This window comes from Oryx dammah, unplaced genomic scaffold (genome assembly GCF_014754425.2).
Source record: "Oryx dammah isolate SB20612 unplaced genomic scaffold, SCBI_Odam_1.1 HiC_scaffold_1, whole genome shotgun sequence".
NCBI classification, from domain to species: domain Eukaryota; kingdom Metazoa; phylum Chordata; class Mammalia; order Artiodactyla; family Bovidae; genus Oryx; species Oryx dammah.
This window is the reverse complement of record NW_024070185.1, coordinates 47,356,865-47,501,043: the sequence shown is the minus strand read 5'-3', so window position 1 is coordinate 47,501,043 and position 144,179 is coordinate 47,356,865. Positions and strand designations below refer to the sequence as shown.

The window sequence follows — 144,179 nt, the reverse complement described above, 5'->3', positions numbered from 1 at the left end:
ATCCTAAAAGCTATTTTTCAAATCCTAAAAGATGATGTACTTTCTGCCATAAGGGTAGTGAAAGTGCTACACACTCAATATGCCAGCAAATGTGGAAAACTCAGCAGTGGCCACAGGACTGGAAGAGGAAAAATAGAGGCCTAAATCAAACATAGAGATGGGAACCCAGAGGAAACAGGCATAATATAGGAAGTAGAACAGGAAAAAACAAGTCACAAACAAAGGATGGGGAATCAAAACAATATTTGATTCTGAAAAGCAACACCAAAAGTATTAGGACAATTACTTTCAAATATTTAACAAACAATGCTAGCCAAATTTTGTGGTGGTGATGCTCGTGGTTTAGTCATTAAGTCGTGTCCAGCTCTTGGGATCCAATGGACTGTATCCAGCCGGGATCCAATGGACTGTAGCCAGCCAGGCTCCTCTGTCCATGGTGTTTTCCAGGCAAGAATACTGGACTGGGTTGCCATTTCCTTCTCCAGGGGATCTTCCTGACCCAGGGATCAAACCCGGGTCTCCTGCACTGAAGGCAGATTCTTTTCCAACTGAGCTACCGTGGAAGCCAAGTGTGAAGATAAAGACACTTTCATACAAGCAAGGGCACCAAAAACTTAGCTCAAGTGTCCTTTCTTAAGAAGCTACTATAGTATGTGTTTCAGTAAAGGAGTTATAACAACAAAGGAAGGCAGCATGGAATACAAAAAACAGGGACCCCACCAAAAGAAGTCACAGAACTGAGAGGCAGAGTGGTGACCAGCAATTCAGAATGGACCAAGGGGACTAAGGACAGCAATAGTCAACCTAGAACCACATATTCAGTAAATCTCTTTTCCTTTTTAGAAAAGATTTGGATTGCTTACCACCAAAAGACTAGAGAAACATTAAGACATTCCTGAAGATAGAAAGGAGAGGATAAACAGGCTAAGGGGAGGGATGTACAAGTGGGAGGGGACATGGGTAAGCCTATGGCTGATTCATGTTGATGTTTGCTAGAAACCAATGCAATACTGTAAAGCAACTGTCCTTAAATTAAAAAATATTAAAATTTAAAAAAAGAAACAGGCTAGGATACTAGTAAATACAAACACATAGAGATTGACTATATAAGTCAGTAATAATAAAGTCTAATATGGGGGTGGGGGGTGGAAACAAAAGAAGATAGAATTAAAACCCTGACAAAAATAATGTGTAAGACAAATACCAAGGTCCTTAAACTGGAGGGGGACATGGATTAACTTAGATTTTGTTAAGTATGCATATTAAGATTATAAGAGTTCAGTTCAGTCACTCAGCCGTGTCCGACTCTTTGCGACCCCATGAATTGCAGCACGCCAGGCCTCCCTGTCCATCACCAACTCCTGGAGTTCACTCAAAATCACGTCCATTGAGTCAGTGATGCCATCCAGCCATCTCATCCTCTGTCATCCCCTTTTCCTCCTGTCCCCAATCCCTCCCAGCATCAGTCTTTTCCAATGAGTCAACTCTTCGTACCAAGTGGCCAAAGTACTGGAGTTTCAGCTTTAGCATCATTCCTTCCAAAGAACACCCAGGACTGATTTCCTTTAGAATGGACTGGTTGGATCTCCTTGCAGTCCATGGAACTCTCAAGAGTTCTCCAACACCACAGTTCAAAAGCATCAATTCTTCGGCGCTCAGCTTTCTTCACAGTCCAACTCTCACATCCATACATGACCACAGGAAAAACCATAGCCTTGACTAGATGGACATTTGTTGGCAAAGTAATGTCTCTGCTTTTTAATATGCTATCTAAGTTGGTCATAAATTTCCTTCCAAGGAGTAAGCGTCTTTTAATTTCACGGCTGCAGTCACCATCTGCAGTGATTTTGGAGCCCAAAAAAATAAAGTCTGACACTGTTTCCACTGTTTCCCGATCTATTTTGCATGAAGTGATGGGACCAGATGCCATGATCTTTGTTTTCTGAATGTTGAGCTTTAAGCCAACTTTTTCCACTCTCCTCTTTCACTTTCATCAAGAGGCTTTTTATAAGGGTTAACAGTTAATAATTAAAACTTTATACCATCTTTGAAGTAAGAACTGCACTTAATTCATCGTAGCACTGTTTACAACAGCCAGGACATGGAAGCAACCTAGATGTCCATCAGTAGATGAATGGATAGAAAGCTCTGGTACATATACACAATGGAATATTACTCAGCTATTAAAAAGAATGCATTCAAACCAATTCTAATGAGGTGGATGAAACTGGAGCCTATTATACACAGTGAAGTAAGTCAGAAAGGAAAACACCAATACAGTATATTAATGCATATATGTGGAGTTTAAAAAGATAGTAACAATGACCCTGTATACGAGACAGCAAAAGAGACACAGATGTCTAGAACAGACTTTTAGACTCTGTGGGAGAAGGCGAGGGTGGCATTTTGAGAGAATAGCATTAAAACGTATATTATCATATGTGAAATAGATCGCCAGTCTAGGTTCAATGCATGAGACAGGGTGCTCAGGGCTGGTGCACTGGGATGACTCTGAGGGATGGGATGGGGAAAGAGGTGGGAGGGGGGTTCAGAATGCGAAATACATGTACACCCATGGCTGATTCATGTGAATGTATGGCAAAAACCACTACAATATTGTAAAGTAATTAGCCTCCAATTAAAATTAAAAAAAAAAAAAAAAGAACTGCACTTAAGAGTAACCCAATAGCCCTAGCTAAAAAGAAACCTCTTCTTTATCAAAGAATTTTAGCTAGTAAATATAAAAGAAATAAAAAATTAGAAAGTGACCATTTTGCAGCCCCTAACTAAAGAAAAAAAAAAAGGATCTAGCAAAGATTACCAATTAACAGTGAAACAACATTAAAAAATTGATAGAGAATGAAATAGTTGCAAAGTAAATATTTCATGGGTCACTTATGAGTCACAAGAGGAAAAACCAAACACTATGTTGAAGGCATTAGGCTTACCCCATCTGAACCGAATGATAAATATTCTCATCACTATTTTAATGGAATGAGACATTATGTGCAACTTGACATGATGCAACGGGAAGTAAACAATATTTTCTGTCTGTGATGTATAGTCTTGCCAAAAATGCTTAACCTGAATCTAATCAAGCCTTTGGCTCTTACTTGTAATTTACAAGAAATACAGGGACTAGAAGAACGAGTTAAACATGACTACAAGGAAGCAGTCAAACCCAGAACTGAGGACATTCTACAAGACAACTGACCTATCTTTAACTAGATGATGTCATAAAAAGAAAAGGTGAGTGTGGGAGGGAGGAGAGAGTAGTCTAGATTCAGGACACTTAAGAGACATAAAATATAATGACCAAAAGCTATAGAGAGACCAAGATTTGATCCTAGTACACACTAAGAAACTGCAAAAAGCTCTTTTGGAAATAGCTGGAGAAATCTGAATACAAATTTAGTACTAAGTCATATTAGAGAATTATAGTTAATATCATTAAGTTTTGATGACAACATTGCAAACATGTACAAATGTCTCTTATTTTTAAGAGACCCCCAATAAACTATTTAAAAAGCAAGTCTTTTCCTTTCTGCAATTTACTTTTAAATAAGAAAAAATAAATATATGAAGCAATTATGGCAAAAGGTTAGTATTTGTTAAATATAAAAGATGTTTTCTCATTACACTAGTGCTTCTCATGCTTTAACATGCTCATGAATCAACCGGGGCCTTGTTCACATGCAGGTTCTGACTCAGCAGTTCTGGGCTAGGCCTAAGAGTCTGCATTTCCAACAGGCACTCAAGTGATGCCAAAGCTATTGCTTCATGGACCACACTTTCTGTAGCAAGATACTACAGCATTTTTTATGCATTTTTGACTGTTTGACAAAATAAGTAAAGTTATTCACTAAAGAAAAAGAAATGAGTGCATAAAATTCAAAACAGAAGAAACAAAATCAAAGCGAAAATAAATTCTGAAGGAAGTATCACTAGCAAAGCCCATTCTGGATAATAAAGTCAAGTCTAACCTTTTTTTTTTCCTTTTCCTTTGTGCTTAGCATTCACTTGCTTGTAGGATGCCGTGTCCAGAAGCCCTGCAACCAACACTCCCAGTGAGAAACGGCTGGGCCTATGCTTGCTCGTAGAGGAGCAGGAGGCCTCAATCCAAGATGGCAGCAACGGGCCGTGTGCAGAGACGCTGGGCCTGGAGCTGGAGCCTGAGCAGCACAGCTGCACCCAATCTGCAAGAATTCCACCCTCTCCTCTCTCCTCCCCACTGACAAGAACCCTATAAAGTAGCCCCACCCACAGCTACTCAGAAGAGCAAGTACTCTAATGTGTGTCCATTCTTTAACAGAGGAATGAAACTTTCCCTTGCTTCTGAACCAAACTTGGTCTCATTCTACTGGCACCAACCACACTGGGCAGGAAGACCCTTGTTGGGTTCCAGCTCTAAAGGGTCAGCAAGAAAAGCAGTAGTAGAAAAACCGAGAGAATATAGGAAACAGCAGGATGAGACAGCAAAAGATAACTCAGAAATAAATCTAGGTACATCAGAAGTCACACACAAAAAATTAACTCAATTTACCAGTTAAAAGACTGAGATTGTCAAACTGGAAAAACGGGTAGTAGAAGAAATGAAATATATGACACTAACCAAAATAAAAGCTTTTGTAGCTATAGTAATGCAAAATAGAATTTAAGGCAAAAAATACCAGGTTGAAGAAGTTCCTCCGGTTGAAAAGTTTTCAAGTACTATACTGTGGAAATCTTATAAAATGAAATACTCTTAAGAGCAATGAAAAGGAACAAACCAGAGTAAAAACAATAGATTATAAAAAGATGTGGGAATTGCCCAGCAGTCCAGTGGTTAGGACTCTGTGCTTCCACTGCCGAGGGCCTGGGTTCAACCCTTGATCAGGGAAATAAGATCACACAAGCTACCTGGCACAGCCAAAAAAAAAAAAAAAAAGTGTGTGCAATATTATAGCATTTCTATAAAGTATAAAACCAGGCAAAAAATATATGCACATAGATGTATATGTATATAAAGTATGCAAACACGTGTGCACCTGTGTATAGTTTAGGAATACACAGACACATGGGAAAATTATAAAGAACTCCATGGGAATGACAGGACATGAATTCAGAATAGTGGATCCTTCTCAGGGAAGGGAAGCATGGGTGTGGCCTGGAAACATTTTAGGTATTGAATGGCTCTGGGATTTATTACACTAGTCTTTGTATTTCTTTTTTTTTTTTTCAAAGATGGTGGAATGAGAACATGTACTCACTCACCGTTGGTTTAAATCTCATTGTAATGGCAGGAAAAAAAATATTTTTAAAAGAATGAATTCCTAATAGCTCCAGAAGCAACAGCAAAAAGGGGACACAAGCCATCAGACTAAAACAGTGGGAGTTCTTAGAGTAATAAAAGTAGAGAAACCCATAGCAGGCCAAAGAAAAGAGCAGCCCTCCAGGAGAGACTTGAAGCTCACAGTCGTGACTTAAAGCACAGCTTGGTTGCTAATACCCTGAAGACTCTCCAAAGGCAGCTGAACAGCTGAATTAATTAATTAAGGGATTCACCTGCAGCAGTCATGGTGGACTACCTGGGCCCAGCTGAGTCTTCTCTTTCTCCCCCTCCCCCCCACCCCCCCCCCCACGCCTGCCCTCCTCTCCCCTCCTTTTCCAGCCACTGAGCAGTAGCCAGCAATGGTTTTTGAGCCCAGTGTTAAAAACTCAATGTTTTTCTAACCCAAAGCTATGTAAAATATCAGCTGAATCAAGCTTACAGATATATTTTGTTTGATCTGCAGAACATTTACTGAAAACTTAAAGAAAAATCCAAATTTTCAACATCTTGGAAAAAAAAAAACAGTAAGGACAAGCACCTTGGGCCCCTCATTCCTGAATGACAACACTGCAGCATCTCAGTTTTCTGCTCTTCAGGAGCTGAAGTTTCCACCAGTCCTTGGCCTGTCTGGCCCTTGCTGTTATTTTCATTTTTTCTTCTACCCTAGATCATGTTCCCAGACCTTTCTGCTGTGCTTGCTAAATGTTAGGTTTTTCAGGCCTTTTCTCTGGAGATTCTGATTTAGGGATTGTTATGGATTGAATTGTGCCCCTAAAATTCATATGTTGACATTCTAATCCCTAAGTCCCTCAGAAGGTGACTTTATTTGGAGATAGAGTTTTTACAAAGGTAATCAAGTTAAAATAAGGTCACTAAGGTGAGCCCTAATCCAATATGACTGGTGTCCTTGTAAAAAGGGAAAACTAGGAGACAGAGACTCCCATGGAGGGAAGATGATGCAAAGACAGAGAGACAATAGCCATCAACAAGCCTCACTCCCAATGTAGGGGACCTGGGTTCTATCCCTGGTCAGGGAACTAGATCCCACTTGCTGCAACCAAATAAATAAACTTAAAAAAAAAAAGCCAAGGAGAGAGGCTTGGAATATGTTCTTCCCTCAGAGCCTCAGAAGAAAGCAACCCAGCTGACCCCACGCTTTGATTTGGGACTTCCAGCTCCAGAAGTGTGAGAAATTTCTCTTGCTTAAGTCACCCACGTGTGGAACTTTGTCATGGCAGCCCTCACAAATTAATATAGCGTACTTGGTATCAAGTCCAGAAATTCGTGCTTTTAATAAATGCAACAAACATGGCCACATGTTGGAATGATCTGTGAAGCTTTTTTAAAAAAGAAAAAGATATTGACCCTGGAGTTCCAATTCCAGAGATTCTGACCTCACTGATCTAGGGTGGAGCCTCAACATCAGGATATTCTGAATCTTCCCAGGTGACTCTATGGAGAGCATGTTTGAGAAAAACCAGCTGGGGAACACTCTTCTATAATACCAGGTTTGATATTAATATAACAGTTATATTTTAGTTCACTGTTTTTCATTTCTTAGTTTTCTCATCTGTAAATACTGTTGATAGTTACCACTTATTAGGGCCCTTCGATGTGCTAGGCACTTTCTAACTTGTCTCATTTCACCACTGCTGCTGCTGCTACTGCTGTTGCTTCAATCGTGTCCGACTCTGTGTGACCCCATAGACGGCAGCCCACCAGGCTCCCCCGTCCCTGGGATTCTCCAGGCAAGAACACTGCAGTGGGTTGCCATTTCCTTCTCCAATGCATGAAAGTGAAAAGTGAAAGTGAAGGCGCTCAGTCGTGTCTGACCCATGGACTGCAGCCCACCAGGCTCCTCCATCCATGGGATTTTCCAGGCAAGAGTGCTGGAGTGGGGTGCCATTGACTTCTCCGATTTAACCACTAACACTCTCTAAATTTGATTCTTCTCTACAGTTGAGGCAAATGGGCTCCATGAGATTAAATAGTCAGTTGACAGTCACACAGGCTCTAAAGTATCAGTCTATAAACCAATGTCTTTGCACATTGCTGTTAAGTCTTCCAGGAAAATAGGTTAAACCAGGTGACCTCTAAAAATGTATCCAGTTAAAAAACTCTTTACTAAGTTTAAAAAATATTTTTAGAGTTTTTTCACAAACTCTTTAAGATTCTTGTGCCTCTGCCTACAAACTCCAGAACCTTCTACTTCTAATCACAAATAAATGAATAAAATGGATTCTGTCTGTTTTACTTTTTTTTGTTTGTTTGTTTTACTTTTTAAGGCAGGAAATTATTAACAATTTACTTAAATCTATTTCATGGTAATGAAAAGTAAAGCAACAGTAGCACATATAAAACAGAGCCCTGGTGGATCAAGACAGTCAAAGGTGAACATTCAGGATGAATTACTGTTGTCCATAATCTAATGAGACTCAGTGGCTTAAATATCCATTTCCTCTAGTGACCTAAGGGAAATTATTTCCTGCCACAGACCCTGGGATTACCACTGTAATCTCTCTCTCTCTCTTTTTTTTTGGTGGGAGGGCATGTCATGTGGCTTGTGAGATCTTAGTTCCCCAATCAGGGGTCAAATCTGTTCTGCAGTGGAATCTCAGAGACCTAACCACTGGACAAGCAGGGAAGTCCCATCACAGTAATCTCTTTAAAGATGTTTTATGTTAAAACATGCATTGTATCCTGTATCTTCCTCATAATTCTTGCCATTTAATTTGCAAAAGGATCATGGCATGTCTTTGAGTTCATCCATTCTTTTCATTTCATATTTATGGAGGGCCTACCATATGCAGACCCTATGCAAGGGGCTTGGAGTACATTGGGGAACCAAACTGTCTGCCTGCCCTCATGGAGCCTAGGGAGACAACAGTCAATGAGAATTTCAGTAACTGAGAAAATCACAGATTTTGAAAAATGCTAGAAAAAGAAAAAACCAGGGTTTCTGGGGAAGAATACTTCAGATAAGGAGGTCAGGGAAGACCTCTCTGAAGAAGGGATATCTGATTTGAAACCTGAAGAGTTAGAGGGGTCTGGGTAGACAAAAGCTGGGGAAACACAGGAGCAGTTGATACAAAGATCCTAAAGGAGGAATGAATTTAGTGTGGTTGGGAGATAGCAACAGCTGGTTTGATTGAAATACCACGAGAAAAGAGAGGAACAGTATCAGATGAGGGTCAGCATGGGTAGGCCACAATAAAAGGCCTAGGGGCCTTGGAAAGAAATGTGTATCTCAGGTTATTGATATTTCTCCTGGCAATCTTGATTCCAGCTTGTGCTTCATCCAGTCCTGAATATTCATTGGAAAGACGAAGGCTGAATCTGAAGCTCCAATACTTTGGCCTTCTGATGCAAAGAATGGACTCATCAGAAAAGACCCTGATCTTGGGAAAGATTGAAGGCAGAAGGAGAAAGGGCCGACAGAGGATGAGATGATTGGATAGCATCACCGTCTTGATGGACATGATTTGAGCAAGCTCTGGGAGTTGGTAATGGACAGGAAGCCTGACATGCTGCAGTCCATGGGGTCGCAAAGAGTTGCACACGACTGAGCAACTGAGCTGAACTGATCGCTGTAGTGACTGAATGCAACAGCTACTTGATCTCCCAATGCCTTGTTCTCTTCTGTTCTTCATCTCATGTCCACACAGTGATAATCTGAATAATCTTGATGCTGCCTTAATATGGGATTATATTCCCATTTGCCATTGGCAAATACAGTATCTCTATTTCTTCAAATAGATGTGTAACCCAGACCCAGAATCCATTCTGAGTGTTTATTTCCTAGACACTAGGGCTACTTATGAAAGCAATTTTTATGTCAGTCAAGATTCCAGAAAAAAACAGATGACTCACTAAAATTGGATAATTTAAAGAGAGTTTTTAAGAGACTATTTATAAGGATATGAGCTGAGTATAGGGAACCCACAGAGCACAGATTGTACCCTGAGGCTAGGAACAGCATGGCATAATTACCACCCTAGACCTGAAGGAGATAAGAGAATGTCTATCCAGAACTGAAAGGCAGAGAAGTCTACACACAGAGAACCTCAGATCTTCTCTCTGCTTTTTCTCAGCCTGCCCATGGAGACCCCAAAGGGAGGGAATCAGGGGAATAATCTGAACTCTTCTTTCAGGGATATACATGGAAGGAATCTAATTGGAAGGCCAAGGGTAAGGGCATCCATAAAGGTCAGGCTCCCAGGTCACAGTGCAGAGGCAGAATACAGTAACCTAGGGAACAAAGGGAAGGTATCTCCTGGTTTTTAAAACTTAACTTCTGTGTTTTTATGTTCAGTTCAGTTCAGTCTCTCAGTCATGTCTGACTGTTTGCGACCCCATGAACCGCAGCACACCAGGCCTCCCTGTCCATCAGCAGCTCCCGGAGTCCACCCAAATCCATGTCCATTGAGTCGGTGATGCCATCCAGCCATCTCATCTTCTGTCGTCCCCTTCTCCTCCTGCCCCCAATCCCTCCCAGCATCAGGGTCTTTTCAAATGAGTCAGCTCTTCGCATCAGGTGGCCAAAGTACTGGAGTTTCAGCTTCAACATCAGTCCTTCCAATGAACACCCAAGACTGATCTCCTTTGGGATGGACTGGTTGGATCTCCTTGCAGTCCAAGGGACTCTCAAGAGTTTTCTCCAACACCACAGTTCAAAAGCATCAATTCTTCGGTGCTCAGCTTTCTTTATAGTCCAACTCTCACATCCATACATGACCACTGGAAAAACCATAGCTTTGACTAGACAGACCTTTGTTGACAAAGTAATGTCTCTGCTTTTTAATATGCTAAACTACCTGGGGCAGAAACTGTCTTACCCTTTCATGGATTCTCCCATAGCACCTGGGGCAGTTTAGCATGACTGAATGAATGACAGTACTTCAGTGTTCAGAGCTGTGCCATAACATGTCCACAGATCCAGTTATAAAGCATGATAAAAACAAGTTATCTGAAGAAAAAATCTGCCCTATGTATTCTGCCCAATTCATCCTGCCCAGTTCATCAAAGTGATTGGAGCATAATGAAATAGAGCACAGCATTTCAAAATGACTGAATCAGGGAAAACTCTGACAGTATTTAATGTAGTCCCAGATGAACAAAGAATTCAGCTCTCCTTGAGTGATTTCATAGGTAGGCGTCAGCCAGTCCAGCCTCTGCTTTTGATTAGCAGGGCTTAAGATGAAATCAGATCACTCAGCGTATGGCTTTAAAGTGATAGCTGAGTAATGGATGGTAATTTCCCATCTATTATGATAAGGCTCCCTTTCCAATGGGTTTTTGTGCATTCTGCTAAGTGACTCTGGTTTTCATTTCCCCAACACATTTTTCTTCCCTTAAATGCCCTTCTAATATGCCTTATTTTGACACTGAATGGCTTAGTACAATTTGCAAAGATTTGTTTGTCTATGCTACAGATTGATTCTTCTTATCTCACCTCGATTTTTTTAGAATGCATTTGACCTCCTCACACTCACAGGAAAGGTGTTGAGGTCTCTTCATGCAGAAAATAAAGAACAGGCAGTTTCATTTCTTAGATTCATTACAAGATTTGAAAAATAAGGAAGAGATAGCAGAGGGTTGTCCTCCCTAAGCGAATCAATTACCCAAGTGTATTGGTGCAGAATGTGCACCCTGGTCACATACAAATATTCAAAATAAACAAGGGCTTTAGATATACAGAGATCATGCCATCACCTTCTTAACTTGGAGTCACAGAGATTAATATACTGTACTCTGAAGCTTAATATCAACATGAAATCAAAGTGCTGTGTTCATGTCTGGTGAACACAGATGGCACAAATAAAATAATTTATTGAGTGATCATGGGTTGGTGTACCAGTTACTCCTCTTGAGGATCACATTTCAACTTTTAAGTCTTTATTATTGGGGAAAAACATACAGTAAAATGCACAAATTAAAGAGTACAGTTTAATACATGTATGTATAATATGTATATAACTATCATCAGATCAAGTAGAGTACTTCCAGCACTCTAGAAGTTTCCATTGTGCTTACTTTTAGTTATTTACCACCCTACCCCTAACGGTAACCACTATTCTGACCTCTACCAATATAGATTAATTTTGCCTGTTTTTGATTTTTATTTAAATGGCACCATAGAGTGTTTCTATTTTGTGTCCAGGTTGTGGAGAGAGAGGGGACTTTTTTTTTTTCCTCATCACCAAATTGTGAGATTCAGCACTGTTTGTGTATATTAGTTTATTCATTTTTATTGCTGAGGACTATTCTATCGTAAGCATATACTACAATTCATTCTATCATTGATGGGCTTTCCTTTGAATAAAATTGAACAAATTGCAGATGAATATTTAATAAAGTGTGTGTGTGCGTGCTCAGTAGCGCCTGACTCTTTGCAGCCCCATAGACTGCAGCCTGCCAGCCTCCTCTGCCCACGGGATTTTCTAGGGAAGACTACAGGAGTGGATTGCCATTTCCTACACCAAAGTATCTTCCTGACCTTAGGATCAAACTCCTGTGTCTCTGCACTGGCAGGCAGACTCTTTACCACTACATCACAGAATTACCTGTTACCAGAAGTTAAGAAATACATTTTCCTCCTCTGTGCCTATCCAGCAGCAGAGTTTTGAAAATGCCTTTCTATTACAGCAACACCTAGTGGCCTAAGAAGGCTGTGGGTCTGGATGCCCACATTTACATTTGGAAATAGTAACTTTCAGTGGTAACAGACAGCACCTAGATGTCCATTAGATGCACATCACAATGTCTGGGTCCCACCAGAAATCATTTAAATCAGATTCTTTGGTGGGTAAAGTTCGGGACTGGTAGGTTATAAAAGCTGCCTAGGTGATTTTAATGCACAGCCATGACTGAGAACTACTGATCTAGATCACTGGTCCTCAAAGTTTTGCCGAACATCAGAATCTCCTGGAGGGCTTGCTAAAACACAGATTGCTGGACCCCCATCCCAAGTGTATTTCGATGTGTCTGAGGTGATGCCCAAGAATTGGCACTTCTAACAAATTCCCAGGCGATGCTGATGCTGCTTGTCCTGGGACTACATGATGAGTCCTACTGATCTAGATCAACTCTGTTATTTTACATAAGGAGAAATTACAGGCCAGGCAGTTGAAGTAATTTACTGCAGTCATGGAGCCAGTTAGTGACAAAGTTATAATTAGAATGGAGCCTCACAATCACTCTTCCTTTCATCTGATAGAACCAAAATTGGATATCTCAGAATGCTATGTCATCTGAAGCTACATGAAAAGAGACTTCCACCCACCAAAAAACAAAACAAGGAGATGTTTAAGGGGTGGGTGAAGGTAACTTTTTTTCACAAGCCTATTTGCAAGACCTAAGAATGCTGAGCAAGTGAGTAGATCATATAGTCTAGACCCAGGACTTGAGGAAGGTAGAAGAGGGGGAACGGAGATTATGGGGTTGCCTTCAGCAGCTTGAACACTGACCCCTGCCCAGGAAAGGCTGCATTTGCCTTTCAGTATCCCTCCCACTTCTTCCCTCCTTCAGCTACATCCCAAAGGCTGAGCTGCTGCTACCCAAATGGGCTACGTGGCCACAAGCCATCCCGTCGGAAGTCAGGGACTCTTGCCAATAGTTTGTTTCTCCCACATCTTTCACATAGCACAAGATTTAATCTGTCCTGATATTTCCCCATGCATCCTAAATGTCACCCACATTTGCCCCTTCCAATAGAATTTTTTCAAATATGGCCAGCTTGTCCCCACACTGAGGTTTAAACAGCTCTGTGCCTGAGGGTTTACAAACAGTAGTACCAGGCTGTCCAGCAGGGCGAGTCCATCCTCCTAGCTTTGCTCATCATACTGTAACGACAACTGAGAGCTTAAATGGACCCTAGCCTGCAGAGCCATTTCTGCCTTCCCTACTTGCTCCCCAAATTAGCTGGTATCAAGTCTGTAGAACTTTGCCTAATCGACTGGAGAATCAGTACTTTAATACACATCACAGGTGATTCTAATGTACACTCAGGTCTGGGGACCACTACCCAATATCATATCTCAATTGCTTTTTTTTTTTGATGGAGGGTATGGTTACTGGCAATACAGTGATCTTAGTATCCACACTTTTGAGCAGTGGAGAAAATAGTTTCAGCTCAGGATTCAAATAGGAACAAATTCATTCTAAAAGAGAAGATAAAAAAAACTTCATCAGGCAGAGACTGCAGGTGTAGGGCATTTTTATATATGACATTTTTTTAATGTTTTCTATAGAAAACAACTGATGCAGACTCATTTAGAATAAGAACATAGGCAAAGACTTAACAGTTCTCTGATGCATGGCAAAAAGCGGCCATCCAATCCAGTGGTAGACAAGAGTCACCTTGAAAATAAAACCACCAAATAAAAAAGTCTCAAGATGGACCAAAATGACTCCAGCTACTACAACGGTTATACACCATCTTCTTAGGAAGAACCAGAGGCTGATATGAGAATCTACATTTGGCTTTTATGATTTGCTGTGTACACAGTTTTCATTACTGAAGGTAGCTCCAGTTATTCTTTTGTACCCTTCATGAAGTACCTGGTTGAACCACCTCCTCCAAACATGTTTATTTATTTACAGACACACACATTTATACACACAACCAAATAGTGAAATCCCACTTTGACTTAAAGACAGTGAAAGCCATTTCTTCACAGTCTCAACAGGTGCCGCTTCCCTCCTCTCCCCACTCATACTGGACATGCCCACAGTATAATCACCACAAAAACTCCTAACACGAAATTTCATACTAACTTACCTCCTGTGGCAATGTGCTAAACTAATACATGCTCTCTGTATGTCTTCCAGTTCTAAAAATCTACCCAAACAAAATTGCATGCGTGAAGGTTTGTTCTAAAATTTTCATAAATGATGTAGCCTGTAGCTGGGAGGAGCAGTGGACAGTTTGTCAGCCTTCAGAACTGCAAGCTTCCATAGCAACCAGAGGGATTATTATGTCTCTACATTGATAATTCCTTAATGTGAATAATCATATTTTTAAACTGAATTATATTTATATATCTGCCACAGACTAGTCGAAAAGTATTTCTACATTATATCTGATAAAGGATTTGTATATAGACTACATATAAAGAAATCTTACAAGAGTAATAAAACAACCTAATTTTTGAAATAGGCAAAGAAGACATACCACTGGCTGATAAGCATATGCAAAGATGCAGAGTCGACATTAGTCACTCACTTCAGTCGTTCAGTCGCGTCCGACTCTGCGACCCCATGAATTGCAGCACGCCAGGCCTCCCTGTCCATCACCAACTCCCGGAGTTCACTCAGACTCACGTCCATCGAGTCCGTGATGCCATCCAGCCATCTCATCCTCGGTTGTCCCCTTCTCCTCCTGCCCCCAATCCCTCCCAGCATCAGAGTCTTTTCCAATGAGTCAACTCTTCTCATGAGGTGGCCAAAGTACTGGAGTTTCAGCTTTAGCATCATTCCTTCCAAAGAAATCCCAGGGCTGATCTCCTTCAGAATGGACTGGTTGGATCTCCTTGCAGTCCAAGGGACTCTCAAGAGTCTTCTCCAACACCGCAGTTCAAAAGCATCAATTCTTCGGCACTCAGCCTTCTTCACAGTCCAACTCTCACATCCATACATGACCACAGGAAAGGCCATAGCCTTGACTAGACGGACCTTAGTCGGCAAAGTAATGTCTCTGCTTTTGAATATACTATCTAGGTTGGTCATAACTTTCCTTTCAAGGAGTAAGCGTCTTTTAATTCCATGGCTGCAATCACTATCTCCAGTGATTTTGGAGCCCCCCCAAAATAAAGTCTGACACTGTTTCTACTGTTTCCCCATCTATTTCCCATGAAGTGATGGGACCGGATGCCATGATCTTCATTTTCTGAATGTTGAGCTTTAAGCCAACTTTTTCATCCTCTACTTTCACTTTCATCAAGAGGCTTTTTAATTCCTCTTCACTTTCTGCCATAAGGGTGGTGTCATCTGCATATCTGAGGTTATTGATATTTCTCCTGGAAATCTTGATTCCAGCTTGTGTTTCTTCCAGTCCAGTGTTTCTCATGATGTACTCTGCATATAAGTTAAATAAGCAGGGTGACAATATACAGCCTTGACGTACTCCTTTTCCTATTTGGAACCAGTCTGTTGTTCCATGTCCAGTTCTAACTGTTGTTTCCTGACCTGCATACAGATTTCTCAAGGGAACATGTCATGCAAAGATGGGCTCGATAAAGGACAGAAATGGTCTGGACCTAACAGAAGCAGAAGATATTAAGAAGAGGTGGCAAGAATACACAGAACTGTACAAAAAAGATCTTCACGACCCAGATAATCATGATGGTGTGATCACTAATCTAGAGCCAGACATCCTGGAATGTGAAGTCAAGTGGGCCTTAGAAAGCATCACTACGAACAAAGCTAGTGGAGGTGATAGAATTCCAGTGGAGCTATTTCAAATCCTGAAAGATGATGCTGTGAAAGTGCTGCACTCAATATGCCAGCACATTTGGAAAACTCAGCAGTGGCCACAGGACTGGAAAAGGTCAGTTTTCATTCCAATCCCAAAGAAAGGCAATGCTAAAGAATGCTCAAACTACTGCACAATTGCACTCATCTCACATACTAGTAAAGTAATGCTCAAAATTCTCCAAGCCAGGCTTCAGCAATATGTGAACCATGAACTTCCTGACGTTCAAGCTGGTTTTAGAAAAGGCAGAGGAACCAGAGATCAAATTGCCAACATCCACTGGATCATGGAAAAAGCAAGAGAGTTCCAGAAAAACATCTATTTCTGCTTTATTGACTATGCCAAAGCCTTTGACTGTGTGGATCACATTAGTCATTGGGAATATGCAAATTAAAACCACAATAAACTTCACACCCACTAGAACAGAGAGAAATCAACATGGATCAACAGTGTTGGTGAGGATATGGAACTCCTACATGTGGAACATGTGGACCCCTCGACACTGATGGCAGGATTTAAAATGGTGAAACCACGCTACAAAACAGTTTGGTAGCTCCTTAAAAATTAAATATAAATTTACCATAGGATCCGTCAATCTCACTCCTAGGTGAGAACACTTAAGAATGTCCACAGAAACACAAGGCAAATGTTCACAATAGCATTACTCATAATAGCCATCAAGTGGAAACAGTAAAAATTGGAATGGGTAAACAAAATCAGTATACCCATATGACGGGATATTATCCAGAAAAAAAGAATGAAGAAGTACTGACACATGTTACAACATGGATCTATCTCAAAAATGTTATGTTAGATGAAAATACCCAGACTTAATGACTACATATTTTATAATTTCATCTATCTGAAAAGTTCATAAAAGGCAATTTTATAGATACAAAGATTAGCCGCTTGGGGCTGGGAATATGAATGGGGAGCAAGTAAAAGTGAGCATGATGGATCCTTTTGAAGTGATGCAAACTGACTAAAACTAGATTGTGATGATAATTGTACAACACTGTAAATTTACCAAATCATAAAATTACACACTTAAGTAAATTTTATTAACATATAAATTATACCTCAATAAAGCATTTAAGAAGTACAGAGATGGAATTATCACTCTGTTGTGGGAAAAGCTTTTACAGAATTTTACAGAATTTATAGCACAGTGAAGGCTGATACTTTAGCAATGATTCTCAACCATTTCCAAGACTAGAATCACTGTTCCAAGACAGTGACAGCCCTGCATATTTATATAAATGATTCAAACTTTGGCATAAATTGAGGAAATATAATTTTAAGAATACTATAAAATCATTAATAACTTTATGCATTTAACTAATCACATCTACACAAAAGAACAGTAGATACACATGTAAGACAGATTATTTATTCAGTCTACTATCAATGCAGAGTTGCACATGTGGATTCATAGGCTTCTTGAACACTGGTGGGTCAGCAGCCAAGTTGAAACTCCTTCAAAATCTTCATCATGCAGACTCTTTTTGAAGTAAAAAAATACCCAAAACAAATTTACTACTTTAAGTTCAATTCTATGGTATTTTAATTATCTTTGTCATCAGTTTACAGCTGGGAAGAACATGCTTGACTTTTGGACTATAGGATAGGTATTCCAACACGTGGACAAAATGTACTTAGGTGGATCACAGAAAAAGAGGAAGTCCTATGACTGGAAAAATAGAGAAAGGTTGCCTGGTTGGATGCTTGTTCAAACATATAATGAAACTGTGGATTCCTGTTTTGTCTCAAATCTGTCTCCAGGGCCCATTTCAGTTGTAACTGGTTGTGTCACTACAGCGCTCCAGTACAAACCTTGTTATTAGGTAGTTGTGACCATGCAGAGACGGCATGCTCCCACACGTCTGTCTTCCTCTGGGATTTTCATTTTCTGTAGGATATCCTTTCAACTTTATGGACAGTGGCATAGCATCATTAAGTATTTCCAGAAGTACCAGTTGAGGATTTCCCACATATAAATCAATCTCTTAATGGGATCTGAAATGTAGCATTTCCATTGCCAAGAAATGGATTCCAAAATTGTTTCCAAATTATTTATAAGAAACACTTGTTTGTTTCAGTAAGTCTTGTTTTTATCACTGTACATTGGCAGCCACTCTTGCTGCACCTGCCTTGTTCAGCTGGCAGCCACAAGTGTTGCAAAGGCGGGAAACATAAAAGAAATTTATTTTTTATGCATTGGGATGAAGTATAATAAATACATCTTTCTCCCTGTTTTCTAGATGCTATGGACACTGTATAGAGTATCAGTTGTATTTTTCTAGAATAACCATTGGACCTATTGCTTTAGAGTATTTCACCAGAAAACACACTGAGTATACTATATGAAAGTATAAATAACACTGTTTAAAAGTCAGTTTATGTTTCCAGACTTCGTGGACATGCTGTCATATCCTCTGCTATGGGACGTCAGTTCTGTCCTGTAGACCATCCTTTCTAATCTCAGCTGGTCCTGGCCATTTCCCCAGAGCCAATTCATTTCCTCTATCAGTCATTTAGGTCATTGTTCTCCATGTTATTGTGATTCTTCTTCATAATACTAAAAGAAAAAAACAACTGTTTTACAGATTAAAGAAAATTACTCTGCAAATAAATTTGCGACCAAATAAGTGAAAATAAAAAGTAGGATAAAGTCATGCTCAACTGCACAAAAACATTTATAAAGTTCAGTGTCATGTAATATGCTTTTCTAATTTATATTTTTAATTCACTAGCTAATCTTAAAAACATAAATTTTTGATCCTTTGATTTACTAAAGATTCTCAGATTTTCTGTGATATTAATTACAGTTGGCAATATGTTATTACTTAGTTTTAACAAAGAAATGAAGGGCAGTTCATACAGTTGCTACTGCCAGAAATATTTTTTCTAAAGCTTGCTATTGTATTCACAAATTGGCAGATGTTGTTATTCAATGGCCTATCCTTCACAAATACGAAAAATAGCCAATAGCAAGCGTGACGTCTTATTACAAACACTTTCCTTAGAAGGATTTGTCTCTTACTTTCAGTGTATAGGAACTTAGTATCAAGATTTCTTTCTTTCTCCCCCATCCAAGAATTTCCAATAACCTCATGTGTAGTACTCTTGCCTGGAAAATCCCATGGATGGAGGAGCCTGGTGAGCTGCAGTCCATGGGGTCGCTGAGGTGTCGGACACGACTGAGCGACTTCACTCTCTCTTTTCACTTTCATGCATTGGAGAAGGAAATGGCAACCCACTCCAGTGTTCTTGCCTGGAGAATCCCAGGGACAGGGGAGCCTGGTGGGCTGCCGTCTCTAGAGTGGTCGCACACAGTCAGACATGACTGAAGTGAGTTGGCAGCAGCAGTTTTATGTAGTGATTATCTTTTGAAAGCCTGGTGCTTTAATTACTTAAAAATTGTCTTATGAGATTCAGAAGTGCATATTTTTCCCTAATTGATGAAACTGTGGAGCTCCTTAGCATAAATAATCCCAACACACATCCCTGACTCCATAGGGTTGGCAGTAAAAACTGTGGAATACAGTCTTGCAACATTCAATATTACTGACATATTTGAACATAATGAGTGACAAAAATTCTGTGCCACAAGTTATATGGAGGATATCTATAATTGTTTTTTTTTTAATGTAGCTTGAAAAGCATTTAAGAACATGGAATATTTGTAATTTTGTGTAAATGTGGTTGAAATAATGTAGGCTTTGGAGTCACACAGACTTGGTATGAACCTTAGGCTTTTTACTTATTATCTTTTTGACTTTGCAAGTTACTTAACCTCAAGCCTTAGTTAAGTCATCTGAAAAACACAGAATACTTACTAAGAACAATACTGTTTATCTTTTACAATATAAAAAATATATGCACCAAGTACATATAACAACTTTTTCTTCTAATAATTATTACCATATTAGGAGATAATCACAACTTACCTTCCCAATAGAGCTATCACGTATGTCCAGAATTGCTTGTAAATATCTATATCCCTTCCATTGTTCAAGTAGGTCTCACTATAAAGTGACATCACTAATTAGAAAGATTACAAGTATCACCACTAAAGCCACTTGGGAAGCCCCATGATTCACATATGGAAATCGACAGTCGGAAAAAAGTACAAAAAAGTGATTTGAATTCAGGCAGTTCAATCCCCAGGTGGGGAAAAATCCTCTGAAGGAAATGGCAACCTTCTCCAGTACTCTTGCCTGGAAAATCCCATGCACAGAGGAGACTGGTGGGCTATCGACCATGGGGTCGCAAAGAGTTGGACACAACTTAGTGACTAAACCACCACAACTCAGTTCAGTTCAGTCGCTCAGTTGTGTCCGACTCTTTGCTGCAGTGGCCTAAAACTTAAGCACTCTCAGCAGTGATATCTGGGACCTAAAAGTTCTTCAGAAATAAAAAGAGAGAAAAGCTCTAAATTTTCTCAAATAATAGAATATGAAAGTATGGTAGTGGGAAAGACTGTCAGCTGCTGCTGCTAAGTCACTTCAGTCGTGTCCAACTTTGTGTGACCCCAGAGACGGCAGCCCACCAGGCTCCGCCGTCCCTGGGATTCTCCAGGCCAGAGTACTGGAGTGGGGTGCCAGTGCCTTCTCCGTGGTTCTCCTCTAGTCACTCCTTAGTCTCCTAAACTATACACATGCAGGACAAACCTCCAGAATCCTGGCATAGAACAGCTGTGAGGCAGATACTTCAGAGGTCACCCAGTGTTGCCGTTTGGGCTTACCCAGGGGGAGATGCTTAGGTGAACACCAATGACATTAAGAAAATATATGCCTAGGAATAAAGACAAAACTTGAGGGGAAAGAGACAGGAATAAGCGTCAAACTGAAAGGGACTACCCCTAATAAAGCTTAAACCCAAGTTTTGAAGGGATCCAGGTGACTGGCTTGGAGAAGGAAATGGCAACCCACTCCAGTGTTCTTGCTTGGAAAATCCCAGGGATGGAGGAGCCTGGTGGGCTGCCGTCTATGGGGTCGCACAGAGTCGGAAACGACTGAAGCGAATTAGCAACAGCAGCAGCAGCAGGTTATCGGCAGTAATTTACTTTTCAGAAGAAGTCTATAATGTGCCATTTACAATTGCTAGCATACAATAAAAATTACTAGATGTGCAAAGCTAGGAAGAATGACCAATAACCAAGAGATAATCAATAAAAGCAAGAAAAAATAAGGACTTCAAAGTAACTGTGATTAAATCATTTAAAAAATAGAGAAAAAGATGTAGAAGAGAGATAGCACAGAACATTTCCGTTTTTAAACATTTAGAAAAAGAATGAAATGAACATTTTGGAATTGCGAAATTCAGTATCTGACCTGACACAAAGAACTGACTCATTGGAAAAGATGCTGATGCTGGGAAAGACTGAAGGCAGGAGGAGAGGTTGACAGAGGATGAGATGGTTGATGGCATCACCAACTTGACGGACATGAGTTTGGGCAAGCTCTGGAAGTTGGTGAGGGACAGGGAAGCTTGGCATGCTGCAGTCCATGGGATAACAAAGACTCAGACACGACTGAGCGGCTGAACTGAACTGAGGTGGATTTAAAAGTATATTAGAAGAAATTCCCTGGTGGTCCAGTGGTTGGGACTCCACACTTCCACTGCAGGAGGCACAGGACCCTGCAAGTCTCATGGCCAAATAAGTAAATAAATAAAGGCATACTAGCAACACATCCTTTTCACAGGAAACTATATTCAATATCCTATAATAAACTGTACTGGAAAAGAATATGAAAAAGAATATAACAGTCACTTTGCTGGACAGTAGAAATTAACACAACGGTGTAAATTATCTATATACTTCAATAAAGCTAAAAAAATTTCATACCTGAGAAATCAAACGACTGAAAAACAAAGAAAAGCAGGTTGCACATAATATGGCCTCCCATTTCCTTCCTGACCTTATCTCTTTCAACTCTGCAACTTAATAACTCCTTCCTTGCTGTTCCTTAAACACACCTGGCACAGCCTTGCTTTAGAGGCTCTGCAGTGGCTGTTTCTTCTGCCTGGAACATTCTTCCCCAACATGGTTTTCTAGGCACCTTATTTAAAAATCAACACTTCCATCCAGTTGTGCACCCTCACTCCCACCCCATCTGTGCCCTTAGACTTCCAATCACCCTACCATGCCTTTCTTCCATAGAACTTTTTACCTTCTAACATTCTGCATTTGATATTTATATATGTATATATGGAATACATATATAACTCTTTTGAAGAATGTAAGCAAACAACCAAATTGACATCTTCATTACTATTTACTAATTATTTCATTTCAATTAATAATTACTAATTCATTACTAATACATACATATAAAAATCACAGTAGCAATAATAATATCAGTTGTTTAGTGCTCTCCTAGTTGGCACAGAAAGATTAATTGGTATCAAGTCATACAGCTACAGTAAGTGGCAGAGCCAGGATTTAGATCCATACTGAGTTCCAATAAAAATAATTTTTAGATTAGAAAGGATAATACCTAAAGATATGTAAATGCCCTAAATGTAACAAATTTCTGTCTGTTGAAAAACATAAAACTTTTCCTAGCATTAAAGAATGAAATGCAGATTGTTAAACTTCTCTCTCAGAAAGGTAATCTGAGGAATTATAACTTACTCAGATGAGAAAGAATTTATGCTAGATCTAATAATAATTGTCTCTTTAACCACAAAAGTTACACAGTTCAGAAAACAAATTTACAAAACAAAAGGTAAGCTGCACAAATTTATGGTAGAAAAAATTTCTGTAGACTATAAAGGCTTCTATATCACAAACATGAGATCTCCCTTCATTTATTTTTATCTTTTTTCCATTTATGTCTCCATTTAATTTTAATGTCTTGATAAGATTTTGATTTTTGTCAACAGAGTTCTTGAATGTTTTTAAAATTTATTCCTAAGTAACATAGTTTTGATACCACTGAAATGTTCTCTGTATCTTTACTTTTTTATCCTAAAATATTTTAAATTGACCATTACCCTTTAATATTTCAATAGGTATTTCTCAAATAAATTATCATGGTTTACCATTAATTAAACAATTCCTTAATACCATCTATTATCCAAAAGTCAACAGTCAATAAACATTAAAGGGGGCTCAAGCTTATTAGTAATTAGAGAAATACAAATTAATAAGATGAAGGCATATGTTGCACACACACATTAAACTGACAGAAATGTTAACAGTATGATACCAAGTGTTGGAAAGGTCGCACAGGAACTCTAATACACTGATAGAGGGAAGGGAGGTAATAATCCTTCTGGAAAGATAGCATTACATATCTCATGTAATAGTGAAGACGCATATACCTGATGTCCTCTACCACTGCTAGACATACCTAACAGAAAAGGTAGTGTGAAATGAAAATATTTCCGGTCATATTAATCAATAACAAATGCCACAGCTGTCAGTGGTTTCGGGCCTTCAAAAGTGAATGCGAACACTCCAAGCTGTGATCAGGAGGATGATGCCACCCCCAGGATGACTGCTGAGGAGCTGGGGAAATGCAAGAAGCAAGATGAACTAGGGGACAGGATGGGGACAGGACTGGCCCAGGTATCTGAGGTGCATATGAAAGGAATGAATTCAGTGAGCCCCGAGGCTTGCACCTTTCCAGAGAAGGCTAAATTCCTTAGTGATACCTGATCTTTGATGTTCAAGACTACCTGCTCTCCTTGTTGCAAACTTGTATACAGCCTGACTTCCCTCCTGCCTCCTTGGACCAGTTTTCTCAGAGCTACTGAGATGCTGTCGTCCAGGCTTAGAGTCCTAAACATTATCACCAAATAAAATAACTCTTTCAGGTTGTGACTATACTTTTTGAGTCGACAGCAGTGAGAAACAAGTACACCAAGAAACATTTCAATCTTCTATTACATACTTAAAAAATGTACCAATAAATAAGACATTTATACCAAGAAACACTTAGTATTGTTTGTAATAGGAAAATTTTAAAATAACTCAAATGTCCCTCATTATTAGAGGGGATAAATTGTGGTATATAAATACAATAGAAAAAACACTAATGTAAAACTAACAAATTAGAGCTCTTGCAACAACATGGATCAGTCTCACAAATTTCATAATAAGAACAGATACAAACTGACAGGCATAGTATAAGTCTGTTCACATAAACTTCAAAACCGGTGCCTGATACTTATTTTCAACTGACACTTATTTTCAACTGACACTTATTTTCAACTGTGTCAGCAAATAAAAAATATATCCACATATATCTATACAAATATAAAGAAAGTGTGGCAAAATGTTAACTGTGAATCTAAGTGAAGAGTATATAAAGGTTCATTGTACTACATTGCTACTCTTTAGGTTTCTGCATTTTCAAAATAGAAAGATGATTTTTCTTTATAATTATTAAACTATATATTTTTATGCATTTTTTCTGTATGTAAATTTCATGAGAAAAAATGTAAAAATAATGTAATAAAATACATAAAAACACTTTCAAAGAAAAATTGCTATGTATTTGTTAAACAGTGACAGACTTTATTTTCTTGGGCTCCAAAATCACTGTGGATGGTGAGTGCAGCCATGAAAGTAAAATACGCTTGCTCCTTGGAAGAAAAGCTATGACCGACCTAGACAGTATATTAAAAAGCAGAGACATTACTTTGCTGACAAAGGTCCATCAAGTCAAAGCTATGGTTTTTCCAGTAGTCATGTATGGATGTGAGAGTTGGACTATAAAGAAAGCTGAGTGCCAAAGAACTGATGCTTTTGAACTGTGGTGTTGGAGAACTCTTGGGAGTCCCTTGGACTGCAAGGAGATCAAACCAGTCCATCTTGAAGGAAATCAGTCCTGAATATTCATTGGAAGGACTGATGCTGAAGCTGAAGCTAAAATACTCTGGCCACCTGATGCAAAGAACGACTTACTGGAAAAGACCCTGATGCTGGGAAAGATTGAGGGCAGGAGGAGAAGGGGACAACTGAGGATGAGATGGTTGGATGGCATCAACGACTCAATGGATCTGAGTTTGAGCAAGCTCTGGCAGTTGGTGATGGACAGGGAAGCCTGGTTTGCTGCAGTCCATGGGTCGGACAAGACTGCAAAGAGTTTGCTGCAAAGAGTCGGACATGACTGAGTGACTGAATTGATTTGTTAAACATTACTATTAAAAATAATAAACGTTTTGCTTTATAATAAGCAAGCATAAGCAAGAGGGCTTTTTAAAATTTGGGAGATTTACCTGAGATCAGTCTATCAAAAGATACCTCCTTAAGACCAGTTTTTGAGGCTAGCAACATAAGAATGTCATTTTATTTTTCCATGAGATAGTTCTTATACAACCATCAATTCTGAATCTTGTTTAGTTAGATACTAGATAGTGTATTCTTCTCAATAATTTTCATAAACTGCAATATGATACTCCAATACTCATTTTGGCAGATACACTAGCATATGCTATTTTAAAATATATTATAAGAAACCTCTGGATAAAAGTTTTATCATTATTCAAATATCATACACAATTCATACTGTCCATGTATTTTCTATAGGTTTTTCCAATATTATTACTAGGATTCCACATTTTTTTAAACCCTCAAAGTCTCAGACGGTAAAGAATATGCCTGCAATATAGGAGACCAATTTTTGTTCCCTGGGTCAGGAAGATTCCCGTGGAGGAGGAAATGGCAATCCACTCCAGTATTCTTGCCTGGAGAATCGAAGGACAGAGGAGCCTGGCGGGCTACAGGCCTTTGGGGTCGTGAAGAGCTGGATGTGACTGAGTGACTAAGCACTACCATGTCTCTCAAAGATGTTCTGAGGGCTTCCCTAGCGGCTCAGTGGTAAAGAATCTGCTTTCCAGTGAAGGAAACAAGAGTGCGATCCCTGGTCTGAGAAGATCCCACATGCTGGGGAGCAACTAAGTCCATGAGCCACAACTACTGAGCCTGTGCTCTAGAGCCCACATGCGTCAGCTACTGAAGCTCATGCTCCGCGAGAGAAGCTACTGCAGTGAGAAGCCTGAGCACTGCCTCTAGAGAAAAGACCCCACTCGTCGCAACCAGAGAAAAGTCCGAGCAACAGCAAAGACCCAGCACAGCCAAAAATAAAGAATGAAAACAAATTTTTTAAAGGATGGTCAGAATTTCATGTTTTAAAACTGACTTTTAATATAGTTATATTAATTGTCTTCTTCTTCTGTGTCATCTAAATCAACATCAAAATCTAAATCATCATCATTTTCTTCATTCCTTCTGCAGCTTCTTCTATGGCTGGAACCTAAGTTATTTTCAACATTTTCTGTCTTCTCTGGTTCTTTATTAAACCTAAAGATGGAAGAAAAAACCTCTTTATTTCTCAAGATTGCATTGTTTGGGTAGACTGGAAAGACTTTTACACTACACTTCTTGATTAATAAGAGCTTAATGAATAAAGAGGAAAAGATCCTTGAAGATTAACTTAATTGAAGAGCCAACCAATTATAATACTGCTGTCAATAAAGCATGATTAAACAAATTAATTCATGCTGTCCATTAAAGAAAAGAAGTTATACAATGAATAATTCTTTTGTATTATATAATAAATGTGGCTCTCACAGATAAATATTTTAATTTCCTAAAAATGATGTTTTGCTTTTATTATAATGATAGAAACACTGAATAATTAATTAAGTTTTTTTTTCCTATTGGGTAGAAAAAGTCTACATTACTGCGATATACTGTATCTTAAGATTCTCAGAGCTACTCAATGTTTCTTTAAAAGAAAATTCACACACCATTTACTAAAAGAATAAATCGCAAACATAAAAAGAAATACTCACGGAATAACGACGTCTTCTCTCTTTCCACACTTGGCACAGACTTCAAGTTCACAGGCACATGGTCTACACATTATATGATAAGAATCCTTCACTGTCTTTTGTAAACATTTAACACTAAAAATGGAAAAGAAAATAAAATCTTAATTTTTACTAATTGTCTAAGATTTATTTAGTGAAACAAGGGGGTGAGGCTTAAGTGTATAGCTGAGAAGCCTCCAACTCTTAAGATATTTCTCTCATATGTCACTTTAGCTTAATTATATAGCATTTCTAGACAATGGTTGACAACTCAAAATAACAGTACTTAACATTTATCTACTTTCTTAAAGCTTGTAAAGAATGTCACCTGCAAATATTAACAGTTTTGCTTCCTTTTCAATTTGGATTCCTTTTATTTCTTTTTGTTCTCTGACGTCCATGGCTAGTACTTCCAACACTATTTTGAATAAAAGCGGCGAGAGGGGACATCCTTGTCTTCTTCCTGATCTTAAAGAAAAAAGCTTTCAGTTTTAACCACCGAGTATATTAGCTGTTGACTTGTCATATATGGTGTTTATTATGTTGAGAAACTTTCCCTATATATCCACTCTGGTTTTTTTTTTTTATCCTATCATTGTATAAAATGCTTTTTCTGAATCTACTGAGAGGGTCATATGATTTTTATCCTCATTTTATTAATGTGGCATATCATATTGATTGAGTTGAGGAATCTGAACCATCTTTGCATCCCTTGAATAAACTCCACACTTGATCATGGTGAATGATTTTTTTAATGTATTGTTAAATTTAGTTAACTAATATTTTGTTGAGGATTTCTGCTAATATTTTATTGAGGATTTCTGCATCTCTGTTCATCAGCGATAATGGCCTGTAATTTTCATTTCTTGTGGCATCATTGTCTGGTTTGATATCAGAGTAATGCTGGCCTCATAAAATGCGCTTGGAAGAATTTCCCCCTCTTCTATTTTTTGGAAGACTTTGAGAAGGACTGGATCATTTTATCTTTGAATGTTTGGTAGAATTCACCAGTGAAGAAATCTGGTTCTGGACTTTCGTTTGTTAGGAGATTTTTTATTTAAATTCAATCTCCTTACTAGTAACTGAACTTTCAGATTTTTATTTCATGATTCAGTCTTGGTAGGTTGTGTGCTTCTAGGAATTTATTCACTTCTTATAGGTTGTCAAATTGTGGGCAAACAATTTGCCGTGAAAGTGAAACTGTTAGTTGCTTAATCATGTCTGACTATTTGCAACCCCAAGGACTGTAGCCCACCAGGCTCCTCTGTCCATGGAATTCTCCACGCAAGAATACTGGGAGTGGGTCGTCATTTCCTTCTCCACGGGATCTTCCCCACCCAGGGAGCAAACCCAGGTCTCCTGCATTACAGGCAGATTCTTTACCATCTGAGCCAGGGTACCCCATAGTCTCTTAGAATCCTTTGTATTTTTGTGGTATCTGTTGCAGTGTTTCCTCTTTCATTTCTGATTGAGTTCTCTTTTCTTTTCTTGATGATTCTACCTAAAGGTCTGCCTGTTTATCTTTACAAATGACCAGTTCTGAGATTCACTGATCTTGCCTGTTATCTTTTCATTTCCTATTATAATTATTTCAAATCTGATCTTTGTTATTTCCTCCCTTCTACTAATTTTAGACTTAATCTCTTCTTTGTTTCTAGTTTCTTTAGAAGTTAAAGTTAAGTTATTTAAGATTTTTCTTGTTTCTTGATGTAAGCATTTATTGCTAGCAACTTCCCTTTCAGAATTATTTTTTGCGGTACTCCATAAATTTTGGTATGTTGCCTTTTCATTTCTCTCAAGGTATTTTTAAAATTTCTTTTTGGTTTCTTCTTTGACCCACTGGTTTTTTCAGTAGCATGCTGTTTATTCTCCACAAATCAGTGAACTTTCCAGATTTCTTCTAGTTTCATACTATTGTGGTTAGAAAAAGATACTTCATATATATGATTTCAATCTTAAAATTTTAAGACCTGTTTTGTGAGCCAACAAACAATATTTTGTGGAGAATATTCCATGGACTCTTCCATGAGAAGAGTATTTTGTTGCTTTTGGTTGGGCTGTTTTGTGTATATGCATGTAATATTGCTTAAAAGGCCATACATCAAAATTTCAGTGATATTTTTCACAGAAATAAAAAATCCTAAATTTGGATGGAACCACAAAAGGCCCCAAATAGACAAAGCAATCTTGAGAAAGAAGAACATAGCTGCAGGTGTCACACTTCCTGATTTCAAACTATATTACAGTTTCAAAACAGTATGGCACTGTCATAAAAATTAGACACATAAATTAATGGAATAGAGAGCCCAGAAATAAACCCACTCATATGTGGTCTTCCCTGGTGGCGTTAGTGGAAAAGAATCCACCTGCCAGTGCAGGAGACGCAAGAGACTCAGGTTCAATCCCTGGTCAGAAAGGTCCACTGGAGTAGGAAATGGCAACCCACTCCAGTATGCTTGCCTGGAGAATCCCCTGGACAGAGGAGCCTGGTAGGCTATGGTCCATGCGGTTGCAAAGAGTTGGACACAACTGAAGTGACTTAGCACAGAACAGCAACGATTTACAAAAAGGAGCCAAAAATATAAGTAAGGAAAGAACAGTGTCTTCAATAAATAGTACTGGAAACTGGACATGGAAAAGAATGCCACATGCAATAGAATGAAATTAGACCACTGTCTCACACCATAGACATGGCACCCCACTCCAGTACTCTTGCCTGGAAAATGCCATGGACAGAGGAGCCTGGTGGGCTTCAGTCCATGGGGTCGCTAAGAGTCAGACACTACTGAGTGACTGCACTTTCACTTTCATGCACTGGAGAAGGAAATGGCAACCCACTCCAGTGTTCTTGCCTGGAGAACCCCAGGGATGGAGGAGCCTGGTGGGCTGCCATCTTTGGGGTCGCACAGAGTTGACCGACTGAAGCAACTTAGCAGTAGCAGACCACTATCTCACTATCTCACACCATACACAAAAAATTAACTCAAAATGGGTTAAAGACTTGAATGTGAGACCTAAAATCTTAAACCTCCTAGAAGAAAACTAGCAGAAAGTTCTTGACATCAATTTTAAGAATTTTTTTGAAATCATATTTAGAAATAAAGTCAAAAAAATAAAAAATAAACAAGGACTGTATCATACTAAAAAGCTTCTTCACAGCAAAGGAAAACATCACACAAAAAGGCAACCTACAGAATGGGAAAAATATTTGCAAGTCATGTATTTATTAAGGAGTAAATAACAGAAATATACAAAGAACTCATACAGTCAAAAGGCAAAAAAAAAAAAGGGGGGGGGGATGAAAAAATGGGCAAAGGATCTGAACAGACATTTTTCCAAAGACATACAGATGGCCAACAGGTACACGAAAAGATGCTCAATAACACTAATCATCAGGGGAGTGAAAATCTAAACCACAATGAGATATTACTTCACACCTGTTAGAACTGCTATAATCAAAAAGACAAGAAATAACAAATGCTGGTGAGAATGTGGGAAAAAAGGAAACCTTTCTACACTGTTGGTGGGACTGTAAATTAATGCAGCCACTATAGCAGACATTATAGAGGTCAATCAAGAAATTAACAGAACTACAATATGATCCAGCAATTCTACTTCTGGGTATTGAAACAAAAACACTAACGTGAAAAGATATGCACCCCCACGTTCACTGCTTATTTAACTTATATGCAGAGTACATCATGAGCAACTCTGGACTGGAAGAAACACAAGCTGGAATCAAGATGGCTGAGAGAAATATCAATAACCTCAGATATGCAGATGACACCACTCTTATGGCAGAAAGGGAAGAGGAACTAAAAAGCCTCTTGATGAAAGTGAAAGAGGAGAGTGAAAAAGTTGGCTTAAAGCTCAACATTCAGAAAACGAAGATCATGGTATCTGGTCCCATCACTTCATGGCAAATAGATGGGGAAACAGCATCAGACTTTATTTTGGGGGGCTCCAAAATCACTGCAGATGGTGATTGTAGCCATGAAATCAAAAGACGCTTACTCCTTGGAAGAAAAGTTATAACCAACCTAGATAGCATATTCAAAAGCAGAGACATTACCTTGCCAACTAAGGTCCGTCTAGTCAAGGCTATGGTTTTTCCAGTGGTCATGTATGGATGTGAGAGTTGGACTGTGAAGAAGGCTGAGCGCCAAAGAATTGATGGTTTTGAACTGTGGTGCTGGAGAAGGCTCTTGAGAGTCCCTTGGACTGTAAGGAGATCCAACCAGTCCATTCTGAAGGAGATCAGCCCCGGGATTTCTTTGGAAGGAATGATGCTAAAGCTGAAACTCCAGTACTTTGGCTACCTCATGCGAAGAGCTGATTCATTGGAAAAGACTCTGATGCTGGGAGGGATTGGGGGCAGGAGGAGAAGGGGATGACAGAGGATGAGATGGCTGGATGGCATCACTGACTCGATTGATGTGAGTCTGAGTGAACGCCGGGAGTTGATGATGGACAGGGAGGCCTGGTGTGCTGAGATTCATGGGGTCGCAAAGAGTTGGATACGACTGAGCGACTGAACTGAACTGAACTGAGGTTCACTGCAGCACTATTTGCAACAGCCAAGAAATGGAAATAACCCAAGTGCCCACTGATGGATGATTTTTTAAAATGTAATATATACACATACCCTTCTGATGGATGAATGAATTTTAAAAATGTAATATATACACATACCCTCACACACACACATGAATGTACTGTCACACACACACACAACGGAGTACTATTCAGCCTTAAAAAAAAGAAGGAAATCTTGTCATTTGTAACAACATGAACAGACCCTAAGGAAATTAAGCTAAGGGAAATAAGTCAGACAGAGGCAAAAGACATATGATCTTACTTGTATGTAAAATCTTTAATGAATAAATGAACGAATAAATAAATATAATACCTAGCTTTGAGGTACAAAGCTAGGTACAAAATATAATACAAACTTTGAGTTGTAAAATAAATAAGTCATTCGATATAATGTACAGCATGGTACTATGGTTAATATTATTTTTAAATTTTATTTATTTATTTTCGCTGTGGTCTGTGTGGGATCTTAGTTCATCAACCAGGGATTGAACTCAGGCCCCCTGCAATGAAGCATGGAGTCTTAACCATTGGTCTGCCAGGGAAGTCCTTATAGTTAATAATCTTATATTGCATATTTGAAAGCTGCTAAGAAAGTAAATCATAAAAAATTCTCATAAGAAAAAAATTTTGTGAGTATATATGATGACGGATATTAACTAGACTTCTTGTGGTGATCATTTTGTAATGTATAAAAATACGTTGTATACCTGAGACTAATACAATGTTATATATCAATTATACTTCGATTTTTAAAAAATTAAAAAAGTTTTCTGCATCAAAGGATACAATCAAGATAGTGAGAAGAAAACCTACTGAATGAGAGAAAATACTTAGCAATCATATCTGATAAAGAAGTGGCATCTCAAATATACTAAAAACTCCTATAACTCAATAACAAAAAGATAACTCAATTAAAAATAAGCAATGAATCTGAAAATATATTTTCCTCAAAAGTTTTACATAAATAGCCAATAAGCATCTGAAAATATTCTCAACATCTTTACTTATCAGGGAAATGTAAATCAAAACCACAAGGAGGAACCATGATACACTGATCAAAATGACTATTATAAAAAAAAAAAAAAAAGAGCAAAAAAAGCATTGGTAAGGATGTGAAGAAATTGGGTTTCTTGCATTGCTGGTAGGAAATAATAAGGTATGGTCACTTTTGAAAACAATTTGGCAGTTCCCTCTAAAAGTTATAAATATAGAAGTATCACATAACCCAGAAACTCCACTTGTAAATACATACTCAGGAGAACTGAAAAAACATACACACACAAAAATTTGTACATCAATGTTCATAGCAGCATTAACTGTAACAGTCAAAAACAGTGGGAATAATCCAAATGTCCATCAACTGATTGATGGATAAATAAGAATATATATCTTTACAATGGATCATTATTTATTAATAAAAATTAAGCACCGATAAATGTTACAACATGCTTGAAAAAAAATCCTAAGTGAAAGAAACCAGTCAAAGAAGTCTAGATATTATATGATTATTTACATGAACTGTCCAAAATAAGTAAATCTACAGGGACAGAAACAAGGGAGGGGAGACTGTTGATATTGGGGAGAGGGAATGGAGACTGAATCCTAACAGGTATGTTTCTTTCTGAGATGAGAAGATGTTAAAAAACTGATGTGTTATAAAAAAATTGAGTTATACAACTCTATGACATACTGAAAGTTGCTAAACCATGTACTTTAGATGGATGAACTATACAGTATGTGAATTAAACCTTAATAAATCTGTTTTTAAAAAGTCAAATGGAAATATTAGAAATTAAAAAAAATGGAGTGAAAGATACAAGATACAAGAAATCTACTTTAAACGTAAAAAGGTATACCTCATTTTACTTTTCAGCTACTGCATTTATTTATTTATACAAATTGAAGGTTTGTGGCAGCCTTCTGTTGAGCAAGTCTACCGACATCATTTTTTCTAATATTTGCTCACTTTGTGCCTCTGTGTCACATTTTGGTAACTCTTGCAATATTTCAACTTTTAAATTATTATTATTATATTTGTTACAGTGATCTAAGATGAGTAATCTTTATGTTACTACTGCAAAAAGACTATGACTCATTGAAGGCTCAGATGATGGTTAGCATTTTCTAGCAATAAAGTATTTTTAAAATAAAGTGCTCACTGATTTTTCTAGATATAATGCTACTGCATACTTAACAGACTAAAGTATAGTATAAATGTAAGTTTTATATGCACTGGGAAACCAAAAAATTCATCTGACTCAGTTTATTGCAGTATTTCCTTTACTGAGGTGGCACAGAATCAAACCCCCAATACCTCTGAGATATGCCTGTATACAGTTAAAAGCAGAAGGAAAGGAAAAAAATGAAACAAAACATGCAAACACTAATCAGAAGAAAGCTGGAGTAACTACATTATTACTGAAATAGACTTCAAAGCAAAGAAAAAAAAATTGTTAAGTTTAAGAAAGACTATTACATAACAATAAAAGAATCAATTTTCCCAAAGCATGAAACATCTTAAATATTTATTCATGCACCTAAAAACAGGGTTTGAGATAACTGATGCAAAACCATTGAACCAAAAAGAGAAACAGACAAATCCACAATTAAAACTGTGGACTTCAATGCTTCTCTCTTTATAAGTGAAGCAAAAAGTAGACAAAAAGCAGTAAAAGTATACAACCTGGTTGACAGAGTCTATCAATCAAACTGACATTTATAGAACACTCCACCTAACAAGAGCAATATAGGCTCTTCAAGCACATATGGAACAGAATCTAAAATTGACTATACTCTGAATTATAACACCAACATCAATGAATTAAAAATAAAATCCAAAGTTTATATATGGCTTACTCTTTTGCCACAATGAAATTAACTAGAAATAAGTAAAACATCTGGAAAATATCCAAATATACAGAAATTAAAACACTTCTAAATAACCTATAGGTTAAAGAGGAAGTCTCAGGAGGAATTAGAAAATGTTTTGATTCAATAATAATGAAATATAGCATCAAAATTTGTGGAATAGAGCTAAAAAGACATTCTGGGGAAATCTATATAATTAAATGTTTATATTAAGCAAAAGAACTATCCAAACTTCCACCTTAACAAAAAAAGTACAGTAAATTAACTCAAAGCAATATCGATGTGAACAGAAATCAATGAAACTGAAAAACCGGAAAAAAAAAACAAAACAATAATACTCCAAGCAGGCTATTTGAAAAGATTAATGTAATTCATAAACATATAACCAGATAGACCAAGATAAAAAAGGAGCAAATACAATAAACCAATTTCAGGAAAGAACAAGGGAACAACACAACAGATATTAAAAGAATAATAAAAATTTACTAACAACTCTATGCCTATAAAACCAACCATTTTATTGAAATGGACAAATTTCTGGAAAGACAGTATAAAAACCTGCTTAAGATGAAACAGATATTCTAAAAACTCCTCTAGCCATTCAAGAAAAACTTTATAATCGTTAAAAACTCCAACAAAGACAACTCTAGGCACAAATGGCTTTACTGGTAAATTCTACTAAATATCTGGGAGTTCACGGTTCACATATTGCTGAAGCCTGGCTTGGAAAATTTTGAGCATTACTTTACTAGCGTGTGAGATGAGGGCAACTGTGTGATAGTTTGAGCATTCTTTGGCATTTCTTTCTCTGGGATTGGAATGAAAACTGACATTTCCCTGTCCTGTGGCCACTGCAGAGTTTTCCAAATTTGTTGACATATTGAGTGCAGCACTTTCACAGCATCATCTTTTAGGATTTGAAATAGCTCAACTGGAATTCCATCACCTCCACTAGCTTTGTTCGTAGTGATGCTTCCTAAGGCCCACCTGACTTCACTTTCCAGGTTGCCTGGCTTTAGCTGAGTGTGACTGATCACACCTTCATGATGATCTGGGTCATGAAGATTTTTTTTGTACAGTTCTTCTGTGTATTCTTGCCCTCTTCTTAATATCTTCTGCTTCTGTTAGGTCCATACTATTTCTGCCTTTATTGAGCCCATCTTTGCATGAAATGTTCCCTTGGTATCTCTGATTTTCTTGAGGAGATCTCTAGTCTTTCCCATTCTGTTGTTTGCCTCTATTTCTTTGCATTGATTGCTGAGGAAGGCTTTCTTATCTCTCCTTGCTTTTCCTTGGAACTCTGCATTCAAATGGGTATATCTTTCCTTTTCTCCTTTGCCTTTCACCTCTCTTCTTTTCACAGCTATTTGTAAGGGTTCAAGCTGGTTTTAGAAAAGGCAGAGGAACCGGAGATCAAATTGTTTTTTGCATCAAAAAAGCAAGAGAATTCCAGAAAAACATCTACTTCTGCTTTACTGACTATGCCAAAGCCTTTGACTGTGTGGATCACAATAAACTGTGCAAACTTCTGAAAGAGATGGGAATACCAAAACACCTAACCTACCTCTTGAGAAACGTGTGTACAGGTCAGGAAGCAACAGTTAGAACTGGACATGGAACACACTGGTTCCAAATAGGAAAAGGAGTACGTCAAGGCTATATATTGTCACCCTGTTTATTTAACTTATATGCAGAGTATATCATGAAAAATGCTGGGCTGGAGGAAGCACAAGCTGGAATCACGAATGCCGGGAGAAATATCAATAACCTCAGATATGCTGATGACACCACCCTTATGACAGAAAGCAAAGAAGAACTAAAGAGCCTCTTGATGAAAGTGAAAGAGGAGAGTGAAAAAGTTGGCTTAAAGCTCAACATTCAGAAAACTAAGATCATGGCATCCAGTCCTATCGCTTCATGGCAAACAGATGGGGAACCAGTGGCTGACTTTATTTTTCTGTGTTCCAAAATCACTGTGGATGGTGATTGCAGCCATGAAATTAAAAGATACTTACTCCTTGGAAGGAAAGTTATGACCAAACTAGATAGCATATTACAAAGCAGAGACATTACTCTGTCAACAAAAGTCCATCTTGTCAAGGCTACGGTTTTTCCAGTAGTCATGTATGGATGTGAGAGTTGGAATATAAAAAAAGCTGAGCGCCTAAGAATTGATGCTTTTGATCTGTGGTGTTGGAGAAGACTCTTGAGAGTCTGTTGGACTGCAAGGAGATCCAACCAGTCCATCCTAAAGGAGATCAGTCCTGGGTGTTCATTGGAAGGACAGATGTTGAAGCTGAAACTCCATTACTTTGGTCACCTGATGTGGAGAGTTGACTCATTGGAAAAGACCCTGATGCTGGGAAAGATTGAGGGCAGCAGGAGAAGGGGACGAGAGAGGATGAGATGGCTGGATGGCATCACCAACTCGATGGACATGGGTTTGGGTGGATTCCAGGAGTTGGTGATGGACAGGAAGGCCTGGCGTGCTGTGGTTCATGGGGTTGCAAGGAGTCAGACACGACTGAGCGACTGAACTGAACTACTAACATTTAAAAGATAGTACTAACTGTATACAACTGCTTCCAGAAAACAAAATTGAAGCAATCCCCAACTCACTTGATGAGACCCTAACATCAAGATAACGAAAAAATTTCAGACTATTGGTAATAAAAATGGGTCTGAAACTGAGTTAGCAAATCAAATCTAGCAATATGTAAAAAGGATACAGTCATGATCAAGTGGGGTTTATCCAAGTGTAAAAAGGCTGATTTTATATTAAAATCAATAAATGTTACCTCATCAAATCAATGTTCTAAAAGAAAAACCACGTGACCATCTAAATGGATGCAGAAAAGTATCTGACAAAACTTAGTTGAAGCTTTCAAACTGTGGTGCTGGAAAAGACTCTGGAGAGTCCGTTGGACAGCAAGGAGATCAAACCAATCAATCCTAAAGGAAATCAACCCTGAATATTCATTGGAAGGACTGATGCTGAAGCTGAAGCTCCAATAATTTGGCCTTCTGATGAGAAGAGTCAACTCATTTGAAAAGACCCTGATGCTGGGAAAGACTGAAGGCAGGAGGAGATTGGAAAGCAAGAAATAAAACTGTCCTCACTTTTTATCACTTATAAAAATGTATTTATTTATTTTTTGGCCGTGCCATGTGGCTTGTAGGATCTTAGTTCCTTGACCAGGGATTGAACCCAGGCCATGTCAGTGAAAGTGCCAAGTCCAAACCACCAGACCACCAGGGAATTTTCATGTCTTCATTTTTTTAAAAAATCACTGTCTATGTAGGAAAATGTCACAGAATATACCAAAAAAGTATTAGAAATAAAATTGACAAGCTGATTCTAAAGTTAAAAGAAAAAGCAAAGGAAAAATATTAGCAGAAACAATTTTGAAAAAAGAAAAAGAAGGTGGGAACACTCTTAAGACTGGATTTCAAGATTTAAGTTACAGCTGTAGTAATCAAGGTAGTGTGGTACTGGTGAAAAATAGACACACAGATTATTAGTGGGACAGAACAGATTCTAACATATATAATCAATTGACTTTCAACATAGTACAAAGGGAATTCAATGGAGAAAGGAGAGACTTTTAAACAAATGACCACGGTGCAGTTGGATATACATAAAATTAACAGAAAATGGGCCATAAACACAATATAAAACCAAGAATTACATAATTTCTAGAAGAAAACACAGTAAAAAAAAGTATTTGTGATCCTAACCAAAGATTTTTTACCTACAAGAAAATAATAATTAATAAATCCTGATAAATGGAACAGATCATCAAAATAAAACATTTCTCCACTTTCAGATACTCTTAAGTGGATAAAACATAAGTCAGAATTTGGCAGAAAATATTTGTAAAACCCATATCTGATAAATGATTTGCAACTACAATATATAAGAATTCTCAAAATTCAGTAATAAGTGAAACAAAACAACTTAATCAAAACATGAGCTAAATGTATGTATAGGAAAAAAGATAAGGATGCAAAATGAGCATAGGAATAGATGATTAGCATCACTGGTGATCAAAAAATGCAAATTAAAATCAAAATGAGATAGTGCTATTCACACTTATGGTTCAAAAAGAACAAAACAAGACTTCAAGGGGGAAAAAAAAACCCCTGACAATCCTAAGTATTGATAAGGATGCTAAACATCTGGAGCTCTCACACAGTGCTTGCTATTGAGAATGCAAATGATACAGCCACTATGGAAAATAGCTGGACAATTTATTTTAAACATACCCTTAACATAAACCCAGTGAGCTTACTACCAGATATTTACTCAAGAGAAATGAGACCATACATTCACACAAAACCCTGCACATGAATGTTTATGGCAGGATAGTTCACGATCACCAAAAACTAGCAAAACCTAAATGACCATGAGCCAGGGGACAGACAAACAACTTTGATACATCCTGAAGGAATACCACTTAGCAATAAAAAGACCCAACCACTCACTGATTTAGACAACAATGTGGATGAATCTCAAATCCACTATGTTAAGTTAAAGAAGTCAGCCTTAAAGACCATATACTATGTGATTCCTATATATGACATTCTGCAAGAAGGCAAAAGCATGGGGAGAAAACAGATCAGTGTTTGCCAGGACCTGGGAGTGAGGTAGCAGGATACCAAGAGGCATAAAGGAATGCTTGGGGGTGACAGAATTGTCTTGTATCTTAACTGTGATGTCAGTCTCACAGATGTATTCATTTGTCAAAGCTTACAAAACTGTTGTTAAAACAAAACAACTGGCCCCCATACAGACTTAGTTAGGCTAAGCCCCAAATCATCAAAAGTCAGTGTTAGTCACTCAGTCATGTCTGACTATTTGCAACCCCATGGACTGGGGCCCACCAGGCTCCTCTGTCCATGGGATTCTCTAGGCAAGAATGATGGTGTTGAGTTGCCATTTCCTTCTCCAGGGGATCTTCCTGACCCAGGGATCAAACCTGGTCTCCTGCACTACAGGCAGATTCTTAACCATTTGAGCCACCAGGGAAGCCCCCCAAATCATCAAACTGAGACTTAATTTCAGTTTTGACTCTCCCAGAAATGTAATTTTAAACCAATCCTGAAGTATGTGCTCAGTCATATCTGATTCTGTGAACCCATGGATCACCAGGCTCCTCTGTACATGGAATTGTCCAGGTAAGAACACTAGAGTGTACTGCCATCTCCTCTTCCAAGGAATCTTTCCTATGCAGGGATCTAAAGCATGTCTCCTGAGTAGGCTGCACTGGTAGGAAAATTCTTTGCCACTGCAGCCACCTGGGGAAGCCCCTTAAATTAATCACAAATTGTCTGATCAGCACAAGCTAGGTACTCAGCCTGATAAGACCCCTGTTTTCCCTAAAAAAAAGTGACTCTGCAATAACCAACCTGCTTTTCTGTCTAGTGTGACTTTCCTGTTACCATTCCTTTCTACCTACAAAAGTCTCATTTTCTACAGTTCCTCACAGATCCTTTCCATCTTCTAAGTGAGACAAAGTCAATAAAATCTTTAAAAGTCACTCAGTTGAATTTTGTTTTTTAACACTGTTTATTATAACATGTATATTTTACTGCATGTTAGAGCTCTGGGGAATATAAATTAGAATTAAAAAGTCTTCACAATCAAAGTGAAAATAGTTTTGAAAATTGTTTGCTAAATTATTTGATATGCTTGTGTTTTGACTTTCCAAACAGCTTTACTTAATTACTTCGAAATAAAAGTAAGATTAAAATTTCATGCTATTAGAATACATACAAAGTCCTACCAATACAAATGGACTAGAAAAAAATCTCACTATTTTTTGGCTTCAATTTTTTAAAGTTTTTAAAATAATTTTAAAGAAACTGTTTTGGTTAGGTTCTTCTGAGGCTTCAAAGAAATTCATTTCTATGAATATGCTGTTTTATAACAGGGACTCCTGGGGTAAACTAATCCTTAAGTATTCAAATTGCTAATTCAAAGATAAAACTGTATTTATAGAACTGTTAATGTTAAAATTTACATGTAAAATAGGCTCAAAAATGGGATATCCTGTTTTGGAATCGAGAGTCAAAAGAGAGCAGACTCTACACTCTCTGGCCCATCTAATCCTCAAGACAGTGACTTTTGGCACTGGCTCAAACACTGGCATAGCTTATTAAAATGCAGATCCCTGGCCTACACCCAGTATTTACATAATCAGAATCTTGGGGATGGGTCCCAAGAATCTGTCCGTTAACAAACTCCTCAAGAAATTCTTATGCACCTAAGCACTTGAGAACTCTTGGACCACATCAAAGTACTATTGCCTAGATAGGGGAATTTTCCAATATCCCCAAAGCTGGTTGAAAAGACAAGGAATTTTGTTGCTGTAAGCAATTATGCTCTTTTCAAATTTAAATCCGCTCGGAAAACAGGTTGTTAGGCTAGTGAATATAAATCTACCTATCTTACAAGGAAATACACACATAGACACATTTTAAAAATGTTTCCTTTTCATAAATGTGAAATGTTTGTTGAAAGGTAAATTATATACATTTTTTATATGTTTACAACCTTCAAGTTTCTCAATCACAGACCTGAGATCTTTGTGCCCCTTTGCTTTCAAACCTCTTAACCTAGGCTTTATGTCTTCACGGGGAGTAGAGAGAAGATGTGAAAGTAATTTGAGTTTCAGCTTTTTTCTTCTTCTATGTCACATTTGTCCAGCCTAAGAATCTTGATCTTAAGCACAAGATGGTTTAGAAATTATTTTAATGATAAAAGATATACAATCCAAGTTGTCACAGAACTTGTGCAGTATCTTGAAACATCTTTAAGAACACCTGTAAGTTAGATAATCACTCCTATTTTTTCCTACAAAACGAGTAGTAAGGAAAAACTTGAAATTGACCTAAATATAAATTTTACCTAATTTCCCCTGAAAATAGCTATATTTTGAATATTTTATGAGTTCAGTACTAAGAGAACTGCAGAGATGTTAAAATAATGGTGGCTTGGCCTTCTTTTCATATTTTCATGGACTACAATTCCCAGAAACAATAAATCTTGTCCATGCATACACCACAACTAACCACTTTAGTGGAACCTGGTCAAATAAAACCACAGGTTACTCCTATGAACCACTAACTGATAGGGCCCATGTGGGGTCTCACTGATAAGATGTCTCATTATGTTGACCTTGCAAACTAAGAATAAAATCACAGTGATCCTTGAGTTTGACCAAATTGCTCCAATGACATTCTGTTTTCCCACTGGCGTGCCTATCTTCTCAAAGCTGTAAGACCACCAGATTCCAGACCTCTGGCTACAGGACTCAACTACAAGCTAAAAATTAACCATCCCTTCAGAGAATTTTTCATCAGTGGGGTATAAGAAAGACCCCATAAGAAAGGGAGGACAATGGTTCTCCTTAAGGGCCAGTCACCCTGGCTCTTAGAAAGAAGATAAAAGAAAATAAAAGCTAAAAAATGTTTTACTATGCATTTAAGAGTAAAATTCAAGAGATAAAATTTTATTTTCAAGACCACTGTAGATACTAGAAATTATTATGTATTTTGATTTGGGAAGCAAGAACTAGATCTAATCTAGCTTTGACATATCCTTGCCATATAATCACTGAAAGTCACTTTAACTTCTTTGAGTCTCATTTTTAATAATAGTTACTAAAAGTGCTGAAACTTAGCAAGAACAAAGACAACAGCACCAAACTGTATTAGTAATTACTGTATTTGTCACCTCCACAAACCCACAACTAACAAAAATGAAAAACCCACTTTTAAATGACATCCTTCTAGTATCAAAACAACATTTTAAACTGCATAATACAACACAGCAACATTTGGAAGATCTGTATAATTAAATGAATTAGTATTTTCCAAACTAGCAAAATGCATGATGTTACAAAACCATGCATGGGTGAAAGATCAACTGCAAGACACACCAGTGGATTTTAGTATAAGAAGTGTTTACTGATATGGTTTCAGATTCTACACTGTATCAAAGATGAATTTCTATAATTATCTGGAAAGGGTTATTAATATTTACTTCCATTCAGTTCAGTTCAGTCACTCAGTCATGTCTGACTCTTTCCGACCACATGAACTGCAGCAGGCCAGGCCTCCCTGTCCATCACCAACTCCCAGATTTACCCAAACTCATATGCATCGAGTTGGTGATGCCATCCAGCCATCTCATCCTCTGTCGTCCCCTTCTCCTCCTGCCCCCATCCCTCCCAGCATCAGGGTCTTTTCCAATGAGTCGACTCTTTGCACGAGGTAGCCAAAGTACTGGAGTTTCAGCCTCAGCATCAATCCTTCCAGTGAACACCCAGGACTGGTCTCCTTTAGGATGGACTGGTTGGATCTCCTTGCAGTCCAAGGGACTCTCAAGAGTCTTCTCCAACACCACAGATCAAAAGCATAAATTCTTCAGCGCTCAGCTTTCTTCACAATCCAACTCTTCCATGCATATATGACCACTGGAAAAACCATAGCCTTGACTAGACGGACCTTTGGTGGCAAAATAGTATCTCTGCTTTTTAATATGATATCTAGGTTGGTCATAACTTTCCTTCTAAGGAGTAAGCATCTTTTAATTTCATGGCTGCAATTACCATCTGCGCTGATTTTGGAGACCAAAAAAATAAAGTCTGACACTGTTTCCCCATCTATCTGCCATGAAGTGATGGGACCAGATACCATGATCTTAGTTTTCTGAATGTTGAGCTTTAAGCCAACTTTTTCACTCTCCTCTTTTACTTTCATCGATATTTACTTACACTATTTTAAAAATGTACTACTGCTTCATTTTCCTTCTACTAGTCAGACACTAATGAAATTCATAAATATATAAAACAATGCCACTTGTCTCACTAATATTTTTGTTTCAAAAGTTATTTTTCATAAAAAATTATTAGTATTAAATGTGGTGACCCAAGGACAAAAAAGCAGATAAAACCAAGAAGGGTCTTGGAATGTAGGAACAGAAAAACCAGACCCTTTTCATCCTTCCCTCCCCCATGTTGTAATTATTAAGAGATTTCAGGTCCTTCTAAGCAGTATAACCTGTCTCCCCTCCTAACCCACACAGGCTTCCCCTTCTTCCCCCACCCAATATATATGCCTCATCCAATCAGCAAATAACCCACAAGACCCCTAGCCCACTCCCTGAACCATGGGTATAAAAGTGGACTAAGGACCACTGTTCAATGTCAATTCTCCCTTGATCTGGCTTGCTGTTCTAACAGTGTCTCCCATTCTAATGAACTTTATTTCCCTCTCATTCTGTCTCATGTCTGGAAATTCTTTTCCAACCTACACTAGGAACATGACATTAACCTTTAATGGTTGCTTATATCCACATTCTTTATAAAATAATTATTTTCAAGTCTCAGTTTTCACATCTAAAACAATAATAGATACCATTAGATATAATGCATAAAAGCTGACATAAATCAAGCTATCTGGGTCCTCAGTAATTTTTAACAATATAAAGAAAGAGGTCCTGAGAACAAACGCTTTGAGAACCACTGATCTAGACAATAAACATCAATTGGAAAAGAACTGATCTGATATTTTTAGTATTTCTGGAACAGACTTTCTGCCACAACTTTTCTGGTATTGCCTTCATTTCCTGGTCTTATTATTACACTTTAACCTTTATGATTATTCAGCTCCCCTTACAATACTCTCACATGAGATGACTAGGTACTTTTGTAAACAGCTGTGCTACTCCACCCTTCGTGGACAAATAACAGAAACTCACACTGAAAAGAAGAAATGCAAAAAGGTAAAATGGTTGCCTAAGGAGGCCTCACAAATAACAGAGAAAAGAGAAGCTAAAGGCAAGGAAGAAAAGGAAAGATATACCCATTTGAATGCAGAGTTCCAAAGAATAGCAAGGAGAGATAAGAATGCCTTCCTCAGTAATGGATGCAAATAGAGAAAAACAACAGAATGGGAAAGACGAGAGATCTCTTCAAGAAAATTAACAGATACCAAGGGAAGATTTCATGCAAAGATGGGCTTGACAAAGGACAGAAATGGTATGGACCTAACAGAAGCAGAAGATATTAAGAAGAGATGGCAAGAATACACAGAAGAATAGACAAAAAAGATCCTCATGACCCAGATAACCACGATGGCGTGATCACTCACCTAGAGCCAGACATCCTGGAATGTGTGGTCAAGTGGGCCTTAGGAAGCATCACTACGAACAGAGCTGTTGGAGGTGATGGGATTCCAGTTGAGCTATTTCAAATCCTAAAAGATGATGCTGTGAAAGTGCTGCACTCAATATGTCAACAAATTTGGAAAACTCAGCAGTGGCCACAGGACTGGAAAAGGTCAGTTTTCATTCCAATCCTAAAGAAAGGCAATGCCAAAGAATGCTCAAACTACCACACAATTGCACTCATCTCACACGCTAGTGAAGTAATGCTCAAAATTCTCCAAGCCAGACTTCAACAGTACATGAACCGTGAACTTCCAGACATTCAAGTTGGTTTTAGAAAAGGCAGAAGAACCAGAGATCAAATTGGGAACATCCACTGGGTCATTGAGAAAGCAAGAGAGTTCCAGAAAAATATCTACTTCTGCTTTATTGATTATGCCAAAGCCTTTGACTGTGTGGATCACAACAAACTGGAAAATTCTTTAAGAGATGGGAATACCAGACCACCTGATCTGCCTCCTGAGAAATATGTGTGCAGGTCAGGAAGCAACAGTTAGAACTGGACATGAAACAATAGACTGGTTCCAAATAGGGAAAGGAGTACGTCAAGGCTATATACTGTCACCCTGCTTATTTAACTTATATGCAGAGTACATCATGAGAAATGGCCGGTTGGATGAAGCACACGCTGGAATCAAGATTGCCAGGAGAAAGATCAAGAATCTCAGATATGCCGATGACACCATCCTTATGGCAGAAAGCGAAGAAGAACTAAAGAGCCTCTTGATGAAAGTGCAAAAGGCGAGTGAAAAAGCTGGCTTAAAACTCAACATTCAGAAAACGAAGATCATGGCATCCGGTCCCATCACTTCATGGGAAACAGATGGGCAGACAATGGAAACAGTGAGAGACTTTATCTTTTTAGGGCTTTAAAATTACTGCAGATGGTGACTGCAGCCATGAAATTAAAAGACGCTTGCTCTTTGGAAGAAAATCTATGACGAACCTAGATAGCATATTAAAAAGCAGAGACATTACTTTGTCAACAAAGGTCCGTCTTCAAAGCTATTGTTTTTCCAGTAGTCATGTATGGATGTGAGATTTGGACTATGAAGAAAGCTGAGCACCAAAGAATTGATGCTTTTGAACTATGCTGTTGGAGAAGACTCTTGAGAGTCCCTTGGACTGCAAGAAGATCCAACCTATCCATACTAAAGGAAATCAGTCCTGCTTATTCACTGGAAGAACTAATGCTGAAGCTAAAACTCCAATACTTTGGCTTCCTGATGCGAAGAACTGACTCATTGGAAAAGACTCTGATGCTGGGAAAGATTAAAAGCAGGAGGAGAAGGGGATGACAGAGGATGACATGCTTGGATGGCATCACTGACACAATGGGCCTGAGTTTGAGTAGGCTCCGGGAGTTGGTAATGGACAGGGAAGCCTGGCATGCTGCAGTCCATGGGGTCACAAGGAGTTGGACCCGACTGAGCATCTGAACTGAACCGAATCCTGACAGAGATCTATAAGGTGAAAGTTCCTACAGTGGCTCTAAGTAATCTGTGCTAACATAAAAAGAACCTGAAACCATACTAAGGAATTACATCATGTGCTACTTAAGAAATGTTTTTAAGGAAACAATGTCTACAGATTTCAAGAACTTTGAGTAGAAGAAGTTTAATTCTCTTCATAGTTAATGTATTTGAAATAAGTGGAGATATTTTATTACTTCTTCTTGTTGCAGTGGATTTGACTTAGAATAATTCTTAAAAGAGTACAAAATATTCACCTCCGGCCAACAGTAGTTTAGAAAAAAGATAAAATGGAAATTACTTCTCAAAACTATTACTTGGAGCAGGCAATTTAAAATCAAAGCTTGCTGTATCAATCAATATTAATGTCAAAAAGTAGGCTTTTTGCACAGGTGCACAAGTGATGACAGTACTAAAAACTCTCCTTAATAAGGAGGACTAAAGCTTAATGGCTTTAGTCTAATGGACTAAAGACCTGGGCAGTAATAAAGCCAGGGTTTACAGTCACTGTACTATGATATGACGTAGAATGGCCTGTGACTAAAATTCCACTCTAGGACATTTTAATACTCTTGGAATGTGGTGACACAACTCTCAAATTACTGATTAACCAAACTATTATAAGAGCCTCAAACTATTATAAGCAATGCTGGAGCTGAAGAGCTAAAACAAAGAGGTTAAGCTCACACTCTGTATGTGTGTGTATATACATAAATACTACATATATATGTCTGTATATATATAAATATATATATATACACACACACACACATACACACACATATACACATATGTATATAATTCCTTGTCATACACTGGTATATATGGAGGGACTGATCATCTTGTTGTTCACTCGTTGAGTTGTGTCTGACTCTTTGCAACCCCATGCACTGCAGCACACCAGACAGACTTTCCTGTCACTATCTTCCGGAGTTTGCTCAAACTCATGTCCATTGAGTCAGTGATGCTATTCAACCATCTCACCCTCTGCTGCCCCCTTCTCCTGCCTCCTTCTCCTGCCTTCAGCCTTTCTCAGTATCAAGGTTTTTTCCAACGAGTCGGTTCTTCGCACCAGGTAGCCAAATACTGGAGTTTCAGTTTCAGCATCATTCCTTCCAATGAATACTCAGGGTTGATTTCCTTTAGGATTGACTGGTTTGATCTCCTTGCTGTCCAAGGGACTCTCAAGAGTCTTCTCCAGCACCATAATTCAAAAGCATCAATTCTTCGGCACTCAGCCTTCTTTACGGTCTAACTGTCACATACACACATGACTACTGGAAAAACCATAGCTTTGACTACAGAGACCTTTGTTGGCAAAGTGATGTCTCTGCTTTTCAATAAGCTGTCTAGGTTTGTCACAGCTTTTCTTCCAAGGAGCATGCATCTTTTAATTTCATGGCTGCAGTCAACATCTGCAGTGATTTTGGAGCCCAAGAAAATAAAATCTCCCACTGTTTCCATTCTTTCCCCTTCTATTTGCCATGAAGTGATGGGACCAGATGCCATGATCTTAGCTTTCTGAATGTTGAGTTTTAAGCCAGCTTTTTCACTCTCTTTTACCCTCATCAAGAGGCTCTTTAGATCCTCTTCACTGTCTGCCATTAGAGTGATATCATCTGCATATCTCAAGTTGTTGATATTTCTCCCAGGAATCTTGATTCTTGCTTGTTATTTTCATCCAGCCCAGCATTTCACATGATGTACTCTGCACATATAAGTTAAGTAAGCAGGCTGACAATATACAGACTTGACATAATCTTTTCCCAATTTTGAACCAGTCTGTTGTTCCATGTCTGGTTCTGTTACTTCTTAATCTGCAAACAGGTTTCTCAGGAGGCAGGTTAGGTGGTCTGATATTCTTATCTCTTTACGAATTTGCCACAGTTTGCTGTGATCTGCAGTCAGAGGCTTTGGTGTAGTCAATGAAGCAGAAGTAGAAGATCATCTCGTAGCATATAACAATGTTTATTTTTATTAAAAAATCAAAGAAATATTAATCAACACACTTTTTAAGGCTAGAAATCCAACGACTAAACCAAAATCCTATCTTGTTTTCTCTTCATTAAATGTATATGCAAAGCAGATCTTCTTTTGACAGGCAAAATAGAGCAAAGGAATGAACAAATGGCCACTTATGTAGACTCTAAAACAAGACATATAGACAGTTTGTAAGTATCTGCACATCCATCAGAGAGAACAGGGGGTTCTTGTCCATTTTCCCTTCATTCCCTGGTGCCTTCCTCATAGTGTTTCCAGTAAACACTGTTTACAGCTACTGCTGCTGCTGCTAAGTCACTTCAGTCGTGTCCGACTCTGTGCGACCCCATAGACAGCAGTCCACCAGGCTCCTCCGTCCCTGGAATTCTCCAGGCAAGAGTACTGGCGTGGGTTGCCATTTCCTTCTCCAATGCATGAAAGTGAAAAGTGAAAGGAAAGTCGCTCAGTCCTGTCAGACTCTTCGTGACCTCATGAACTGCAACCTACCAGGCTCCTCCGTCCATGGGATTTTCCAGGCAAGAGTACTGGAGTGGGGTGCCATTTTCTTCTCCGCTGTTTACAGCACCCACTACCTTTTCCAGATTTATCTCTCCTGTTTTCATTTTATTACTCCTCAGCAGTCTTAACTTGCATCCTTTGGGTCTCTGTCTTTTACTTACACTTACACCTGCAATCTTTCAATGAGTTATATGTGGGCCCACTTCCCCTAACAGGTTGGGAATTTCTTAGTATCAGAGAGTTATTTTGGTATTTTCTGTAATACATAACACAGTGTCTTATACAGTGAAGTTGCTATTCAGAAAAACTGCAAACTGAACCAAATTTCTTGTCTGTTATCCTAGCAATCACCCTTCTTTGTCAGAAAAGAACTATGCTTGTGGTAATATCCTTCATCATTACCATGGACTCTTCTTGAAGAGAATTTTGTTTCTAACACACACAAATGTGTGTGTGTGCTCAGTTGCTCAACCGTATCCAACTCTTTGCAACCTCACAGACTGCCAGACTCCTCTGTCCATGGGATTTCCCAGGCAAGAATCCTGGAGTGGGTCTTGTCATTTCCTTCTCCAGGGGATTTTCCAAACAAAGGGATCAAACCCACATCTCCTGTGTCTCCTGCATGGGCAGGTGGATTCTTTACCACTAAGCCACTGGGGAAGCCCCAAAGTAACATACAAATTTTACTAAATTATCTTTCAAATCCATGGCAGGTTTCTCGGCTTTCAGAGGTTAAATGCGGAAAATCTGATTATACAATCAGATTGTGGCTCCTGGGCTCTAGAGCACTTGGGCTTCAGTTGCTGAGGCACTTGGACTCGGCAGCTGCAGTTCCCAGGCTTTAAAGCACAGGTTCAGTAGCTGTGGTGCAAGGGCTTAGTTGCTCCACGGTATGTGGGGATCCTCCCCAACCAGGGATCAAACCTGTGTCTCCTGCATTGGCAGGTGGATTCTTTACCACTGAGCCACCAAGGAAGCCCCTGAATCTATTTCTTCCTTGCATGCATTATAGCTTTATGCCAATGATGGCTCAGAGACTTGTCAAAGGTTTATATTAATAACAGAAGCTATGCTTCTGGAATAGAAAGAACTGATAAATGTGCTCAGTTTTACAATACATCAAGAGAGGAAAGGCAAAATGTTTTAAAACTTGTGGATTGTAGAATCAGCCACCTAAATAATGGATCTTCAGTCAGATACTATAAATTCAGATTATATGGAGGAATAAGGGCTCAATTTGGACTGACCACTGCATACTGCAAACATTATTTTTCAGGTACCTCATGGTGAACTAAATAATATGCTCAGTTCCTAAGTGCTGAAAGCAAGTACAACTTGGGATACTTACAAATGGAATCTATCTATCTAAAATATGCTTATAATTGGTTAAAGCAGATTCATGTTATGGTGTTTGCTCAATGAAAAAAATGCAAGTAATAAATGCCAGCTGATGGACAAATATAATAATTCAGCACCAAAGAATAAGTGCTAGGTACTGTCATGATTTAACCATTAGCTAGTGGATATACCTGGTGCTTTCTTTTTGCATTAATTTGCTTTCTTCGGAAAATGAGGGCAGTGGTACTCTTTAAGAGTACGATACTTCTTCCCTTTGAAAATAAAGAAGTTAATACTGTATAGCACAGGGAACTCTACTTAGTGTTAAGTGGCAGCCTGGAACAGACAGGAATTTGGGAGAGAACAGATACATTTATATGTATGGCTGAGTCCTTTTGCTGTCCACTTGAAACTATTACAACACTGTTAACTGGCTATGCTCCAATATAACAACAAACAGTAAACTATAAAACTTAGCTCCCTGCTACTGGAGACCCAACTCTTCCCTCACAAGGGCCTTCAAATATTTATGTGAAGTAAACCTTTTGAAAACACTATTTTATTCATCTGGAGCAAGGGAATAGAGGTGAGACAGAGGACAATGCATTTATTTAATGCAATGAAGTATGTAGAAATAAGGGTTGTACCAGGGCAGTCTGTGGAGATAAAAATTAAGAGGCAATACACTTTAAAATTATCATGTAAGGAGTACAATAGCTGAATGTGAGGACCACGAAGAGTGACTCTGTAGCAGTGTTTTTAGGCATAAAGTACTCACATGTCCTGAAACTACTTGTCCAGACATCCCCACAGCAATGTGGTTCTAAGATATGTTATACCGGTTCTCCTCTTTACTTGAAATATTTTTAGGATGAAATCTACTTTCAATCAACACTCTTCTTATGGCCTATAAGGTCTTGACTCCCCTCTCTTCATTCAGGACAGTTCCACTTTGGCCTATCATATTCTATAGTCTCTGGGGTAAGCTTTTGTTTTATTCAAAAATTCTATAGCTGAAAAGTCTGAAAACCACTGAACTAAAATATACATGAAGTTTCAGTGGCTCGCCCTGTGAGTATCCATCTATTTTGTATACAACAACCAAGACACTATTGACATGTCAGGCTGGATGTATCTTTGTTGTGGGGCTGTCCTGTACACTGTAGGATGCTAAGCCTATACCTGGCCTCTACCTATTACATACCAGTAGCATCCCTCACAGATGGTCTGGTCGTGACAACCAAAAATACCTCCAGACCTCGCCAAAAGTTCCCTGGGAGGCAAAACCCTCCCCTCCCAGACTCTAATCTGTTTGTGGCCTGTTGCTATTTTATACTAGCTTCTCCTTTCTCTTCTAATACCATGACAATGTGAAACATGAGCTAATACTACATAAACTGGTGATTTGTTTTTTAATGGGTAGAAAGAGAAAAGAAAGCAGGCTAGAGATTTTAACACAAATGTGGGTATTAGCGTGCCACATTTTGAAATTAACAGGAGAAAAAGGTTGCTTGGTTACCTGAAACACAAGGCATAAGAAGTTTCTAGGTAACAGCGTAGGCATTTCAGGACCTCAAAGTAAAATCTATTGTCTATAGATACATGTTATTTCAAAAAAAAAAAAAAAAAAGCAGGGCTATATATGTTGGACTCAGAAGTTGGAAACTTCCATAAACAACATAGATGACTTCTATTAAATTTAATATTAGGCTCAGGTGAAGAGGGAAAAAGGACTTTTTAAGTGAATAATTAAATACTGAGAATTCACTATGGGAGAGTAAAAACATGGGGCTTTGAAATAGGACAATTTGCATTTGAATCTTAACTCCATCTGCTTTACTTTCTTATCTTGGGTAGACATTTAATCCCTCTGAGCCCAGAATAAAAAAAGAAAGGAGTATATGTAAGTGTTCATTTCCTTACATTGCTTGAGGAAAAGGGCAGTTTTTAATCATCTGTATTTCTAGTACCTGGAAAATAATATAAATGTCTATAAATGAGTTTTAAGTGAAGAATATCAAGACTCCTACTTTGAGACTTATACAAATCACTTTACATTTTTAAGATGTCTTGCTTTTCCAGTAACTTTTAGCTCCACACCTAAAATTATTTACACTGTTCAGGAATGGCTTGAGACCGACCAGGAACGGTAACAAATGGTTTTAATTTATCTTTGGGTTTTTATTTTCCAAAAGTTAAAAACAGGGCACTTGAAAAATGAGGGGTTTTTTTTGTTTTTTTCCTGGCCTTGCCTTGCAGCTCACAGGATCTTAACTCCTTAACCAGGGATTGAATCCATGCCCTGGGCACTGAAAGTGCAGAATTCTAACTACTGGACCACCAGGGAATTCCTCTTGAAAAATGAGGTTTTATACAGAAAAGATTTAGTCCTGTTCTGAACCACAATTCTTACATCTAATAATAATCTTAATAATGATGATACTATTCAGGTGTCAAGGGAGAAGTCTGTCGTAGCACCACAACAGCCCTCCACCAGGGAGTAGCAATTTCTTGCTTTAAAATCAAAAGATATGAGCCAAAATGATAGGGAAATCCTGGTACAACTACGCTGACTTCTGATTAAGGGGCAGAGTGTAAAACAAGGATGGCAGTTCATCTTATTGCTTTTACAGAGATGAGAAGCTATTAAAAACTAAACATTATCTTTATAAGCCTTTCACTTTATTTCTATAAAGACCTAAAGCTTTGTATACTCAATGACATTTAAAATTATCCTATCAAAGGGTAGTATTATATCAGTATCCCATTGTTCACACATTACTAATAGGTGACAGGCATTTTATCCCCTTCCCCTCACAGCCATCCTCCCATCTCTCTAGCAAATACACAGTTTTCAACTCTTTCCTCTTTTAACTCAAGTTCAGACATCTATTCAGATGGCCCAGGGTTGTTTCCAGTAACTGGGAGAAACCGTCGTAAAGAACATGCTTATACAAATCCTGCAGCACATCACCTTACTGAAGGTGAAAGAGAAACATGAAAATATTTTCTGCCACTTACAAACACCACACAATTTTTGCTTCTCATGAATGAAACAAAGAAGTTTGAGGAGTTTAGATATCAAACTCTTTTTTTTTTCTTGAATCTAACGTTTGATATCAGATCTCATAGACAATGGATATTTGCTAGATGTGCAGAGTTTTTGATGATTCACATGCCAAACAAATGGGAGAAAATGCTTTAATTTTCCCAATATTCAGAACATTACTTCATTCTAAAAGAATTGTTACTTATAAACAGCACTTTCTCCTCCTACATTTTATGTTCTGCTGAATGTTTCTTCATGTACCTCATTGGGTTACATAATCTGTGGTATGAGACAGACAAGCGAAACAATGCTCAACATTTTAACTGAATGTAATATTCAGGGTGCTGGAAAAGGAATCTTTACACAAAGACACATATAGTGTCAAAGTAAACTTCCTATACAAATCTTAACAAAGGACAAATTTAATTTATAAGTGATTAGATTGAATAAAACATTTAAAATTTCAAATAAATTATGCTACTTTAATCATCTTTTTATCAATGGATTTAAATCCTTATAATATTGGTCAAGTTTTGATATGCAGAGACAACAAAGTATACATAGGTGATTTATACTCTTCAGAACACTCTCAATCTGGGTTTGGAGTTTGAAAGCTAGGCTTTCTAAAATGCCTAATGTAATCTAGAATTCTAATGTAATCTGAAATTCATGATACTCTAGGCCAGGCAAGTGGACTTCCTAGATAACGTGTTCAGACCTTGTCTTAACTAGCAGTTTCTTAGTCTCTCAGGAGCTCTATCACTGTTTCGAATTAGTTTGGGCTTCTTTATTACTAGAGGTCTTCCTTCCGGCTTAAAGTCTTGTTACCTGTACTTTGGTATTTGTACAGTATTGTATCTCCTTTATTCTGCACTCACTGTTAGCTACTCTATGGCTGACTTCATCTGCTTCACGGTGATACAGAACAGCAGCTCCTCTCTAGCTCTCATCTCGAAGGCCTCTGAGTCACATAGTACCAGTACTAGCAGCATCACCATGAGCTGCCCTAACTTCAGTGACTCCAAGACAGGATGGAGTTGCTGACCTTTGGGTCCATGTGTCTACATTCAATCATTCTTAGGTTGTTGTGTTATAAGTTCTCCAGAATTAAACATAAGACTTGCTACTGTTTCCTTTTCCTTTTATTTTTAACTGAGTCTTTATATTTGAATAAAATATTTGTTTTTCTAGGGTTTATAGTATGCAAATTCTTCTGGAGCCATAAAAATATTAAGACCATAAGCAATACACAAAAAGAGTGAAAATTCAAGAGCTATGTATCACTTAGTTCAGAAATTCTACAGCAAGTTATACCATCTGGAAAATGTATAATTGATATGATGTTTCACATGTTGGCACATTCAGTGAAGATAAACATAAAGGACACAGCACAAATTAAAGAGATTAAAATACAGTTAATGGGTAAGGAACAAGTATTTTTCAATGATTTCCTTTGTTATAACGTGAATCTATTACAACTCTATGGCTCTATAAATACTTATTACCTATACTTCAAATTCTTTTAGGAAATAGTACTACAAGAGAAAAACGGAGACTGGTGATGAAATCTCAAAATACCTTTGTATTATAAAAAATTTTTTTAAAAGACCTGTTGAAAATATTCAAAAAACTACCAATTTTGTGTTAGGTCTATTAACTAAAACTACATGGTTAATTGTGAATCAGCATCTAATTTCGATGGTAGGGGACAGAGTTAATTTATTCATGGAAATCTAGCACTGAATAGTACAAACAGTTGCCAAATTTCCCTATTGCTAATTTGGGCCAATGAGCATAAATTTTAAATTTTCTTTAGATGTGTTTTCTTTGGGGAAGAAATGCTAGAGAATACAAAGAAAAGGCTGGAAAACAGGAGAGAGAAAAATGTAGAGCTATTTTAAAAGGGGTCAACTATACCTAAAATAAATACTAAAATTTGCTCTGAAAGAGCAATACAAAAATAAAAATTCTAAAAACCTGAAGTTAGTCTATCCTTACTTGAGGTTTTTAACCATTCAGTATTAAAAAGAAGCATCTCTTGAGCAAATTAAATTGCCCAAATTAAAACATTCAAAGCTGTTTTTCTCAAATAAATAAATTACCCCATAGCTTGAGCTAAAAACCCACAAAAAAGTTGACATAAATTTTCAAAATAAATGAACAGCAAAGGTTATAACATACTCATTATTTAGGCTAACTTTCCAAACTTTAATTAACATTTCCTCCCAAAAAGGAAGAGAGAATACATTTAAGGAAGATGTCACTACTGAATAGCTAAAAGGGAAATAAAGCAACAATGAACAAATGCATTCAAATAGCTCCTATATAAATTATCAAATTAAAATTCATAATTGTCAAAACAATATCACACATACTGATGCTAATTCTTATATTTAAAATGATCAGTTTTCTCTTTCAGGCAGCAATTACCCTCCAATATGGCCCTTACTCAGCTGAGCCAAAGGATGTGAGGAGGCAGCATCAGGATATACATAAAGCTGATAAAAGAGAATCCCAACATCACAGAGGAAGGTAAAGGACAGAAAAATGAGAAACAAAGTCCAGTGTCTTTTCATGTAGACGCAAAATTTCAAAGGAATGAAATTATAAGTTATCAATCTAGTGATTTACTCATGATACTCAATTTAAGCCATTTCAGTAATCTTCATGGGTCCAATTAAAAGGTTAGATGCTTTTAAAGATTCCCTGTGGTAAAAATTATTTGATTTAGTAAATAAAATAGCAAATATCATTATCTTGCCATTGGGAGATAGAATTTTGTGCAAAATAAAAAACCCTAGTCTCATTTTTGAACAGGATGCTACAAAAATGGTGTATTATTTACTCAGCGAAGAAGGGGGAAGGAATGATGAATTACCTTTTCAATCTGTTTCCCTCACAAGCCAGGACGCAGCATGTAAGATGAAATTCTAGTTCACGTGGAAGAATGGAAAGTTTTCCTCCATTCCCCCTAATATTTATCTGGACACAATTGTGAAAATCAGGAAATAAAGTAATATGATACTGATATTACTGGTGAGGTAATTAAGGAACTTAACTTACCATTTTTTGGGCTTTGATAATGGTTTGTACTTGCTGTATTTTACACGCCATTCAAGAACTTCTTTACAACGCTGACATACTCCATCATGAAGTTTTGCATTAATTTTCTTAAAAAGAAACAGAAAAACAAATTGAGAATTTCACTAGTGAGTCAGCATTACAAGCCCCAAAAGGCATATGAGAAATTTAAGCTTTTTTTTTTAAATAGCAACCTAAATTTAACCTGCATAACGTTTTACAGTGTACTATGTGTTTTTATGTACATCATCAATTTGGCTCTTTATGAAGGCAAAGAAAGATTTTAACTCGGGATGTAGCTCAGAATCATCTAGAGAACTTTTTAATTTCCTGGCAGGAGTATTTTAAGCACATCATCCCCACTGACTCTGATGCATATTCATTTTACAATTCAAACTATGTAGTTAAGATATATGCACTTTACTGTATGTAAGCTACATCTCAAAAAAAGTAGAAGAAAATCCAATCATATTTTAAGCCTGAGTTTTGACAACTCAAGTTTTACTACTGAGAAATGAGAAATTAAACAGATTTTAGATAATCTCGAATTGTAGTCTGCAGGGGAGGGCAGAGACTAAGCAATTTGAGAAAGGAGAGCCAGGGAGAAGCAGCTGGAAGCAAGGAGATGTTTAATTATTCAATTTAATCTTTCTGTATTCTCATGTAAAGATGTCTTAGAAAAGTTACCTTGATAACCTGGTTTCTTCAAAACAGAAGATAAGTATGTGCATATGACTGGTAGAAAACGGGCTTTATGAGGAAAAAAAAATTTTTCCTTATAATATTCTTCTCAAAATGTGTTGGGAAATAAGAAGGAAGGAAAACTTTTAAATGTGCCATGTGTTCTCGCAACAGCTTTGTATTTTGTAACAAGTTCATTTGACTCAAGACCTAGACTACATATTTTCACTAAGTACTCTTGAGAATTCTCTAACTTGTTTTGGTTGTGGAACCCTGGTCTTTGCCTACTGTTGGAATAATGAATAGTTTAAGTTCTCATTCTCTTTGCTTCTTTTCTTTTTTAAATTTTTCAAAAGGAGAAAAACAAAGCATCTCAAAAGATGCAGGTTCTTTGGAAGGTTATTTGAATACTGAGTTAAAAGCACAATGTTTAGAAATCATCTGAGAGAAAAACTTCTGAGTAGCGCTTGATATTTTTTAATGCTCTAAATAAGAGGGTAAAATAATGCCAAAACATTTATTCAAAGAGAAAATATTTCAAGGGTATTTTCAAAAAACCATAAATTGAGCTGTGAATACATTATGTTTGAATTTAATTCTGTGGTAAAAAACATATTCTATTACTTATGAATTGTGTATGGGTTTTCTTTTCTTCCTGATCTAGATGGAGAGTCCCTGGGAAAATAAATCCTGCATGCCATTATATCCCCTCTTTTCTGTGGCTCATTGTTGCCAGAAAGAAGGAAATCTGCCTAATACCAAATTCCTCTTCTTATCAACCTTGGCACCTAGTTATCGCATACAGGGTTTGCTAAGAAGTACCCAGAACTAAGGTTCACATTTCATCTTTTATTCTCACTGCCCTCTGTTGCCTAGAATATCTTACCAAAAGCACTGCTTATATTTTCCTAACTCCAACAATAATAAAAAATAAACTAATGACGATCTATGATTATAGTATGAATGTGATGTAAAATTTCTAGCTAGCATATTCTTAGAATGCACACCATTTCATTACCTGCAATTTTATTATATACAACACATTTTACTTGTTAACTGGCGAGCATTATTTGGTTTCTTGCTTGCTTCGTATCCAGTTTCTGACCAGTTCATCTTGATTTACAAAGCTGTGCATAGTTTAGAAACTGGTTTCTTTAGGGTGGATCGACAGATCGACAGTATAACAAAACAGGTCTTTGTGGGAACTTGTCCTGTGAGTGACGTGTGAAGCGGTATAAATGGAGATGTTGTACAGCATTCACATGACCAGCAGGCACTACTACAAAATTAAACTTGATTTTTATGTGTTAAGAAATCATTGAGAAAAGAAATGAATGAATAAATGAGAATGAATAATACTTTCATTTAAAAATGCTACAGAAAGAAAACTGTGTACCTTGTTTTTGCTGTATTTTGGCAAACTAGAAAAAGTGAATTCCAGAGACATAAATGAGGAAAGCTTAATCCTAGTTTTAAGGAATCACTCTGCCTGGAGCAAAGGGGGTGGCTGCTGCTGCTGCTGACAACCTTACATTACTCACAACTGTGTTTACAACTAACCCTGCCCATTTTGGCAATTCATTTTAGCATGTCCCTTATGGTAGAAAATAATAGGTTACTAAGGTTAAGATTTAAGCATGTTCAAATATAAAATCAAAACTTAGTTTTCTAAGGACAAAAGCCTTTAAAGAGAATTTAGTTTAACAAGCTACTTCTCAGATCTTTAAAAGAAAAAAAAATCACCAGTGGAAGATTCCACTGGACTTAAGAATCATAGGTAAAAAAAAATAAAATAAAAAATAAAGAATCATAGGTAAAAAAAGAAAACCTTCTTTATCAATGAATACTTCTTTTCAAGTTAGAATAAACATCATAAACTTATGTATCAGAGGACACTCCTACGTCATATATATAAAGTCCTAAAAACCGTCTTAGCCATTATTAATTCATACAGCATATTTTATAGTGTTGTTTTAAACATTCTGCTGTCCAACGATGCATCAGTGGTAATGGAAGACTTCAACTCCCAAGAAGGCAGCAAGAGCAAATTGTAAATATAACATCTGTATCAATATGCTGATGCTGAAGAATATTTTATAAAATATAAAGTATCATTTAATAGAAGGGAGATACTATTGTGTATGAAGGAGAAGAATTCGAATTATCACTCAAGAGCAACTAATATAATTTTCATTAGGATTTTTTGCACGTCATAATCCTTTCAGAAATGCTATAGATAAAACAATGGCACATTTACTTCCCTTCATTAGTTGGAAAAAAAAGAAATTAAAAAATGAAATTCTCAAGAAAAATGCCAATTCTAACTGCAGCTGAATTTCCATTTCCATGGAACAGAATGACCTCGTTCTCTCCCCTGCCTTACACCAAAATTAGGTATTTGCTGCCAATATAGCTACAACCCTGTTACTCCATATTTAATTATACTTAAAAGTATCCATTTTTTAATTTTCTAGTAATACTCCTTTTATTCTAAATTTGGTTAGAGGATAAAGGATCTCTGAAATTAGGAGCAAGATATTATATGACTATTAATAATAAGTGTGAAAATCAGTAATGGGGGCTGTGACTTCCAAATCATTAGCTGTATTTTCTTAAATCCTTTTAATATGGCTAGAATATTGTGGGACATAAAGTATCTTACAAAATAAATATAACCAAAAAATAGATGAGGGAATCAGATTAAGGGAAAAACTAGAGTTGGGAAGGAAAATCACAGAGCAACCAGAAGTACAGCTGAAAAGTGCACCTGCTAGGTATAGGCCACAAGTGAGATGTGAGTTCTCTAGTAGCCAAAAAAATGTTCTGCTCACTTACCTGACTCAAGATCTGTAACATGCCAAAAATCCAGTTTATCAGAAGCAGCACATCTTTTCTTATTATTAAAACCTGAAGTTTCATTTTCCCAGAAACGATGCCATACGACATAGTAAACAATGCTCTCAAAAAACATCCTTACACTACAAAGCATTTCACAGAGCTGTTTTCTATCCTAGTTCTCAAGTAGACAGTGTTATATAGTGCAGTCTAGTAAAAAGTTATTTTCAGGTAAAAGTGAAATTGAAGTCACTCAGGCATGCCCAACTCTTTGGGACCCCATGGACTATATAGTCCATGGAATTCTCTAGGACAGAATACTGCCATGGGTAGCTGTTCCCTTCTCCAGGGGATCTTCCCAACCCAGGGATTGAACCCAGGTCTCCCACATTGCAGGCGGGTTCTTTACAAGTATTTTTCAGGTATGCAATGTAAATACAGATATCTGATATTCATAAGATCTATAGAAATGCACTGCAAATCATAAGGCCATCTTCAAAGAATACGTCCTCCCAAATGAGTTCTAAAAACACTCATCTCTATTACAAAAGAATTCAAACATGCAGAAAAAATTAAAACAATACTAACACATAATCACATATGTTATCTAGAGACAACTGTTAACACTTTCCATCTTACCTATTCACTTTTCATGTGTTCAGTTCAGTTCAGTCGCTCAGTCGTGTCCAACTCTTTGTGACCCCGTCAACCGCAGCACGCCAGGCCTCCCTGTCCATCACCAACTCCCGGAGTCCACCCAAACCCATGTTCACTGAGTCGGTGATTGCAAGTATCAAGATTCTTCACCTCTCAGTCATATATATCCTAGAAATAAGACTCTGTCCTACTTAACCACAATACAGAAAACCACACCTCAGAAAAACGAAAAGTCACTAATACCATTGAATGTAGCCAGTCTACATTGAAATTTCTTCAATGATCCCTCACCACCCTACACCCCAATCAGTACTCAAGTTCAGTTTGTTCTCTCTCTTTTGGTCTAGCGGTATCTCCCTCTTTTATCCTCTACACTGATTTTTTTTTTTCAATTATCTTTTAAAAAATTTTTATTGGAATATAGTTGACTTACAATGTTGTGTAAGTTTCAGGTATACAGCAAAGTGAGTCAGTTATACACTGACGTTTTTGAAAATACCAGGCATGTTATCTTCGGGAATACTCCACATTCTATATTTGTCAGATTGTTTTATCTTGGTGTAATTTAACTCATTGCTTGCTTTATATGTTTTTATTTTCATTATCTTAACAATGTTTTTCTAAGAGAAAACCTTTTCAATTTCAATGAAGGACAATTTTTTTTGTTTTTTTCTCTTATGGACAATGCTTTTAATGTCAAATCTAAGAAGTCTTTGAAGAATCATGATTTTCATCTATGTTTTCTTCTGGAAGTTCAGTAATTTTCGGCTTTACATTTAGTCTATGATCTATTTTGAGTTCATTTTTGTACATGGTACAAAATAGTGGTAGGAGGTTCTTTATAAATTATCTATGGGTGTCCAATTTCTAGCATCACTGATTTGTATATTTATCTTTCTCAAAAGTTAAATATGTGTGTCTATTTTGGACTCAATATTCTATCATATTAAACCATGTTTACTTTTTCTTCAGTACTGCCCTGTCTTGATTACTGGAGCTTTAAGGTCTTGAAATCAATGCTGTGCATCCCCTAAATTTATTCTTTTTCAAAACTATCTAGCTATTCTACTTCCTTTGCTTTACTGTATACAGTTTAACATCAATTTGTTAATTTCAGCAACAACAACAAAAAGCCTGTGATGATTGCACTCAGGATTATATTGAAACTATAAATAAATTTGGGGGAGAAGTGACATCTTAACAATATTAAATATTCCAATCCATCAACAATGCATTCCTGGGATAAACCTCACTTGTCTGAGGTGTATTATCTTTTTTATTTATTGATGAATACAACATGCTAATTTTCCCTGAAGATTTTTGTGTTTATGTTCAATAAGGAATACTGGCCCACAGTTGTTTATTTAATAATATCTTTGTCTGGCTTCAGTGTTTAGTTCAGTTGCTAGAGGATTCAGGTACAAGGGTTAAAGGGACTTAAAATATAAGTAAAGATCTTATATATGTTAGAAGAACACTGGACTATTAAAAATCTTGTAGGGGCTTCCCTAATGGTCCAGTGGTTAAAAATATGCCTGCAAACGCAAGGGGCACAGATTCAAAACCTGGTCTGGGAGGATCCCACATGCCAAGGAGCAACAGAGCCTGTGCAGCACAACTACTGGAGCCCATGAGCTGCAAGCACTGAAGCCTGAGAACCCTACAGCCTACGTTCCCCAAGAGAAGCCACTTCAAGGAGCCCACGCACCAACCAGAGAGCAGGCCCCTGCTCCCCACATCTACAGAAAGCCCGCACCCTGAACCGGAGACCCAATGCAGCCAGAAATAAAAAAACAAATCCTGTAGAATACGCTCAAGTCCTTATTTTTAAATAATCATAAGTACAATTATATGTTTAAAAGCGGTTTTTTGGTCACAAACTGAGAAAAATGTTATCCTAACTAGATGAAATTAAATTACTTATACTTACAGCTGGCCTTTGGTTTATTATATTACATAACACTTTAGGAAATAGAATTTATCACTCACTAAATATGAATGGGGCAAGGGAAAAGACAAAGTTCAAACTTCACATAGAAATCTCCTTTTTTGTATTCTGTCCAGCAGTCTGTAAATTTTGTTCATCTCCTTACCACTTGGTTTTGCAACTAGTCTTTTCCCTTTAATACTTTTTTCCCACTGTGTATGAACAATGGTATACTCTATTATATAAATTTCTTATGCCAAGAATTTATTACTTTTGTGGATGAAAAATAACTTTACTGCAGTTTTAAGATTTAAAACTATATGAGCATCTATATATAAATATTCAGTTATAGAAATTTTCATAAAAATTAAAAAGAGGATAAATCTTATCCTTCAGAGATTCTATACTTTTCAGCATTTCAAGCATATATATTTATAGAAATTTGTATTTTTATGTATATGGTGTTTTATAACTTCTCATCAATTTTTTTCATATTAGTATATATATTTTTAAAACATGTTTTTATTGACTGTATATTATATTCCTTCAGTGTAATACTTTCACTTAACCTATTTTCTGATAGTTTGTTTATTTACAACTTCTGACTGAATACATATGGTTTTCAATGTATTATGTTATAAATATCAGAAAACTTCTAATAACATGCAAATTCTCATCACATTATATTTACACATAACAACTTCTGATCACATTTCAATAAAAGAGTAAAAATAATAGGAATTTTACCAGAGGTGAAAACTCATGGTAAAGAATAACTGTTCCCTTCTTAAATTAAGTGCAGTACATAATTATTTGGACATTAAAGCAAATATTTCCTAGTACTGTCAATAAAAATTTGCTTTGTTTTCTTATCCTGGCAGATAAATTTTTAAAAAGAACAGGAGACACTGCCACTTTTCTTTTCAAAAAAGAGAATTAAAAATCCTTCTTGCCAGGAATTCCCTGGTGGATCAGTGGTTAGGACTCAGCACTTTCACTGCCATGGGCCTGGGTTCAATCCCTGGTCAGGGACTAAGACCCCACAACTGTGTGGCTCAGGCAAGAAAAAAAAAAATCCCTGCTATAATCAACAATACCACCATTACTAGAGATAGAACACTACTTTATGATCCAAAATATTAATACTGACTTCTAGTCACTTAAAACTTTCAAACATATGAACTATTTCAGTGTGATAAGAAGCAATAGTTTGAACGTTTATTACTCTCAGAAATACCTTATTTGGACAAGTTACTGAGTCTTACTATTTTTATGTATTTTATTATTTCACAAAATGAGCTAGTCATATAAATAGACCAGAAATACTTTTGAAGTGAGTTCTAGGAATAAAATTCGTTTGTCATTTAAGGAAAAATAGAAAACCAAAGTTACTACAGGCTTACATCCTTTTAAGAAACTATACTGGTTCAATGTAACTAAAAAGATTAGCTCTCAACATTTATAAACTAACTATAACTTTAAAATTCTAAAATATTTGATATAAATACATATGGACATCAAATACATAAACATTTCAGTTACCAATATTTGATTTTTCACAATATAAAATTCCAATTAAGAGATACCTAGGGGATAAAGAGGTATATTTTTACTATACGCTAAAATAATTATTTTTTCACCCTGAAGTCTAGTCCATCTTCGTCTCCTTCACACTATATTTATCTAAGCCCTTAAAACACCAATACCAACCAGAGAATTGAAAATATATACTAAAAATACTCAATTTCTCCTCTTGTTCAACATATTTACAATATTAGCTTTTTTAGTCAAGAAACAATATTGGATTCCCTCGCTCACTTTTTTTTTTTTTTTAACTGCTGAAACCTATAACAAAAGACATCTGCAAAAACAAACAATTGCATTTTCATCCAAAGACTGAATATAAAATGGGCTCTGATCATCCTAAACAGAGGACTATTCTCTCAAAAAGTGGGTAGAGCTATTGTCTGTTATAATTTTACAGAGAGGGTCTATGTACAAACTACCTACTGATTTATTTCAGCAGCCATGCAAACTACTCAGATTCTCACCAACAAGCTTACTGCAGACAGACACTTAAATGGAGCCACACCTGCCTACAGGCAGAAACATGCTATTGCAGTATCTTCTGGCAGTAGCAAAACCTATTAAGAAAGCCATTTCTGTTTTCCAAAGTATATTTCACTCATTTAAAGTAAAAATTAAAATAAGTTGGTGCTGTGAATTTTAACAAGCAAATATTTCTGAAGGATTTGAACAACCAAATTATTGCACTGATAAACCAATCACGTCTTTTAAAAGGTGTGGTCAGATGGAACAAAGAGTACTCTGGTATAAAGATTTTTAATTCTCTCCATATTGTACTAAAAGGCACAATTCAGGAGGATATGTTATGAATGTTTAAAAAAAATTTTTATAGAAGGACTCACAATGCTACACTAAGAACAAATTATAAGTAGAAGATAGAATAATCTCCAGAGGACAAGAGAAATTTTGCCCTACAAAAATTGAAACATTGGGAATTTAGTATTTTAAGATAATGTACATTTAATTATCTTTAAGCCATCTTCATTATTAACTACAGGACTTTATTAAATAAATAACCCAAAAATAACTTATCTAAAGTGGAAATAGCTTTATTGTCAGAGTAGTTTTATGGGAGGTAAGTTTTTTCTCTCAAAATTTTGCTGTAAATGGTCAAAACGTCAATGGTTTTATCCAGGAATAATTTTTGTCTTTCCTGAAAAAAAGACTCACCTTACAAAGTAGGATTGTGCTTCAAACTTCATTTGCTCCTTCTCAAGATCCTTTGCTAATACTTCTTCCTCTGATTACCCCGTAAAATGATCCATTCCTCAATATTTAGTCATCAACTCAGTCATTGACCTGCCTTCCCTGTGTCTGTCTCTTCTTCAACTTAGGTGTCTGTGAAGTGCTCCTTTCTTTCCACACTGTGTGTGTGTGTGTGTGTGTCTGTGTGTGTGTTACTTAGTCATGTCCAACTCTTTGCGACCTCATGGACTGTAGCCTGCCAGGCTCCTCTGTCTATGGAATTCTCCAAGCAAGAATAGTAGGGTGAGTAGCCATTCCCTTCTCCAGCGGATCTTCCTGATCCAGGATTGAACCTGGGTCTCCTGCACTGCAGATTCTTTACTGTCTAAGCCACTAGGGAATCCCTTCCATATTCTTCACTCATGGTCAACATAACCTAGAAGTACAGCTTCAGTAATGAGCTCAATGAAGATTACTTCTAAAACAATGCACAATCCTAAAGCTTCTCTGGAGGTCCTGATATACCAGACTGCATGAAGGACATCCATTTTCCTCCTCATGGAAATCACTGAAACACCTCAAATCCACAGACTGAATCACAATCACTACCTTAGCAGTAAAATCTGTTTCTCATTTGTCCCAACATCATCTTAAACTCTTCTTGTAGTCTCAGGTATAAAATCTCAGGTCACCTTTGACTCCTCCTCCCTCTCCTACTAAAATGCCAATATTGACAAAACTAATTTTTCCACAATGTCCCCAACTTTGTCTTCTACTTTATATCCCTCCTACTTCTGTATATCAGGTCCCCATTTCTATCTGTACTGCTAAAGCAGCCTCCCAAATGGAAGATGGATTAGAAACTAAAAAAGATAAATGGAGACCAAGCTGTCAACAGTTATGTCTAACAGACATCTATCCGTCCATATGCCTCCTCTGGTCAGAAATTTACATTCCTTAAGGCACTCCTAAGACTGAAATTGAGGCCTCACCACAATATGATCTCTACTTTCCTTTCTGGTCCTATCACCTGTCTTTCTTGCCTATGTATTTGGGCACTCCCAAGTAAACAAATCTGGCAGACACCACAATCTGCCTCCTCCTGTGGCTTTGCTCTGCCAGTCCTTGTGCACCACACTTGCATGTCGAAGTTCAATTCTTCATTCAAATACAGGTTTGTGATCCAAACAACCCTCCAAAATCCCGTGTAGTATTTTCCATCTCATTCAATTCAAAAGACGTACACAAGGCCTATAATGGCCAGGAATATATTAGATATAGGGGTACAATAGAGAAGTAAAGTCTTTATCCTTGAGCTAGTAAGCAGTGAAACAGAGAGATGGCTTTGGCAGTGTGGAGACTAAAACAGGGATAGACAAAGGGTGCTTTGGGACTGTCCTCTACAAAGGCCAAGGGCCACTGCAAGGGAAGGACACATGAAGTATGAGAAAGTATACGGCCCTTTGGGGAAACTGCGAGCAGTCAGGAAGAGCCAAACAACAAACAGGGTGTGAGGAGAATGGAAGGAATGAGCCAAATTATAAGAGAACATGTCTGCCAACTAAAGAATTTTGAGTACTAAACAGGAAAGGAATCTGATTGAATAAGATCCTAAGCAGCAGTTAAAGACAGGACTAGAGGGAAATATGGGGATTTGTAAGGAAGCTGCTGTAGTAGAAAAATAATATACTAAAACACTAAATTTGGCTGTAGCAGTGGGGACAGAAAGATGGGTACAGGCATGGGAGACAATAAAGACAAAAAAATGATCTAGGTTCAGTAAGTAGTTAGAGAAATGATGACCAGAATAGAATTAGGGCAAAGCCAAGCCTTTAGGGAAAAATGGCTTTTAAGTCCATTCTCAAACTCTAAGGTACATAAGACCCAACACGAAAGCATATTAAAAATCAGATTTCCAGGCCCCACTACTCCCTGAGATTGTGATTTGTAACTCAGGAGTTTCTGTTGCATAGACCACACTGCAAGAACCTGTCGTAAAGTGATGGGGAATGCCCTAGAGCAAAAAAGAGCTCAGACAATAGCCTCCTGTGAGAGCAGCCCCTCCCACTTTCCTCAGATAGACCTAATGTACAAATGAGGAAAGTATGATCACTGGAAAGCTAGTCACAAGGACAAGCATATCAATCTGAGTATCAAATACAGGAGAAGGTAATTAACAGAAGACCATGTGGTTTGAAGACCACATACGTTAGAATCTCCTGTGAGCTGCTGCTGCTGCTGCGTTGCTTCAGTCGTGCCCGACTCTGTGTGACCCCATGGACAGCAACCTACCAGGTTCCTCTGTCCACAGGATTCTCCAGGCAAGAACACTGGAGTGGGTTGCCATTTCCTTCTCCCTCCTGTGAACTACTTGTTTAGAATGATGATTCCTAGACTCAACCCCAAGATCTACTGATTGATAAAATCTGTATTTTATACAACTCCCCAGATGATTCTTAACCATGTCAAAGGTTAAGAACCATAGGCACCTGAAGCAAGTTGACATTTCCAGAGAGAAGAATATGCTCCCAACCTTACCTTTGCTACTGGGAGTACTACTAGTAAGGAAGTGATTTGCTTTTCCTTAGGAAAAAAGTTGATTACTATAGTTGAAACACTACTGGTTACTGTAAGTGAGAACATTAATATTATTTATATAGTATCTTAATCAATATTCAGTTAATCATATCATTTCCTCAAGACATTAGGGGAAAAGCAGTTTTATTTCTATTTTACAGACAAAGAGAAAAATCCAAACAGGTTTAACAATATGTCTACACTTACATACCTACAAAATCATATAACCAGGGCTCAAGACCACACCTTCTGACTCCAAATTCTATATTTTGCTCCATCATTCTATACTGTCTCTCTTTTAGAATCTCAGTCTGATTTCTAGTTTCTCCATCAAGAGCATCTCTATACTGGGAAGATACACTTTGATTTCCAACCAAGTAACTTAAAAGAAACCTTTGAAACATACAATATTGACTAGACTATTTGTATACTAATGTATCAAATATCTGACTCTCCAGAATAGCCTCAGAACTGACAGGAAAGCTATGTTAGAGACACAAATCCAGAATCCAGAAGACCTATTATTTAAGAAGCTTTTCCAAAGTCTAATATCAAAAGACATCATACCAAATGTAATTTATCCTAAATTCTCAGTCTGCATGTTTAAAGTCTCTTAATTCAGACATGGTTCACACTGCTACGGCACTGTATAGAAACCATCTGTTTTCTACTCTGACTTCCTCATGGTCAGGAGAAATAGAATTTATAGAAATAGTTTCTGGCCTTTATTGCTGTTTCTGGAATTTAGGCCAGATCTAAACATGCTGAAAGCTGGGAAATTCTTCTTCGCTCTTTCCTGTGTTCTAAACTTGACTTAGGTATTAATAAAATTTAAACATCAGACTAAATCTCAATTAGCTACGGAATCTAATATTAGGGACATGCTGGGAAATCTGAGTAATTTCTACATCAGTGATTATCAACTTTTGTTTCTCCCACCACTATTCACATCCCCATGTTGCTCTCATCATCAAATACAGAACATAATACAACTTAAAACAGGAAAGTAAGGAGCATTTTGGGGAAGGACAGGGAAAAAAGACCCTGATACATTCTTTTCCAACAGAGGATGTCTCTATCAGAACTAGAGGAGACAGAGCTAAATACGTGTATTTCTATCTTCTCAAGAAATCTACTATACTTATTTAACTCCCTGCTTGGTTGTTTACAGTTCTGGTCAATGTTCTTTTGCTTACGCAAGTCCTTGAGTGATTTTATATCTATGAGATATGTCTGTACTTTGGTCAGGTGTCTAGACAAAAGCATGCTTCAGGAAAAGTTATTTATCTATGTGGTTTACTATAAAACAGGTCTTTTTTGGTTTTCATTATAGAAATAATAGCAAACTAAATATTTGTTATAAAAGACTGCTATCATAAATCTATAAACCACACGTCTAATCCTTTACAAAAATTCTCCCTGCTGCTATTCTTAGAATATTCCTATGGCTAGGGGCAGGCATAATTATCTTCATTTTGCAGATGAGAAACCTGAGGCTCAGAGAATTAAGAGATTTGCTCGAGGTCACACAATTAATCAGGACAGCAGAGGCAGAACTCATAAAAAGATGCCTTTTATTTGAGGGTATTCTATTAAAGTTAGAAGAAGAAAGTGTTCCCCTATAGCTTTCAAGGTTTTCTAAATAGTAAAGAAAAAAAAAGTAAAAACAAAATTTTGCTAAATTTGTCTACGTTTTTGCCCTCTGTTTCGACTCAAATTCTAACACTGGTATATTGTTTTGCAAATAGGGCCAAACCTGCTGGCTTGTTCCTAAGGAACCTTGCAGTATTATATAGCATTTGTTTAAAAGCCACAAAAAATTCCTAAGTTAGAAAAATTCATTTAGGAAAGAAAATATTATCTTTGCTAAGCCATGTTCTAAAAGAGGAGGATTTACTTTTCTACCTTGTTCTTCACAGATTCTCAATACACTGAACCCTAAATAATAAAAGGTAAACTAAGTAGTGCGCTACGTGGGCCAACTATGTACAATCCAATTGGAATGCAAAAAGCCCTGCTCAATCAGCAATCCTGTAGTGTCATGAGGCAACACATGTGTTTTTATAAGCACTCGTTAAAAGTCAGTTACAATTTGAGATCCTGTCCAACCAGTATGGTATGCCCCAAGTTAGTGATCTTAAAAGAGACAAAACTACTAACCAACAATTGTTTAACATGTATTGAACAAAAAAGAACAATGATATTAATTTCCTTCTAACAGCATATTTTAGGAATTTATGGATTTAACTCTTCCAAGCATAATAATTGGCAGTGGCCCCAAACCAAATGATTTTATCTTTTAAAATAAATCAGCATTGTTCATCATTTACTTGGGGACAGGATACAAGGACAACTGCCGTACTGAAGCTAGTTAACTTCTTCAAAGACAGTTGCCTTGTTCTGGTCACATTAGAATGTCTAAGAACAATCTGTACATGATGACATGATGTACTTGATTGAGGAGTCAAGTCAGATCAGGAAAAACTTAGGTTTGTGCCATGATTCGTTTAGTCCAGCTATTCACATGTGACTTACCTAACTTCAGTTGAGAGCATTTTCTCAATCTTAAAAAGAAAGATATTTTTTATGACAAGAATATAACAAGCTAAGGGATTAAAATTAAAGTATATTCTGAAATGGAAGATGCAAGTCACCTACAACAAAACACTACTACATTTTATTTCTGTAGTTTTTTTTTTTTTAATCTAAAGTTGTCCTATAGTTCTTATTTAATTCTCACATCAGCCTTGTGTGGAAGGAAGAAAGTGGTATTGCTATTTATTGTTATTCTAATTTACAGAGCATTGATATAACTTACCCATGGTAACAGAGTGACTCCACAGCCACACAGGGAGGAATCCGAGGTGTCTACTCCTGTGTTGCCCTGACTCCAAATTTAGGACTCTTTCAAACAGTCAAATTATAAAATGTATCACAGCTTAGAAGTAAGTACAGGATGTATCATGGCCATCTCTCTGCTGTCTACAGGAACAATTCAAAAAAAAGTACGAGCTAGTGTCTACTTAATACTGTGCTAGGCAACACAAGGATTCAGATTTTCCAATACAGTTCTTTTCTCATAGTGCTTCAAATCTAGTTGGAGACATGGCGTAAATCTGAATAGGAAGCAATATACTGTTAAGAGTTAAAAGGCTGTTTAAAATAAGAGATTAACTGCAAGCTTCTTCAAAGTTGGCTTTTGGAAGGATTTAGACTGAGGGATGGGGCTTCCCAGGTGGCACCAGCGGTAAAGAACCTGCTTGCAGATGCAGGAGACATAAGAGATGTGGGTTCAATCCCTGGATCAGGAAGATCCTCTGGAGGAGGGGATGGCAACCCACTCCAGTATTCTTGCTTGGAGAATCCCATGGACAGAGGAGCCTGGCAGGTTACAGTCCATAGAGTTGCAAAAAGTCAGACACAAATGAAGTGACTTAGGACACAGCACACACAGACTAGGAGGTGGGGGAGTCATCAGAGATTCAAGGCTTACTGGTAGCCTTGTAGATTCAAAAACTCTATTGTTTCAGTCAGTCCCAACCCGACAGGACAGAGAGGGAGATATATATCCCTACTACTCATGACAAATTTGCAAAGGTGTTACAAAAAAGACATCTTATGTTTTCAAAGACCACTGTTAATCTTGTCAAATAAGTCCTCAAAAGGTTGCAGATCAAAGTCTAACGTGACACACAGGCTTGATTTATTTTTTTTTTTTTCAGGCTTGATTTAAAACAACAGCAACTCATCTTCTTTCATCCCTTCTTTGTACTTCTACCAGTTGAGTATTAGAACCAGAAGTAGGTTCAACTGCAAGCAGAAGCAGGAGAGACTATCTACAGATATTCACACCGATAATATTTTTCAGCCCTTCCAAAAATTGCTAGTAAAATTTCCAGTTTGCTATTACTTCTTGTACAGTGTCTTAACTCTCCAGTACACTATCAACACCATAAAGGCCACAACAAGGTCTTATTTTCATCTCCAGTAGTTTAGCACAGACACCAAACAAATAACAGGCATTTTAGACTTTAATGAGGATACTGATTTCTCTTCTCTATGGCTTTTCCACCACTCTAAGACAAGACCTTTAGCTTGCTTTTGTTTTTAATTCCCAAGTGTGGCTGAAATGAGTATAGATTTTGTCTTCCAAATAGTTTACCTCTTCTGTTTTATGATTTACATATAACAGTATTTATGTTTACTGAATGTTTACTGAAAAGTTAACTTAGTTTACTGAGTTCTCCTTTTACCGCTGTTTCTTCTACCACATATCTTCCTAATACCCTGGAATACATTACTTACTATATAGGTATTTTTGACAAACTTTTAGTCTGGATGATTCTTTTGCCTTGATTGCCAAGCCATAGCTTAGCTCTATAAAGAACTCTTAATTCAGGACTTCCCTGGTGGTCCAGTGACTAAGATTCAGTGCTCCCAAGGCAGGGGGCCCAGGTTTGATTCCTTGTCAGTGAGCTAGACCTCACATACTGCAACTAAGATTTGGTGCAGCCAAATAAATAAATAAATAAATATTTAAAAATAATAATAATTCTTAATTCAAAATACTTTCTTTATAACACTTTGTATACCTTTTCCTTTTTTTTTTTCTCCAAGTAGCAGATGAGAAGTCTGATGCCCACAGGATCACAGTTGCTTTATGGGTAACCTCATTTTTCCCTCTCTTTGAAAGCCTATAGGAATTTCTTTGCACTTCTACGACTGGAGTTCCAAAATATAACCATGATAGGTCTAGAGCTCTGCTATCTGAAGGTCTAAGATTTTCATCAACTTTGGAAAATTTTTGTGTTTTTTCCCATTACTTTTTAACATTTCTTCCTCACCCTCCTTGTCTTCTGGATTTCTTTTACTCAGATAGTAGCTCTCCTAACTTGATCCTCCTTATCTGAAATTTCATTTCAGAAGTTTTATCATTTTGACCTTTCATACTAGGTTTTAGACAGATCCAATGGCTTGATCTCTCAAACTGCCAATTTAGTCTTCAGTCTTGTCCATACTGCTATTTAGCCATCTTATTAAGATGTTTACATTTCTGTAACCACAACTGTCATTTTTACAAAATGTCATAGGCTTCTGCAGCTGCTGCTGTTTTTAGCAGCAATCTATCTTTGTTTTATGGATTTTGAGAGCTTTCTGAGTCATTAAAGATGGATACCAATTACACTTTTTCAAAGTTCTCCTCTGTGTCTTCTATTAGGGTTTCCAGTCTACATCTCATAGTTTTGGTTTTCCTAAAAAGTTTAGCACTTCTCAGAAGTCTGCTCGTATTTATAACTGAGGGTTTAGATCTTCACTACCCCATATGATAGCCACTGTCCACATGCATCTATTAAAATGGAATTTCAATTAAAATTCAGTTCCTTAGTTCCACTGGGCATATTTCAAATGCTCGACAGGTACATGTGGCTGATGGCTACCATACTGGGTAGAACTGATCTGAAATATTTCTACCATCACAGAAAGTTGTTCTGGACAGTACTATTATAGTATAATCAACAGATCTAGAATGGGTTACTAGAGCAGAATTGAGAAATGCTACAGTTCTGGAATCCAAACATTATACAATTTTTGCCTCTAGCTGACAGGAAAAAACTTAACAGCTTGATAGCTTTAGCTTTAGTAGCACAGGAAGCACGTTGCCTCTAAGTCTAGGGATTCCTTGTTAAGCTCTGAGACCAGAAATGATCAAGAATTTTGCTCTGACTTTGTCTTTCATGGCATGTCCCCAGTTTAGAGTTGCTCTTCTGACCTTATCTTGAAGGTAAATGATAGAGAAAGCCACCTGATGCAAAAAATTGGTACAGATCTTATTAATTCTGATACTGACATTGTTCCAGAGTTTTACTGGAAAAACGTTGACTTCCATCTGTATTATAACACAGATTCAAAAAATGCTTAGTTGAATCAGTCTAATCTCATCTACTTTATATCTTAAATTTCTTTTTGTTTTTTCAGTTTTTCTAATGTTGCAACTTTATTTTTTCCCTCTGTCATTTCATTTTAAAAACAGAAAGATAAATGCATGCTTTCAGTCAGTCATTTTTAATTAGAAGCCTTAGTAAAATTTGACTGATTTTTTTCTTACTGGGTAGAGAATGAAGGCATTAATAAAGGTGTCCCTAGAGAATCTCTAAGATTAGAATTAACTAGCACAAGAAACCAGAGATTTTTATTTAAATATACTAGGAAACAGTTGACCTTGAAATCATCATATGAGGGTCAAAGAACCATCCATGGTTCGATAATGAGGAGTTTAAATTAAAGCAAAAGCATCACATATGTAAAAGTAACCCTAATATCATTTTATATGGATGATAAATGACAACTTATCCCACATGACTATTCTACAAGTATGTCCTACAAGTATTCACGTTTACAGGAAACATGATATCATATTACCACAATGTCTTGTGATAAAGGCTAATGATGGTATATAGAATATTAACATATGCAAGTATATACCATGATGTCAAATATATTACTCAATGTGATGACTTCAGGGACATGAGTAATGTCAAAACAAATAAGTCAGCCACCTGGTAAGACAGGGCGGAGCATTTAATAATATATAAATCTTTATACAACAACAAACATTTAAAATCATCCCTAGTTTAGATTGGTATTTCACATCCCTGTTGAAAATGGCCTTCAAAACAGGTGTGATTAATATAAAGTTATAACAGAATTCTAATGCCAATGAACCACCACTGAAAATTATTCTATATACATAGTTCTATCACCTACAAGAATACTTCTTTGTTAATAACATATAACTCTGCCAAAACAAAAACAAAATGTGTTACAACTCAGTTTCATAAGGACAATTTGAATTATATTATCTTCAGAATATAGATACAACTATTCCAATTAGGAATGAACCTGATAAAATATCTAAGAAAATGTCCACCATAAAGTTCTTAAAATGCAATTCAACCTCATGAGGAAGTAGATCAAGTGGAAGAGATTTAGGACGAGGTTGAAATAATCAGCTCCAAAGCTAAAGGAAAGTTCAAATTTACTCTTGATAGTTTTAGAAGTCAGGAATCCTATAGGGACTAAATCACTCGGAAAATCAAATCACACCAATTTTTACATTTCAAAGAAGGATTATATGAAGTCTTGTTGTATATTTAAGTAGTTAATATGATCCATCAGGATGCTTGTCTACACCCACTAATACTATTTCTGTAAAGAAAGGCTGGTTATCTGGGCACCTATAACCTCTTCTTTGACTCCAAAAGCCATGACTTTAAGGTTATTCAAAAATACTTCATCTTCATCAAAATAATCGTTATTAGAGGAGAGGGTTGTAGTGACTAGGAGGGGCCAGTTACATTCTCTTGATCTGAGTGGTGACTACATGACTGTGTTCAGTCTGTGAAAATTCACTTAATTCTATTATGATTTTTGCACTTTTCTACACATTGTATGTTATACTTCAACAAAAGTTTAATAAATGAAAATGCCCCATATTTATCTTTTTTCACCTTACTAGTCTGAGATTCTTGAATGAAGGATTCATATCATACTCATCTTTTGCAAATGCTTGCTATATAAGACAATAAGACAGATGTCAATAAAGACAGATGAATTAACAAAAACCAACAATTAATTGCCAAATGTCAGTAAGAACTACTTGATTTCCATTCCTTCATTCCACAGCACTGAACTGCTACTAGACATACATATTACACCATTAGTAGTTTAAAAAAATACTTGAGCCTCTTCTGCCAGACATTGCTGGCATTTGTGATGTATGTGTAAGAGAAAGAAGCCAAGACATATATACCAATACCTACTAAGACATGCATCATGTATGTCATGAGGGCAATAAATGCCACAGGGAAGGAGGGAGACATTCCAGTGGGATTAACCAGGAAGTACATAAATGAGGGAGTAGCATGTGAGCAGGAGTAGCTTGTGAGCGTGATGAACATCATATAAGCTGAAGGAATGGACTAGCATCTACAGAATGCTTAACACTGCATGCCAGGTGTCACGTGAGGTAAACATTGAATAAACCTTAACTAACTTTCACAATATAACTAAACCCACTAAAATCTTGACTACTTAAGAAATTTGTCCAAGATTAGAGAACAAGTAAATACTAGGGAATTTGACCTAAATCTCTGGACTCCAATATCAATGTCTTCCTACCACACCACGCTGCCACTATCTTGAATAACAGATTGATGCCTCTGGCCAAATGCAGGAGACATAAGAGATGCAGGTTTGATCCCTGGGTCGGGAAGATCCCCTGGAGGAGGTCACGGCAACCTACTCCAGTTCTCTTGCCTGGAGAATCTCATGGACAGAGCAGTTTGGCAGGCTGCAGTCCATAGGGTTGCACGGAGTGGCATACAACTAAATCAACTTAGCACACACACATATGCATGCACCTTTGGCCAAAAGCCAAAATCATATATTTGAAAACTGACAAATTTTTTTTCCTATCCAATATATACACTTCAAAATATTTTTATTCCTCAAAGTAAAATGATCAAAACCAAAACAGACTGCATCCACTTATAGGAATGATGGCCTAAATTGACAGTACTGGAATTCTAAGTCACAGCTTGAAATCAGTCTATTTGACTATCCTTTCTGGTAAAAAGGTCTTAGTCAATCATACTCTTTAACTAAAAGTAATGAGAAGGTTATAAAAGTTAACATAATTTAAACAGTGGACAGTTTTGCTGACAAACTGAAACACAGAATGTACAAAAAGGCCAACAGTCAGATGCAATTGTTATATTTTGGTTTGAGAAACTCAGTAAATAGCGGAGTTGTTAACAGAGTTGGGAAATACAGAAGGAGGAAAAGGTTTGAGCAAGAAAAAAATTGAGTTATTTCTTTGTCATGTTAAGCTTTTTGATTTTCAAGAATAGAGGTCAAGTAGATGGTGACTGCAGCCATGAAATTAAAAGACGCTTACTCCTTGAAAGGAAAGTTATGACCAACCTAGATAGCATATTCAAAAGCAGAGACATTACTTTGCCGACTAAGGTCCGTTTAGTCAAGGCTATGGTTTTTCCTATGGTCATGTATGGATGCGAGAGTTGGACTGTGAAGAAGGCTGAGCGCCGAAGAATTGATGCTTTTGAACTGTGGTGTTGGAGAAGACTCTTGAGAGTTCCTTGGACTGCAAGGAGATCCAACCAGTCCATTCTGAAGGAGATCAGCCCTGGGGGTTCTTTGGAAAGAATGATGCTAAAGCTGAAACTCCAGTACTTTGGCCACCTCATGCGAAGAGTTGACTCATTGGAAAAGACTCTGATGCTGGGAGGGATTGGGGGCAGGAGGAGAAGGGGACGACCGAGGATGAGATGGCTGGATGGCATCACGGACTCGATGGACGTGAGTTTGAGTGAACTCTGGGAGTTGGTGATGGGCAGGGAGGCCTGGCGTGCTGCGACTCATGGGGTCGCAAAGAGTCGGACACAAGTGAGCGACTGAACTGAACTGAACTGAGGTAGTTAAATATACAACAACTCTTCAGCTTAGGAGAGAGGCTGGCCTGGAGTTCCAAATCTGGAAGGCATCAGCATAAAGATGGAATTTAAAGTCATGGACTGACCTAAAAAAACTATGTCAGGAGAATGCTAGAGAGGCAAATGCTGCCAGTCAAGTGAATGAGGTGAGTACTGAGCATCACAAGGATTTGGCAACACAGAGATCAATGACCTTGACAAGAGTGGTTTTCACAATGGTGTAGGTGGTGCTAGCAGTAAAGCACTCTCCTGCATTGGCAGGAGACATAAGAGACAGGTTCCATCCTTGGGTTGGGAAGACCCCTGGAAGAGAGCATGGCAACCCCACTTCAGTATTCTTGACTGGAGAATCCCATGGAAGGGCTACGGTCCACAGGGTTGCAAAGAGTCGGAAACAACTGAAGCAACTTAGCACGCACGTGTACAAAAACAATTTAAATGGGGACTGAAAAAAAAAAAGGGAGGTAAAGAAATGGAGATCAAGAACTTTTCTATAAAGAAGAAGAAAGAAATAGGGTGGAGCTAGAAAAGAACATGGATTCTATCTAAAGAGGATTTAAAAACAAACAAACAGGCATAACCCATTACAGATGGAAAGACTAATGACACAACAGAACACGGACAACTGAGGAGTCTTAAGCCTTTTAAAATCCAAAGGTAAGCAAGAATAAATGAGCTCCAGAGTGCAAGTAAAGGGACTAGTCCCAGGGAGGGCTAGGCATTTCATCCACTGTACCAGGAAGGAGTGTGTATGGGTACAGATGCAGGTAGTTTGGTAGATGTAATGGTGGATAGAAAGCTGGATCTAAGCAAGGTGAGGATTCTGTCAGGCAAGTACCACAGAAGGGAAGAAAAATAAGGGATTTGAAGTATGTGTAAAAGAGCAGTTGTACTGATAGAACATGGTATCCATGCTGGATGAGGGAAAAAAGGACAAGGATGAGGTGCAGTGAAAAGTGGAAAAGTTAATGCACGTGAGTACCCAGTGGAATTTTAAAACATTATTTGAGGAATAAGAAAACCAGATAAGTAGATTGTGGTCAGTTTCTGTTGTTTGTTCAAGTTTGTAAGAGGAGCAGTTACCAGCAATGAAGGTTTAATATCGGAACACGGGAGATTTCTGAGGTGGGGGATATAAAAACAGAGAAAAGATATTTGATTATCCATGTGACTGTAGCAATCACGAACTATGATGGCAGGAAAATGTGGAAAGGCAGAGAGCCAGATACTAAAGAGGATGTAAGGATAGATCTGGAGGAGATCAACAGTCTGATGCCATGTATTTCAGAAGAGGTGGGGTTTTGAGCAAGGAAAACTGAAGTTTGAGCAAGGAAAACTGAAGGAAAACTGAAGAAGTAAATGGGAAAAAGGGTTCTAAAGGGTTCTAAATGACGGGTTGAAGATACAGGGTGATAAAACATTGTTACTTAAAGACTACAGGGAAACAGAGTTCCCAGGAATAGTCAGGGCAAGAAAGTGAAAGAAATTTTATTTTCAACACTACATCTCTGATGATAGTAAACTATCAATTCCAGAAGGCAAATTGGAATGGTTAGGGAACGGGGCATTGAAAAGTTCAAAGACTGCAAATTAGAATCCACATAAAGTCAAATCAGTATAAAATTTCCCAGCAATAATGGGCAACTCGGGAATTTTGATCACTAAAAAATCAACCAAAACAAACTAATAAATACCTTTCCTAAGCTTCATGAGAGCAGTTCGGTATCTTTTCAATAAACTCCCTTTCGGCTTAGCAATTAAAGAATCCTAATGATAATTACTATCATGTAGAGGGCCTTGCACACACAGACAAGGTGAAAAGAGGAATGTTTATTTAATTCATTCACTATATTTAAGTGCTATTTGCCCTGGAGTGATAAGGAAAATTTCAGAAAGGAATTTTAGGCATGCTAGCTATTCCTTTATCCCCTTCTCATTTCATTTCTTCCTTTCACAAAAGTCAGTGGTGAGCAAAAGACCAATAACAACCGAGGATGGAGTGAGCTGACAGCAGGGTTGTTCTGAGGATAAGCAAGGTTCTCTGTAAACTTGCCTGTGACCTCACAGCAACACTTCTGCAGGTGTGGAAAGAGTCCTACAGCTTAAAACAACAAATGCCCAATGAACGCTGCAGCAGCCTGTATGTCACTCTCAGCCCTGAGGTTCTTTGTCCAATGGCGACACTCCAACTACACAGCTTTTCTCTAAACAGAAAATGACTCCATTTGGGGAAGAGTTAATATACACTATGACGCCTTCTCTCTCTCTCAGGTGAACTAATTTACCTAGATGAAGAATTCTGAGAATACTGTATTTCTAACACGGTAATATTTACCTTCTGTAGAGAACGACTAAAGCGACTGAAGCGACTTAGCAGCAGCAGCAGAAACAAGAGTTGACAATGTAATTATAAAATTTTATAATCCAACAGTGAGTACAGTACTATGTCTTAACACATAGACCAAATCAAGACAAATTAATTTTAGTTGTCATTTATTATGCATAAAATGAAATGTCTAAAACATATAATTCCACATATAATGTGGAAAAATTATATTGTAGCAGGCATTAAAACTAAGGAACTTGTAGGATCGATTTATTGATCCTGCCCAAGTGTAAACACCTTGAAACTGTAGGTAAATGAAACATCCCCAAACATGGATGAGATTATTTTGTGTAAAAGATAGAGAACACAGTACTTAAAAATATTCAAAATAGTGAATACTCACTAGCACTGACTTTTTAAAAAATTTTTTAAGACTTTCAATTAGCACAATATTTCTACATATTATAATAATGCTCATCATAGATAAAATCACCTTGTCAAGTGAAAAAGTATGTTGAATATAATAAGAAGTCAATTGGGGAAGGATACTTTTAACTTAAATCCCTGTTGGATCATAGAGAAAGCAAAGGAATTCCAGAAAAACATCTACTTCTGCTTCACTGACTACACTCCAGCCTTTGACTGTGTGGATCACAACAAACTGTAGAAAATTCTTAAAAAGATGGAATACCAGACCACCTTACTGCCTCCTGAGAAACCTGTATGTGAGTCAAGAAGCAAGAGTTAGAACTGGACATGCAGCAAGGATGGTTCAAAATTGGGAAAGGAGTACATAAAGGCTGTATATTGTCATCCTGTTTATTTAACTGCTGTGCAGGGTACAACATGTGAAATGCCAGACTGGATGAATCACAAACTGGAATCAAGATTGCAGGAGAAATAACAACCTCAGATATGCCAATGATACCACTAATGGCAGAAAGCAAAGAGGAACTAAAGAGCCTCTTGATGAGGTAAAAGAGGAGACTGAAAAAGTTGGCTTAAAACTCAACATTCAAAAAACTGAGATGATGGCATCTGGTCCCATCACTTCGTGGCCAATAGATGGGGAAAAGTGGAAAGAGTGATGTTTTATTTTCCTGGGCTCCAAAATCACTGTAGATGGTGACGCAGCCATGAAATTAAAAGACGTCTGCTTCTTAGAAGAAAAGTTATGACCAACCTAGTTCAGTTCAGTCGCTCAGTCGTGTCTGATTCTTTGTGACCCCATGAATTGCAGCATGCAAGGCCTCCCTCTCCATCACCAACTCCAGAGTTCACCCAAACTCATGTCCATCAGGTCAGTGATGCCATCCAGCCATCTCATCCTCTGTCGTCCCCTTCTCCTCCTGCCCCCAATCCCTCCCAGCATCAGAGTCTTTTCCAACAAGTCAACTCTTCGCATGAGGTGGCCAAAGTATTGGAGTCTCAGCTTCAACATCAGTCCTTCCAAAGAACACCCAGGACTGATCTCCTCAGAATGGACTGGTTGGATCTCCTTGCAGTCCAAGGGACTCTCAAGAGTCTTCTCCAACACCACAGTTGAAAAGCTTCAATTCTTCGGCACTCAGCTTTCTTCACAGTCCAACTCGCACATCCATACATGACCACTGGAAAAACCATAGCCTTGACTAGACGGATCTTTGACGGCAAAGTAATGCCTCTGCTTTTGAATATGCTATCTACGCAGAGACATTACTTTGCCAACAAAGGTCTGTCTAGTCAAGGGGTCATGTATGGATGTGAGAGCTGGACTGTGAAGAAAGCTGAATGCCGAAGAATTGATGCTTTTCAAGTGTGGTGTTGGAGGACTCTTGAGAGTCCCTTGGACTGCAAGGAGATCCAACCAGTCCATCCTAAAGGAGATCAGTCCTGAATGTTCATTGGAAGGACTGATGCTGAAGCTGAAGCTCCAATACTTTGGCCACCTGATGCAAAGAGCCAACTCTTTGGAAAAGATCTTGATGCTGGGAAAGACTGAGGGGAAGAGGAGAAGGGGGTGACAGAGGATGAGACGGTTGGAGGGCATCACCAACTCAATGGACATGAGTCTGAGAAAACTCTGGGAGAAAGTGAATGGACAGAAAAGCCTGGCACATTGCAGTTCATGGGGTCACAAAGAGTCAGAAACATCTTAGCAACTAAACAACATGTAATAGACAGCATTGGTGAATATACGAAGAACATTTCCCAATTTGGAAAAAAGATCAAAAGAAGTCCCAGGTGATCTCCAGAGTGCCAAAGATGGTTACCTTAAAACTATAATGGAAACCATTGCCAAGCTAAAGATTTATTTAATGGCTACCCACTTCTTTAAACTTTAATTGTTGAAACCCATTGATTAGGAAATAACATTTATTCTCATACTGGCACTTAATCTCTCATATCAAAATTACTCACCCCAGAGATTACCTAAACCAATATGAGACCATTTCCTAAAGCACAGCATATTTGGGCTAGAAGATATAAGACAAAGATCCCATATCACTTGAGTCCAAGCTACCCCGAACAAAACGAGCCTTACCACTAGTACCCTTTAGGTTTTATTCACTCATTTTACAGAGCAGGCATCATGGCCAACTAAATTACTATGACTCTACCCTGTTAAATAAGATCCAGATTCAGTAATCTTATGAACAAGATCAATTTTGGTTTGTTTTTTTGTTTTTTATTTTTGGCCATGCCACATGGCTTTTGGGATCTTAGTTCCTGAAGCAGGAATCAAATCCAGGCCCTCGGCACTGCAAGCACAGAGTCCTAACCACTGGACACCAGGGGATTCTCACTTTGTAATGATCATCTGAATTCCTCTTACAGAGAGACAATACTTAAGTGTCATGACTGGAGTTTGTAAATAAAAGCTTACAAGATGGGAAAATATTAGAAGACAGCTACTAGAATTATTTTGACTTGCGGTTAACTAAGATATTCAGCCATGAAATTAAAAGATGCTTACTCCTTGGAAGAAAAGTTATGACCAAGCTAGATAGCATATTCAAAAGCAGAGACATTACTTTGCCATCAAAGGTCCGTCTAGTCAAGGCTATGGTTTTTCCTGTGGTCATGTATGGATGTGAAAGTTGGACTGTGAAGAAAGCTGAGCCCCAAAGAATTGATGGTTTTGAACTTCGGTGTTGGAGAAGACTCTTGAGAGTCCCTCGGACTGTAAGGAGATCCAACCAGTCCATTCTGAAGGAGATCAGCCCTGGGATTTCTTTGGAAGGAGTGATGCTGAAGCTTAAACTCCAGTTCTCTGGCCACCTCATGCGAAGAGTTGACTCATTGGAAAAGACTCTAATGCTGGGAGGGATTGGGGGCAGGAGGAGAAGGGGACGACAGAGGATGAGATGGCTGGATGGCATCACTGACTTGATGGATGTGAGTCTGAGTGAACTCCGGGAGTTGGTGATAGAGAGGGAGGCCTGGCGTGCTGCGACTCATGGGGTCGCAAAGAGTCGGACACGACTGAGAGACTGAACTGAACTGAACTGAAGATATTCAGTACGTTAGAATGTTGACCTGTCATTTGTTTTCTTTCTAGAGAAGTTAATAAAGTAGTTTTCTTTTTAAAAATACTGACAATAGGCAGTGTTTCTACAATATGCCCAAACACAAAAGCAAACAACAAAAACAGAACTTTACAATATTTGAGTGGTTAATCAGTCATTTTACTGTAATATCTATTTTAATTGATATAAAATTTATGTATCATGCACAGACCTTAAAGGCTCAATTCAATGCGCTTCAATAAGTGCTTTGTGATCTTCATGTTTCCACCACTCCAGAAAGTTGTCTTGAGCCCCTTCCAGTCAATTCCCCCACCACCCAAGGCAAACTACTGTTCAGATTTCTATAGATGTGAGAAATACCCAACTTCTTTCCCTTCACACGTTTCTGAGACTTATCTACATGTCTGCCATGTATCAGTAGCTTTAAAAAAAAAAAAACACAGCAGAGTAGTATTTCATTGTATGATTGACACAATCTGTTTATCTCTTCTCTTGTTGAAGGATATTTGTATTTTTTTATTTGTTGGGCTATTGTGAATAAAGGTGCTTGTAAACACAGAATCCTGTTCAGCTGTATAAATGTAATCATATCTGTCCAAACCAGAAGCTGAGGGGCCTGACAGAACTGGCATCTGTTTTCACACAAAATGAGTGAGACGAGCCCTATCCCTGCTCCACAGCCCCGGCTGACGAGATGCGACCCACTCCAATCCAACCAGCCTATACCTGTGTTACGTGACACTCCTGGGGCAACACTTTGCGAGGAGAGATGCATTCCCTGGAACATTTCAAACAGGCAGTGTTTGGGGTCAGTGACACTAAAGCTCATCTCTGTTACAATGCCTCTATTACAGACAAAAACACAGTCTTAAAAAACAATAGCCAACACACATACACACAAAGGGGCTTTTGATTTACCTGTTCTTTGAGGTCTCCCAGCACAGACCTTACCTAATAAATGGAGAGCCACGTACTAGTAACACAACTTTGAGCACTCATTTCCCAATAGGCAAAAACGGGAAAATTGTAGCATCTGTCTTAGAGTTATTTTGAAGATCAAATTAGATAATCTAGATCAAGTATTCACAGTTGCTAACACACTTAAGTACAAAGCATTAGCTATTATTAACAAAACTTCATTTCCAAAACTAATTACAGAATATAGCCTCACATTTTCCTTTTCCAGGTAATAACAAGAGTTTCCCGAAAGGGATGTGTTCCCCTGTCCCAAATTACTTCATGTTATGTGTTCCCCCCAAATTAATTCAAGTGCAACTGGTGTTATGTAAACCAAAGTGCACAGCCAAGCAAGTTTTGGCTAAATCACTTTTTTAAACTGCAAAACGTCTAAGTAATGTACACTGGTGGTTTAAGTCACTAAGTCGTATCCGATTCTTGCGACCCCATGGACTGTAGCCTGCTAGACTCCTCTGTCCATGGGATTCTCCAGGCAAGAATACTGGAGAGGGTTGCCATTTCCTTCTCCAGGGGATCTTCCTGACCCAAGCATCAAACCCAGGTCTCCTGCGCTGCAGGCACTATTACCCTCTAACAGTGAGATCTACTACTGACCACAGAATTGACTCCTGCCCCATCAATAAGATCATGTGATCCTGGGGTTCTAAGGCTTTCGAACATGCTAATAAAAACAACGTTGGCTACATGTATGAAACAAATAGCATCCTTAAGGAGATGAGACATGCTCTTCCCATTTCAGTCAGTTGAATGCTATCCATCCTTCAGATCTCAGGGAAGCTTTCTTAAACCCTCCTAACTTAATCAAGACTTCCTGCTCGACACTCTCAAGGTTCCCTTGGACTCTTCCTTCACAGCTCTTACTTCCATTCATATTAACATACTCAAAAGATTACTTAATGCCTGTCACCTTACCCACCAAACTATATGCTTCAATTAAAGGCCTGGCTGTATATTACACTCAACCTTATACCCCTAGTATCTACCACAATGTTTGGTACCATATAAATGATGCGGAACAAATAACGCGAATTCAAGAATTTCATTGCAGCTTCATTTGTCAAAGTTGTGTACTATTTGAAAAACAACTATTTGAAAACAACTCAAAAGTTTATTAATAGGAAAGTAATTAAGCTTCTACATATGTATGACAGAATATTACACAACCATTAAAAAAGACCTTAATCTCTATGTTCTGATATACCCAATCTTCTAAATGAAAAAGGAGAAATGTATTTTATTTCATATGTACTATATTGTGCTTAGATGTCTAAAAACATACATATCAAACTGTTAACAATGACTACATCTGAAGACAAATAGGCCTGGAAAAAGGTACTTTCACTTATTTTACACATTTTTGTGTTTCAATATTTTTCAACAAACATTTCTAATCAACTTTTTATGCTATGAGCAACTGCAAGTCCATATAAATTATCATACACTAATGCTTGGTGTATATTTGTATCACTATTTCTTAAAAATATTTTTTGTAATCATCTCCATAGAAACTGTGACAGGAAGGTAACCCAAAAGATAATATCAGCCCCTGTAGCATAGGTTAACAGCTGTATGTAAACAGTCTAAATCACAAAGCAAAATAAACAGAACAGGAGCTACAATGTGGGTCTGTTTTCTTGGTCCAAGATTCCTTCCACTACACATCAGTGCCTTTCCAGTAAGGGACACAAGCCTGTCTTGATATAATCAATATTTTAGTGCCAAGTGACTAGAAGAGATACAAAACTACTCCCATTTCCACCCCACCTCTGCAAGTCACGAGAGGGTACTGCAGACCAATGGCCATAGAAGCTTCTTTTAATAACCCCAGAGAAAGGGAGGTTATAAAATTCTAGTGCACACTAATCACTATTAGACAATTCCCTTATGTTGAGCTGAAACCTATCTCTTTTACTTTGACTCATTGGTTCAAGTTTGGCATTTGGAATGCCAAGCTTCTCTCCTCTTTGAGAATATATTTAAGACAGCTACCATCTGTATCTTTTTGGGATACTGTCTGAAATTTATAAGCTGTTTTTCAATAAAACATCTCATTATCCCACTTTTAATTTCAGTCCTGATAAACTACTTGGCAGAGGAGAAGGGGAACTATCCTGCAAGACTCCTACAAAATAATGAGGTACAAAGTAGTCAGGTTGTTATTACAATTCTTCATAGAGAGTCATAGAGAACCATGCACATCTTAGCACTCCTTTGATAGATGTCACTGAGTCAAACACCTTTCTGGTCTAAAGCACAGGAATGAAGACACCATCAGATGCTTACAACAAAATCCTGGCTTTCGACAGCTGAACATAGCTGGTTCAAGAATTTGCCATGAATGCAGTAGCATTCCTTATTATACTTCCGTAAGACACAGGAACAATCAACCTAATGATCCTTTCTCAGTAAAATATTTCTTGCTGTTTTTGTTGGTACCTTCAGTAACAAAGCACCTGGTGGTTCCACCAATGTACAAATGAGACTTCCTCACAATTTAATAGAGACAAAGCAATGAACGATAAAAGTAATAAACAGAATGAAACTTAGCAACTGAACTTGAGATGCATGAAAAGATATGAGACCATAATGACAAGGTTGTTAGATAATACTAGAAAACACACAATGAAAAGTACAGGAAGTCTAGGAAGATGTGCTAGGACAAGAAGTACTTATAAGGACAAGAAGCACAGAAAGCTACATTGCCACTACTTATTAAACAGGGCTTCCCTGGTGGCTCAGATGGTAAAGAATCAGCCTGCAATGCAAAAGACCTGGGTTCAATCCCTGGATGAGGACGATCCCCTGGAGAAGGTAATGGCAAGGCACTGCAGTTTTCTTGCCTGGAGAATCCCATGGACTGGCAGGCTAATGGGGTTGCAAAGAGTCAGACACAACTGTGCCACTAACACTTTCACTTATTAAACAAACAGCTTTTTATCACCTGATGAAAAACAACAGAAGTAAATGATTGTGCAAAAACAGCGTAAGAACACAGAACAAGACAGACATCTATTTGGAATAGCACAGCTTTTTACTGTGTTTTACCTATTGATGACAGGCACAAACTTGGTAAAGTCTTCCCAAATGTTGCTCCAGGTTTTCCTTCTGAATCTGAACCAAATTAAGAGGAAGAAGAGGGCCTCTGAACATCCACTCAAAAATAATACCCCCTACTCTTCACTCAACTGTGCTTCCCTTCATCAGAATTTATAATTATACATCTCTGTGCTTATTGTCCCATGACCCACAAAACCGTAAGTTCCTTGAAGCCAGAGTCAACTCTTTTGAACACTGTATACACATGTAATAGGTCCTTGGACATGAAAGATGCTCCTTAAATATCTGTATAGTGAAAATAGAAAGAGGAAAGGAAAAGGAAGTCACTGGGTACCCTAAATAGTCATTTTGCTTTTGTAGCTAATGTTGGGAGAAGTCAATGGCAGCCCACTCCAGTACTCTCGCCTGGAAAATCCCATGGACGGAGGAGCCTGGTACGCTGCAGTCCATGGGGTCTCTAAGAGTTGGACAGGACTGAGCAACTTCACTTTCACTTTTCACTTTCATGCCTTGGAGAAGAAAATGGTAACCTACTCCAGTGTTCTTGCCTGGAGAATCCCAGGGAAGGGGGAACCTGGTGGGCTGCCGTCTATGGGGTTGCACAGAGTCGGACACAACTGAAGCAACTTAGCAGCAGCAGCAGCAGCTAATGTTGAGAAATTAATCACCTGTCGGACACTAATTATGATCCAGATTATTCATATACATGATTTACTTTAACTTCACAATAATACTGGCAGGTTTCTCATTTGTGATCAAAGTAAGACTAAAATAAGACACTAAGTCATACATCTAGCAAATCTGGGCTCCAGTTTTATGTTAATATCAAGTTTACTTGATATACTGGAGGCTGCCCCCAAGCTGCTCTTGTCTTCGATTATCTCCACTCCTTACAGCTAAGGGAGGAGGGGGAAATACTTAACAGCAAATCAGTAGGTGCATATAACCCAAGACTTCTGGCTATGTATTCAGTCTGAATCTGCTTCCAGCTTAAAGAAATCGTCTAAAGAAATATAAACAGCAAAACAAGCATTTTTACATTGATCAAATAATTTGATTCTCAAAACAATCTTACAAATGAGAGAGAAATTCCCATTATGTGGGTGCAGATACTGGGGCCAAGAGCACTTCAGAACTTTGACACTCTCCCTACAAACCTATGGGCCTGGGGTTTTCCAAAAAGAAATAGTGACTGCATAGACTTAGTGCAACATTTGAAAAAGACACTCGCGCCATAAACCTCGTTTTCCTACTGCAAATATGTAATTCAGATGGGAACGTTCAACGGCGATTTTCCCATTGCATTTTAGACCTGATGAGGGTCCCGTTCACTCTATACAATTAGTTAAATGTTGACTGCCAAACATAAATATTTACGAGGAGACAACACATGCAGGTCAAAGAAAGGACGTGGGAATATCATTTTAGAAAGGGCTGCAGTGCAGCCAAAACTCTGGGCTGCGGTCCACATTTGCCTTCGCCAACTCCTCCTTCTCTCCCCTCCACTGAACCATTCCTCCCTGGAGTCAGATTTAGTGCAACAGGCAGGTTCCTACCTTGGTCTGAACACTCTTATCAAACTTGTCATTTTTGAAGCTAAAAGTATTCTGGTGCCTCTGAGGCCTGGAACGAGCCACGTTCCCTTTCTGTGAGCTCATCGCCGAAACGACAATCGCCTCGCTCTGGGACAAGGAAGATGCAGGGAAGAGTAACTTGCGAGGAACTATCCCACGGAGCTCACGCTTCTACCACTGACCCGGAAGGAACTTAACCAGCCTTTCTGTCCCCGCCCCCGGCATACCCACGTGACTCCTCGCGGAGGTCAAAGGACACCCCCAGGCCTCTCAGCGCCCTCAAGGCCCTTTTAAAACCGCCCAGTCTTGATCTTTCCCCCTTCCCGCAGCCTCTCTCTCTCAAACCCGGCCTAAAAATCCCGCTTTCTTCGAAGCGAGAATTCCCCCATTGGTCCGAATGTGGCAGTCCATCAAAGTCGAGGGGCGGGGAGGCCTTGCTTCTATCGGCTCTCCTTTTCCGCAATCCCCGCCTCCTGCCGACTCTGCTCAGCCTCTCCTGGGCCCTACACCTCCGGGCTGCTTGTGATTGGTGGAAGTCCGGCTAAACTAGACTCTGTCCCACCCCCGGCCCGCTCGCAGGCTGGAGCCGGGGTCAGCTTTGGCATCTTCCTACAGTCAGTAACCAACTCCTAGCTTCGTGAGCTCTCCGCAAACCCCAGGTTTTCTCTTCCAGCCTCCCGCCACGAGAGCGAGCCCCGCGGCCATCAGGCTGTAGGGGAGTGAAGAAAAGAGAATTAGAGAAAGATCTGGCTGGGTCTGGGTGGTGTCTGCAGTGCCAGAAGGGGAGGTGGCGGCGGCTGTGGCAGCTGCGACCACGGCCGCGCGGGACGTGAGGCCCAAGAGCAGCCGACCGCGGCGGCGGAGGCGGCCGTTCCAGCGCCTCTCGCCGGGGCCGTTAGTCAGCAGAACACGAGCCCGTGTGGAGGAACAGGGTCGGCGCGAGGCGAGACTCAGGAGCTTAAGCCGGCCCCCTCGGGCGCCGCCGTCCTTCCACGTCCCGGCGCCGGGGGCTGCAGCCCTCGTTCCTGGCTTCTCGGCAGGGCCCGCCCGCAGGCGGGCAGAGTCCGGCAGCGGCAGCGTGGATCGCGCCTCGTAAAGGACAGCGCGGCGGCAGAGGTTCTCTCCCGGCCCTTTCAGCCTGACGCCTTGGCTGCGGCCCTCAGGTGCAGGTGCGTGGGGCCGCGGCGGGGAGGTGGGGGCCCGGGCGCTGCGGCCGGCCTGGAGGAGGGGGCGCTGGGCCGGGAGACGCAGCGCGGGAGTGACGAGCCGGGGCCGGGCGGGGGAGGGGAACGGGAGGCGTCTTTGTTGTTGGCGACTGGGATTCCTCTAGGCGCTGGGAAAGGCAGAGAAGCCACTCCCGATCGGGTCTGGGATTTTGAGAAGGTTGTCTGTTGGTTCGGTGAAGGGGAGAGGTAGGAAAGTCTGCGGTCGATGAGGCTGCGGGAGTCGGAGGGCGGGAGAGGGACGGACAGATCGATTGGGGAAGGTTTGGGGTCCTCCTTGCAGAGAAGTCTTATTTCATCTTTTGCTCTTCGCCCTGTGGACGGAAAGATGGGGTCAGGGTCACATTCCCACCCTCGCTCATTGTGAAATTCGCGTCGCCTGAAAACTCTCCTGAATGTCCTCGAATGTGCCAGCCTTCATTTTTAGATCGAATCATGCCGGGTCCTTGGTGATTTGTGTGTTTTGGTCCGGCCGTTCTAGGGTCTTTTTCTCTCGATGATCGAGCTTCACTCGAACTCTAGGATAAGCTCACCAGGAATTGTTTTTGAATTGAAAATTTAGTGTTTTGTTGGAATTTTTTTGAACCCTGAAACGAAAAGTTCTGTCAAGTTAGGTTGTACTGTTGTGAAGAGGTGTTTTAAAGAAGGGAGTTTAACCCTGGCTTTTTTTTTTTTAAGAAATGTTCAGAGCTTTGATCCATGGTGATTTCTGCCAATACCAGGACACAACTTTCAAAAACGACACGTTGATTTATCAAAGTCGGTGTGAACTGTATTTGTTAAGCAGAAGAGTGAGTAACGGAATGCAGGGAGACCTTTAATTTTTTGCTCTTAGCTTATGAAAAGGTATTCATGTTTAATAGTTTTTTTGCAATATACAGTTCTTGATCCGCAAGATAATCCATTGATTTTTTTTTAAGGCTCCAATAAGTAAAAAGAATTTTGGAGTTCTTGTGTCAGCGTTTAAAACTACCTAATGAATCAGTAAAAAGCCAGGTACATGTTGTAATAGCGTTCGTCAAGCTTACATTAACAAGAAGACATAATATGATGAGCTTTTTTTGGTAAAGAGTTTGTCTCATATGTTTATAGCATAAACTCATTTGGATGATTTATCTAATATCTAATCATACCCAATATTTTGGTAATTATCATAATTGACAGTGTTCTAATTGGGTACCCAGTTCTTGTTGGAAGTAGGAGTGGAGGCTAACTTAGAGAAGAGCAGTGGAGATAGCCATGCTTCAACTTGAAATAAGGTCCCTGTTGGGCAATAATTACTATATTACTTGAGATCCAGGAGGAAATAAATAGCACCCTCACCCATATTTTGACCTCTCTTTTCTCCTACTCTAGTGTTAATAAGGTTAATTGGCAAGGATAGGATTAGATTTTTAGCAGGCTAGGCAGTTTTAATTTTGTCTGTTGCTGTGCAGTACTGTAGTTGATCAGTGGCTTGCTCCTTGAGTATCTTTGCCTGTTTTGAAATGTTTATGACCTCTGACATAGAATATTCTATTTCCTGTGACAGGGAGAATTACCATAAAGCATCATGGCAATGTAATGTTTTGGACAATTTAATGAACACAGAAGAAATAGGCTGTGTCTGTTCCAAGTTTTGTCACTGAATTGGTCTACAACTCCAGGCATGCTATCTCACATCTGAGTCAGTTTCTCCATCTGTGATATAGGGCTAATAAAATGTGCCACCTGCTCACTGTGTAGAAAGGGCAGTGAGAACCAACAGTTCTTCTGGTTATGTGACATTGGTTGTTTTAGTGAATAACAGTGCTTTTTAATGCAGCTCTTTAAGTTTGTTTTTGTATTATGAATTTCACTTCCTTGGTGAAGAATTAGGATAAACGTAGTTATAATAGGGAAACTCTATCCATATGCTATCACTTAGGAATGATAAACTCTAATTTTCTCCAATGTTAAGAATATATAATTTGGCGTCATATCTTTAGAATCAGTGATGACAAGCAAGTAGAGTGATAGATTGAGTTGGTTGCTTTATTTACTGATAGATTTTATTTCTACTATATCCAAGGTTTTGCTCTTCTCAAAAATTACTCCTACTTTTCCTATGCTATTAAAGATTTCTCACATACCAATATGCGTCTCAAACCCAGCCTTCTGAGTTGGAGAGGAAAAATGATGCTTTATGACTTTATTACAAATGAAGTGAAGCCTAGAGAAGTTTAATTATCTGAATTGTCTAAAGCTACACAACTTGTAAGAACCAGAACTGAGACTTGAATCTGGGTCTTCTGACTTCTGATTCTGAATCCTTTCCTTTGGAGCAGTGTTTTCCAAACTTCTGTCTAGGAAGTTTTTGCCAATTCAGGTGAAGTGAGAAATAAGATAGTAATAGAAGTATTGTTAACTTATAACATAATGAATATTCATGCACTCATTACCCAGTTGGAAAGTTATAACTACAAAACAAAGCTTCCCCTATACTTGGTACCCCTCTTAAATCCTATTTCCACACTCCCAACCACAAACCCCAAATTGACATGCATCCCTCCTATCCATGTGTTTATACGTTACTACATTCCTTTTTTATACGTTACTACATTCCTTTATATCCATGAACATTATATGGTTTTTCTTTTATTGCTTTAAGACTGTTTAAGTATGTTTTTTATATCTGTAGCTTACTTTCTTCACTGAACAAGCCAAGATTTATCTGTGCTGATTCAGGTAGCTCTAGTTAATTATTATTGTCATTTGGTTTGTGTTTTATTATGTGACTATACCAAGTTTCTGTTAGTGATTTTAGTGGTTCCCAATTGTTTTCTTATTAAACACGGTGTAGGGAATATTCTTGTATATGTTTATTTAGGTAAAGTAGAAGACTTCCTCCAGAGTGGCTCTTGAACCTGTATCTCATTTTTATAGAAATATTTTACAACCTCCCCAATACTGTCCTAAATGAAATTCATAATAATAAACTTCAGTTGGTATTTTAAATAAAGTAATATGCTTACTAAAATAAAGAAGGAATTTATAACAAAGTAATGTATTGCACTGTGAAATGCTCAGGTTCAACCACATTGGAATCTTGCTACCAAGTGTGATAATAGACCAAAACCATCAGAATTCTGGCGGTCGGTTAGAAATCAGAACCTCAGGTCCTACCCTAATAACTAAGATACTGAATATTAACAGGATTCCCAGGTGAACTGAGTGTACCTAGATGTCTAAGAAGCACTGCTAGAAGAAAGTAGTAGTCAGATGGGATCACCTTGACTAGGACAGCTGCCAGAGCAGATTAAACAGATGTGTTGAGTTGGCCACTGGAATACCGATAGAGGGATTTGATTTGATAAGTTTCTGAAATAACTATAATTTCAGTAAAGTTTGAACAAAAATAAAAATGCAGTCTTCTCTCTTTAAACAGGGGTTGCACTCTTTTACATCTTAATTTTTGTTAAAACAATGCAACTATACTTTGTGTTAAGTCCTATTCATTAATATTTGACCTTAGTTTTTCCTTCTGGTCGCTTAAATGACTGTCCAGCAGAATGTTCAGAAGTCACTGGACATGGGGCAGCATTATCTTTACATACCATGAGTGCGTCGTGTCCCTGGCATCTATTCAGTAGTGCCCCCCATTTGTTACAACTACAAAGCCATTATTGAGAAAAAAGATTGCCCTGGGATATAAATCTATCAATAGTATTAGACTGCTGGAACACAGAATAGGAGCTGCTTCTTCGCCTTCATTAGATACAATCAGTTTTCTCTCCAAAGTATATCAGTAATGAATGAAAGGGTCTGTTTCTCCACCTTCCAAATACTTCAGTTCATTCACTCAGTTGTGTCCGACTCATTGCAACTCCATGAACCACAGCACACCAGGCCTCCCTGTCCATCACCAACTCGCGGAGTTTACCCAAACTCATGTCCATTGAGTCGGTGATGCCATCCAACCACCTCATCCTCCGATATCCCCTTCTCCTCCTGCCTTCAATCTTTCCCAGGATCAGGGTCTTTTCAGATGAGTCCACTCTTCGTATCAGGTGGCCAAAGTACTGGAGTTTCAGCTACAGCATCAGTCCTTCCAATGAACACCCAGGACTGATCTCCTTAGGATGGACTGGTTGGATCTCCTTGCAGTCCAAGAGACTCTCAAGAGTCTTCTCCAACATCACAGTTCAAAAGCATCAATTCTTCAGCACTCAGCTTTCTTTATACTCCAACTCTCACATCCATACATGAATACTGGAAAAACCATAGCCTTGACTAGACGGGCCTTTGTTGGCAAAGTAATGTCTCTGCTTTTTAACATGCTGTCTAGGTTGGTCGTAACTTTCCTCCCAAGGAGTAAACATCTTTTAATTTCATACATGCAGTCACCATCTGCAGTGATTTTGGAGCTGCAAAAAATAGTCTCTCACGGTTTCCACTGTTTCCCCATCTGTTTGCCATGAAGTGATGGGACCAGATGCCATAATCTTAGTTTTCTGAATGTTGAGCTTTAAGCCAACTTTTCCACTCTCCAATTTTTTTTTTCATCAAGAGACTCTTTAGTTCTTCTTTACTTTCTCCCATAAGGGTGGTGTCATCTGTATATGTGAGGTTATTGATATTTCTCCCGGCAATCTTGAGTCCAGCTTGTGTTTCTTCCAGTCCAGCGTTTCTCATGATGTACTCTGCATATAAGTTAAATAAGCAGGGTGACAATATACAGCCTTGATGTACTCCTTTCCCTATTTGGAACCAGTCGGTTGTTCCATGTCCAGTTCTAACTGTTGCTTCCTGACCTGCATACAGGTTTCTCAAGAGGCAGGTTAGGTGATCTGGTATTCCCATCTCTTTCAGAATTTTCCAGTTTGTTGTGATCCACACAGTCAAAGGCTTTGGCATAGTCAATAAAGTAGCAATACATGTTTTTCTGGAACTCTCTTGCTTTTTCCATGATCCAGCGGATGTTGGCAATTTGATCTCTGGTTCCTCTGCCTTTTCTAAATCCAGCTTGAACATCTGCAAGTTCATGGTTCACGTATTGCTGAAGCCTGGCTTGAAGAATTTTGAGCATTACTTTATTAGCATGTGAGATGAGTGCAATTGTGTGGTAGTTTGAGCATTCTTTGGTATTGCCTTTCTTTGGGATTGGAATGAAAACTGACCTTTTCCAATCCTGTGGCCACTGCTGAGTTTTCCAAATTTGCTGACATGTTGAGTGCAGCACTTTCACAACATCATCTTTTAGGATTTGGAATAGCTCAACTGGAATTTCATCACCTCTACTAGCTTTGTTCATAGTGATGCTTCCTAAGGCCCCCTTGACTTCACATTCCAGGATGTCTGCTTCTAGGTGAGTGATCACACCATCGCAATTATCTGGGTCGTGAAGATCTTTTTTGTATAGTTCTCCTATGTATTCCTGCCATCTCTTCTTAATATCTTCTGCTTCTTTTAGGTCCATACCATTTCTGTCCTTCATTGAACCCATCTTTGCATGAAATGTTCCCTTGGTATCTCTGATTTTTCTTGAAGAGATCTCTAGTCTTTCCTAATCTATTGTTTTCCTCTATTTCTTTGCATTGATCACTGAGGAAGGCTTTCTTATCTCTTCTTGCTATTCTTTGGAACTCTGCATTCAAATAGGTATATCTTTCCTTTTCTCCTTTGCTTCTCACTTCTCTTCTTTTCACAGCTATTTGTAAGGCCTCCTCAGACAGCCATTTTGCTTTTTTGCATTTCTTTTTCTTGGGGATGGTCTTGATTCCTGTCTCCTGTACAATGTCACAAACCTCCGTCCATAGTTAATCAGGCACTCTGTCTATCAGATCTGGTCCTTAAATCTATTTCTCACTTCCACCGTATAATCATAAGGGATTTGATTTAGGTCATATATGAATGGTCTAGTGGTTTTCCCCACTTTCTTCAATTTAAGTCTGAATTTGGCAATAAGGAGTTCATGAATGAGCCACAGTCAGCTCCCGGTCTTGTTTTTGCTAACTGTATAGAGCTTCTCCATTTTGGCTGCAAAGAATATAATCAATACAATTTCGGTGTTGACCATCTGGTGATGTCCATGTGTAAAGTCTTCTCTTGTGTTGTTGGAAGAGGGTGTTTGCTATGACCAGTGCATTCTCTCGGCAAATCTCTATTAGCCTTTGCCCTGCCTCATCCTGTACTCCAACGCCAAATTTGCCTATTACTCCAGGTATTTCTTGACTTCCTACTTTTGCATTCCAGTCCCTGTAATGAAAAGGACATCTTTTGGAGATGTTAGTTCTAGAAGGTCTTGTAGGTCTTCATAGAACTGTTCAGCTTCAGCTTCTTCAGCATTATGGGTTGGGGCATAGACTTGGATTACTGTGATATTGAATGGTTTGCCTTGGAAACGAACAGAGATCATTCTGTCGTTTTTGAGACTGCATTCAACTACTGCATTTCGGACTCTTGTTGAGTATGATGGCTGCTCCATTTCTTCTAAGGGATTCCTGCCCATAGTAGTAGATATAATGGTCATCTGAGTTAAATTTAGTATTCCAAATACTTAAGACTTCTTAAATTTTGACATTCTAAGGAATATGAAATGTTAGCTCATTGTAATTTTCATGTATCTTCCCCAGTTAGTTGTGTAGTTAAGAACACTTTAACTTGGTTTTCAGTGATTCATATTCCTTTTCTATGAATTGCCTATTCTGTTTTTCTTTGAGATTATTTTATTGATTTGTAAGTACTTTTTATGTATTTAGGATAATAGTACTTAGTAGGCTTTAGAAATATTTTCTAGTCTTTACAATGCCTTTTCATTTTAAATATGGTATCTTTTGATGACTAGACATTCTTAATTTTAATGGCAAATTTATTCTCTCATGATGGTACTTTTTCTCTGTAAAGGAAGTATCTTGAGATTGTCAAGATTGTTATAATTTGTTGTAAAAGTTTTACTTTCTCACATTTAGATGTTAAGTACATGTGGAGCTGTTTTTATATAATGAGATATTTGTGAATCTAAATTTACTTAATAAAAATGACTACCCTCTTTACTGAAATTATTTTTATGTTAATGTGGTCTTATGAAATTATAGTGATAGTAGATTATATTTAGTTTGTAACATCCTTTTGTGGGAAAATTAAAATTTGATAACTCTTGTCATTTTGACTTTTAAAAAATAATTTGATTGGATTTTAATAAAAGATTTGAGAACTACTGCTTTTAGAGTACTCTGATTCCTTTTTATTCATGTTTGCCTCACATTCATCATCTAAAACATCACTGAAAATGATCAGGTACTCTTAGGTACTAATCTTTCATCATCTGCATCTCTACATTTTACCGTTTAACATGTCTTGTCATCTCTTTTTATTCTGACTAGAATATTTAAATAATACTTATGATCCTTATTTGTTTTCCCAGGAATTAAAGGTGAAAATGGTTAAACACGTCCTCATACAGTTAAAGATGAAAAAAGGGAAAGGAAGAATGGGCCAGTGTCTACTGAGTATCAGTCACTGTTCTAGGTTTGAGGAGGTACATCTGCAAACAAAACAAGCAAAGATTCCCTAACTTCCTAGAACTTACCACCTAGCAGAGGATTATACACAATATGCATAATAAATATCACATAACAACCTGAAGCCCTGATTTCTTCATATATAGAAAGATGATACTCTGAGAAAAGTATAGTTAAGATTAAGGGAGGGACTTCCCTGGTGGTCCAGTGACTGAGCCAACCCATTCCCAATGCAGGGGAATTGGGTTTGATTCCTGGTCAGAGAACTAGATCCCACATGCCTCAGCTAAGACCCAGTGCAGACAAATAAATAAATAAATAAAAATAAAATTTAAAACAGCATGTTAAAAAGCAGAGACATGACATTGCCAACAAAGATCCATCTAGTCAGGACTATGGTTTTTCCAGTAGTCATGTATGGATATGAGAGTTAGGCTATAAAGAAAGCTGAGCACCAAAGAATTGATGCTTTTGAACCGTGTTATTGGAGAAGACTCTCATTGAGAGTCCCTTGGACTGCAAGGAGATCCAACCAGTCCATCCTTAAGGAGATCAGTCCTGAATGTTCATTGGAAGGACTGATGTTGAAGCTGAAACTCCAGTACTTTGGCCACCTGATGCAAAGAGCTGACTCATTTGAAAAGACTCTGACGCTGGGAAAGATTGAAGATGGGAGGAGAAGGGGATGACAGAGGGTGAGATGGTTGGATGGCATCACTGACTCAATGGACTTGAGTTTGCGTAAATTCTGTGAGTTGGTGATGGACAGGGAGGCCTGGTGCGCTGCAGTCCATGGAGTCACAAAGAGTCAGATACAACTGAGTGAGTGAACTCAACTGAAAATTTTGAAAAAGATAAAAGGAGATAACAAGTGAAGACACCTACCTCCTTCCTTTCTCTCACCATGTAGTTTTCATGTACCACTCTACTTTATTTTATAGCATTTGTCACAGTATATATAATAACCTGCGTCAGTTGATAAATTTTATCTCACCTCTTGTGAAATGAGGAGAAGAGCCAGTCATTGCAGTATTGGGTTGGCCAAAATGTTCATTCAAGTTTTCCGTACTGTCTTATGGAAAATCCCGAACAACCTTTTTGGCCAACCCAATAATATATATCATTAACATATAGTCATTTGTAGCCTTCCTTTAAACTTTTTTTTTATTTGAAAATTATTTCATGCAGATTTGTTGGAAAGTGTTTTTATTTATAGTGTCTTTATGCTGGAGCTTCAAGTTGTGTTATAGGCATTAGCTCATTAATCACCACACATCATTTTTGTGATGGAGGTAGTAGAAATGTATCATCTTGCACTTGAAGGAATTGAAACTGCTAAATGGCATAAAGTTACACAAAAAGTCAAGGAGAATCTGGGCCAAATCTGATTATGGTTATGTTTTCTCTATGCTCTTTTTTTCTTTCTGCAGTGTTGCTAAGTTGACTCTCTTTAAAGCATAAAAGCAAAAATATGTAGTTTGTTATATTGTTAAATTAGTGGCCTTTAGAAAATCATTAGATGCAAATGCTATTTTAGTTATGACTTTATTTTCAGTTTTCCCTGTAAAGCTTCTTACAGTGTGTAAGGAGGTGGTACTAGAACTGGCAATAGAGTTAGGGGGGTTTACCCTTAAAATACATATTGCAAAGAAATCATTTTCATTATGTCTGTCTTGGCATAACTAAGATTTATTTTTAGAAGGTAGCCACAGTAAAAGAATAGGATTAAGAGCATAAGTATATGCTTGACGTAGGTCAGGATGAAGAAGAATGGGGGTTGAAAAAACGTCATTAACTTGGTATAGGCAGGTCTCCATTCCAATCCCAACAAACCTGAAATAAAAGCAAATGCCTGCAGGAACAAAAATAGAAGACATTATCAGTTTACCAATTGCAACAAATTTGTTTGACTTCTGATTTTAGATTATTCTTAAATGTGCTTTGAAAATTAAAATCAATTGAAACAATTCCTGTAATAATATTTCCCCCAAAATGCCATTAGCAGACTGACCTAGATTTTCTGTTTCTGATTAGTATCCTGCTTGGTGTACTGATAATTTTTCACTCTTTAGCTTTACCATCTTCACTTAAAGTAAAAAATTAATTTCCACACATCAGCTATCAAGAAGAAAATAATGCCATTCAGTAACTTGGTTTGGCAAGCTTATAAATCTGCAACACTACAAGTTACATTTCATTCACAGCTTTTTAACAGACCTCAGTGTCACTTTTATTAATGAAGATTTGGGGCGGTGAAGTCAATGTGAGTGAGGAGGACCTTTAAATATACATTCTGATAGAATTCCCTAGGGTAATGGCTTTCAATTTTTTATTTGTTAAAATCCATGAGAAGTTTTGCTTTTATGACCTAATACATGCGTATGCACTCACACAAAAGTTGCCCCTAAGAGATTATTTAAATGTTTAGTAGAATGAATGGAAAGGAAATTGCTCAGAAATAAGGATAGATATTAGGAAGGGAAGTATCAGTTCAGTCACTCAGTCATGTCCGACTCTTTGCGACCCAGTGGACTACAGCACAGCTTTCCACTCCATCACCACCTCCCGGAGTTTGCTCAAACTCATGTCTATCGAGTTGGTGGTGCCATCCAACCATCTTACCCTCCATGGTCCCTTTCTTCTCCCGCCTTCGATCTTTCCCAGCATCAGGGTCTTCTCCGGTGAGTCAGTTATTTGCGTCAGGTGGCCAAAGTATTGGAGGTTCAGCATCAGTCCTTCCAATGAATATTCAGGACTGATCTCCTTCAGAATGGACTGGTTGGATCTCCTTGCAGTCCAAGGGACTCTCAACAGTCTTCTCCATCACCACAGTTCAAAAGCATCAATTTGTTGGCGCTCACTTTCTTTATGGTGTAACTCTCACATTCATAAAATGACTACTGGAAAAACCATAGCTTTGACTAGATGGATCTTTGTTGGCAAAGTAATGTCTCTGCTTTTTAATATGCTGTCTAGGTTGGTCATAGCTTTTCCTCCAAGGAGCAAACTTCTTAATTTCATGGCTGTAGTCACCATCTGCAGTGATTTTGAAGCCCAAGAAAATAAAGTCTGTCACACTTTCCATTGTTTCCCCATCTATTTGCCAGGAAGTGATGGGATCAGATACCATGATCTTTATTTTTTGAATGTTGAGTTTTAAGTCAGCTTTTTCACTGTCCTCTTGCACTTTGATCAAGAGGCTCTTCAATTCCTCTTTGTTTTCTGTCATAAGGATGGTATCGTGTGTATCTGAGGTTATTGATATTTCTCCTGACAATCTTGATTCCAGCTTGTGCTTCATCCAGCCCTGCCTTTCGCATGATGTACTCTGCATGTAAATTAAATAAGCAGGGTGACAATACACAGCCTTGACGTACTGCTTTCCCTATTTAGAACCAGTCTGTTGTTCCATGTCCAGTTCTAACTGTTGCTTCTTAACCTGCATACAGATTTCTCGGGAGGCAGTTCAGGTGGTCTGGTATTCCCATCTCTTTCAGAATTTTCCACAGTTTTGTTGTGATCCATCCAATCAAAGGGTTTGGCATAGTCAATAAAGCAGAAGTAGATGTTTTTCTGGAACTCTCTTGCTTTTTCTATGATCCAGCAGATGTTGGCAATTTGATCTCTGGTTCCTCTGCCTTTTCTAAATCCAGCTTGAACATCCGGAAGTTCCCATTGCATGTACTGTTGAAACCTCGCTTGGGGAATTTTAAGCATTACTTTGCTAGCGTGTGAGATGAGTTCAATTGTGCGAGAGTTTAAGCATTCTTTGGCAATTGCCTTTCTTTGGGACTGGAATGAAAACTGACCTTTTTCAATCCTGTGGCCCCTGCTGAGTTAAAAAAAGGAAGGGAAGAGGGTGAATCAATCATGTATGACATGGTAAAGAATTTAGGGTTATCCAAGAGCTTCCCTGGTGGCTCAGATGGTAAAGCGTTTGTCTACAATGCCGGAGACCCGGGTTCAGTCCCTGGGTCGGGAAGATCCCCTGGAGAAGGAAATGGCAATCCACTCCAGTACTATTGCCTGGAAAATCCCATGGACAGGGGAGCTTGGTAGGTTACAGTCCATGGGGTTGCAAAGAGTCGGACACGACTGAGCGACTTCACTTCACTTCAAGATCAATATAAGACCCACTGAAGAATTTTAAATAAAAATGTGAAATCACTTGACAGCAGTGTAGCATGTGCATTAGAGGAGTGGAGTGTAAAGATATTTCTGAGTGACTTTATGACATTAAATTGAAAAGTAGTTGAGCTAAGATGTGACTTAGGTGATGGAGAGATACCTAGGAGTTGGGCCTTGATTGAATTAGAAGAATAAAAGGGAGAGGGAGGAGGAGGGAAGGAAGTCTAGATTTAGATATTCAGGGTCTCTAGCTTAAGAGAGAGGTCTGTGCTAAAGACTTAGGTTTAGACACCTTTGGTGTATAAGTGATAGTTGAAGCCAGGGATATGGCTGAGAACAAGAGACAGGAAGACAAAGGAAGACCAAAGTGGTAGATGAAGCCTGGATTTGGGTGAGTTAAACAAAAGATAAGTGGAAGATAAAAGAAGCCGATCTGTAAATAGTAATAATAATGATAATAGTGTGTGCTCAGTCGTGTCCTACTCTTTGTGACCCCATGGACTGTAATCCGCCAGGCTCTTCTGTCCATAGAATTTCCAGGCAAGAATACTGGAGTAGGTTGCCATTCCCTACTCCAGGGGATTAAACCTACATCTCTTATGTCTCCTGCATTGACAGGCAGATTCTTTACCACTGCACTACCTAGAAGGCCTATTAGTAATAATAGTACAACCTTTGAAAGATCACCAGAAAAACCTAATTTCAAGGAGAGGAGAGCACAATGGTGTTTAATTCCACAAATGATTATGTAAATGGAAGACTAAGAAATACCCAATGCCCTTGAAATTATGAAGTTACCAGTAATCCCGAACAATCAACAACTTTATGGTAGATATTAGGTCACAATTCGTTTTGGGCCTCATGGGAAATAGTGGAAAATATGAGCAGAGAAGTTTGATTCCGAAAGATAGTCAGAGAAGTAGTAGAATCTAGATATAGATACATACTTTTTTTTTTTAAGAGGAGACTCTTGAATATGTTTATAAATAGTAGAAATGAACAGAAGAGCAGGATAAGCTGAAGATAAAGGAAACATCAGCAAGGATAAGGCAGGGTCTCTGAACAGATACATTGAACCTTCCAGGATATATGTGGAGAAGTTGGTCATGAAGAAAGAACACTTAGCAGTGAGAAGGAAGTCAGGATTTGATTGATTTCTAGGGTCCAGAAAGGGATCAGATACATGCCTGCATTCTCCAAGTAGTGAAGAACATCTGTTTCTGCATCTAGCATAGCAGGAATTCAGATGTCTCATTTATTGTTCCCAGCAACTCTGCACAGTTTACAAATATTAATAAGATTGAGGCACAGAGAAGTACTGTAATTTATCTAAAGCTGCACAACTTAGAAGGTAACTGAGCTGGGATTTGATTGCATTTATATCTAGTTTTAAAGCCCAATAGTTCTAAAATTTTTTATTTTTGAGGGGACAAACCAAATTTCCAAAAAGAGGGAAGAGGCTTCCAATGTAAGTTTCACCCAGTACAGTCACTTCAAAAATAAAAACTTAGTACCTATTACCATTTTTTTGGTTTCTTACAAGAGTTTCATTTTTCAGAAAAAAAGATGTTTGTTGTTAGAAAATTGTCAAAAGGATTTAATCTCTAAATAGATGGCAACCCTCTTAATTTATTAAGTCACTACTTTTGTCCTTAACTTTTCTCATTTTGCTGAAGAATGGTAAAAACTTGTGTAGGCTAGTGCGTGCGTGCTCAGTTGCTTCAGTCATGTCCAATTCTGCAACCCCATGGACCGTAAGCATGCCAGGGATTCTACAGGCAAGGAATACTGGAATGAGTTGCCGTGCCCTCCTCCAGGGGATCTCCCTGACCCAGGGATCAAGCCCACATTACCTGCATTGCAGGCAGATTCTTTACTGCTTAGCCACCTGGGAAGCCCATCATAGGGTAGTACCAGTCCTCACACTACCCATGCCAACAAAGATTCACGAAATGAAACTTTATATGCACAAGTAAAGTACAGCGTTATCGTTTTATAACAAGCTTCAGCTATTATAGCTGAATGTTTTGTGTTCAGAAGAACTAAATATTGTATTTCCTCCATATTAGAAACTTCATATTTTGGTTTGCTACAAATTGATCTCTATGGGTTTTCACTTCCAAACTTTTAAGAAGTTAATAAAATCACTGATAAAAGCAACTCCAAGAAATTCAAAGCATTAATTCACAAACTATTTTGTAAATTTGTTAGATATTTCTAGGATTTGTTTATAAGGTTATTTTTTGAAGTGCTAAAAGCCACTGTAAGTCTAAATACTTTAAGAAACAGAAAATCAAATTGCTCTAACAGATCTTGTACCATTGCTTACCTACCTTGTCCTACTTTGGGAATATTATCCTATATGCATAAACTCATTTGCTTGTAGAAGGGAGAATATTGCCTAACTTACAATGGTACATCTTTAATCAACATATGTAACTTAACGTTAGTCTTAGAGTTTCTACCAAAGTGAACTGAGCTAAGTTCCATGTTCTTCTCTTTAAGTTTGAAGTTCTGCTGCCCGTGATTGCACTGGAAAGCAGGAAGAGTATGTATAAAAGGGGGAAAATTAGTGTTCAGGGGCTTACAGTGGGGCACTAACTGATATCTTATCACTTAGGGACAGTATGTTCTACCTGGGGGCTGCAAGAGCAAATCACTCTTGTAAGTACCCAAATCATTTCAGAGTGAATGCTTTAAGACTATAAATCCTTTCTAGTAGCACACATTTCATTTTAAAAGAAACTCTCAGTCAATAGAAGAGAATGTTCAGTTTTTGCCAAAACAAAATTTAAATTAACTCTTAAGAGTAATTCATGAATACTAGGCTCTCTAACGTGTTTCCCAAATTAATCAACTGGGAAGCATTTCAACTTTTTTTTTTTTTTTTTTTTTGCCACCATTCAAATAAGTCTTTAAAAAAGGATTTTCTAGCCTTGTCCAAGGACACTGGTGATAACAGCTTAATATGTAAAAATACAGTGTTGCAGCTTTATAATCAGGAAATGGATTTGCTAATTTCCAGATAATGATTATTAGCCAGTTAGAACATTAGCACATTAGTAACTTGTACATGTAGTAATTATCCTTAACTTACTGGTCTGTTTATTTAACTGCCTCTCACAGGGATTTTAAATATATCAGAAGGTGTTTTTTTAATGCATAGAGTACAATGTAAATAGAAACATAATTTGTCAATTATTATGGTTTCCAGAAAGATTCAAGCCATAAATTACATACACTGGTGGTGTGAATCATGGTTCAAAATAACAAAACATATTTTAATTATATTTAGCATTATCTCAGTTTATATTCTGTCAGGTCTTTAGATATAGCTGCAAGTTCTTATTTTCTTTAATCTTATATCTTTTTCATTGCATTAGTATATTGTTGTTGATCAGGTACTGCCTGTATACTACTGAAGAAAATACATGGTCACTGACCTCATAGTAAAGACCGTAGGCATTAATCAATTAAGCACAGTATTCACCTATAAAGGAAAAGAACTGCATGCTAAGAAAAAGAATGACATGATTAAGATTTGAGGTGTACAAGATTTCTGGAAAAAGTGGCATTTGAGACCAGAATGCTAGAGGTCAGAGGAAGCAAACGATGCATGTGTGCAAGTACAGTTGGATACAGCTTTCAGGAAATTGAAAGAGGGTGTGGAAGACTACAATCATAGAGGTGAAGGTATCAAGATAAGTTTGGACAAATAGGGAAAGGCCAGATCACATAAGGCCTTTAAGGACCTATGGAGAAAATAGCTTTTATTACAAGTACAGAGTGAAGCTATCAAGGAGTTCTTGACCAAGGTAATCTGGTCATGTAGGCTATGTAGAAAAGAAATTGTAGGTTAAGAGAATATATGAATGAAATTCACATTTACTCTCAAATATTTTGTTTGTTTCCACACACATTCTGAGTTGTTCCTTCTGTTGTCCTGGTAACTCTGGTATGTCCTTTCATTTGTAAAAGCTAGGAATTACTACAAAAAAGTGGGAAAGGTAACCTCAGTAAATCAAAAGAATTACATGTGTTCTACAATTAAGGGTGACAAAAAAATGATTGTTTTTCCCAATTGAACTCTCTATTTAGTATAAAGATTTTATGATAATTGAGGTCAAGTTCATTGAAAACTACCTGCTGTTTGATACTGTTTTAATTTTAGTAATGTTCCCACAGGTTTCACATTTTGTGTTCTCTTTAGAAATGTTATATTTTAAAGGCTATTTTACATTTTTGGTATTTTTTAGTAGAATATACAATCAGATTTTTCCTTCTGAAGGTCAGGGAGAGGAAAGGCATCATATCCAGTTGCATAAAGAGCAACAGTGTGAACATGGGATATGATGCCCCCAAAATCCAGGCAGGTTACAGAGGAGAAGGAGGATTTAGCATAATAAAATATTCTTGCTGGAAAAGCTCCAGATCTTTTAATCTTCTCACATTAAAACTGAGATAGTTGGGAGCATAAGAGATCACTTGAGTTATAACTGGAACCTGAGTTTCCTAATTTCCTGAGTTGGTGTTGTTTCTACCATTCGTTTAGTTTATAAAAATGAGGTACATATAATGTGAAGTAAGACTTCTTCAAAAGGTAAAAATTGTATGAAATGCCAAAAATTATTAGATGAGTTTATTATTTCATGCCTAAGGTGATATTTAATAACCCAATTGATGACATTTGAAAGGGTGAGTGGATTACCCATCTTTAATGTTTGCTTTCTTCTCCCAAAAAAGTATTTACACCGGAGGTACACTAGACATGTATCTGAAACTAGCAATCAGATTCTTCTCAAATCAGATGTCAAGGATTTGCCTCAACTGGTTTTTGCAAGCTTCTGTTCTTCCCTCTGTCCTACTTTTCTCTGGCTGCATTACTTGGCATACAATATCAGAAACATCGTTGTTCTCTCAGTTTTGACTAAAATACTTTTCAGACCTATTCTAGAAATTATCTCTAAAAGAAAACGCAACAACAACAAAAAGGTCTACAATATTTACTTGCTGCTTGCCTCATTAAAAGGAGAATTAAAGACAAATTATTCAGAATACTTATTTATTTTTTGGTGGCTCTGGGTCTTCGTTGCTGTCCTCGGGCTTTCTCAGTGTTGTGGCGAGCGGGGTCTACTCTTGGATGCACCATGCAAGCTCTGGAGCACTGGCTCAGTAGTTGTGGCGCTCAGGCTTGGTTGCTCTGTGGGTTGTGGGATCTTGCTAGACCAGAGATGGAACCCATGTCCCCTGCATTGGCAGATGGATTCCTAACCGCTGGACCACCAGGGAGGTCCAAGACAAAATTTATATTAACTAAAATATCCAGTAAATCCAAGATTAGTTTTAGTTTATTTTAGTTTTATTTTGTGTGGTAGAAAATTATAAACAATTACTTTTAAATGAAGTCACATATTGATATTTAATTAAATGATGTGTGGTTTATACATTTTGCACTATATAGCCATTTGTTTATTAATTTTCTACTTTCTAAATAATGTGTTTGACATACCTCCATGTAGCCGTTTGAAGGGTATGCCTGTTTGATGTTTGTTTTTGAAAGCTTAAGATTTATATAGTACACAAGTTACCGTGCTCCAGAGTCACCAGTACTGTCAAATTCTGATGTAAACCCAAGTCAGTGTCGGTCTATATGCAGTTGCCTAAATGACTGCATCACTCTCTATTCTATGTGTAAAGAACTACAATGGTTTTCTACACATCGTTAAGCAGAGACTTCCTTTTTAAGTTTCCCACTTGTCTGATCCCCTCCTCCTCTGCTGTCTTCTCTTCCTTTCCACCAGGTGCCCTTTGCCTTAGTTGTGTCTTAACCGTGATACTTTATGTGCGGTGTTCTCCTAGCCTGGAGGGTTTTCCCTCTCCTTTTGGGAATCATCTCTACTGGCTGTCACATTATAACTTCTTCATAAAGTCTTTCCTAAGTATTATCTACTTTTGTCTGATTCCTGAAGTTTAAAGTCTACCCCATGTTACATAGCACTTAATGTTTTTATAAGATGAAAAGACCCTGTAGAACATTTTGTTGTTCAGTTACTAAGTCCTGTCCAACTCTGGGACCCCATGGATTGAAGCATACCACGCTTCCCTGTCCTTCATTATCCCCCGGAGTTTTCTTAAATTCATATCCGTTGATTCAGTGATGATATCTAACCATCTCATCCTCTGCCACCCCCTTCTTTTGCCTTCCATCTTTCCCAGCATCAGAATCTTTTTCAACAATGTAGAACATCAGTTTATTAATAATGAATATATGTATCATTCATTATACAATTAAAATTCTGATGACCAATTTATAAAAGATCACATGAGTTTAAGAATTAACAGACTTGAATGAACATTAGGCTTATTACCATGTATGTCTCAAATGAAGAAACAAAGCAGTTAAATGATTTGTCCAAGGTCTTAAAGAATTAAAACTGACTCTTAGCCTATTGAATGTGTTGCTCTTATTTTCCTTAATTAGACATATAAGCATTTCTTCTTTGACATAGTTATTCCAGTTGCACAAAATTTCCATCTTTGAAGAAACAATGGCAAAATGTTGTTTGTTGAGGCCAGAAAGATATTAAGCACAAATTATTTTGACTTTGACAAATTATAGTGACTGAGTGTTTATTACACATTTTCTAGGAGTGGTAGTATTTCTTCAAACCTTTGCTTACGGATGAGTATAGCTAAAGAAAAGCAGCTGGCAACCACTACAAAAGGAAGTGGTGAAAGTGGCAGTTTATATTGATAGGCAAATTGAAGGCCATACGAGTAAGGATTGACTGGCTTGTTACCCAATCTGTGTAAAGAGAGGTACTGATATTTGTTAAGAAATATTGTACTCGCACTGAGGCTGCATAAATGCCAGAATTCCCCACATCAGTTCAGTTCAGTCACTCGGTTGTGTCCGACTCTCTGCAACCCCATGGACTGCTGCACACCAGGTCTCCCTGTCCATCACCAACTCCCAGAATTTACTCAAACTCATGTTCATTGAGCCAATGATGGCATCCAACCATATCATCCTGTTTCATCCCCTTCTCCTCCCACCTTCAATCTTTCCCAGCATCAGGGTCTTTTCAGATGAGTCAGTTCTTTGCATCAGGTAGCCAAAGTATTGGAGCTTCAGCTTCAGTATTAGTCCTTCCAATGAACATTTAAGGACTGATCTCCTTTAGCATGGACTGGTTGGATCTCCTTGCAGTCCAAGGGACTCTCAAGAGTCTTCTCCAACACCACAGTTCAAAAGCATCAATTCTTCGGTGCTCAGCTTTCTTCACAGTCCAACTCTCACATCCATACATGACTACTGAAAAAACCATAGCCTTGACTAGACGGACCTTAGTCGGCAAAGTAATGTGTCTGCTTTTGAATATGCTATCTAGGTTGGTCATAACTTTTCTTCCAAGGAGCAAGTGTCTTTTAATTTCATTATTGCAGTCACCATCTGCAGCGACTTTGGAGCCCAAAAAAATAAAGTGTGACACTGTTTCCACTGTTTGCCATGAAGTGATGGGACCAGATGCCATGATCTTAGTTTTCTGAATGTTGAGTTTTAAGCCAACTTTTTCACTCTCCGCTTTCACTTTCGTCAAGACTCTTTAGTTCTTCGCTTTCTGCCATAAGGGTGGTGTCATCTGCATATATCTGAGGTTATTGATATTTCTCCCAGCCATCAGGAATTGATACAAGGAATAAACTTGTATGTTCATGCAGTTCTGTGGTTCTATTGTCCCAGTGCTGTTGTTTAGTCCCTATGTTATGTCTGACTCTTCTGTGACCCCATGGCTCTGTAGCCCCAGGCTCTTCTGTCCATGGGATTCTCCAGGTAAGAATACTAGAGTCGGTTGCCATTTCCTTCTCCAGCAGATCTTCTTGACCCAGGGATTGAGACCACATCTCCTGCATTGCAGATGGATTCTTTACCGCTCAGCCACCAGGAAAACCCACAGGGTGTCCCAATGCTTGACAAAAACACCTCTTTCAAAATAGTGTCTGTAGGAACACTTAAAATTGTACTCTGATCCACCCTGAAACCATGTAGTTTTCTGTTTTTTCCTTGCATGCTTAAACAGATTTATATCTGTTTTACTTCTCTGTACTGCTTTATTAAATAAGTAGGATAAAACCAACTTAATTTAAATAACCTAAGTTTCACTCCTTCACCAAATTAACATTTTTAGGACGCTAAATCTAGAGCTGATCTAGTGGAATAGCCTGTTATTTTGGGAATTGATATTTAATACATATATACAAGTTTGGACTGCTTCTGTCAAGCTCTCAGTATCTGTCATACCACCTTTCAGTGTTCTAAGGTAGAACTGTTTCTTATTAACATCTTTTACTCCCAAATGGCAGTGTATCTGGATCATGTAATAATGTATTTCTCCTAAGAATTGACACGGGACAGGGACCTCTCTGGAGGCGCAGTGATTAAGACTGCAGGCTTCCATGGCAGAGGGTGCAGGGTTGATGCATGGTCAGGGAAGTTCCGTAGCATGCCTCACGGTGCAGCCACACTCACAAAAAGTTAAGAATTGATATTGGACAAACCCTTATCAGGATGGTTCTGAGCTGGGTACTGTTTAATCAATCTCATGCAAAAGCAGTTAATGTGCTATCAACTTGGGATCAAACCTGAAAATTACCTTGGATACTAACAGCACTATTAAGACTATGTGTGGTTCTATAAACCCTGAATCTGTATGTAAAATTTTTAGAAAAGGAGATCCAAAACATTTAATTACAGAATGACCTGAAATCTCTCTTCTCAAAAATCTGGTTTTTAAGTCTTATAACCTACCTATACCCCTTGGTTCTATAAATGCTCATTCTATCCCAAATTTCACTTTTATAAATTAATAGTTTCAGCTCTAGATGGGAATTTCTACTTTATACTACTGACTTTAATTTCTTTTTTCCATTTTAGCAGTGCACACAATCCAGATTATAATTATGGTAGCGATTTATTCCTGACCTAGGGATATGCCTTCAACCTGAGCATGAAGGACTATTGCTAGCTTGTTGTTCATACTAATTCAGTACAGAAAAATATTTTGCATTTCTATACATTAACAAAGAATTAGAACATGGTATTTTTTTTAAAGATTAAATAAATGTAGAATACAGAAATACAAACAGAGATTTCAGTTCTTCCCAAATTGATTTCTAGATTCACTGCCACTCAAAAACATCTCAACAGAATATTAAATATCAAAGTTAATCAAAATGACAGGTCTCCATAGGTGATTGTAGAGATGTTCCTGCAAACTAATGCCACCTTTGAAAGCAGTTTGGCAGTCCATTTGGGGTACATTTTAAGAAAGAAATTTGACAATATTGCAGAATGTATCCAAAGACTTCCTAGAGTCCTTACACATTTGAAGGCCACTGAAATATAGCTGAGAAAAGAAAAGACGGAAAGAAGAAAAGGAAAGATACCCATTTGAATGCAGACTTCCAAAGAACAGCAAGGAGAGATAAGAAAGCCTTCCTCAGCGATCAATGCAAACAAATAGAGGAAAGCAGTAGAATGGGAAAGACTAGAGATCTCGTCAAGAAAATTAGAGATACCGAGGGAACATTTCATGCAAAGATGGGCACAATAAGGGACAGAAATGGTCTGGACCTAACAGAAGCAGAAGATATTAAGAAAAGATGGCAAGAATACACAGAAGAACTGTACAAAAAAGATAACCACGATGGTGTGATCACTCACCTAGAGCCAGACATCCTGGAATGCAAAGTCAGGTGGGCCTTAGGATGCATCACTACCAACAAAGCTAGTGAAAGTGATAGAATTCCAGTTGAGCTATTTCAAATCCTAAAAGATGATGCTGTGAAAGTGCTGCACTCAATATGCCAGCAAATTTGGAACACTTAGCAGTGGCCCCAGGACTGGAAAAGGTCTGTTTTCATTCCAATGCCAAAGAATGCTCAGACTACCACACAATTGCACTCACTCACATGCTAGCAAAGTAATGCTCAAAATTCTCCAAGCCAGGCTTCAACGGTACATGAACCATGAACTCCCAGATGTTCAAGTTGGATTTAGAAAAGGCAGAGGAACCAGAGATCAAATTGCCAACATCATTGGATCATCAACAAAGCAAAAGAGTTCCAGAAAAATATCCACTTCTGCTTTATTGACTATGCCAAAGCCTTTGACTGTGTGGATCACAACAAACTGGAAAATTCTGAAAGAGATGGGAATACCAGACCACCTGACCTGCCTCCTGAGAAATCTGTATGCAGGTCAGGAAACAACAGTTAGAACTGGACATGAAACAGACTGGTTCCAAATAGGGAAAGGAGTACTTCAAGGCTGTATATTATCACCCTGCTTATTTAACTTATATGTAGAGTACATCATGTGAAATGCTGGGCTGGATGAAGCACAAGCTGGAATCAGGATTGCCAGGAGAAATATCAGTAACGTCAGATATGCAGATGATACCACCCTTATGGCAGAAAGCAAAGAACTAAAGAGCCTCTTGATGTAAGTGAAAGAGGAGAGTGAAAAAGTTGGCTTAAAACTCAACATTCAAAAAATTAAGATTATGGCATCTAGTCCCATCACTTCATGGCAAACAGATGGGGAAACAATGGAAACAGTGACAGACTTTATTTTCTTGGGCTCCAAAATCGCTGCAGATGGTGACTGCAGCCATGAAGTTAAAAGGCACTTGCTCCTTGGAAGAAAAGTTATAACCAACCCAGACAGCATATTAAAAAGCAGAGGCATTACTTTGCCAACAAAGGTCCATCTAGTCAAAGCTATGGTTTTTCCAATAGTCATGTATGGATGTGAGAGTTGGACTATAAAGAAAGCTGAACACCAAAGAATTGATGCTTTTGACTTGTGCTGTTGGAGAAGACTCTTGAGAGTCCCTTGGACTGCAAGGAGATCCAACCAGTCCATCCTAAAGGAAATCAATCCTGAATGTTCATTGGAAGGACTGATGCTGAAGCTGAAACCCCAACACTTTGGCTACCTGTTGCGAAGAACTGCCTCATTTGAAAAAACCCTGGTGCTGGGAAAGATTGAAGGCAGGAGGAGAAGGGGATGAAAGAGGATGAGATGGTTGGATGGCATCACCAACTCGATGGACCTAAGTTTGAGTAAGCTCTAGGAGTTGGTGATGGACGGGGAAGGCTGGTGTGCTGCAGTCCATGGGGTTGTAAAGTATCAGGCAAGACTGAGCCACTAAACTGAACTGAACTAAAATATATCACTTTCTTTCATGTAACAAGTAAAATTTTCCTGTTTTAAACAGTGACTCATAATCTTTAGAAAAGAACATCGAAGCTGTCAATTTATAAATGCCAATATACTTTTTTGCCATCTAGTGGCCAAGACTACTTCCTACTTGCCCCAGGTACATATTCTTACCTTCTGAACCCCCAAAAAAACTTTGTCATATAGTCTTAAATTTTTTAATTTTATGTGGTTTGATTTTGGGTTTTGTATATGAAATGGGAAGGTCTTTTCCTCGTTGCTTCTCTTTGTCCACTAGACTCATTATACTCTTTACATGTCCACACCATACATAGCAAAACATTTCTTTCCCAAGACTGATCTTAACTCAGTGATTAGAAACATGGACTCTGGGTCAAACTATTAAGTAGGAATCCTGGCTTCACTATAGTTATCTTGGGGAAATCCAACTTCTCAGTTTTCTCATCTGTAAATTGGGCTGGTGGGGAGGATAAGGGCATCTCTTTCATAGGGTTGTTATGAGGATTATTTATGAAGTTTTTTTTTCTTTTTACAAGATCTAGCTATGTAAGTATTTTGATAATTAAACACTAGTTTGGCTTTCATAACTTAGCAAAATACCATACCTGCAGATTTATATCACTGAATGTCAACAGTGATAGTACTATTTGATTTGTTTTGTCTTACAAACTTTAGCTCAGCTGTCATTGGCTTTTGAGTGACTTCTGTGTGACTCCTGGGTCAGCATGCTTACACAAATATAAAGGATACTCATTTTAATTCTTTGTTCGTAAATATGAATTGTAAGTGAAGAAGCAGTCTAACAGCGTGAGAATAAAAGATGAACAGAGGGAACAAACATCATCTGAAAAATACAGTCAGACAAAACAATAAAAATTTGGCTCAGTATTCTAAGATTTGAGAGGGTATTGCACCCCTAAACCAGAAGACTTTTAAATAAAAATTGTTTCTATATTCTATAGAGTACCAAAGTAGCAACCTGAACTGAACAAGAAGAAATTCCCTAGGAAATAGAGCTGAAAGAGGAGAAAAAGAAAAAGTTTAGTCCTGGGATTCCTATATAGGAATTCCTGGTGGAAAGGAAAGGAGATTGGGAGGGAATTAAAAAACAGTAGAAGAAAAATTCTTTAAGTCTTGGGGCTTCAGATCAAAATGACTTGTTAAATACGCAGCAGTATGAATGAAAAACAACACACTTTAGACATACATAGTCTTGTAGAATTTCAAAGCTAAGGATAGAGGAAAATCTGATTTTTTTTTTTTTTTTTTTGAAGAAAGAGTTTTTTGTTTGCTTGTTTTTTTTAAGGAACAAAAAATCAGATTGGTATTAGCAATCAATATTGAATGCTAACCTACATCATCATGCGGGCTAATAATCTAAATTGGGGTGGAAATTTTTTTTAAATTTGTAATTCTAAAGCATGCCTAATTTGCCATAGGTGTGAAATCTAAATAAGAACTTGAAAGTGTTCACTAAAATATGCTTTGTTTTCCTCTGGCCCTTGTGAAGGAGGGAGGGCAAATGCTTGGAGGTGTATTCTAGCAAAACCAAACAAAAAATAATCCTACAAAAGGATTAAAATACGTTATGAAACAACAGAGGAAGATGAAAAGAAATCCTGGATAGACACACACCTGGACTGGGAAATGTCCCAGAACATAATTGTTTGAAATTAAAACAAAACTCACTGGGATCTAAGAACATCTTCAGAAACAACAGAGATTCTGTTGCACAAATTCTCAGAATAAGATAATGGAATATATTAAATGTTATGAAAGCTTCTGAATTTTGTAAAGACTAAAAAAAGGCACAGGTCTGAGAGAATTAGGTTCTTCAGAAAGTCCAAATATGAAACAAAGTGAAATGTGCCTTATTTTTAAGCAGTTATCAGAGTTATAAAAGCCCCTTAACACTTGGAATTTAGTGACCTAAAACATCACACTACCTGAATGGCAGTGGATAACATTGCAGATAATTTTTATTGTTACCCATTGGAAAAAAAAAAAATCATCTTATAGAACAAAAATTTAATAATTATAAAAAACAAGCTGCAAACTATATAAAATTTAATATGAATGTAATTTTATAGCCAGTTATAATGGTATTTGATTACATGGGAAGCCAGTAGAAACTTCCTAAAGTTGGAGGAACAAGAAGTGAAGATTCAAGTATAATGTTGAAAGTTATAAAAAATAACCTGTAAAAACTTAAAATTAGCATCAAAATGAGCAGAGAAGGGAGAAAGGGTAAATTCTCTGAATTTTTGATAATAATGAAACATTATGATAGTGGAGAATAAACATATGAGTGTGGTATTAAACATCAGATCTAAAAGCAAATGACCCAACAACATAATTTCTGGGATGGAGCTTGGTTTGGGTTTGAGTTTCTGGTGGGATTAGGGAAGAGACTTTTGTTTTAAATCTTTTATTTTTATCAAATTCATACAAGCGTATGGTTAAAGAGCCAAATGATTCTATAAAATTTGTTGTAAAAATTAGCAAACTGGATCCCTGCTCTGTCTCTTTGTTATTTACCTCATAAATAACAATATTATATTGCTACTTCTTATATGTTGACATTCCACTTACAAAAGGCCCCAAACTGTTACATTCTCCTTCCCACAACTTCCCCTTGTAACCTTCCCATATAAGTATCATTGTATCTTTCAGATTATTCTGCTTCCTCAGAAGGTTCTTTCAATGTAAACCACTGGTCTTCTGAATTGGGAAGAATATCTAGGGAACTGAATTCTTAAATTGACTTTCAACCAGTACTTACTTTATTTAGCCTGGAAAGAGACTTACTTTTTATTTTTAAACTTTGTTGTTTGACTTTTTTTAAACCATGTCTTAAACAATACTTTTATAATTGCAGTGTTACTTTTTAATATCATAGTAATCTCAGTTATGCTGCCTGTAGTGTTAGCACCATGTACATTTCAAATTTTCTGAACCTTATTAACTACTTTGATTATATTGTGCTGTGGATGGGTGTTTTAAGGTATGTAGTGTGTTTAAGTGTTCACCTGGAAAATGTCCCAGAAACAGATGTTACTTCTTATAAATCCAGAGAAAATAATGTTTATTTGTGGAATATCTTCACCAGTGTACATTGTGAACTTTGAAGATAGGCATGTTTTAGAAAGCGTTTCATTAGAAGTGCCAAAAATGCCATGATTATGGGTAGGAAAATGTGTGTCTGTTCATATTTTAGCATATGCTCAGCAACATGTAGAGGTATGACTTTGAAATTGCACTTTACAGTCACTAAGAGTTTTATAGGAGTCTGTGATATTAGCATATTCAAGTCATCAAACTGTCCTTCTGCTTAAACAGGAAGACTTGATTCAGTTGTTCAGGCATTGGTTGAGTCTATCATCAGGATTTTTAAGTGTTTAGAATATTGTATGGACTGTGTTCAGAGAAATCAGTTAGCCAGTAGTCACAAACATTCTTAATAGTTTCTTACGGTTTACTTGCAGCTCCAACATACAAGGAACCTTTTAATAATATTGTTAAATAAAATGGCTTTTAAGTTAAGATTGGATTAGACATAATTTTGTTAAGATGATAATCTTCTATTATTATTGTATAGGTAGTCTCATTTAGTTCTAAGTGGTTACTTGTTCAACAGGATCTATAAAAATAGCTTATATGTACTTTGATGGGAAGATTGGTGAGGAAGGAGCACCAGCATTTAAAGTTAGTGTGGATATTAAGCATGTAAACTGTGGTTCTGCATTGCCTGGGTTTGAATTCTTTTAGTTCAACACTACCTGCTAGGACTTTCTCCAGTGATGGAAATCCTCATTCTGCACTGCGCAGTTTGGAATGAACATGAACTTGGGCGAACTCCAGGAGATGGTGAGGGACAGGGAGGCCTGGCACGCTGCATTCCATGGGGTTGCAAATAGTCAGACTTGGCTGGGTGACTGAACAACAACAGCAAACACATGTGGCTAGTGTGGCTGAGGAACTGGGTGTTTACTTTTAATTACTTTAAGTAGCCGTAGATAGGTAGTGGCTCCTGTACTAGTGCAGTAAGAATTTTAAAACTAAAGGAAAACATAGGAATTACAGAAATGGCTGCATTGACCTGTATGTAGGACTGCTGAGGCAAATCAGTTTGCTTGGTGTAGCTTTTATAGGCTCCTCAGCCTTAATTTCCATTGTCTATAATCATGTCATAGATCCAGTTTCCTGACTCCCGGTTCTAACAGTTTAACTTTCTTTTACTAAAAGAAATATACTAACACTAGGAGTGAGATTATTTTGGTATCTCTGGTAGACCTCAACATTTTTATGTGTCTAACCCGAACTTTCTCACCAACAGGAAAGGAAACTTACTTTGACATTGCCCAGTACGTTTTGCATATTTGCTGCTGCTGCTGCTGTGCTGCTGCTAAGTCGCTTCAGTCGTGTCCGACTCTGTGCGGCCCCATAGACGGCAGCCCACCAGGCTCCCCCGTCCCTGGGATTCTCCAGGCAAGAACACTGGAGTGGGCTGCCATGTCCTTCTCCAATGCATGAAAGTGAAAAGTGAAAGTGAAGTCGCTCAGTTGTGTCCGACTCTTCGAGACCCCATGGAATACAGCCTACCAGGCTCCTCCATCCATGGGATTTTCCAGGCAAGAGTAGTGGAGTGAGTTGCCATTACCTTCTCCATTGCCTATTTGAGAAACTCCTAAATTTTTTTAAAACATACGATTATTAGGGCGTCTGTTCAATGTACCAACAAAAACCACATTTCATAGGTGTTCTCAAGTGATACATTGGTCCAGTTACTAAGTTTCTCTAGAATCTTATTCATATTTAAAAATTATAACTCTGTCTTAAAAAGTAACTGACATGATTCAGTGAATAGTTTTGTGAAATTTTTCCTTTCAATTTGAAATATAAAAAAATACAGTGCTTTGAAAAATTCCTTTCCTAAGTCTTTTTTTCCCAGTAAAGTCACTCAGTCAAGTCTTTTGATCTCACATACAGTGGAGTACTTCTGCTATTGATCTTTTCTTTGACCGTGCTGGGTCATTGCTGCCAGTGGTGGCTACTTTCTAGCTGCAGTACATGAGCTTCTCATTGTGATGGCTTCTCTTGTTGAGGAATCAGTAGTTGTGGCCCACAGGCTTAGCTGCCTCCTGGCATGTAGGATCTTACCAGATCAGGAATCGAACCTGTGTCTCCTACATTGGCAGACAGATTCTTTACCTCTGAGCCAGCAGGGAAGCCCTGTTGATTCTTATAATGATGAAAAAGAAGAAATAAACATCACCTACCTCAAAGAGATAAGAGTTGCATAAGCTGTATTTCAGGCTTTCCTGGTAGCTCAGATGGTAAAGAGTCTGCTTGCAATACGGGAGACCTAGGTTCCATCCCTGGGTTGGGAAGATCCCCTGGAGGACACGGCAACCCACTTCAGTATTCTTGCCTGGAGAATCTCCATGGACAGGAGTCTGGTGGGCTGTACAGTCCATGGGGTCCCAAAGAGTCAGACATGACTGAGCAACTAAGCACACACACACAAGCTGTATTTCTACATACGATATATACAAATAAGAAAATGTGTTAAAACACATACACAAGAGAGAGGGGATATATTTGTACATATAGCTGATTCACATTATTGTACAGCAGAAACCAATACAACTTGTAAAGCAATTATACTCCAATTAAAAAATAAACAACATATAGTAAACACCTAGTTTCAAAGTAACAGCAGGAATTTTGATCATTCTAAGTATTTTGGATGCTCTTTTGGGGGTGGGGGAGTGCAGGATCTTCATTGCTGCACAAGGGCTTTTCTCGTTGCTGCGAGCCGGGGCTATTCTGCACAAGCTTCTCATTGCGGGGGCTTCTCTTGTTGCAGACCATGAACTCTCACTGCACAGGTTCTCAGGGCATGGGCTTCAGTAGTTGGAGCACATGGGGTCAGTAGTTTGCTTAGTGGCCTCTCAGCATGTGGAATCTTCCCAGACCAGGGATTGAACCCATGTCTTCTGCATTGATAGGCGGATTCCTACCCACTGGACTACTAGGGAAGTCCTGGGTGCTCTGTCTTTACTGGAAAATAAGTATGTTGCCAAATTTCCTTAATGATGAATATTCCATTTCTCTGTATGCATTGAACTCTGTAATATATCAGTTCAGTTCAGTTCAGTTGCTCAGTTGTGTCCGATTCTTTGTGACCCCATGAATCACAGCACGCCAGGCCTCCCTGTCCATCATGTCCATGAAGTCGGTGATGCCATCCAGCCATCTCATCCTCTGTCGTCCCCTTCTGCTCCTGCCCCCAATCCCTCCCAGCATCAGAGTCTTTTCCAATGAGTCAACTCTTCGCATGAGGTGGTCAAAGTACTGGAGTTTCAGCTTTAGCATCAGTCCTTCCAAAGAAATCCCAGGGCTGATCTCCTTCAGAATGGACTGGTTGGATCTCCTTGCAGTCCAAGGGACTCTCAAGAATCTTCTCCAACACCACAGTTCAAAAGCATCAATTCTTCAGCACTCAGCTTTCTTCACAGTCCAACTCTCGCATCCATACATGACCACTGGAAAAACCATAGCCTTGACTAAACAGACCTTTGTTGGCAAAGTAATATATCAGTTCAGTTCAGTTCAGTTGCTCAGTTGTGTCCGACTCTTTGTGACCCTGTGAATCGCAGCACGCCAGGCTTCCCTGTCCATCACCAACTCCCGGAGTTCACTCAGACTCAGGTTTGGCTCCCTAAAAAACCATACACACGTATTTTCCTTGTTGCCGTACTTTGGTAAATGTTACTACAGATAACATGCTGGATTAGGGTGGCAGTACCTCAGTCACTTGGTGCCCTCCAAGAAGGCTGAAAGTGAAAGTGAAGTCGCTCAGTCGTGTCCAACTCTTTGCGACCTTGTGGACTATAGCCCAACAGGCTCCTCAGTCCATGGGATTCTCCAGGCAAGAATACTGGAGTGGGTTGCCATTTCCTTCTCCAGGGGATCTTCCCAACCCAGGGATTGAACCCAGGTCTCCCGCATTGCAGGCAGACGCTTTAACCTCTGAGCCACCAGGGAAGCCCAGCGAGCTTAATTTCCCTGGCTTTGACACACCTCTAGGCTACTGAGCTGAATGTGATTATCCCCTTCTGTATAGTAGTATTAATGGTAATTTCCTTTGCATTAGTCAGTTGGGGTGTGCTGGGATCATGACCTCCTTGCACAGAACTAACCTTAAATTTTTTTCCCTTTCTTTTTCATAGTTGAGTATATTCTGTGCCATCACTTCTGACTTCATTCTGATCTTTGCTACCTCTTGCTCTTAATATTCAAACATCTACCATGTTTATACATCTCTGGTGTTAGGCAGGCTCTGCTATAATTCCAACTTAATTTTTACTTTTTTGGGTTTCTTCTGGCAGTTTGAAAAAACATGTCTTTAATTTCTAGTTCGGTTCATTACAGCAAACTCTTGAACCCTAAAAGAATCAATTATCCTTTGTACATGGTAGTGATATGAGACAATCTGCATTACCAAGAAACTATTACAAAAGAGATCAAAGTAAGATTTTTTTTTTCAGTACATGTTATTACATCAGGAATTGCTGCAAGTCATTTCAGTAATTTCTTGTGTCAGAAGAAAGGAAGGAGATTATAGTATGTCATTTTATTTAAGGATGATCTTTAACACTAGTCTTCCTGTTTTGCTAAGAAAGGACTCAGGTGTTCATCTTTTTTCCATTGTCATTGAGCAGGAAAAAGTTACCAGAAGCAGGTTCTTAAATTATTGCTTCATTCAATTTTAGGAACTTCCTTCTGCTATAAGAGTAAAGTAACTGAGTCCCCCGCCAAAAGGAAAACCTTAATTTTCACAATGGGCCATCTGTTTAACATTGAGCTGACCTTTCATTTTGTGAATTGATTGCCAAAGGGGCAAGATTTCCTTCTCCCTGGGAGACTGTTATATTCTGTGCTTTATAATGCACTGAACGATTTTAGTAACTAGCAATACTTTTCCTGCCTCATTCAGATTCATACATTTTTATTTGATTGCTTCTAGGCTGCCTCGATACAGAACACCTAAGTAATTGTCACAAAATATGCTGGCTTTCTTTCTTAACATACTGATTTGTAAACTTTTTTCCTTTTGTGGGAACTTCTGTGGTAAGGAGAATTGAGTTAATCTTAATAAACTTATTGCTTCCCTGATAGCTCAGTTGGTAAAGAATCCACCTGCAATCCAGGAGACCCCCGGGTTGATTCCTGGGTCAGAAAGACCCGCTAGAGAAGGGATACACTACCCACTGCAGTATTCTTGGGCTTCCCTTGTGGCTCAGCTGGCAAAGAATCCGCCTGCAATGCTGGAGACCTGGGTTTGATCCCCTAGGTTGGGAAGATACCCTGAGGAAGGGAAAGGCTACCCACTCCAGTATTCTGGCCTGGAGAATTCCATGGACTGTATAGTTCATGGGGTCACAAAGATTCAGACAGGACTAAGCAACTTTCACTTCACTTTACTAATAATTTATTAACTCATTCATCTGAAAAATTATGTTAGAGACTTCATTACGTGTCAGATACTTTGCATGGCACTAGAGGTACAGAATGACCTTTCTTCATATATTTGTTAACCTGTGTATCTTTCTGCCTATTCATATGTTTTGTCCATTTCCTCTTTTGAGTTTTTTGTTATTTTTCTTGTTTATGTAGAAGTCTTATTTTAGATATTAACCCTCTGACTGGATGGTTTTAGATGAAGAAATCATATTTCCCAAAGCATTTTTTTACTGAATAGAAATTCTTTATTTGGTTGAAGCTAAATTTGCTAGTGTTTTCTCTTTTATGGATTTTTTTTTTTTTTCTGAGTTGTATTAGTTTTTACTTTTAGGTTTATAATCCATCTGGAGTTTGTGTTCTACATACTGAGAGGTAAGGATACAACTAGTTTTTTGGGTTTTTTTAATACATTTTTTAAAGGTTTCTATTATTGAAGCTGTGCAACCACCACACAAGTCAAATATAGAGTGTTTTCATTAAAAAGAAACCCCAAATATACTCTATAGCCATTGTTCCCCAACTTTCCATGCTCCACAGTGCTTGAAAACTAATAATCGCTTTCTATTTCTATAGATTTGCCTATTCTAGCTGTTTCATATAAATAGAATCATAAAATGATCTTTTGTGACTGGTTTCTTTCAAGATCCATCCACTTTGTAGAATGCATCACTACTTGGCTCCTGTTTTTATTCAGTATTTCATCATGTGGATATCCCACATTTTGTTTATTGAGATGATGACCATTTGGATGGTTTCTGCCCCTTTAGCTATTATGAGTTATGCCACTGTGAACGTTCATTTACAAGTTTTTGTGTAGACATATGTTTTCATGTCTCCTGGGTGTATTCCTAGGATTAGAATCGCTTAGTCATCAACAGTGTTATGAAGGGTCCAATTTCTCAATATCGTTGTCAACCTTTTTTTTTTTAATTGCCATCCTAGTGGAATTTAACTGGTATGTTGTGCCTTTGAACTGCATTTCACTAATGAGTATTGATGTTGAGCATCCTTTGATGTGTTTATTCACCATTTGGATATCGTCTTTGTGAAAATGTCTTTTCAGATCTTGTTCATTTTTTATTGGGTATTTTTGTTGTTGCTGTTCTGTTACTCAAGAAATTAATATATTTTACCAGTTATTTAACTTATTCATGATATTTTTAACTTTTAAAGCTTGTCTATAAATCTGTCTTCTTTTTCATTTAGCATTTTAGATTTTGCTCATCTTTTTCTCTTGATAAGTCTTGTCTGAATATTCTTTCCATAAAACTATGGTTATGAATTCAGGTTCCAGAGTCACTCTGCCACTTATTAGTTCTACCATTTACTAGCTGAGTCACCCCTGGCAGGTTTATAACTACTCTGTGCCTCTCTTTCCTCATTTGGAAAACAGGTATAAGGGTAGTCTTTATGTAAGAGGATTATTGAAAGAATTAAGTGAATTAATATGTGAAAAGGATTAGTACAGTGCCTGACACTTTAGGATTAGGAAGTGCCCAGTTACTGCTATGAAAAGTGAAAGTCACTCAGTTATGTTCGACTCTTTGTGACCCCATGGACTATACAGTCCATGGAATTCTCTAGGCCAGAATACCGGAGTGGGTAGCCTTTCCCTTCTCCAGGGGATCTTCCCAACCCAGGTCTCCCACGTTGCAGGCAGATTCTTTACCAGCGGAGCCACAAGGGAAACCCTCAGCTACTGCTAGTTGCTGTTAGATGTAGTGGAAGCCTTTTCTAAGAATCTTTTTTTTTTTTTGTCTGCTAATTTTTCTGTTGCTTTTTGTTCTCTATTTTGTTGATATCTACCATTAATTTACCATAATTATTTGTGTTTATATGCCTTCTTGAGTTTAACATGCTGATAAATATTCAAAGCTAGATATTTGTAATGAATAACTATAATTACTTCAGGTGTTTCCTAGAAACTGTCAAATATTTTTTGGTGATTATATCTGACTTATTAAGAGTCATAATCAGAATTCCCTGTCAGCCCATGATTAGGACTCCCTGCTCCCACTGCAGGGGACATGAGTGCAATCCCTGGTCAAGGAACTGAGATCCTCCATGCCCTGTGATGTGGCACTCCCCAAAGAAATCATATTCATGCTTTTCTTCTGTGTCTTAAGTTTATCAATATTAATATTCTGATCAATTCAGATGACCAGTACCCCTGCACATTTGTACTATTTCCAATCCTCTCCATATTGGTATTCTCTAAAGGTTTGATTCTGGATTATTAGGGATATACTTTGTTGCTTTTTTACTTCACTGCTTATTTACTAAAAGAAACAGACATTATATTAACTAGTCTTTATTTGTCATATCTCAGACTTCTCTTGGATTTCTTTTCCTTTTTACTAAAGTTTTCCAAAGAGGATCTTGGTTTAATCTGAGTCTTTGTGTTCCTGCAGATATCTTTATTTTGTCCTCATATTAAATTGGTATGTTATCTCTCTGTGAAATTCTAGCTTCAGAGTTTTTAACTTATTTTAAACCTATCCCTTCAGCATCTTCTGGTTTCTAGCATCGCTATTGAAAAGTTAGATGTTCATCTGATTCTTGTTCCATTGTAAGTAATTTCTTCGTTTTGGAAGCTTTCAGATGTTTGTTTCAGTTTTAATATCAGCTATAATTTGTCTGACTGTGAATGTTTTCTTGAATACCTTCTTGGCATTCTGAGCTATTTCAGTCTGAATTTTCTTTTATTCTGAAAAATTACTAAGATTGTCTTTATTTTATCTTCTGTTTTTTTGGAGAGATTCTTATGTAATATTGATATTAGTTTTTATTTCTACTTATATCCTCCTTAAATTTTCTTCTTTATTTTCCATCTCTTATCCTCTGAAAGCTTCTGTACTTGGGAATTCCTCATCCTGATTTTCCAGCTCACTAATGTGTTCTTAAACTCTTATTGATACTTGTACCCACCCACCAGTGTAATTCTTTATTTCAGATACTGATTTTTCTATTGCAGAGATTCCAGTTGGATTTTTCTTTCTGGCATTTTTTTATGCTTCATCTTTAAGTTTTCTCTTCTCTCTCTCTCTCTGTGTAAATAAGTTTATTATAACTTATTTTAAATCCCTATTTTTGTTTGGTCATAACTGTTGTTTTCCACCTGTGATTATTTTGTTGCCAAGAAATAACTGGTAAATGACATGTTTGTATTCAGGTGAGTTATATTAAAAAATTGGGTTTAAATTATCTAAATTTAACAAGATATTTCAGTGACTTATCAAGAATAAGATATTCTCCCTTAGTAGTTTGCTCAGCTCTGATCATAGTAAAACTTAGGTTTGTTTTATTTATATTTTCTGTTGTGGAAAAATTTAACATTTATAGGAAAGGAGAGAATAACTTTTAAGCAAGTCTGTGTTGCTGCCCTTATCAGAGCTGTTATTAGGAAAGCAATAATTTCCAAGGTTTTGTTATTAAGTGGATACTAGTTATGTGGATTCAAGGCAGTGGAGGTGGGATTAATTTCTTCTGCCACCATGAAGAAAATCAGGTTCTTTCGTTAGACTTGACCGTGTCACAGCAGAATTTTCTCGTCTTCATCTCTTCTTTGGTGTGTATCTTCAGAAGCGTCTCTGCAGCATTGTGTATGTTCACTCAGCCAGATCTATTTCAAAATTACTATAGTATATAAAAGTCTTCATGTTCAAGAAGTAAATTACAGGAACATAGTATAGTCAATAAGCTTTTAATAGGCTGTTCAAAGTGAGCAGTTGGTGGCATGTAAGGTAATTGGAAGTGAGAGGTAACCATAGGCAGAGTATTAAACAGATGGCACTGATATATTGTACCTTCTACCTCATCTTTTTCCAGATCATCTTCTTTGTTACTGACCCTTTGAACTTCTTTCTCTACCATCCCTGCCAGTTCTTTTATTCACCTGGCCAGGATAATAGATTTGTAACCAAATTCTGCAATGCTGCTGCTGCTGCTAAGTCGCTTCAGTCGTGTCCAACTCTGTGCGACCCTATAGACGGTAGCCCATCAGGCTCCTCCATCCCTGGGATTCTCCAGGCAAGAACACTGGAGTGGGTTGCCATTTCCTTCTCCAATGCATGAAAGTGAAAAGTGAAAGTGAAGTTGCTCAGTCGTGTCCGACTCTGTACGAACCCATAGACGGCAGCCCACTAGGCTCCTCCGTCCATGGGATTTTCCAGGCAAGAGTACTGGAGTGGGGTGCCATTGCCTTCTCCAAAATTCTGCAGTAGACATCACTAATTTATCGCACATTCTTTGTCTGGCAAACCCTGGGTATCCCCTCAGAATCCTTCTCAGTACAACCTTTCATGGAACCAGTTAGAATTATCATCATAGATGACAACTAGTTGTCATTTCTGTTCTATCTGACTCTTTTTCCAACCACAGTTAGACATTAACTTACTCAGGTTGTATTCATTTTGAAGGCTGAAAGGGAATAAAGATAGATATGCAAGTAAAATGCTTCCCTTTCTGCCTTTCCTTTACTCATCTTTTAAAGGATTTCATATCACTCCTACCCTTGCTTGCTTCTTTCTCTGCTATTTCTGCTGCTTCTTTCTAATTAATTTATACATGGAAATTAGCACATTTGTATTAAGCAATATAAATGAGATTTTGAATCAGTAATTAATGAAACAGGCATTCCTTTCATTAGTCACTCTTCTGAGTGATTTATTTATTTATTTTTTTGGTATAATGAAGTACTTTTTTTCCTATCCTTTATTTAGATTTTTTTTAGAGAAAATTAGATGACATTAGACCAGACCAGAGAGACCTCTGGTTACTCTGGAAGGTGTTTGTTTTGTTTTGTTTTGTTTTGTTTACAATTTACATTTATTCTTTTTTTTTTTTTTTACTTTACAATTCTGTATTGGTTTTGGCATACATTGACATGAATCCACCACGGGTGTACATGCGTTCCCAAACATGAACCCCCCTCCCACCCCCCGAAGGTGTTTGTTTTGAATGCCTTCTTCCTGGAACTAAGTAATGGTCTGCCACTAAAAAGAGACAAGAATTTAAGAAAGGATAATTAGAAGGAAATGCTGGTAGGGCAAACAAGTAGTACTTTATTTATGTTCCTGAGTTCATATGAACTGTGGATACTTTTAAAATATTGATGAAAAAGGCACAGGAGAAAGTGGACCATTTCTGAGTCTTGACTATAGCCATTATTACCATGTTAAATGCTTTAACAATATCATTGTATTTGTTCTTCACAACCAGTCTGTTCATTGTAGGCATTTACTTAACAAAGACAATAAGGGTCAAAAAGGTAAATAATTTGCTCAAGGTTAAATGGTGCTACCGCCAACTCTGACTTCAAACGTTCCACTTATTTCTGGCTAACCATTTGAACCTTGAGCAGATTTTACCTTTTTTTCCATAATAATGCCTTCTTGATTTGGGCAATAATTACATACATAACATATATTGATTTTAATGTCTTACAGGTTATTTAGGCTACTGGCACTATGGCTAAAATAACAGGCTTCTGAGTCAAGTAGTGTTCAGAGCCTTTGAGGCAGCATAACCTAGTGACGTAGGGTGATGCCTGAGCCTGGTGTAAAATCCTGGCCCTGCAGCTGACTCACCTTGTGCAGATTTCTTTCTCAGACTACCAAAGGGGGTTGCTTAGAGGATTAAACATGCTAAAAGGCACAGTACACTTAGCACAGTGCCTGATAGACAGTAAGTGCTTCATCAGTGCTACTATTATCTATTGATTATGTTAAATCCCTAACTTCTCTTGAGATCTGAGAATTTTCACTGAAATTACAAACTAAAGATATTTCATACCTCCTTTGTTGTTTTTTTGTGGAGAAATAGCAAATTTATACCTTTATTCTCTGGTAAGAATATCATTTTTCATATTTTGGTTAAGTATTACAAGATACCACTACTATTTGAAATGTGTCATATAGTATTTGAATCTGTTTTCTGCTCAGGAATATTTGCCTCACCTCAGGATTTAATGTGTTTCTACAAAGATGCCAAAAATCTATTGGGGCAAGGATACTTCATATAACAGTAGTAGATACTGACCACTAGTAGAATTTATTGGTTGGTGTCTTTGTTTTAACTTATATGTAAATGCAGAATGCGCATTCAGTGATTAAAACATTGACTGTTTTCTTTTTCAGAAGATGAATAATCTTTCGTTTAGTGAGCTATGTTGCCTCTTCTGCTGTCCACCTTGTCCGGGGAAAATTGCTTCAAAGTTAGCATTTTTGCCACCTGATCCAACTTATACGCTGATGTGTGATGAAAGTGGAAGCCGTTGGACTTTACACCTATCAGAACGAGCAGACTGGCAATATTCTTCTAGAGAAAAAGATGCCATTGAGTGTTTCATGACTAGAACCAGTAAAGGCAACAGAATTGCCTGCATGTTTGTGCGTTGCTCACCCAATGCCAAATATACTTTACTCTTTTCACATGGAAATGCTGTTGATCTTGGTCAGATGAGCAGCTTTTACATAGGACTGGGATCACGGATTAATTGTAATATATTCTCATATGATTATTCTGGATATGGTGCAAGTTCTGGGAAACCAACAGAGAAGAACCTCTATGCAGACATAGAAGCTGCTTGGCTTGCTCTTAGGACAAGGTAAATTTAGTGATTGGAAATTGTTTTCCACACGCTGAAATTGTCTTGTGTAAGAATAACATGTTTTTGTAATACACCTTGAAGTACTAAGTAGAGATTATATTTACCAGTATAAATCTATAAATAGTTACAGTTTTAGATTATAATTTTAAATTTTGTATAATAGCATAAAAGAGTTTGACAAATTATGTGTGTATGTGTGTGTGTGAGACAGAGATTCTTAAAAATTTATTTAAGCCAGTGAAAAATGTTTGGCTTTAGAAACTTATTAGAGAAAAAAAAACTTAACTGGATTGTGGTATTAAAATGTTTATTCAAAGTTGCAGAATTTCAAGAGAGAAAAAACAGTGATTTAAATAATCATTCACTTGATCTGTCATTAACAGAATAAGAGGCTAGATTGCTTTTGTTCAGATCCTAAGCAGGATTTGCATTATTTTATATAATTAAAAATAAATAGAAATTACATTGGAGAAGGCAGTGGCACCCCACTCCATTACTCTTGCCTGGCAAATTCCATGGATGGAGGAGCCTGGTAGGCTGCAGTCGATGGGGTCGCTGAGGGTCGGACACAACTGAGCGACTTCCCTTTCACTTTTCGCTTTCATGCATTGGAGAAGGAAATGGCAACTTCCAGTGTTCTTGCCTGGAGAATCCCAGGGACGGGGGAGCCTGGTGGGCTGCCGTCTATGGGGCCACACAGAGTTGGACACGACTGAAGTGGCTTAGAAGCAGCAGCAGCAGAAATTACATTAATCATCTTCTAGTCACCAAGATACTTACAATTTTTTCTTGAAAAATATTGCAGTTTTGTATACTTAAATGTATTTTGTCATCAGACAGTTAACATACACTAAACAGAAATAATACTTTAGTACAAATTATTCCTCATTATACATTAATAAGCTGCCTGAATTCCAGAGTATTTTAGAGTACATAGAGAAAACTTCCCATTCCTAATTTAATCTTTAAATATTAATATTAATGGTTTCAGTTGGCTGGGAAGAACTTCCTCAATTTTATTAGTAAGTATAATCTTTTAAGAAAATGTCTTTAGAAACTTTTATTCCCCTCCCCCAAGATGTATAATAGAATTATGGTCTCATAGCAGAGTTCTGTATAAATGAGATTAAGTCAATTGAAATGATATGAGAACATATTTCTAACAAGTAAGAAAAAAAGAGATTGTAAGTAGTAATTAAGTAGCTTCAGGATGGGAGGGAGGCAGGCATAGAAGGGTAAATATTTATAAACTTCAGCACTACCGTAAATGACTGCAAAATATGCTTCAGTTACACTGGTATCAATCCCCTCAGGTATACAAACAAAAATGAGTGCCTCCTTTCAGAGTCAGCCAGTTGAATATAGTATAATACCTGTCAGGAAAATATAATTTTTTTAAGTAACAGATTTATTGCAATATAATTCACATGCTATAATCAACTTCAGTGAATTAGTATAGTGTTTTAAGGTGCTAAAAGCAGAAAGCCTTCCTTACTAGTGCCAAGTAAGACAAAAGTATTCATTTATTGAAGTAAAACATTAGTATCCGGTTAGGTGTTCTTTCTATGTTTATGTAAAAGAATCCCCTCTTGTAAGTGATCAGCTTTATTATTAAGTTTTCTCTGATATCAATTTAAAAGAAATGTTCTAAAATGATTTCTTGTCTTGGTTAATCTTTTATACACTTGACCAGTATGATTGAAGAGCAGGAGCAGAATAGATAAATTATCTCACATACTCGTTTACCATAGAATTTCAGACTTGTAATTTCTCTTACGTTGAACCCTAAATATGGTTAGAAGACTTAGTAAGTATAGGAAGTCTTGAAAACTTAAACTTTTCTGTTTCTTTGCTTAATGAAGAGGTTGAGTTAAATCATCTCCAAGATTCCTTCCGGTTCTTGAATTCTATCATCTAATAAAATAGTGTAATTAGAATGCATGCCTTTCATTTCCTTTACTGGATTAAAGTAAAGAGTTAGGGTTTAAGTAACAGGAAGGGAAAAAATAATTAATGAACTTAATTATTATTTGAGTAACTTCCTTTTAAGAGTAATTGAATATTTATAACCCACGTTACTGAACTTCTGATGGATCAACAGAAAATAAGGGACTAATACTCACTCTGTGGCCTTTCCCCCACAGTCTCTGAGCTCCTTATCTGTGTGCTATAATAGAAAAAGCACTGGACCTGGAGTCAGTATACCTGAGCCTAATTATAGGTCTGTCATTAACTTACTCTGACTTTGAACATCTGCTCAGTAAGCAGCTGACCTAGATTAGATGGTCTCTAAAGTCCTTTCCAACATGTACTATTCTGAAATTTTGTTTCTGCCTCAAGTCCTCTGATGCTAAATCGGCAGCTGCTTCTGCTACTTTGGAGCCTTGCCATTGCTAGCTTTAGCCTAAAACCCGTCATTGCCACCAAATGTTCATTTTCCTAATTCCTTCATTCCTATGAAGCTAAGTCTGTTGCAAACAACAACAAAAAAACCTTTTCTTAGTTTTGTTACGTTTAGAGTCAGTCTGGAGTAACTCGAACCCAGTCTCTGGGCCAGGGTCCAAGTTCTTGTGTAGATTTGAAGAACCTGGGAGGAGGTACGTCACCACCTAGATAGTTCCAAGAGTCTTGTGCCCCCTGCAAGAACTATAGGAAGCACAAGGGTTTATCTTACTTTTTCCCAGCAAATATTCAGATTCTATTACCTTTTCACAAAACTAAAAACTGTTGTGCAAATAACTGTCAGCATCCAGAAATGACTGTTGTCAGACCACTAAAGTGGAAAGGCAGCGTGTTTGATGTGACTGACTCTAGCCCTTAATCGCACATTCATAAGCTCCCATAGTACCTCACTTACACTGCCAGTAGTTTATAGTTAGGACAATTATATCGTAGAAACATGCTGTATACCCAGTATTACTGAAGCATTTTTAAAGGAATTAAGGTAGTAGTCTTGAGATTTTGTCATGAAGTCTATTCATAAATCACCAAACCATGTGGCATTTGAAATTCTCATTCATCTCTTGATCTTTTCCACATTAGTCCATTTCTATGGGTGAATAAATGCAAATCTCAAGAAAATAAGTAGTTTCCGCTAGGCTATAATACATATATTTTATTCATTCCCTACTGTTAACTATACGTTGCGTTTTCATCACTATGACCAACTTCAGAAAATAAAAAGAGCTACTTTTAGTACCTAGAGAAATGAAGAACCTCTGTTACATTGAACGGAATATAAAAACTGAATCTCCATTAAAATATTAGTGACATAGTATGTTCCAAATATATTTAATAATAAGCTACACTGAATTGCATAAATGATTTAATAAATTCATTCTTTAAGATTAACATTCTAAGAGACCTCAGCTACTATTTTTTCAAAAGATGGAATGGAAACCAATGAAATAAATGAATATAGATTTTATTATTGCATTAGATATGGTAGTGGTGACTAAGAAACTTACATTTTAAATATAAATTTGTTGACATTGTCTCATTCTAAGTCATTCTTTTATAAGATTAAGTACTTACTAGTGACTGAACATTTCATACCAGTCTGACTCTACAACTCTTCTTTTTTTTTTAACTTCTGTACTATGTAGATATGGCATTCGCCCTGAAAATGTGATTATATATGGCCAAAGTATAGGGACAGTACCATCTGTGGATCTTGCTGCTCGGTATGAGAGTGCTGCTGTTATTCTTCATTCTCCTTTGACCTCAGGAATGCGAGTTGCTTTTCCTGATACCAAGAAGACCTACTGTTTTGATGCATTCCCAAAGTAAGTATTAATATTCCAGTAGTTTAATTCAAAGAAACTTTAGAAGGAATTCTTTTCAATCGCTCAAGGTGTTCATGATACAGTTCTCTCAGCCTTGAAGTCCTATTAATATTTTACATATATTATAGAAATTGTGAAATAAATAAGTGAATGATGTCTAATTAGTGACATGTTTTACAAAAGAAATGAATTGTAAAAATGTTGTCTTAAATGAACCAGAATAATTATTGCCCCGTAAGTCTGCAAACATAAGTGTTAGATTTAAACGGAGGACTACATTTCTTCATGTCTCAACATAGAATGATAGTTCCTGCTAGCTCCTCTTCATCATTACAAAAAATTGATGGCCTATTTTTCCCAATAAAGGGAAAAGGCAAAAGTGAGAGCCTGGCAAATTTTAGTCTTACTTTCTTTCTCAAAGGGGCAGCAATACCAAGGTTTTTTGTGAATGATATTTGGGGCAAAGACCAAAACATCACTCAGTTCTTTATAAGAACAGCAAGGGTCATTTCAAAACCATTTTTTCTTCATTAGCCTAAGGGGGGGTTACTTTGGTAGGGAAGCTTATGGGAGCATATGATCCTATCACCAGAGCAAGTTATGGGGTTTTCTGGTTTTTAAATTTATCAGGGATTTGTTTTGATTTTAGAAAATGGTAGATTGGAGGGTATATGTGTTATACTGTGTAGCTGAATGGTTGGAATGATAGGGAGACATTTGGGGTAAACTGCTGCCAAGTTATATGTCTGTCTGACACCCTCTTTCATTTTAGCTACACCACAGAAGCACTAACAGTAAACTGTTTGAAAAACATCATACATTTCCTTTTTTGTTTAATTCCTCTATTATGGAATAGTTGGCAGCAAATAATATACCCAAGCATTTTTTCCTTACCAAATGATGCCTTGAATTATTTCATTGATGATTTTCTTCAAGACTCTATCCTCATTTTATGCTTATAATACCTAAATGCCTTGATGCCTCTCTCTCTCTCTCAGGCAATTTTTAAAGAATTGTTATTATAAGGTTTCTTTGTATTGTTTGTCTCTTCCAAGTTGCCCTTTTTTATTGTTTATTTTGATCCTTGTATTACATTTAAAGTATTCTCCTCTGATGTCTGATAATTCTTGGTTGTGTGCTCATATGGAAAAGTAAGGAATTAAAGAGCTGACCTGAAGTGGGTGATTAAGACTTGTTGACTGAGTTTCACTATCCAGTGATCTGGTCAAGCCGATTAGTTGGGGATTCCCATGCTGCTCATCAGTATTTATTTATCTTTCTTCTTAAGGCAAATATATAGTCTCCAAAGAAGACTCTTCCTACATCTATGCCTTAAGAATGAAGGCCTGAATGCCAGCATGTATATGTTTACTTGTTATTTGATATCTCTGCCTTAAACTGTGTCTGGTAATCCCCTAGTCCACTAGGTACAAGGCAGTTACCCAGCTGCAAAAGCAAGGGGAAAGAAGAGAACTGGGGTCAGGGGTGGCTAACTACTTCTTAAAGAGACTTTGAACAAATTCTATAGATTTGAATCACCTGCCTTCGTCCCCATGTCAGTTCCTTCTGGTGTATTCCCTGGTACAAATTGGGCTGGTTCTTCACTTTACCCTTCTATCCTCTTAAAATTGTGTTTTCTCCTATACTTTTAATCTATTTTCTCACATGCTCATCTGCTTTCCTGTTCTAAAATGTTATGTTTTATTATATTTCTATTTTTATGACTAAACAGCCTAAAAAATATATTTTGCCATCATTTTAGTAAGAGATTAGGAGGGAGAAAAAAATATGAATGCAGAGAGGTATTAAGATAGCACATAGCTGAAATAGCCCTTGATTTCCTCCTCTCCTTGCAACCTAAGTTTCTGTTCTAAATATCAACATTGTAGAAAGGAGAGACTCCCCTGGCAGTCCACTGGTTAAGACTCTGCACTTCCCATTGCAATGGAACTAAGATCCCACATGCCATGGGACAGCCAAAAAGAAAAAAATATCTGTAGAAAAGTAAACTAAGGTGACTGTAATAATTGAGTGATTCTCTCAAACAGAAGTACATGAAATTAATATCTTCAGATAATCTTAAAGTAGGAAGTAATGTAAAGATGACTTTTGAATCTTATTTGTAATCTAAAAGGGATCTATCCCTTCTGAATTGATTCACAGGTGGTTCTGATGTTTGAATTATCTAATACAAGAAAATCTGTTTTATGTTTCCTTTTCATACTTAATTTGTTGACTTCTTCCCCCTTCTCTTTTCCTACAGCATTGACAAAATCTCTAAGATAACCTCTCCAGTATTAATAATTCATGGGACTGAAGATGAAGTCATAGACTTTTCACATGGTCTTGCATTGTTTGAGCGATGCCAAAGACCTGTGGAGCCTTTGTGGGTTGAAGGGGCAGGTCACAATGATGTGGAACTTTATGGACAATACCTTGAAAGATTGAAACAGTTTGTGTCACAGGAACTGGTAAATTTGTAAAATATTCTGTAAATTTGCATATTGGGTTTTCTTTTCTTGCTGAACTGCACTCTTTGGTAAATAACATAAAACCTGAAGGTTTTGTTTGCAAATCATGTCAGTTGCCTTCATAAATGTACAGGTAATGATTTGTTAACAGACTTAATGAAGGTTTTAACTACCAAGCTAGAAACTGGAAATAACAGTATCATGCAGTCAGGCTGTGTAATTTATATTTTTTCTGTGAATTTTTTTTTAAACATCAAGATGAGTACTGTATGAAATTTTAATTCTGTAAAATCAAATGCTATAAGAGTATTGCCAAATGCTTTTGCATATCAGAAACAAATTTATAAATATTTTTAAAACATCTCAATGTACTAAATCTTATCCTGGTATACAAATGTAATATTCTTTGAATAAAAAGCTGTATATCTAAAACAGTTCAAGTACTCATAATAAACTATATGAAAACATGCAAGTTCACTAAAGGTGACCTAAACCCTGTTGTACAGGGATAGAGATTTAAAAGGTTATTTTATTGTAAAATACATTGAATTTTCTGTATTCCCTGGTTATCATACATTTTCTCCTAAAAAAAAATGATGTCTTAATTTTTATGCCATCTGTTAATTTACCAACTAGTTACCTTTAAATGAGAAGTCATGATAGAACTGAATTTGAACTAGTTTTGATTTTTAAGTTTGGTACTGTGAGGCAACTACTTAAAATTTTCAGTTTAGTAATTTAAAAGGCATTTAGAGCTTCAAGAATGATTTTGTACACAATGTTTTAAATTTTGACTAATCCCATAGAAATGCAGTACTATCATTATTAGAAAATCTGAAAGTCCATTAGATGTTCCTTAAGACCACACACAGACTGGCTATTCAATCCCTTTTCACTCTAACTATTTTTAAGAATAAGACTTGTTTTGGATTACTTTCTGAGAATTTCATGGATTTACTCCTGGAAACAGGAGATAAGAAAACATTTAATTCATAACTTTTATATTAACCAATGTCGTAAAAAAATAAAGCTCACACACAAAAACTAAGTTGCCTTTCCTTGAATGAATCCTGCTTGAATAAAACAATGAAAGAAAAATTAAAATTAATGGTATGTAGTCTAATTTGTAAATGAATGAATATACACACTGTGGATATATTTTAAGGCCTTATGTAGTTTTAATTGTTCTGCTTGTTCTGTGGTTATGTCTAAGACTATAGTATATGATTCTCTTCAAAGTATATCAAGTATTGTGAATGCTTTGGTTCAGATGTGTCGAATTAATAGTAAAACAAAAATATGCCACTCAGCTGTGCTTGTTTTCCTTCTTCCATGCTCCTCACTTCCTACTTAAAATAAGGACTGGAAAAAAATGCCATTCATCTTTATAGTATATAGATCTATAGTTTTCTAAATTTTATTATTCTTTTAAAGAGACTTTCTCCTTCTCATAATTGTCTTGAAGCCTATATAGTTCCTTATTTGTACAACATAGCCCAGAGTTTGGCTAAGTGGGTTTTTATATATATTTATTTATTTATATAAAATCACCTGGGAAAATCAAAATATTGATCATACTACTTCAGTATTTTCTCATTCATTCACCGGGTACTTACTGAATGTTTAAATCATTCAAAACCCTATGCCAAATAAAGATAGACATCAACCTTGTCCTCAGAGACTTCACACTATAACTGAGGAGACAGACACTTTATTGCATGAGTATTATTACTGTTTGTGTAAGACTGAAGGAGATTTATAGGGTATTAATATAGGCAAAAGGCATTCTTGAGAGGGAACATGGGGAGGGAGAAGTTGAAGAGTCCCACAGAGAAGTGGTATCTGAACTGAGCTTTGAAGGATAACTTAAGAAAAGACTAAACCTGGGTGGCCCAAAGAAACATTCCTGGCTGAGGGGAACAGTATGTGGAAGCCTAGACGAAGGATATGGTATGTTTGAAATTAAGAAGACTGGTCAGAGGTCAAGGGGAAAGGATGTCATAAGGATGAGGCGGGCAAGCTAGTTAGGGGCACAATTCCACATGGTATGATTATTCTGGAAACAGAAAGCCACTGATAGAAATATGAAACTCTGCTTGTCAAGAGCTTATGGGGGAAAAATACCTGGAGTTTGTAGCTTGCAAGAAATAACATGTGAGCCAGTTGATTACAACCTTAAGTAAGCTCATGGTAATGAAAAATTGATCGTGGAGAAATAATCTCATGTACAAAATTCTTGTTAAACCACACCTGCAATACTAATTTCAGGATGCAGTGAAAGGATATTCACAAATTAGAGCAAATCCTGGGGTGTTTTACCAAGTTGGGAAGGGTCTCATAAATCAAAACCCAAAGAATAATTAAAGAATTACATGACTAAGGAATGATAGCTGTCTTCAAATAGTTGATAGGCATGTACAATTTATCCTTTTTGACTCCGTAAAACTAGGTGAAAGTTGTGAAACAGCAGGTTAGAGCTCAGTGTAAGAAAGAATTTATGGTTCTTTGTCCATTAAGGAAAGGGAACACCTCTGAAGGATAAGTGAGCATCTTAACCTTTGGCACAGAAGCTGAATGACATCTGACACAGGGCTACAGAAGAAATTTCAGATTTAAATGAGAAATTGAGCTAGATGGCCCATCTGTAAAGTGTCTTTAAGATATTATATTTCATTTAGAGTTCTGCCTAATCAGAGCATCTCCTGCTCTGACATCTAGAAGAAGGACAGTATGATGTAGAATTGGCAATCACATCGGTGCGCTCTTCTCAAATGACATTAATAGATCCGTGACCTTGGAAAGTCACTGGACCGTCGCTTACTACTAGAAATGAAAAGGTGGCACAGATTGATCCCTTACATTCCTAATGAAATGTGAAAACCTCTTAGCCCCACTCATATGTAATGACTCATCAATTTTTAACCTTCCTTGACAACAGGAGCACCAAATAACGTATTTTGATATGTGGCTTTTGTGCATATCTACATTGTACAGTTTGGATAGTAGTCTTGGGTTCTGGGAAAATGTCAGCAGTGTACATAACTCCTACAGTGTCTTACAAGTACAGAAAAGAATCAGAAGTTAAATTGGTGTATCATCTTCACACTTCTCACCAGTCCTACATTCCACCTAAGAATATATTCCACAGTAGTTTTTTTCTTGGTGATTTCTATAAATACATAGGTGTTGCTCGCTTTAACAAAACTTGATAAATGAAAAAAAAATTTAAGCTGTAAACTGACAACATTTTTCATGTAAATAGTAGGATGTTCTTAGGTGCAAGTAGACTATGGCAAAAACTTCAAGAATAGGTATTACCGGAAGCCAGATAAACTCTTAAATCTTGAAAACTTTTAAGCGTCATAAAGCCTAATCCCTTCATTTTACAGGTGAGAAAGCCCAAACATGAGAAGTTACTTTGCAAGGTCTACGATGTAATTGTCAGGAGTTGTACTATCATTATCTTCTCTTCACCCAGTTTATCTGCACTACTATGCCAGTGGTCCTCTTGAACTGTAATACAATATAAACTTATTTGTTCTCCAGCGTTAATCATAAGCATTTTTAAAGAGGCTCCTACATTTCTCTTTCAGCTAGTTAATTCATTGAATAGTAAATTGGTAGGTTATACCTTGAACATTCCTCTAATAATTTCTGTCTTTAAAGTAAGTAATACTAATTCATTTTACAAGGCTCAATAACAGCTGTTGGTTGTGTTAAAACCTGGTGAAGATTTAACAATTTAAATGTAGTCACGTGAACAAACAAATACTTCCTTCAGCAGCACATTTGCTACAAATTATATAGCATGCCAAGAATAGGCAGTTAATGTTGGGGGGAGAAAAGCATCAAAGCAGTTACTGCTGATTGGGGACGGAACAGGCTTTAAATTTGTTGCTTCGGTTTAAATCAGGCAATATGTTCAATACCATGATAGCATATCACATTTTACCAATGTATATCCCAAATGTTCAGTAATCAAGAAAGGAACTATGCATATGACAGCTGAAATTGAGTTATAATTTGCAGAATAGAGAGATCTCTACTACATCTATAAATGGTTATGCCTCTGACTGAATTAAATAAATGAGTAATACAAAGGAAGGAAGCAAATACCTCTATCCTGGAAATGACCCACTTGACATTAGCTGATGGGGGGACAGAAAGGGAGGAGCAGGAAATAACAAGAGTATTAGTATCAGTAAGCTAAAGTCTGTTAAACTGGTTCTTACATTAGAAGCCAGATGGTCCTGAAATTATTTTTCTCTCTTTATTTCCTCTTGTAGGCCACCATGTACTGAACTTGCATAATACAATTATGCTTCTAGACAGAAATTTTAATAAACTTTTTTCCCGCAAGTTATAGCTTAACACAGTATATTAATTGAAGTAATAAAGGTAGCAAATAGGTTTATGTGTATAAGGGCATCTGAGTCAAAAATTTTAAATATACTGCTCTTTTCCAGGTTACCTGCAAAGTATCATGGATTTGAAACTATCAATCAAAACTTTTAACTTCTAAAGTTTGAGATTTTGATATTTTTTTCCTAGCTGATTTGAGTCTGAAAATCTTGTTCCAGTTTTTCTAAGTTCACTGATAGAATGGGCAAGTGAGAGAGAGACATGAGAAAATAAAGTATATATATACCCCTGAATACATGCAGTGCTATCAAAAATGATGTTTATACTTACTGTAGTAGCTACTGTAATATCAACTGTAAAAAGAAAAATATAAATTGTTATACTCAATAAAATGTAAATGCCTATGAAATAAACCAGAAGGGAATAAATAAAATGAAAAGTTATTATGTTGCAGCAATAGGATTATGGGTGAGTATTTTCCTTTTCTTAGTTATCTTTTATGTTGCTATGCTATCTTTTATGATTTTTTTTAATGGTTTTTATTTTCATTGGGAAAAACTGATTCTTTTTAAGAAATCCTAGGATCCCAGTATAGACCAATGAGAGTAACTCTCAAGTGTTTTTAGCCTGGCTCTCAGAACGGCAAATATATTCCTCATATTTGGGTAATGCCTGATGTTGACGGTTTGGTTTGGTGTTGTGGGGGTGGGGGAAGTCGGGGAGTGTAACAAATTGCGTAATATCTGAAACTTTCTACCAAGTCTATAAAGTATTTTAGTTATATATTTATAGTTTATAAAGCAAACCCAACAATGCATTGTTACACAGTTGACCCTTAACATGGGTTTGAATTGCACAGCTCCACTTAATATGCAGATTTTTTCAACAAATATGTTGAAAAATTTTTGGAGTTTTGTGACAACTTGAAAACACAAACCACATAACTTAGAAATAATGAAAAAAGGTATGTCATGCTGCTGCTGCTAAGTCACTTCAGTCGTGTCCGACTCTGTGTGACCCCATAGCCGGCAGCCCACCAGGCTCCGCCGTCCCTGGGATTCTCCAGGCAAGAACACTGGAGTGGGTTGCCATTTCCTTCTCCAATGCATGAAAGTGAAAAGTGAAAGTGAAGTCGTCAGTCATGTCTGACAGTTCGCAACCCCATGGACTGCAGCCCTACCCAGCTCCCCCGTCCATGGTATGTCATAAAAGCATACAAATATGTAAATACTAGTCTTTTATCTTTTACTATCATAAAATAAAAATCTATTATAAAAACAAAATTTATCAAAACTTAGACCTCTATGGTGCCATTCTCATTGAGAGAAATGTAAATATAAAATGTAGTAAACTCATAATACACACACTGCTGCTGCTAAGTCACTTCAGTCGTGTCCGACTCTGCAACCCCATAGACAGCAGCCCACCAGGCTCCTCTGTCCCTGGGATTCTCCAGGCAAGAATACCGGAGTGGGTTGCCATTTCCTTCTCCAATGCATGCACTATTACTGTATTAATTTTGTAGCCACCTCCTGTTGATACTGTGAGCTAAAGTGAGCATCTGCTTAAGTTGCTATGTCAGCAGTTCATCTCTCCAGTAAATTGCATAGAGCAGTAAAAAAATTAATCTCTTGTCATTCTCACATATTTTTCTTGTTTGGTACAATGCTGTAAACCTTGACTGACACTCTGGGACATATATGAAGTGCACCCAAAAAGCAGAAAAATGTCATGACATTACAAGAAAAAATCGAGTTGCTTGCTATGTACCATTAGCTCTAGGTTGAGGTCTGCAGCTGTTTCAGCATAAGAACCATCATAAAAGCAGAAAAGGAAATTCACAAAACATGCTGTGGTTACACCAGCAGGCGTGAACATCCTCCACTTTGTGCAAAATACCTTTTTATCTCGTGTTGAAAAATACAGCTTTTATGTGCATGAAGGATTATTATAAGAAAGGCATACCTAGAGATTCCAATGTGATTTGAGGAAAAAGCAAAGTTAATATATGACAAAGCAAAAAGAAGTTGAAGAATCTAAAGCTGGAGAATTTAATGTCAGCAAAGGATGTTTTGATTATTTTAGAAAGATGGTTTGGCTTTAAAAATGTCAAGATAACAGAAGCAGCTCCTGCCAGCCAAGAGGCAGCACACAAGTTCCCAAATGCCATTAAGAATATCAGTGAGGAGAAAGAATATCTGCCTGAATAGGTCTTTCATGTAAACCAAAGTACCCCATTATGGAGGGAGAAAAAATGTGCCACAGAGGACATTTATTAGTAAATAAGAAAAATGATCACCAGGATTTAAGACAAGAAGGGATACATTACTGTTTTGTGAAAATGCAGTCCAGTTTATGTTCCAAGATGCCCTTATCTCTAAAGCTGAACCTCCAACCTTGAAGGGAAGAGATAGATACCATCTGCCAGTCTTTTGATTGTACTATAAGAAACCCTGAACAATGAGAACCCTTTTTCAGGATTAGTTGTACTGATGCTTTGTCCCTGAAGTCAGGAAGTACCTCTCCAGTAAGGAGCTGCCTTTTGAAGTTCTTTTGATATTGGACAATGCCCCTGGCCATCCAGAACCCAATAAATTCAATACTTCAAGGCATCAAAGTGGTTAATTGTCCCCAAACACAACATCTCTAATACAGCCTCTAGATCAGAGGGCTATAAGGACTTTTCATGCTCATTACATATAGTACTCTGGAAAGGATTGTCAACACTATGGACAAGAAGTCCAAGAGAGCATCATGGAAGTCTGGAAAGATTATACCATAAGGATGCCATCATTACAGAAAAAGCCATGAGAGTCATCAAGCCCAAAACAAAGTCCTGCTGGAGAAAACTGTTCAGATGTTGTGCATGACTTCACAGAATTTATGACAGAACCAGTCAAGGAAATCATGAAGGAGACTGTGACCGTTGCAAAAAAGTGGGGGTGAAGATTCTTAAAATATGAATCGGGGAAATTCAAAAGCCAATGGACACCACACCTAGGGAATTAACAGAAGACACTTTGATGGGGCTGAGTGCTTCTGAATCAGTGCCAGACAATGAGAAAGAAGTAGAAGAAGCAGTGCCAGAAAACAAATTGTCAGAAGAGTTCTGATTATTCATGACGGTTTTGACTTCTGTTATGACATGGACCTTCTATGATATGGGCACTGAAACTAAAGCAAATGGTGGAAGAAGGATTGGCACCATATAGCAGGGATCCCCAAACTTCAGGATCTAACTCCTGATGATTGAAATGAAGTGCATAATAAATGTAATGCACATGAAGTGAAAGTAGCTCAGTCGTGTCGGACTCTGCGACCCCACGGACTACACAGTCCATGAAATTCTCCAGGCCAGGATACTGAAGTGAGTAGCCTTTCCCTTCTCCAGGGGATCTTTACCAACACAGCCACCAGGGAAGCCCAAGAACGCTGGAGTGGGTAGCCTATCCCTTCTCCAGTGGATCTTCCTAACCTAGAAATTGGACCAGGTCTCCTGCATTGCAGGCAGATTCTTTACCAGCTGAGCTACCATCTCCAAATCATTCCCCTTTAACCAGTCCATGGAAAAATTGTCTTTCACGAAACCAGTACTGGTGCCAAAAATGTTGGGGACTGCTGCCACATAGAAACATTTATAAAGAAACGAAAAGGCAAAAATCAGAAATTACAATGTATTTTCATGAAGTTACACCAAATGTGCCTCCCTTTCCTTCCTCCCCTTCCACCTCCTCCACCTCTTCTGCCTCTGCCACCCTAGAGAAAACACCAACTTCTCTTCCTCCTCCTCCTCAGCCCACCGGAAATAAAGACAATGAGGATGAAGACCTTTATGATGATTCACTTCCTCTTAATGAATAGTAAATAACCATGTCATACAGTTAATAAACTTATGTATGCATATGAGTGTCTTCATGTGAAAGTCTAGTAACTGTAGGATAAGAACTGTGTGAGATATTTTTGTGTCATTTTCGTTGCCTAAGTATCCATCATGTAGAACACTGTGCAAGATTTGTACTGAAGTGAGTGGGTAGCTTATCCTTACATAGGCATAAGGTGAGTGACATTTAATATAAAATTATTAACAGTTTTCTTACTGTTTTATGACTTTGCTTTCAAAGAATTATGCTGCAGTACAGTAGTGTTCTTGTACTTCTCTCATAATTGGAGAAACTGCATATCAGCTTATCACAGGTAAGAGTTTTTTTTTAAGTAACTGTTTCTAATACTGTATTATGGATGACTATAATACTATATGCCATAAAAATTGTATAATGTTTATTCATTAGTCTATAGGTTGGTCTCAGTTCAGTTCAGTTCCGTCGCTCAGTTGTGTCTGGCTCTGCGACCCCATGAACCACAGCACGCCAGGCCTCCCTGTCCATTACCAACTTCTGGAGTCCACCCAAACCCATGTCCATCGAGTCAATGATGCCATCCAACCATCCCATCCTCTGTCGTCCCCTTCTCCTCCTGCCCTCAATCTTTCCCAGCATCAGGGTCTTTTCCAATGAGTCAGCTCTTCGCATCAGGTGGCCAAAGTATTGGAGTTTCAGCTTCAACATGAGTCCTTCCAATGAACACCCAGGACTGATCTCCTTTAGGATGGACTGGTTGGATCTCCTTGCAGTCCAAGGGACTCTCAAGAATCTTCTCCAACACCACAGTTCAAAAGCATCAATTCTTTGGTGCTCAGCTTTCTTTATCCATACATGACCACTGGAAAAACCATAGCCTTGACTAGACGGATCTTTGTTGGCAAAGTAATGCCTCTGCTTTTTAATATGCTGTTTAGGTTGGTCATAACTTTCCTTGCAAGGAGTAAGCATCTTAATTTCATTGCTACAATCACCATCTGCAGTGATTTTTGATAGGTTGGTCAACCTTGAAGCAATTGTACCGATTACACTGCACCACTATAAAGCAATCACATTGCTGTTTCTTTGTTATCAGTGTATGAATTATACCTGTAAATATGAATTTCTTTTTCACATTATCTTTTCATTTTTGATACCTAGTGTTAGTACAAATACCATCTACCATGTTTTATATCGTGTAAGACAATACTGGTGTAGGTATTAACAGAAAGATGATTCATCTTGTAATCTGACAGTACAAACTTATGGGGTCAATAAAAACAGCACCGTAAATGTATTTTCTCTTATGATTTTCTTAATAATCCAGAAGTAAACTCTCTTGTTGTAAGTGATACACTGCTTTTCCTCTAAGTTTTTTCAAGATTTTCTCCTTGTCTTTGCCTTTCAGAGTTTTGTACTATGATATGTCTGTTTGTGATCTCTTTGCATTTATACTTGGAGCTAGTTGAATTTCCTGGATGTGGAGATTATGGTTTTCAATAAACGTGGGAAATTTTTGCCATTTTTCAAGCTGTTTTTTTCCTTCTCTCCTCTCTTGGTACTCTCAGTTCAAGGGCTGCAAAGATTACAGAATTAGTCATCTGCTCTTATGTTAATGTGCCCCAGGCTGCTTTACTTTTTAGCTTCTGTGTTTGCTTTCCAATTTCCTCTGTTGTCCTTTCACATTCTTAACCGTCACTGCATGCTACTGTGAGTTTGTTTTTTCTTCTCTAACTTGCTCTTTCTGGTGTTTCTATTCAGATGATCTAGAAAAACAGATAACTGAACTTATTAAATTATGTCTAAATTAAGAGCAACATGGCTCTGCTTAAGATCAGCTACAGCCAGACAGTCAAGACTGAGTCTTTCCCCACTCTGAGGTAAGAATTAGGTGTTGGCTGCCTTGGGGATAGGGTTCTGCCCAGAAGATCTAGATTTCTGGGGCTTATGGCGAAACTTGCTCTCTGGTGAATGTTACTGCTGTTGTCTTCTATGTTTCTAAGTCATGAATTTTCAAGAAACAGAGCGACATACCGTTAGAGGAAGCACACTGACTGAAACCGTCCCCCCTGGCCAGGCACCATACTAACCATTTGCATGAGTTGTTTTATGACAGGAGGTCCTGGTAAGGAACATGGAACTAATAAGCCACCACCAGCCGGAAGAGTTCGGGAAAGGTCAAAAGGAGACACTACATCTCTGACCACCTCCCAGAATCCTTCTCTCTGGCATCCATCTTGGCTGAACTAGGCGTGCACCACCAGGAAGGACTCTGAATCAGAATGATTGGCTAAAGACAACCCGAAAACTAATCCCATCACCATAAAACCGGAG

The 144,179-nt window shown here is 37.7% G+C and overlaps 2 protein-coding genes and 1 long non-coding RNA gene across 7 annotated transcripts; 1 reads left to right on the top strand and 2 right to left on the bottom strand.

Moving 5' to 3' along the window:
- Positions 1–16,825: 16,825 nt before the first annotated feature.
- On the bottom strand, positions 16,826–23,953 carry LOC120872585. Its single transcript, XR_005723286.1, has 2 exons — positions 21,634–23,953; positions 16,826–18,360 (listed from the first exon to the last, which is right to left on the bottom strand). It is a non-coding gene; the product is annotated as an uncharacterized LOC120872585 (long non-coding RNA).
- A 1,102-nt stretch (positions 23,954–25,055) lies between these two features.
- CUNH9orf85 (chromosome unknown C9orf85 homolog) lies at positions 25,056–88,361 on the bottom strand. The gene is made up of 4 exons (XM_040253009.1): positions 88,137–88,361; positions 55,732–55,838; positions 26,595–26,708; positions 25,056–26,100 (listed from the first exon to the last, which is right to left on the bottom strand). Exons 1-4 carry the CDS (start codon positions 88,236–88,238, stop codon positions 25,956–25,958), a joined length of 468 nt encoding a protein of 155 aa, XP_040108943.1. The 5' UTR covers positions 88,239–88,361; the 3' UTR covers positions 25,056–25,955.
- A 346-nt stretch (positions 88,362–88,707) lies between these two features.
- On the top strand, positions 88,708–134,935 carry ABHD17B (abhydrolase domain containing 17B, depalmitoylase). 5 transcript variants are annotated; one of them, XM_040252801.1, is made up of 5 exons: positions 88,761–89,323; positions 126,703–126,817; positions 126,898–127,367; positions 130,976–131,155; positions 133,419–134,730. In XM_040252801.1, the coding sequence occupies exons 3-5, from the start codon at positions 126,901–126,903 to the stop codon at positions 133,636–133,638; spliced, it is 867 nt and encodes a 288-aa protein (XP_040108735.1). In that variant the 5' UTR covers positions 88,761–89,323; positions 126,703–126,817; positions 126,898–126,900; the 3' UTR covers positions 133,639–134,730. The 5 variants fall into 5 exon arrangements, with proteins under 5 accessions (XP_040108567.1, XP_040108735.1, XP_040108489.1 ...); XM_040252715.1 differs by lacking the exon at positions 88,761–89,323 and adding an exon at positions 124,401–125,546 and having other exon boundaries at positions 125,707–126,817; XM_040252633.1 differs by lacking the exon at positions 126,703–126,817 and having other exon boundaries at positions 88,708–89,323.
- The last annotated feature ends 9,244 nt before the right edge of the window (positions 134,936–144,179 follow it).

Excerpts from the sequence above, each read along its gene's own strand:
- CUNH9orf85 (XM_040253009.1), bottom strand. The coding sequence starts at position 88,238 with ATGAGCTCACAGAAAGGGAACGTGGCTCGTTCCAGGCCTCAGAGGCAC. Across the intron at positions 55,839-88,136 it reads ATAAGAGTGTTCAGACCAAG|AAAATTAATGCAAAACTTCA; the intron begins GTAGGAACCTGC and ends TTTCTTTTTAAG. Across the intron at positions 26,709-55,731 it reads TTATCAAAGCCCAAAAAATG|TGTTAAATGTTTACAAAAGA; the intron begins GTAAGTTAAGTT and ends TTCCATTTTTAG.
- ABHD17B (XM_040252555.1), top strand. The coding sequence starts at position 90,058 with ATGTTCAGAGCTTTGATCCATGGTGATTTCTGCCAATACCAGGACACA. Across the intron at positions 127,368-130,975 it reads TGGCTTGCTCTTAGGACAAG|ATATGGCATTCGCCCTGAAA; the intron begins GTAAATTTAGTG and ends TGTACTATGTAG. Across the intron at positions 131,156-133,418 it reads TGTTTTGATGCATTCCCAAA|CATTGACAAAATCTCTAAGA; the intron begins GTAAGTATTAAT and ends CTTTTCCTACAG.